General features: G+C 49.5%; 1 long non-coding RNA gene across 1 annotated transcript; it reads right to left on the bottom strand.

Moving 5' to 3' along the window:
• Nucleotides 1–45247: 45247 nt before the first annotated feature.
• Nucleotides 45248–123357, bottom strand: LOC142070667 (uncharacterized). Its single transcript, XR_012666629.1, has 4 exons — nucleotides 123183–123357; nucleotides 83571–83711; nucleotides 82730–82866; nucleotides 45248–45324 (listed from the first exon to the last, which is right to left on the bottom strand). It is a non-coding gene; the product is annotated as an uncharacterized LOC142070667 (long non-coding RNA).
• Between the last annotated feature and the right edge of the window lie 20822 nt (nucleotides 123358–144179).

The following is a 144179-nucleotide window of genomic DNA, read 5'->3' as shown; positions in this document are numbered from 1 at the left end:
GTCAGGAGTTGTGTATTAGCTTGTTATAATTGTCGCAGGAGAGGCACTCTGTTAATTTTATTATCATGTGGAAAGAAAATGTATATGTTTTATTTGGTAATTTCATAGTAATTGCTCTGGCTATGTAACAACATCCACAGGAAGCTGAACTGTGGCCCACTGTCCCGCACTCTCATTCAGGAATGCTGAAGGCACAGCTTGCTGGAAACAGCAGGTGAATGCTGTTTGCTCGCATTGGGGTTAATGTGTTGCAAAACCCTCGGTTTTCACATTTAGCCCTGGTGAGATGGAGCAGACAGAGAGGTACAGAACCACCATGCCACCCTAACCACCATGCCCGTGAAAGAAATCTTTCCCTCCTGAGGCTGCCAAGAATCTCTGTACCTAAGTATTAATAGGCCAGCCTTCAAAATGTCACAGGTGATTCAGGTTACAATATTCCATCTGCTCAGCATAGTTCTCATGCACTCTTCTTTACTTCAGTGCCCGAACTACAGGGGTTTGGTCCCGAGCAATAGAGTTGCCCCGGGACTGTCCCAAGTTATCCAAGGGACCGGCTAGTGCTAGCAGGAATTTTAAGAGTTAATACTGTAGGTCTCACAGAAGAAGAGCTGACATCTGTGTGACTTGCAGGTTATCACTGATAAAGCACTTACCTCTGGTGTAGCCCCACAGGCCTCCCGCTGCTCCGCCCTGTGCCGCAGCCCGTCTCGGCATCACGCGGGCCCCTCAGTACCTCCTGCTCCGCCCTGTGCCGCAGCCCATCTCGGCATCACGCGGGCCCCTCAGTACCTCCTGCTCCGCCCTGTGCCGCAGCCCGTCTTGGCATCATATGGGCCCCTCAGTACCTCCTGCTCCACCCTGTGCCGCAGCCCGTCTTGGCATCACGCGGGCCCCTCAATGCCCCCTGCTCCAACCTGCAACATGGCCCATCATGGCATCACAAGAGCCCCTCAGCACTCCCCGCTTGGACCTGCGACACGGCCCGTCATGGCGTCACAGGAGCCTCTCAGCGCTCCCTGCTCGGGCCTGTGCCATGGCCTGACATGGTGTCACTCGGGCCCCTCCGTGCTCCCTGCTTGAGCTCACGCCATGGCCTGACACGGCGTCACACAAGCCCCTCAGCGCTTCCTGCTCGGGCCTGCACCATGGCCTGACGCAGTGTCACACAGGCCCCTCAGACCTCCCGGCTCCGGCCTGTGCCATGACCCATCATGGTATCATACAGGCCCCTCAGTGCCCCCTGCTCCGCCCTGTACCACAGCCTGACTTGGCATCTAGGGTTGCCAGGTGTCTGGTTTTCAATTGGAACGCCCAGTCAAAAAGGGACCCTGATGGCTCCGGTCAACACCGCCAACCGGGCCGTTAAAAGTCTGGTCGGTGGGCTGCACGTCTAAGGCAGGCTAGTCCCTACCTGTCCTGGCACCTCGCAGGTCTGGCTCCTAGGCAGAGGGGCCCCGGGACTCCGTGTGCTGCCCCCGCCCTGAGCATCGGCTCCGCACTCCCATTGGCCGGGAACAGGAGTAAACAACACTTCCTTGTATACTTTCTCCAAGCCAGTCATGATTTTATAGACCTCTGTCATATCCCCCCTTAGTTGTCTCTTTTCCAAACTTAAAGTCCCAGCCTCTTTAATCTTTCCTCATATGGAAGCTGTTCCATACCCCTAATTATTTCTGTTGCTCTTTTCTGAACCTTTTCCAATTCCAATATATCTTTTTTGAGGTGAAGTGACCACATCTGCACACAGTATTCAAGTATACTGCATCCGATGAAGTGAGCTGTAGCTCATGAAAGCTTATGCTCAGATAAATTGGTTAGTCTCTAAGGTGCCACAAGTCCTCCTTTTCTTTTTGCGAATACAGACTAACACGGCTGTTACTCTGAAAAGTATTCAAGATGTGGGCGTTCCATGGATTTATACAGAGGCAATATGATATCCTCTGTCTTATTATCTATCCCTTTCTTGATGATGCCCAACATTCTGTTAACTTTTTTGACTGCTGCTGCACATTGAGTGGATATTTTCAGAGAACTATCCACAATGATTCCAAGATCTCTTTCTTGAGTGATAACAGCTAATGTAGACCCCCATCATTTTGTCTGTATAGCTGGGATTATGTTTTCCAATGTGCATTACTTTACATTTATCAACACTGAATTTCATCTGCCATTTTGTTGCCCAGTTACTCAGTTTTGTGAGATCCCTTTGTAGCTCGTCGCAGTCTGCTTTGGACTTAACTATCTTGAGTAATTTTGTATCGTCTGCATATTTTGCCACCTCACTGTTTACCCCTTTTTCCAGATCATTTATGAATATGTTGAATAGGACTGCTCCCAGTAGAGACCCCTGGAGGACTATTTACCTCTCTCCATCAGTAGCGACTGCACTATGTCAAAAAGAAAAGGAGGACTTGTGGCACCTTAGAGACTAACAAAGTTCAGTGGCATTATGCTGGGGTAAAGCCAGTGCGAGGGCTGGAGCCAATTCCCATTGAATCAATAGGTGCCTTTCCACTGATTTCAATGAGAGGTGAATCGGTATAAAAGTGAGAAGGAATCAGGCCCCATATATTGCTAGTTTAAGAACAAGACCAGGGGTCAGCCATTCTGTGTTCAGTTGCTGGCTTTGCTACAGATTTCCCGGGTACCCTGAGATAAGTCACTCGGCCTTTCTGTGCCTCAGTTACCCTAGCTATAAAAGAGGAATAACAGTGACCTACCTCCCCAGTATGTTGTAAGGATTATCATTTATGGGCCTGTTTCTTCACTCAGTTACACCGGTATAGCCCCACTGACTCCAAAATCGTTGTTCTTGATTTATACTTGTGTCAACAGGTAAAGAGTCAGGCCCTATGTCTGTAAAGCCTTTTAAGACCTTTAGATGAAAGGCACTGTAGAAATCTAAAGTGTTATTATGATGTATAAACTCTTTGCTGCCCTGGTAACTTATTCTACGTGTCTATTACCCTTTACGTGAGACATTGGAGTTCTCCCTGGGCTCCCGATCCACACCCAAAGGGCCCAAGTTTTAAATTATACCCCCTAGTCATTGAACCATGACACCAGGATGAATATGCATCTCAGCCAAAAGTATGAGCAATTTCCTTCCTAAGTCTGACGACATCTGTAAATTCAACTCCAATTATCTCCTTTTCTGTTAAGAATAAACTCAACTCCATTAACCTTTCCTCTTGCTTAAATGTCTAATCTAAATCATTCCAGAGGTTGCCATTTCATCTTGCTCCATCCCAGGTTTATAGAGTTATAGAACTGAAATAGGGACATCTGGAATGGCAGAGTCAGGTTTTTCAAGGCTCATCACTGGATGCAGAATATAAGAGCCCTTTGTTTCAATTCACAGAGCCAGGTCATGCATTTACTCACTGGGAGTAAGAGAGTCTTTCAACATCTGAGTCCTCTAGCCTGAGTTTCAAGCTGTTCAATGGCATATGGCTAAACATTTTCTTCCAGTTTTAGATTTATAGTCTGTTGTACAGTATCTCCAACCTGAGGGTCAGAATCCTCTGGAGGGGAGTCCTGCTAGACAAATTCAGGAGGAACACTGAGAAGGGCAATGAGGACAAGGAAAGCTGCATGATTTTGGATGTACCTCACCTCCCAGGATAGACAAGCTCCTGCCCCTGCAGATAAACAGGCAAGCAGCTCCTTAAAATACAGTCATATTTCCCTCTGTTTCTTGATGGCTCCCCCTGCAACCAGCATGAAATGTGTGGTCTAACCCCATAGGAACAACTCTGGACTCTTTCCTGCCCTTCCTTCATACCTGAGCAGCATATCGTTCTGTCGTTCTCTAGTGAGTTGTAGGACATGGACAAGGGGAGCAAACAAACAAGAAACTGCAGACAAACAGGAAAAAATGAATTACACTGAAAACCCCCCAAGAAGAGTGGTTTTATGTATGATTAGGGCCCTGGATGGGGACTTGAGAGATCTCAGGGTGACTCCCAGCTATGCTACTGAATCTCTGACTTAAAATCCATCTTTTTGTAGTTAATCAACTTGTTTTAGTATATTATCTAAACCAGTGTGTGTTTGGATTGAAGTGTTTGGGAAACTTCATTTGGGATAACAAGATTTGTGCATATCATTTTCTGTTAATGAAATGACAGACTTTATATGAGCTTATATTGTCCAAGTGGGTGTTGGGCAGTAGAAGGTACACATTTGGGGGAGTCTGGGACTGGGAGTTTGCTGTTCTTGCCCTGCAATGTAATTCATGGGTGGCTGGCTAACACACTCATACAATATAACTGGGAGTGATTTATATGCTGAGGGCTGTGTGTGAGCTGACCAGGAGTGGTTTTTCTCACAGCAAAGCAGTGTAAAAGGCACTCCAGGTTGGAGAGTTGAGGGGACCCAGCTTGTCCAGATTGTACCCTTGGGAATGTCACACTTACTCAGGCAAAACTCATAATGATGACAAGGAGCCAACATTTTGGGGTTCTTCCTCAGTTTCTATGGAGTCCTAGCTTAGGCAAAACTCTCAGGGCCCAGTCTTCTGTAACAGAAGCTGCAGGTGCACAGGACCACTAAGGATTTGACCAAGAGTGAAAGAATGATAACCAATGAGTAAAGAATTTAGGTTTTTCCCAATTATAGTGTCATTATCGGGGATACTGTTCCTGATGGCTTGTAGTCCATCTTTGTGTGGAATGTTGGTGTAGAGGGCTTCTACATCCATAGTGGCCAGGATGGTGTTTTCAGGAAGATCACCGATGGATTGTAGTTTCCTCAGGAAGTCAGTGGTGTCTCGAAGGTAGCTGGGAGTGCTGGTAGCGTAGTGCCTGAGGAGGGAGTCAACATAGCCAGACAATCCTGCTGTCAGGGTGCCAATGCCTGAGATGATGGGGCGTCCAGGATTTCCAAGTTTATGGATCTTGGGTAGCAGATAGAATACCCCTGGTCAGGGTTCTAGGGGTGTGTCTGTGCGGATTTGTTCTTGTGCTTTTTCAGGGAGTTTCTTGAGCAGATGGTGTAGTTTCTTTTGGTAACCCTCAGTGGGATCAGAGGGTAATGGCTTGTAGAAAGTGGTGTTAGAGAGCTGCCGAGCAGTCTCTTGTTCGTATTCCGACCTATTCATGATGACGACAGCACCTCCTTTGTCAGCCTTTTTGATGTCAGAGTCGTTTCTGAGGCTGTGGATGGCATTGTGTTCTGCACGGCTGAGGTTATGGGGCAAGTGATGCTGCTTTTCCACAATTTCAGCCCGTGCACGTCGGCGGAAGCACTCTATGTAGAAGTCCAGTCTGCTGTCTCGGCCTTCAGGAGGAGTCCATCCAGAATCCTTCTTTTTGTAGTCTTGGTAGGAAGGTCTCTGTGGATTAGTATGTTGTTCAGAGGTGTGTTGGAAATATTCCTTGAGTCGGAGACGTCGAAAATAGGATTCTAGGTCACCACAGAACTGTATCATGTTCGTGGGGGTGGAGGGGCAGAAGGAGAGGCCCCGAGACGGGACAGATTCTTCTAGTGGGCTAAGAGTATAGTTGGATAGATTAACAATATTGCTGGGAGGGTTGAGGGAACCACTGTTGAGGCCCCTTGTGGCATGTAGTAGTTTAGATTGTTTAGTGGTGGGTCTTATAGCCTGGGAGATTTCATCTATACCTAACAGCAGCAACTACCGGGTGGCCTCCTGGAAAGCTGAGAGACATTCTTCAAAGTATCACATCGAATTCCAGAAATAATTCTTGTGAACCACTTAGAAATTGGCTTTCCTTCTAGTCTGAGCTCTTCCTTGCTCCTGAAAATATTCTGATTAGGGGGGTAGTGATAATCTTAGACAACAGAGATGGAAAAATTGAATAAGAAACTAGCAGTCCAGCGGATAGATTCAGAGGACTAGGAGACCTTGGTCCTACTCTGACATTGATTTGCTGTATGGCAGAAGGAAGGATGGTGTTGTGGTTAAGGTTCTGGACTAGAATTCAGAAGGGTTCAACTGCACTTGAAAATCTGGTCCATAATCTCTCACTGTCTCAGCTCCCCATCTGTAAAATAGGAATAACAATCCTTCCTTTCTTCCACCCTTTGTCTGCCTAGTCTAGTTAGATCATAAACTCTTGAGGGCAAGGATTTGCTCTGTATTTCTGTACAGCGCCTAGCACAAATGGGTCTCTAATCTCCATTTTGTAATGCTAATAATAAGAGGAATCATTCAGCCCCTCTGACCCCCATTTTTCCCTTGTGTAAAACTGAGGAGACAGCACTTAATCACTTGTGGCAAGTGCCTTGACACACTTGAATGAAAAGTGCAACCACATGCAAATATTTAGCATTATTATATGGAGCTGCAGAGAGCCACAAAGTATTTGCGGATAGATACCCTGCTGTTGCATTAAAATGTAAAAATTCTGAGGCTGGCAATGCCACTTCAGGAGGCAAACATCCCAGTGCAATGCCAGCATGATAGTGGCTCTCTATCCCTCCATTCAATGATTAAGAAGTTGTGCAGGGCCACAGATCCCCTGGTAGAGCTAAGCAAACAGAATCCATTTTGACAACATTACTGATGTTTAAGTTTAAGACCAGCAGTTTACTGTCCAAAGCTATCAAGGGATTTAGTTTGATTTAGCTGTAATTTGACATATTCATGGACTCCCCAATTTGATGACCTCTACCTTCCAGCCAAGGGGAAGTTGTCGATGGGCATTTGGGTTAAAAGCTTTCTTTATACTCAAAGAAGGTTTTGCCAGAGTATTAATCTTATTTTAAATTCTTTGGATAATAAGAGTAACTTGTTTTGACTTCCAGTGCAATTGTTTTTTTTTCCAGTAGCTCTTGATCTGTTTCTTTTGTGATAACATTTATAAAAATCAATGACTCAGGGGGTTTGGCTATGGGATATGGAGCCTCCTGCCTCCAGGTTATGGGTTTGAAAGCATCCCACCATGATAATGCCTGAAAGGTGCTCACTGTCCACTGGGCTCTAGGAAATGAATTGGCAGCATTGGTGAGCAAAAGCATCATCACAACTGGCAAAATAGGTGGAAGACTAAGCAGAGAGGTCAAGGATGGCATGGGCCACGGAGACTGGAATCTCCTCGAATTCCTATCAGCGATCCTTTCAGGTCATCGCTGATGCTCAGGGGCAGCATAGGCGAAGCTCGCATTGTTGCTATCCATGCCATATCTGTTCAGTGGTTGGACAGAGGGTTCTTGGGTGAAATCCTGGCTCCGTCAAATTCAACGGCAAAACTCCCTGAAGTCCCAGGGAGCCATGCTGAGTTACTCAATTAAGGTGAACTGCAAACAATGGGGTAGACAATCCCCAAAGCTGGTGGATATTCCAATACTTAGATTCACCAGGCCAGCACAAAACAGCTTCTGTAATACTTCACTGGTTGCCCAGAAGCTAAGAACACAGTTCCCGGAAAGCAACCCAGCCTCAGGTCTCCATCCAGACACACAAGTCAAAATGTGATGAGGATTGCTGAATATCTTATTCATCATATAAGAAAGTTCTACCAATCCCAAAGGATCAGACACATTACCTCCCAGGCTAATGAATATTTCAGATCTTACCCAAATACACACTTACGGCCAATTCTTATTAACTAAACTAAAATTTATTTAAAAAGAAAAGAGAGAGTATTGGTTAAAAGATCAGTATACATACAGAAATGAATACAGTTCTGAGATCAGATTCATAGTAGAGATGGAGGACTTGTGGCTCCTTAGAGACTAACAAATTTATGTGAGCGTAAGCTTTTGTGAGCTAGAGCTCACTTCATTGGATGCATGTGGTGGAAAATACAGTGGGGAGATTTTATATACACTGAGAATATGAAACAATGGGTGTTACCATACACACTATAACCAGAGTGATCAGGTAAGGTGAGCTGTTACCAGCAGGAGAGCGGGGCGGGGGGAACCTTTTGTAGTGATAATCAAGGTGGGCCATTTCCAGCAGTTGACAAGAACAGTAGGGGGGGGAAATAAACAAGGGGAAATAGTTTTACTTTGTGTAATGACCCATCCATTCCCAGTCTCTATTCAAGCCTAAGTTAATTGTATCCAGTTTGCAAATTAATTCCAATCCAGCAGTCTCTCATTGGAGTCTGTTTTTGAAGTTTTTTGTTGAAGAATTGCCACTTTTAGGTCTGTAATCGAGTGACCAAAGAGATTGAAGTGTTCTCCGACTGGTTTTTGAATGTTATAATTCTTGATGTCTGATTTGTGTCCATTTATTCTTTTACGTAGAGATTGTCCAGTCTGGCCAATGTACATGGCAGAGGGGCATTGCTGGCACATGATGGCATATATCACATTGGTGGATGTGCAGGTGAACGAGCCTCTGATAGTGTGGCTGATGTGATTAGGCCCTGTGATGGTGTCCCCTGAATAGATATGTGGACACAGTTGGCAATGGGCTTTGTTGCAAGGATAGGTTCCTGGGTTAGTGTTTTTGTTGTGTGGTGTGTGGTTGCTGGTGAGTATTTGCTTCAGGTTGGGGGGCTGTCTGTAGGCAAGGACTGGCCTGTCTCCCAAGATCTGTGAGAGTGATGGGTCGTCCTTCAGGATAGGTTGTAGCATAAACAGGGACTGCTCGATTACATTGTTAACATCTAACAAGAGATAAGTAAACACATACAATTAGTATCACCTCTAATTCTCTAACCAAACAGGTTTGCATTTCAAAGTCCTGGCCTATCTAACATGGAATAGCCCTAATTACCATTCACATACTTTTCTAAAAAAAGAAAAGGAGTACTTGTGGCACCTTAGAGACTAACCAATTTATTTGAGCATGAGCTTTCGTGAGCTGTAGCTCACGAAAGCTCATGCTCAAATAAATTGGTTAGTCTCTAAGGTGCCACAAGTACTCCTTTTCTTTTTGCGAATACAGACTAACACGGCTGTTACTCTGAAACCTGTCATACTTTTCTAACATTTCTCTAAAGGTTGATTCTGGGCCATTTAGCCTGTGAGCCTCTTAACCCTTTCTATTGACACCTTCTTGACACACAAAGATTTGCTGCAATTATATAATAGTGGTAACAATAATGATTTGCGTGGTCATATTTTAATCAGATAATGTCACACTCCCATTGACTTATACAGAGGGCAGGATTTCTCCACTTGTTTCTAATGCTGTCAAGCTGGTGCCTTTTACAGTAGTAAGTTAATAACCAAAAAGAATTACTCGATGTTATTAACTGAATGAAATTACAAGTATGTTCTTGAGTTTGTAATAATTAATGCCCACTTTTCTTAGTACTCTAAGGCAACTTCACAAACTAGATATAGCCCCAGATGATGAGGAGGTATACATCGATATCCAAGTAGTCAATATCCCTAAACATCCTCATGTGCAAGATACACCTGTCATCCTTACAAACTGTCCTTCATTGCCTTTGATAACCATGGTATTTATAGCATTGCCACGTATTAGACCAGGGCACCCTACAGTAATGTATTATGGTGATCAAGAAGGCATCAGTTTTTAAGGGCTATCACTGTAAAAATCTTTTATGCCTCCTAGTAAAAGTGCTAGGGATGACCTTCTTAAACACAAGTTGCAGAACTCATCAGCATGTGTTTGGCTTTCAGTTTATTACTTATCAGTACAGCATCACTTATCTCATTGTAAGATAGTCAGTGGTCATATACATTTAGATGGTTAAATTTTACACATTCCAAAGTCAGCATTAAAACAATTCAAGTACCTGGAAATGTGATTGATTGAACATAGATGTTAGCATTGTGTGAATGCAAATCTGCTTTGAGCAAAACCAGCTGAACAAAAAATGTCCATTTCCAAAGGATCAATGTAAATGGAGACAACTGCACATCTCTGCAGTAAACAATAAAATAATGAAGGCTTTTCCCCTGGGCAATTTAATAATTCCTTTCTCCCTCTCCTCCTTAAAGCCCATAAAAACATAGGTGGAAGGATGGTCTTGTAGTTAAAACACTGGACAGGTACCCAAATGCCACAGTGAGAAATGCCTGGATAACAGAACTGGCTGAAAAATAGGAAAGCAATTATGTGAAAAATTTCAGAGTTGTTTCTATTCTGCAGGTTTCCACGTGGAATAATTCTTCATTTATTCAAAATATTTCAGATTCTCAACATTTTGAATTTGTATACTTGCACACTTTCTCCCTCTTTTTTCCTCTTTGCCAGAGATCAATAAAATGAATTATGCCCTGATTTTACACACACACATGCTTTTCATCTTTCCACTCTGTACCTTTTCAAAACGTCTCCAACTCTGCAAAAGTGACAGCATGGCAAATGTACAGTTTCATTTCCAAAGTGGAGGAAGTTTTGAAAAATTACAAAATGGAAAAAGGAAAAAAAGGTGAAAAAAATCTCGACATCATTCATTCTATTGCATTCAGCGGTAAAAAGGAAAAAAGGAGAAAGGGAAAAAATAAAATTTTATATTTGGTTATGAAACTGGAAAATGTAAAAAAAATTAAAGCTTTCCCAAAATTTTTGGCTTAAAGGGTCATTTTTCTTTTTAAAAAATCAAATGACAATTTCATCCAGGTCTGATAATTAGATAGATACAGAAGTTAGTCCAATAAAAGATATTATTACCTCCCTCACCTTGTCTCTCTAATATCCTGGGACCAACACAGCTACAGGAACACTGCAAACAAAGATGATAGATGGGTAGATCTGGATTCTATTCCCAGTGCCAGCTCAAATTTCCTGTGTGACCCTCAGTAAATCACTAAACTAATTTCCCTATCTCTAAAATGGGGATAACAATATTCACCTACCTCCCAGGGGCCACTGTGAGGCCTGTAAAGTGCTTTGTGATGCTGTGATAGGCACTGAGCTCCTTTGGGGCTCCTAATACATTGAGGTGGCATCCCTCTTGATACTGGGATGGAAGGATTTCAGGGAAAGCAAGGACCCTGGGCAGTACTTTGCATAGCTCAGGGGAGCAGAATGCGGACACCTAAATTCCATTGGTCATTTGCCAGGATATGGGTGTATAAAAAGAAATCAAGTTGTCAGGAAAAAAAGGCTGCCAGAGGGAAACTTGCAGAAATCTTGCTGAAAGTCCCAAACTATCAAGCAGGGAGAGGGATAATTAAAATATCACAAGATCCTGGGCCAGCTCCTGTTCATGATGAAGTCAATGGGAGTTTTGACACTGGCTTCACGGGGGGCAGCCTCAGGGCTGTTGTGGCGGCTGTGTAATAATCAAGGGGAATTGTCATTCTAATCACAGCTCAGTCGAAGTAAGAATTATTCTTTCTTTCCAAATTACTCCTTGCTGATCTTAAACACAAAAAAGAAGCTTACAAGAAGTGGAAGATTGGACAAATGACCAGGGAAGAGTATAAAAATATTGCTTGAGCATACAGGAGGGAAATCAGGAAGGCCAAATCACACCTGGAGTTGCAGCTAACAAGAGATGTTAAGAGTAACAAGAAGGGTTTCTTCACGTATGTTAGCAACAAGAAGAAAGTGAAGGAAAGTGGGGGCCCCTTACTGAATGAGGGAGGCAACCTAGTGACAGAGGATGTGGAAAAAGCTAATGTACTCAATGCTTTTTTTGTCTCTGTCTTCACGAACAAGGTCAGCTCCCAGACTACTGCACTGGGCAGCACGCATGGGGAGGAGGTGACCAGCCCTCTGTGGAGAAAGAAGTGGTTCGGGACTATTTAGAAAAGCTGGATGAGCACAAGTCCATGGGGCCGGATGCGCTGCATTTGAAAGTGCTAAAGGAGTTGGCGGATGTGATTGCAGAGCCATTGGCCATTATCTTTGAAAACTCATGGCGATCGGGGGAAGTCCCAGACGACTGGAAAAAGGCTATTGTAGTGCCCGTCTTTAAAAAAGGGAAGAAGGAGGATCCAGGGAACTACAGGCCAGTCAGCCTCACCTCAGTCCCTGGAAAAATCATGGAGCAGGTCCTCAAGGAATCAATTCTGAAGCACTTAGAGGAGACGAAAGTGATCAGAAACAGTCAGCATGGATTCTCCAAGGGAAAGTCATGCCTGACTAATCTAATTGCCTTCTATGATGAGATAACTGGCTCTGTGGATGAGGAGAAAGCAGTGGACATGTTGTTCCTTGACTTTAGCAAAGCTTTTGACACAGTCTCCCACAATATTCTTGCCAGCAAGTTAAAGAAGTATGGGCTGGATGAATGGACTATAAGGTGGATAGAAAGTTGGCTAGATTGTCGGGCTCAACGGGAAGTGATCAATGGCTCCATGTCTAGCTGGCAGCCGGTATCAAGTGGAGTGCCCCAAGGGTCGGTCCTCGGGCCGGTTTTGTTCAATATCTTCATAAATGATCTGGAGGATGGTGTGCATTGCACCCTCAGCAAGTTTGCAGATGACACTAAACTGGGAGGAGAGGTACCTATGCTGGAGGGTAGGGATAGGATACAGATGGACCTAGACAAATTGGAGGATTGGGCCAAAAGAAATCTGATGAGGTTCAACAAGGACAAGTGCAGAGTCCTGCACTTAGGATGGAAGAATCCCATGCACCGCTACAGACTAGGGACCGAATGGCTAGGCAGCAGTTCTGCAGAACAGGACCTAGGGGTTACAGTGGACAAGAAGCTGGATATGAATCAACAGTGTGCCCTTGTTGCCAAGAAGGCCAATGGCATTTGGGGATCTTTAAGTAGGGGCATTGCCAGCAGATCGAGGGACGTGAGAGTTCCCCTCTATTCGACACTGGTGGGGCCTCATCTGGAGTACTGTGTCCAGTTTTGGGCCCCACACTACAAGAAGGATGTGGAAATATTGGAAAACATCCAGCGGAGGGCAACAAAAATGATTAGGGGACTGGAGCACATGACTTAGGACGAGAGGCTGAGGGAACTGGGATTGTTTAATCTGCAGAAGAGAAGAATGAGGGGGGATTTGATAGCTGCTTTCAGCTACCTGAAAGGGGGTTCCAAAGAGGATGGATCTAGACTGTTCTCAGTGGTAGCAGATGACAGAACAAGGAATAATGGTCTCAAGTTGCAGTGGGGGAGGTTTAGGTTGGATATTAGGAAAAACTTTTTCACTAGAAGGGTGGTGAAACACTGGAATGCGTTGCCTAGGGAGGTGGTGGAATCTCCTTCCTTAGAAGTTTTTAAGGTCAGGCTTGACAAAGCCCTGGCTTGGATGATGTAGTTGGAGATTGGTCCTGCTTTGAGCAGGGGGTTGGACTAGATGACCTCCTGAGGTCCCTTCCAACCCTGATATTCTATGATTCTATGATACTCAGTGATTGTTGCTTTCCTCCTCCTCTAACTTTGCCAATTCTGTATCCAAACCCCCTGCCCTGCAAGAGGAAAACAAATTCCATACCACAGTGAGAACCCAATTTCACGCTATAACAAGTTAAAAACAGACGATCACAATTAACCAGACTCACCTGCTGGGTTTCTCTGCTGACTCATTCGGTAATTGGCTGCTCCTTGGCTTTGGTATTTTATCAGACAGCAGAACAGCTCAGCACTGTCTCTTACAAACCCACCTTTCACTAGATACAAATGCTGATGTCTAGCTCTAGCCAGGCTGTATGATCCGCAGGCTGTAGGTTCCAGGAACTCTTCCTGGTGATCTGCAGTGCACGACTGGATACAAATACATGTACTGCAGACACAATTATTCTGGGTCTGATTTTCAATGGTGCTGAGCACCTAAAAGTGCCACTGACTTCAAACAGAGTTGGGGGTGTTCAGATGTACCTCTAAAAATCAGGCCCTGTATAAAGCACACATATGTATGTCTAGATAGCCAGGATTTGAACCCTAGTCTGCTACACAGAATGATGCCGAGGGAAACAAGAGCCTGGTGTCATGTCTTGTGCTCCAACACATGTGGCCTCAGACACTTGAGCTAAACCATTGTTCCCCTTTAACTGGCTATAGCAGAAGGTCCTTTGTCCTCTCTGTGGATCAGCCACAAGACAGCAACATCACACATACACCAGTAGATTTCAGTCGGGGGCAGGGGAGATGAACCCTGTGGGAATGTCTCATGGAGGTGGTGGACCCACTGCATTTCCAGGTTGGCATGCAAAAACCAGCCTGGGAGTACCGTATATTTTGAGCCTAGCAAGTTGGTGTTGTAAGATGTGAAAGAGGAGGTTGAAAATGAGAAAGTCCCATATTTTGGGGGGAGACCAGTTTTTCTTCCCCACGTGTCATCTCTCTCTTGCACACCAGCCAGATTGCATAGCGCAGATTTTCCCACCTTGGTTCTAAATTCTCTTCGTTCTCACAGACCCCTGCCCTCAGGAAAAGTAGTTTAGTCATTCTGTGGGTGAAGATTATTGCAGTTGCAGTGCTCCTGCTTCTTAGCTATTCATCATCCCTTTACAGAGACTTATCTGGAGATTTAATGTCTCCTTGATTGTAATGATCTTTTGGAATTAAGGGTTTAAAGGAGATCTTAGCGTCCCGTGTGCCTTATCGGCATTCTCCGACCCCAGACTAAAATAGGAGTAATCATCATTTACGACAGAGACAAAGATATGCTATTTAACCCTTCATATGCTTAACCCACCTGTGCTTTGCAGGCATGGAGAAGAGATCACTAGTGGTACTGCAGCAAAGGGGGGAAGGTATTTTTAGGGGAAAGGGTGAGCTAGATCGGATGAAATAAGAGGTGATTTGAAACTTCCCCAGGACTTTAGACAAACCTGAACTGAACTTACGTTGCGGTTTGAAGAAGTTTGGTTCATTTTTTCTTGATGGTGGCTTTATATACGAGACCGCATATCCTGCTCGCAGATGGCTGTGATAGAGTAACCGTTTCTGTGGCATGGGGTTGAGACTAAAAACAATGCCTCGGCATGCTCCCCCACTGGCACAGATACCATGGGGATGGGCGTACTGTGCTCTGCTAGATACCATAGATAGACCACAGATGGGAGCAAAAAAAATTCCTCTGCCCATCACCAGAGTCCCAGCACTAAACAGGCTAACAGGCCAAGCTTCAAATATCTGCAAGAAGGAACTGGGCACGGGGTCCAAGTGATTGGATTTCAACCCAATGGGCCACAGCAAACCACACGACTGGCCTCAAGAGGTTGTTTGCCTTGTCTGTAGGAACAAGTAGGCAAGAGTCTATCCTAAGGTGCTTGGGAAAAGTCTGCCTTGGTGGTGGGAGCTGGGTTGGAAGAGTCTGTCCAGGAGGGCGGAATGTTGTGAGCCTTGAAATATTGGTGAGTCCCAGCTCCCTTGAGCCTTTATGTGCCCCTGAGATGAAGCATGGCAAGTTATTCAATGTTAAATTCTCTCCCGATGTGGTAGTTGGCAACACATCCATTCCCTGCAGGTCCGGGGAAAGGACCGAGTCACTTTCAAGTGATTCCTGCCCCCTCCCTTGAACTGGTGCTCAGAGTGGCACTGATGGCTTCCCGCTAGAGTTGCATTCAGACATTCCTCAGCTAAGGGGGGGGCTTGCAGGGATATTATGCTGAGGAGGGGGTTGGAGGGTGAGCTAGGTCATGGAAGCTCCCACAAAAAAAGTGCACTGATAACACCGAAGATAACAAAATGGTGTGGAATCATTGATGGCAATTTCAGTGGGTAGATCACGCCGGTTTCTAAGGTAAAGGGGCTTTGTCTGATTAAAACATGAGCTGGGATAGAAGGTCCCATGGTTTGTAATCTGGATATGTTCCTGCCCCTCCCCCCCCCCCCCGCCAGCCTGTTTAGGAAAAAAAATGATCGAGTTTAACAGGATGATAGCAACCCCATAATTCCTCCCAGATGCTTCTGTGACAGGGTCGTAGGCCAATGGCTTCACTGTCCAGCCTAGGCAGATTTACCGTTGTCAGACTCAGAACTGACAGTGCCATGCACCAGGGCGCTCCGTAATGGGCCATGTGATCGGAAAGCAAGGGAGCTGTAGCATTTCCGTGGATACCCTAGGAAGGGAATGGTTGTTATCTATGTGTCTCTCTGGTCCCCTCTCTTCTATTTTCCCCTGTTCTTTCCAGACAGTTAAAGTTCTCAGCTGACATTACATTTTAGCCTTAAAATAAAATCACCAAATATTTCTTCTCGATAATAATCTAAGGCGTAGCGTGATGAGCCAGCTGGATTACACTAGGAAATTAACTTTTACAGACTGTAAATTAGTCATGCACGCTCGTGCAAACGAGATGAGTTCTCATCTCAAGATCTTGCCTTATCTCTTGGCTGGCACTGCAGAGATAAATGTTCGACAAGCAAAAAGGAGGGATGCAGAGGTGCCCCCTGTTCAATCAGGAAGCCTTCTTAGATTTAGGGAGATTTATCTGCATACAGATGTTAAGCTTTGTGATTACAGGCTTCACATGGTGACCCCCCAGCCGAGGCTGCTGTTGGTTGTATTGTACACGCTAGCTCATGCTGAGGCAAGGTTGATAGACTGGCTTGGCACACATCAGGTCAAGTGTGTCTCTAGTGGTAGGCTTGCAATGAGGAAAAAAGCCTGCTGGATGTTCCCAGCTGGTGGAGCAAATTCTTTAAATCATAGGATAGACACTCATTCTAAAGAGCCTGGCTTCTAATGCTCCCTGCTGTGAGTCCTTACCCGCTCTGGGGCATCAACTCCTGTGCAGCCTTGTCTACGAGACAAGAGCCAATTGTACAAGGAAGGAGACGGGCATGATGCTCACTGAACAGCTAACTCCTTTAGCTCAAGTGGAAGGCATCCGTGCTTTTGCTTCTGATGGTCCAGGCCTGTGTCCCTTCTCTCCCACAAGGAACTAGCCTTTAACAGGAGACAAAACCCTTTTTGACTGCTTGGAAGATGAGACAATATCCTACATGCAGTAAGACTGAGGGGTAGTCTTATCCTTAGAGCATAGGACAGTTAGACAGGAGATCTGGCTTAAATTCTGGCTTGGCCACAAACCGTGGATGTGACCTTGGGAAAGTCACTTAATCCCTCGGGTGCTTCCATGTCCTATCTGAAAAATGGGGATAACAACACTTCCTTCCTGCCACCCTTTGTCTAGCAAGGCGGATACTGTCCCTCGCTGTATGTATATACAGAGCCTAGCACAATAGAGCCCTGATTTCAGTTGTGGCCTTTAGGCACTATCGTAATACAAGCAACTGGCTAGGTGAACTGGAACATAGGGGGTGAGTTCTGAGCAAAGCACGGGTTTGACTTTGAAGCCCTGACACATTATGTCACATCGTTAACATGGCTTAACAAGCTGGTGGGGGGGTTGGGTTTTTGTGCATTGCCCAAATTCATAGTGGACATTGTTTCTTTTTAATTAGATCCCTGTGAGGAGAAACAGGATCTTTAGATATTACTTACTGTGCAGCCCATTTCTTCTTCTTCCCAGCGCTCACGGTAATCCATACTGAAAGACAAAGCTATTCATCTTAGCACTTTCTCAGCCAAGTGTGGTTGGAAGCAGTTCACTACCACTGTCAGAAGAGATATTACTGGCTATAAAAAGCTGTCTTTTCCCCTCTGGTTGTTGCACTCAGACCACGACCTTTTTGCTGTAAGACTGGCATGATGATTGCTTACTTCTAGTCACTTGGAACTTTTCTTGCTTTAAGACATTTTATTGAAAATCACAGAGCACCAGTCAATCACTTGCCTTCCACCATATGGTGTTATAGCAGGAGGAAGCCCTGCTCATCTGTTCATTTTGCTTGTTAAACTGCAGACTGGGTGACCTTAGCAACAACATCCACATTGTGCTCAGCAGGGAGATGTGTGTGGGACAGAGGCAGCTGGGAAGAACTTGCGTTGTCTCTTAACACATTTGCTGACAAACTTCAGCTTCCACACACACACACCCCTTTTCTTTCCTGCACTAATTTATTTCACACAGATCCTCTCTGATGCACGTTAAATATCTGACCACAGGAAAAGCTCCTTGCTTACTTTGTGCTAGAAGTGCTAGAACTTTGCAGGCAAGGGGATGGCTGGGGAACAAACATGTACATGCAAAGTTTATGTCTTATGGTAGAATTGTCTGTTACTTCTCTAGGGGGAGACGTAACCAGTGTAAACCCTGGGAAGTGTAACGAGATTCAAAGGACTATTTTAAACAGTGTACCAAACAAAAGGGAACTTTCAGGACAAACAAAGTTAAGTAACTTCCCTCTATTGCATCTGAAGAAGTGAGTTTTTTACCCATGAAAGCTTATGCCCAAATAAATCTGTTAGTCTTTAAGGTGCCACCGGACTCCTCATTGTTTCCCTCTATTGATACTCACACCTTCTTTTCAACTGTTGGGAATGGGTCACGTCCACCCTGATTGAACTGGCCTCATTAGCACTGACCCTCCTCACTTGATAAGGCAACTCCCCTCTTTTCATTTGCTGTATATTTATACTTGCCTACTGTATTTTTCACTCCATGCATCTGATGAAGTGGGTTATAGCCCACAAAAGCTTATGCCCAAATAAATTTGTTAGTCTCTAAGGTGCCACAAGGACTGCTCATTGTTTTTTCTGATACAGACTACCACTGTCAGACTACCCCTCTGAAAGTTAAGTGGGTTTCCTAGGAAATACTTGGGAGGGGGGAAATGCAAATTCCCACCTCCAGGCCCAACCTTTTGAAGCTACGCCCTGAGGAGGAACCCATTGTCTGCTGATTATCTATTCCTGCAATCACAGGCTCAAAGTACCAAGTTGTATAAAGGAGAGACGCACAGATTCATGGGAGTATTTGCTCTGAGCTAATAGTTGTTATGAACTTGTAACTACAGAAAAACCCTTTGGTGGGGTTTGAAGGGCTGATCACCTGCCAGAGCCCTTGCTGGAGTTGGGGTGATCTCTGGTAAGTGTATTAGCTTGTGTGTAGGTTCTTTAATGTTTTTTTTATATAATTTATCTTTAATGCTTTTGCCCTAAGAATAAATGTGCTTACTTAGACAGGGCTGTGTGGGAACTTATAACTGTGGGCAATTATGCTGTTTATAGCCTCTGAGGAGAAAGCAAAGGAAACCTGCTTAGGCAATCTGACTTGCTGGACAACATACAGCATAGGCAGGGAACTATGCAGCCTGGAAAACCCTAGTCAGGAGGGAGAGAGACATGGGTCTCTGCCCAAGATAGGTGACAGCTGAGGACCCAGGAGCCTAGAGTGTTCACCCTTGCTGGGCCATGAGGTGGAAATGAACTTGGTCCTGAACTTGGACACTGGTATCCTTGGTATCAAGGTCAGAGTGTCTCTCTCTGTGTCTCTCCCTCTCAGAAAACTTACACTCCTATCTCCCTGGGATTGCATTTGCAGCTGTAGTTTGTGTGTCTCTTTAAAAACTCTGAGCTGAACTGGAGACATTCTGGAATCCCCAAGGCAGGGAGAGAAGCCTACTCCCACTTGGAGCCAGCCAGTGTAAATTATTAAGGACAGGTCTAGGGGCAGGCAGCCAAATGAGGCTAGTGCATCCCTATGGCTGATGTATTGTGCTGCCATAAGGTAAAGGGGAGGGTTGGAGTTGCGGCCCTGGGGATAGACGTCTATACAAGTAATGTTCATGCACTCAGGGGGCGGGGGGGGGGGGGAGATTTCCTTGTGACACTTGTCATATCATCACTGCCCCAGTTTATTTGTAAAATCAGCTCACAGATCAAAAGTCTCTTCTCTTAACCTCTAGCTCTGCAGACGCTTGGGATCTGGAAACCCAGCTGGGTCCTTTCTGCCTCTAACATCACTGGTCAAAAAGGATCTGCAAGTGGAGCTGAGCAGACATATTCTGTTTGGCTATGATATGTGAGCCAGGAAAGAATCCAGCTTGCCTTGCTGGAGGTACCTGAGGCCTGCCGGGCTATGTGCAATGAAACTTCCTATGTTTCGCAGTAAAGTCAGCAGACGTGATTTGGTGACCCATAGTGGTCAGACAGCTGGAGTAAGAAAGTACAATTGTTTATATCACAAACTCTTTGATCATAGCTATCCTCTGCTGGTATAAACCAGTGCAGCTCTACTGGATTTCAGTTTACTCCAGCTAAAGATCTAGCCTGGACTGGGCCTGAAAGGTGGAATGACCAAATTACAAGATCCTGTCGACCATGGTTCCAAATCCTGGTGTATTTACTCAGGCAAAACTCCCACAGGAGTCCATGGGAGTCTTGCCTGAGTAAGGACTGTAGGGCTGGTCCTTTTCTATATAGACGTGGAAAGAGAATTGGTGCCTTCTATTATATGCTGGGAGGTATATTACCACCAGGTAATTTACCTGCATGCTTGAAATAGTGACTTCTTTCTGTTATTGAAGTAAGAGGTGGCTCTGGGCACCCTGAAACTTCAAATGCATTTGAAATCCTCTCTGAAATACAGAGCAACTACAGCTCTATGGTGCCAGTTCCTCGGCTTCCACCTGAGCCACACTCAGGCATGGTGTGGGAGGGAGGGGCAAAACAGGTTTTCAGCTCCTCCACCCCCAGGGCTCCCAAGGGTTATGACACCAGTGGGTACTACAGAGTGCTGCACCCATGCCCACCCTCCTTCCATCTTCTTCCCCAGTATACCTCCCTATGCCAGAGGGTTGGCATAAGATTGGCCACTCAGGTTTATGCCACTTGGGGATTCCCCAGCGCAAGGCGGATCTCAGTTGCCCACAGCTTTGAGTCCCGTTTGCACTGTAGAAGTAACACAACAGGGAGCTAGCAGGGCCAAAGGGCTGGCCATGTATCTGAACAGCCCTGAGCCTTGGGGCGATGGAAATCCAAATCCACGTCTGAATTCGGTGGCTTGAGCCCATTTTGAGTTAGACTCAATGTTTCAACAGGTGACATTGTATTCTTATCTGAATAACGAAAAACCCTTTGTTGGGCCACCAGCCACATGATCCACTCAGCACTCAGAGCACTGAGGCAAGGATCCGTCACGCCTTTGGACACAGAAGTCTCCTAATGAAGAATGAAGTTATTCTAAGGGCAGAATTGGGCTCCAATAATGAAACAGCTCTAAAAGTATGAATGAGCCAAGCCCTTCCCCTGAGCGTTTCACCTAGATTTTTTTTTTATGTTCCAAATAGTTTGATTAATTTTCTCCCCACCATGTTCCCCTTGTCTCCTGTTCGCATTCTATTTCATTTTCAGCATGATCTAGTGGTTAGGGCACTGGACTGAGAGTCAGGAGTGTCTGGTGCTATTCCTGGCTCTGCTACTGACCTGCTGTGTGATCTCCGGCCAGACTTTTCCCTCTTTGTGCCGGTTTTCACTCGCACCCTTTGTCGTGTCCATTTCAATAATCCTTTCCCTGAGGAGCTTACAGTCTTTTGCTTTGCCTGTGTACAGCACCAATCTGGGTACTTAGACACATAGCCACTCGAGATTTGTGCCTGAAATTCATCTTTACACCTTTTGTTGTCAAAACAAAACTTGAAAAATCAGATAGGCTTTTCCTGCATGAGGTTTGTTCCCTCAACTAGGAACCTAGACTGGTCAGTTTCACTTTGCTGTCCAGTTACAGGTCAGTTTCACTTCCTGGTTCTATTATTCCAGGATTCTAGGTACTTAGCCATTCTAATGGTAGTATGACAGTGCCTGGTTCTGGTATGCTATGACAATGTTGTTGTGCTTTCCAGACTTTCAGGGGAAAGTTTAAATAAGAAAGCTGTTTTCACTGAACTTAAAACAAAAACTTATAGCATTTGTATTCATATTAGTGAATACGGGCATAGAATCATAGAATATCGGGGTTGGAAGAGATCTCAGGAGGTCATCTAGTCCAACCCCCTGCTCAAAGCAGGACCAATCCCCAACTAAATCATCCCAACCAGGGTGTTGTCAAGCCCAACCTTAAAAACCTCTAAGGAAGGAGATTCCACCACCTTCCTAGGTAACCCATTCCAGTGCTTCACCACCCTCCTAGTGAAAAAGTTTTTCCTAATATCCAACCTAAACTTCCCCCACTGCAACTTGAGACCATTACTCCTTGTTCTGTCATCAGCTACCACTGAGAACAGCCAAGCTCCATCCTCTTTGGAACCCCCCTGCAGGTAATTGAAGGCTGCTATTAAATCCCCCCTCATTCTTCTCTTCTGCAGGCTAAACAATCCCAGTTCCCTCAGCCTCTCGTCCTAAGTCATGTGCTCCAGTCCTCTAATCATTTTTGTTGCCCTCCACTGGACTCTTTCCAATTTTTCCACATCCTTCTTGTAGTGTGGGGCCCAAAACTGGACACAGTACTCCAGATGAGGCCTCACCAATGCCGAATAGAGGGGAATGATCACGTCCCTTGATCATAGGTATCCAGGTCTGGATCAAAGCAGGGGATGTTTGGTTCAGGGGTCTTTGTTCAGATCCGTTTCATAGAAAGAGCCCAAACTATGAAGATAGCAGTCAGATGCTCAGATTCAAACATCACTAAAGTACAAGAGCGTTGTGATTGAATGCTGTCAAGCTACAGATCAGGATGTCACACCACTTTTATGCCTAGGATTTGGGACTATGCTATTGGAGAGTAACCCTTTAAAAATACAAAGTTGTTATGGGCCAGACTTGGTGCCAGAGGAGAGAGAGTACAGACAGAGGTTACATAATCTGAATAGAGCTTCTCTAAAGAATGGGCACTTGTCCAGCTTGCAGCAGTGACCCTCCTGCACTTGGGGAAGCCTAGCAATCAGCCCAGGCTCACAGCAGCCACCTCTGAGGCACCTTTATTATTGTGTTGCTTTCATTACTTTTGTGAAATGAAAATATTATTAATGAGGATAATTCACGGGCAGGGGGAGCCAACCAAAACACTCCCATTCAAACGCATCTGTGCAGAGGGAGGGAGAGTCAGGGGGAGCGATGATTAGATACCAGCTATTGTGTCTGGCTTGCCAGGTTACTTGTTCAGATCGGGCTTCATTTCACATCTCTGAAAACAAATTCTCTCTCTCAGTCCTTTCTAGAATGAAGAATAAAGGGCCCATTGTTCAGGGAAGCTAATTGTGCTGAAGATATTTCCAGGCAGCCAGGCTCTCTATCACTTCACAGAGGGCAGCAAGCCCACATGAAAACCGAGCAGCCAAATTCTATCCTGGGAGGTGTGCATGCAACTGTCTGTTACAGGGTGGCTGGCCCCTTTAAGTTAAGTAGGTCCAGTTCCCCCTGTGCCAGCCAGGATTCATCCCAGGTTGATCTGATTAAGAGGGTGGGGCAGCATCTGGAGCCAATAAATGAGAGGAAGACAGCCATGACTGGAGGGGAGTTCCCTGGGGAAAGCTGAGGGCAGGAGGTCAGTAAACCTGCTGACTCTAATAAGCCAGTGCTGGGAGACTGAAAAGGGCTGAGGGCAAGGAGACCAGCAGCGGGGCTGGCCTACTGATCTTTCCCAGGCAGGGACTTGGAAGCCAGGAAGAAGTCTGGAAATACTCCAGCTAGGGTGATGGTTATGACATAAGAGCAGGTGGGGATTGAAGGAAGCCTGGGTGTGGTAGAATATGTCAGAACTTGAATGTGAGGTGTCATTGGACTGGGTCGGGGGACTTGTATGGATGGTTTGCACTATGTGAGATAATAAACAGCCCCCAGGTAAGGGTAATACTGGACCTAAGAGAACTTGGGGTGGAATCTTTTAGGGAGCCTGGGAAGGGAAACTGAGGCAGTAAGCCTGGTGTGACTTTCCTGAGCCACAAGGGGGCACTCAGAGGCAAGGGTGAATCCTGGCACTGTCAAAAGGCATAACCATTTGCCCCTGACAATGGGGACAAAAGAAGCACTGTTCATGGCTATTTTTAATTGTGTTTCAGGAAATTGGCTTGATTTCTCTCACTGGAGAGTGTCTCTATTGTCACAATCCACAGAATCTCTGTCTGTCTTGAAGAAAAGGCATTTATTAGTGAAAACAACCACAGTTGCGGGCAAACAGATTTCCAAACAGCTTAAATTCTAGCCTTGCCTCCAGGGGTGAAAGTAAAATACAGCTCTTACCGGTAGGGGTCCCACTCTTCTCTCCTCCCCCCCCAGAAGGGGCGTGGTCTCAGGCAGAAGGGGCGGGGCCAGGGTGGAAGTAAGTTACATTTCTTACCCCTGCAGTCCAAACACAAGCAACCCACCTCTCCTACATACTTCATGGATCCCTCCCATTGCGTGACTTAGCTATCGAAAAAAAAGCTACTATTCTGACTACCAGTACTGTCTGTAATAAAACTTTACTATTGCAAAGGCCTGAAAACTCACTGTCACATTTTTCTCCTTGTCCTCCCTCCTCCTCCTCCAGCCAGGCTGCCGACACAGCTAGGCTCCGCATTCCCCCAACCCCCACACGCTGTAGGGGCTCCCCTCGAGCTTGGAGCAGGGATCAGGGGGACTGGCTGAGGGAGAAGCCTCCCCAGGTACCCAGCTGCCTGCATAAGAACAGTTTAAACTTAGCTGTTTGCTGGGCGGTCTGAACCATAGCATTCGGCGCTATTTCTGGCATCCTTGTTAATTTTACTCAGAGTTGTTGCTGGGAGCGGGGGAGGAGGGGTTGTGTGAGACCAAGGCAGGGGCAGAATACAATAGCCATTTGGCCGCACAGCTTAAATCCCGATGTGACAGTGAGTTTTCCCCTTCCACTGGCTTTTATTAGCTCTGGATTTAAGCTGTGCGGCCGAATGGCTATTGTATTCTGCCCCTGCCTTGGTCTCACACACGGGGGAAGCGCCCGGCTGGGGGCGCATGGGCTGGAGAGCGGCGGGAGCCGGGAAAGTTGGATGCTCGGATGCTGCTCGCCGCCTCTGTCCCCCGCAGATCGCCGGAGCCCTCCGGGAGGGGCGGCGACGGCTCACATGCCCGGGAGCCGCAGAACCTGAGCACGGTGATGGGGGAGCCGGGGGGTACGCCTGCCCGGGCTACAGCCCGGCGCCCCCGGGCTCCTGGAGCGGATTCATGCGGGCGGCGGCCCCCTCGCCGCGCTCAGGCTCCGCGACTCCCGGGAGTGTGAGCCGCCCAGGAACTGCAGAGCCCAAGCGTGGCGAGGGGGAAGCCAGGGGGCGCACGGGGGGCCGCCGCCTCCACAAGCCGACACCCTGGCTCTCTGGTGCCTCTGCAAGGCAGCTCCTCCCTGCCAAGCCAGGGCACCACTTTGGGGCGCCCCCAACCACTTGGCACCCTAGGAGAGCGCCTACTGGTTCCACCGGCCCTGTTTGGGGAAGCCAGGGGGATCACTGTACAGTACTTGTGGCACCATCATGTGCCAGCAATGCCCCTCTGCCGTGTACATTGGCCAAACCGGACAGTCTCTACGCGAAAGAATAAATGGACGCAAATCAGACGTCAAGAATTGTAACATTCAAAAACCAGTCGGAGAACGCTTCAATCTCTCTGGTCACGTGATTACAGACCTAAAAGTGGCAATTCTTCAACACAAAAACTTCAAAAACAGACTCCAACGAGAGACTGCTGAATTGGAATTAATTTGCAAACTGGATACAATTAACTTAGGCTTGAATAGAGACTGGGAGTGGATGTGTCATTACACAAAGTTAAACTATTTCCCCATGTTTTTCCCCACCCCCACTGTTCCTCAGATGTTCTTGTCAACTGCTGGAAATGGCCCACCTTGATTATCACTACAAAAGGCCCCCCCCCATCCCCACCCCCACCGCCACCCTCCCACCCTCCTGCCGGTAATAGCTCACCTCACCTGATCACTCGCCTTACAGTGTGTATGGTAACACCCATTGTTTCATGTTCTCTATGTATATAAATCTCCCCACTGTATTTTCCACTGAATGCATCCGATGAAGTGAGCTGTAGCTCATGGAAGCTTATGCTCAAATAAATTTAGCTCAAAGAAATAGTCTCTAAGGTGCCACAAGTCCTCCTCTTCTTTTTTTGGAGATACAGACTAACAGGGCTGCTACTCTGAAACCTGCCCAGTACTCTATGCCTTTTAAGCTCCACACCAGCCTGGTGATACTCCCTCTGCCTCCCATTCCATGGCCACATAGAGGAACCCTTCAGCATCCAGATTCAGCTCTTTAGGCTTTTTTTTTTTCTTATTTTTTTAACCCAGACATCGTCTGATTTAAAAGAGAAAAGCTCTGCACGAAAAGCACCGAGATCTATGAGAGGCAGAAAGAGAAAGAGGCTCATTCAAAATTAATGTCAGCCCCAAGGGAGTGAGCGCCGCCCATGCCCTTCCTGTTTAGTGCAGCGATGGCAGACCTCCTGCTGCCTCCTGGAGTCAGAGGGGAACAAACGGCTAGCAGAGGCATGTTGGGTTCCCACATCTGAATTCCGGGGCTGTGACGAGGGACGCTACTGACGCTAATCTGGCAAAGAGCCGCAGAACTGCCAGCGGATCGCTGCCTCTGGGGCCTCCGTCGCTGCAGACTGGCAGGTGCTTTTCCAGCTGAGTCGGAGGGTTTAGAAGTCATTAGGCAGGACTGGCTACAATAGTGGTTTATTCTTCTGTTCTGCATGGAAAAGTTTTGTGGCATCTTCCACCTGAGTGATAGTTTACTCTTTTACAGGTGCGTGTACACACACACACACACGAGTCTCTGGCCTGGCTGCTTCCTAAGGTATAAAATTGTGGGGGAACATTAATATGGGCTGAAGATATTGCAAATGCAGTGGAGCCAGATCTTCAGCTGCTGTAAATGGACATCACTTCATTGATGTCAGTGGAGTGACACTGATTTGCACCAGCTGAGAATTTGGCCCAATAACTACAAACCAGCAAAGGCCTGGTGGTCATACTGATGTGGTCTCATCAGGCTTCGTAAGCAAAGCTGGGTTGAACCTGTTCATCTATCCATTCATCCACCTCAGGTGTTTCTGGGGCAACCTGTAGCCATGTTACTGAAGCATCAGCGAAGCACTAGAGGTCTTGTTGGACCTGTTTCTGAATCCCCTGTATCCTTCTAACCATCAAAAAATTGCTACCCTTCCTTTTATCTCTACACTGGGAAACATCTATCCATGACTTTGACACCTCCATCTTGAATTACTCTAATAAGCTCTATTAGAGGCTACACTAGACCTCTTGGTGCCGAACTTGGCCGCTTGCTTCTTTAGCGGTGCTTCTCTCTCTGAGCATGTGTCAGCATACTTCCTCCAGAGGCTGCAGTGGCTTCCAGTTTATTGCTAGGTGCTATTTAAGATACTGTTTTTAGGTATAAAGCTCTAACTGATTTGGAGCTTACATCTCTTAGACACATCCACTCTCCTTGTGTGTGAACCCAGCAGCTAAGATCAAATCCCTTTTTACACATTACTTTAACCTGTGGAACTCACTGCCACATGATACTATTTTGAACAAGAACTTAGCAGGCTTCCAAAAAGGATTAGACATTTATATGGATAATGAAAACATCCACGTTCCGATTAGAAGGGATAAAAGTTTATAAGAGATATAAACCTTCAGGCACGAGCCAGTCACTAATTACCTGATGTCAGAAAAATACTTCCCTGATGGGTATCTTGGTGCATAACTGTGTAGTGGTGGGAGCGAGGGGATTAAATTTGCCTGTAAAGCAGGGGTGGACAAACTACGGCCCGCGTGCCACATTCGGCCCATCAAACCTTTTAATCCAGCCCTCAGGCCAAAAAGTTTGCCCACCCCTGCTCTAAATCATCTGGTACTGGCTACAGCTGGAGAGAGGAGGCTGGAGCAGAAGGACCACTGATCAGATCTGCTCATTCCTATCGTCCTAATTAGCACTCTTGCAGCCTACGGTCCCTACTTTGGGGCTGCGGCAGGGCATTCACAGTGGAGGTCCCTGTATTGTGGAACTCCCCTGCCTAGGGCAGAGAGAGATGGAGTTTTTGACTTGAGAGCATGTTGGAGAGCAGATTTATTTCTGACAGAGGGGTTGAGATGAGGTGGGTCGGGGCAGTGGGGGGGCGGTGGGTGGATCTCAGCATTATGTAATGTTGATATTGGTGGGGGGGGGTTCTTTGTATTATTGAAAGATTGGTCGTTCCTGGCAACCTGCATGGAAATATTCCTTGAATGGGAACTCCATGGCCTGGTTGGCTGGGTCTCAGGCTGGGCTAGCTTCCCTGCAGATTCCCTGGAGTAGTGGTGAAGGAACATGCATCCTCCTAAACAGTAGTGAGCTGGAGCCAGTTCTCACCGGTTTGCTGGAACCAGTTGTTAAATTTAGAAGCCCTTTTAGAACCGGTTGTCCGAGGGACAACCGGTTCTAAAAGGGCTTCTAAATTTAACAACTGGCCAAAAGTGGCCCCTTAGGAGCCACCTCCGTGGGTGCTCCGGGGCTGGAGCACCCATGGGGAAAATTTGGTGGGTGCAGAGCACCCACCGGCAGCTCCCCGCCCCGTGCCCAGGCCCAGCTCACCTCACCTCCGCCTCCACCTCCTCCCCTGAACGCGCCACCCGCTCTGCTTCTCGGCTTCCCACAAATCCTCTGTTCACGCGGGAAGCCGGGGCGGGCTGAGAAGCAGGCGGTGGCAAGCTGGGGTGGGGTGGGGGCAGGAGGAGGGCCGCCCGCACCGCAGCAGGTAACCCGGGGGGGGGGCGTGCGCAAGGGAACCGCTCCCCGCCCCAGCTCACCTCCGCCACCCTGGGCCTGAGCGTGAAGCTGCCGCCTGCTTCTCAGCCCACCCCGGCTTCCTGCCGAACAGCTGATTCGCTGGAAGCCGGAGGGGGGTCGTGGAGAAGCAGGGTGGGGTGGCGCGTTCAGGGGAGGAGGCGGAGGTGGAGCGGAGGTGAGCTGGGGCCGGGCACAGGGCGGTGAGCTGGCGGTGAGTGCTCTGCACCCAACAAATTTTCCCTGTGGGGGCTCCAGCCCCTGAGCACCCATGGAGTTGGTGCCTAAGGCACCACTTTTGATGGGATCGGTGGGGGGAGCAACTGCTCCCCCTGCTCCCCCCTAGCTACACTCCCCTGCCCCTAGGAGCCAGAGGGACCTGCCGGATGCTTCCCGGGAGCCGCCCCAGGTAAGCACCGACGGGAATCCCCACCTTGCCCCCCGGCAGGTCCCTCTGGCTCTTAGGGGGGGGGCGTGGTGGGCACCCACTCCATGGGTACTCAGGGGCTGGAGCCCCCACAAGGAAAATTTGGTGGGTGCAGAGCACTCACTGCCAGCTCACCGCCCTGCGCCCGGCCCCAGCTCACCTCCGCTCCACCTCCGCCGTAAGACCCTCCTGCCCGGTTCTGGGGGCAGTCAGGGGACAGGGGAGGGGGGTGGATGGGGCAGGAATCCCAGAGGGCGGGGACGGGCCACGACCCCCTCGTGGGGTGAGGAGGGAACTGGTTGTTAAGATTTTGGCAGCTCATCACTGCTCCTAAACCCCAGCACAATCCCTCCATGCATGCACTATTGACTCCCTGCATTTACCTACAGGGGAATGAGAGACAGTATCCCCAGTGCTCTTTTCAGAGTAGCAGCCATGTTAGTCTGTATCTGCAAAAAGAAAAGGAGGACTTGTGGCACCTTAGAAACCAACAAATTTATTGGAGCATAAGCTTTCAGTGATCTTCCTGAAAACACCATCCTGGCCACTCTGGATATAGAAGCCCTCTACACCAACATTCCACACAAAGATGGACTACAAGCCGTCAGGAACAGTATCCCCAATAATGTCATGGCAAACCTTGTGGCTGAACTTTTTGACTTTGTCCTCACCCAAAACTATTTCACATTTGGGGACAATGTATACCTTCAGATCAGCGGCACTGCTATGGGTACCCACGTGGCCCCACAGTATGTCAACATTTTTATGGCTGACTTAGAACAACGCTTCCTCAGCTCTCGTCCCCTAATGCCCCTACTCTACTGGAGCTACATTGATGACATCTTCATCATCTGGACCCATGGAAAAGAAGCCCTTGAGGAATTCCACCATGATTTCAACAATTTCCATCCCAACATCAACCTCAGCCTGGACCAGTCCACACAAGAGAGCTACTTCCTGGACACCACGGTGCTAATAAGCAATGGTCACATAAACACCACCCTATACTGGAAACCTACTGACCGCTATGCCTATCTACATGCCTCCAGTTTTCATCCAGACCACACCACATGATCTATTGTCTACAGCCAAGCTCTACGATACAACCACATTTGCTCCAACCCCTCAGACAGAGACAAACACCTACAAGATCTCTATCAAGCATTCTTACAAATCCAATACCCACCTGCTGAAGTGAAGAAACAGATTGACAGAGCCAGAAGAGTACCCAGAAGTTACCTACTACAGGACAGGCCCAACAAAGAAAATAACAGAACGCCACTAGCCATCACCTTCAGCCCCCAACTAAAACCTCTCCAACGCACCATCAAGGATCTACAACCTATCCTGAAGGATGACCCATCACTCTCACAGATCTTGGGAGACAGGCCAGTCCTTGCTTACAGAGAGTCCCCCAACCTGAAGCAAATACTCACCAGCAACCACACACCACACCACAGAACCAGTAACCCAGGAACCTATCCTTGCAACAAAGCCCGTTGCCAACTCTGTCCACATATCTATTCAGGGGACACCATCACAGGGCCTAATCACATCAGCCACATTATCAAAGGCTCGTTCACCTGCACATCTACCAATGTGATATATGCCATCATGTGCCTGCAATGCCCCTCTGCCATGTATATTGGCCAAACTGGACAGTCTCTACGTAAAAGAATAAATGGACACAAATCAGACGTCAAGAATTACAACATTCAAAAACCAGTCGGAGAACGCTTCAATCTCTTTGGTCACTTGATTACAGACCAAAAAGTGGCAATTCTTCAACAAAAAAACTTCAAAAACAGACTCCAACGAAAGACTGCTGAATTGGAATTACTTTGCAAACTGGATACAATTAACTTAGGCTTGGAGAAAGACTGGGAGTGGATGGGTCATTACACAAAATAAAACTATTTCCCCTTGTTTATTTCCCCCCCTACTGTTCTTGTCAACTGCTGGAAATGGCCCACCTTGATTATCACTACAAAAGGTTCCCCCCCCATTCCCCCTGCGTTCTCCTGCTGGTAACAGCTCACCTTTCCTAATCACTCTGGTTACAGTGTGTATGGTAACACCCATTGTTTCATGTTCTCTGTGTATATAAAATCTCCCCACTGTATTTTCCACTGTATGCATCCGATGAAGTGAGCTGTAGCTCACGAAAGCTTATGCTCAAATAAATTTGTTAGTCTCTAAGGTGCCAAAAGTCCTCCTTTTCTTTTTCCCAGTGCTCTTAAGCCTTTCCTTTGTCTAGGTAGGAACAAATCTGTGAGTACTGATGTGATGAAGTGGGATTTTTTCAGAATATTTTGTATGTATATGGTATGTGCCTCGGTTTCCCCTATGTACATCATGATTACCTAGTGGGAGGGGAAAAGGTGTTTTCTTTGAAGAAGCATCCAGAGATTCAGGCAGAGCCTGGACCCAGACAATGGTCCGGCAATTTGTTTCCTAGCAACTGATGACCCTGACCCTCTATGGGAAGCCGACCAGTTTGCCCAGCTGGAGAACAAAGAGCAGGTCAGGAGGAGACCCCATTCGCCCAGGAAGAGGAACAAAAGACGGATGGGGGCCAGGTTGGAGGGTGGGGGGCGGATACATGTGGGCTGCTGAAAAGACGTTTCTGGACTGGGGTCGGGGAGGTTCTCCGGGCTCAGGACTCACCCAGGTGGACTTTTCTGTAATTTCCTGCTTTCTGTGTTAATAAAGAACTTTCTACACTGTGTTCCAGACCAGTGGTTCTCAACCAGGGGTCCAGGGTCCCCTGGGGGACCGTGAGCAGGTTTCAGGGGGCCCCACCAAGCAGGACCAGTGTTAGACTTGCTGGGGCCCAGGGCAGAATGCTGAAATCCCACTGCATGGGGCTGAAGCCCGGGGCCCTGAGCCCCGCCACCTGGGGCTGAAGCAGAAGCCTGAGCAGCTTAGCTTTGCGGGGGCCTCCTGTGGCGTGGGGCCCTGGGCAACTGACCTGCTTGCTGTTTTCTAATGCCGGCCCTAGCTTTTATATGCAGAAAAACAGTTTGGGGGGCACTGGTGGGCCGTGGAGTTTTTATAGCATGTTGGGTGGGGGAAGAGCTCAGAAAGGAAAAGGTTGAAAACCCCTATTCCAGACAACTGAGAAACCCTTTTGTCTTCCCAATGCTGACTGAGAGTCACTGCTTACAGAGGGCGGGGGCGGCGGGGGTGCATGGCTCCCCCTGGGGGGGTGGTCCATGCAAGGCTTCCCCAGGTGTCCTATTGAGGTGGATTCACTGCAGCATGAAGCAGGGGTGCTGAAGGCTCTGTGGTTAATCTCAGGAGAAGACGAAGCCAAGGAGACTTACCCTATTGAGAGTGCACCCCGAGGGGGTTGTCACACTGAAGAGGGTCCTGCCAGGGATGGATTCAAATCCTCTCCCCACTTGGATCTGGGAGGAGCAATCCAGTCCGTGGTAGGCCATGTTCCTGTAATGTCCCGTGACCTTGGGAATGGTCCACAAGGGGCCTGACATGTTTTAACCATCTCTGCTTTCTATGCTAACTTATAACAGTCCTACCTGTGCGCAACGGCCACCATGTCACCTCCAGACTCAGCCTGAGCCAATCATAAAGACACGCTAACAACATTTGGGTTCGGACGGGACCTTTTAAATGCCGTTAACTACCGGTGACGAACAGGAGGATCCCAAATTTAATCTCTAGCACCTGCTATGCAGTGTCTAAGGGCATCCTACCCAGGCTGTTTGCTAAACACTGCAGGCTCATCGGTCTCCACTAACCCAAGGCTGATCTACGTGCCTGCAAGGCCCAGTCACCCACCGTCAGACTCAATAGCTGATCTTAGGTAGACGCCTGGCATGGCCGGACTTCTGTCCTCCCTGGCATGCTCTTGGGATCCAAAGAGCGTCATGGAAGGGAGGCCAATTGAAGCAGCTCCAACCTTTATCAGTCAAAAGGAAGAGCTGCTGCTGACATTTCCCTGGGCTCTTGATTCAAGTGTCCACTGTAACAATGTGGGATGCACACACATAGGGTCAGATTATATCTGTTATGCATCAGCCCAGGTGAGGCAGAGATGCACCATGCCTGTGAGATCCCCTGAAGCACCGGGTACCCCTGAGCTCCTAAGGCTCACAGCTGCTGGGCCTGCCCCTGGGAGATGGCAGCATGAGCTCCAGTAGTTGGTGTGTGGGGTAGAGAGGAAGCATGGACACCTGACTGCTACATCTTACTCAACGGCACAAGCCTGGAGTTACCCGGAGATAACGCCCAGTCCAAGTGGTAGCTGGGGAAGGCTGCCTCTGCATGAAGCAATCACAGTCTGGAGCCATGCCAGGGACTAGGAAAGAGATTAGATGCAGCGAAGAGGCAATCAGACTCTGGTTATCTCGGTCAGGTGGTTTATTGATTGGGCTCTGGGGGTGATGTTAAGAGCCCCTCAAAACCACTGTAAAAATGAACCTAAAACCTGCCCTGCTGTAACTCACCAGAGCGCTGTTCACAGCTGAGTAGGGCCTCAGCCTGGTGCCTCTGCGGGCAGTGCCATGCCCAGCTGCCTGGCCTGGATTCCTGGGAGTTACTGGCTTTACCCCCAGGCTGGAGAGGTCATGAGTGCTTCAGGTCACTGTGCATGCAACAGTTCTTCTGGCCAACCTCGGAGCAATCTGGAGGGGACCCTGAAAGGACCCTAAAGAAAAAGTGTTGCACAGGGCAGGAGAGACGCTCTGTAGACGACACCCTCGTTAAACACCCTGACTAAATAAAGAAAAGCCCCTGAATGGGCTGGAGTAAGTTCTTCATTCATGCAGCGTTAGTCTGCTGGTGCACCAGAGCATGACGCATGTGGCGGGTCTGAGGAGTGGAGTGGAGTGCGGGAGAGATGTCACAGAGTGCCCCTCTGTCTGGGCTCCCATAGCAGCAGCACTGGGCCCAAGCCTCTGACTGGAGCATCCATCTCTCTCTGACTTCTGAGCCCAGCTTTTGTAATGCTAACTAACAGCAGAGTCCTGGTCCACGCCTTGCTTGCTTTTCATCTAAATTAAACCTCTGCTAATCTCATTAACGAGCTCACCCTGGTGCCACCGAGTTCTTCTGGTGCCCCACTAACATCATTAGGAACTTATCCAGGGAAACAAATGGGCATTACTCCATGCAGGGACTGGAGAATTAGTGAGGGGCTGGAGTATGCATTGCAATTGTCTCTATAATCATTTAGCTGTGCACAATTAGTGGCTTTGATCTCCAGTTAGGTGCTATAAGAAAAGGAGTGCTTGTGGCACCTTCGAGACTTACAAATTTATTTGAGCATAAGCTTTCGTGAGCTACAGCTCACTTCATCGGATGCTATGTAACTCTGTGTGTGTGTGAGAGAGAGAGAGAGAGAGAGAGAGAGAGAGAAGACAGAGAGAGAGACTGTACAGTATGCATGTGCAAAAGTGTTTAGAGGTTGGGGTTGTTGTGTATTCACTGTGGAGATTGTGGTTGTGTGAAAGGAGGAGGTGGCTTGGAGTATACGTGTGGTGTAGGGAGTTATGTACGTGAAATCATTGTGCAAATCAATGATCCACCAGCCTCTGGAATACAATGTTCAGCGTTGGTGATCCCATCTCAGGAAAGAGACTGCAGAATTACAGGGGAGTCAGAGCAGGTGATGGACAAACTCTCCTAAGAAGAGATACAAAAGATTGGGATTGTTCACCTTAGAGAGGGGACCTGATAAAAGTGTATACAATAATGAATGGTCTAAAGAAGGCAGCTTGGGATCATCTAGTGCCCCTGTCTCACAACACAAGAACATGGACATTCAGTGACAAGGAAAGGTGGCAAGTTCAAAACTGACAGAAGGAAATGCTTCTTTACATAATGTGTGGGACTCACCACCACAAGGTAACATTGAGGCCAAGAGTTCAGCAGGATTCAAAAAGGGATTAACTATGTGTCCTTGTCATGGGGCAAGTACACCCGATCATCCTATGTGTCTGGGCAGGATTGTAAGAGGTAGACAGTAAAGATGGAGATGTGTATGTGAGCAGTAAAACTGGGTGAAATTTTGCAGCCAAAACATGGTTTTGATGAAGAATGCATATCCAGCTATACCAAACTGTTCAATGGCTTCATGTTGATTTTGGTGAATTGTTTGTGCTGGGGAAAAAAATCTGCAAAAGCTGAATAATTTCATTTTGACATTTTGTAAATGAAACATTTCGATGTTTGGGTTCAAAACGACTTTTCATTTACAAATTTCCTTCAATTCTATTTTTTAAAAATTCAAAAAAAATTTTAAAAAAAGCTCCAAATCCATATGAAACATGTAGTTCACCTGCAACATGGATTTTGCTTGTTTTGTTTGTAACTTTTTAGTTCACCAAAGCTTTTGAAAATTTTCAGTTTCAGTCCAACCTGAAACGATCTTGAACATTTGGGGGGAAGAGCTGCCAATGACCTGTAAAACTCATTATCCGCACAGTTAGTAATCAGTGGGCCATGGCTATATGGGAGAACCCGATGGGAGGGGCAAAGGGGGCAATTGCCCAGGGGCCCGGGAAATTTAAAAGGGCCCGGGGGACCCCAGCCGCTGCCTCCATGATGGCTGATGGGAGCCCCGGGCCTTTTTAAATTGCTCGGGCGGGCTGCAGGGCTACTAGGTGCACACAACCAGGCTGACCAATCATGCTGGCCCACGGGGCCCCCCAAAGCATGGGGCCGGAGTGGTCGCACGCACCTAGGAGTGACGGACAGTCCCAGAAGTGACAGATTCGTCACTTCTACCCTGGGCCCTGCTCGGGACGGTCCTGGCCCTGGCCCTGGAATTTCTGTCGGGGCTGAGCACTGCTTTGAGGGTATCTGTGGGGATGTGTAAAAGTTACCAGAGAGTGTTGCGGGGGAGGCAACTCAATTCAATCAACTTGAGCAGCGTGAAAATGGATGCAAAATGCTGCCAGAGTTACATAATCAAGTATCTGCAAGGGATGATGGGGCTTTACGGTCACTGTGATCCTCTGTACCTTGTGTCCATTTGATACTATTGTTCAATTCTAACCCAGTGACAGGTTGTCACATCCTGAATTCAAGCTATTTCTGTCATCTCACTTCTTGACAAATTATGCTCTTTTCCTCCTTGCTTTTTACTGGGTGATTTTCTTATACCTTCAGATAATTTGAGGAAGTGTATTTCTTTGTACCTGGAAAAGTGGAGAGGAAAATATCTTCCACTTTCTGTCTCTTCTCCTGGGAGAGGAGTCATTAAAGTCATTCATCCTTGGGTTTCCAGTTTTCATTTCAGGACTGTGATCACTGATGCTGTACTTGCTGGGGGGGGTCTGTCTGTGTTTTGCAGGTAGCCTGCTGGCATGAAGCTCCCATGTAGTGATCTATTGCAATCTATCGACTTGTTTGTGCTCTGATCTTGCTAGCACCTCATGTATTGTTTTTTTAGGGTTTGCTCTGGGGTTTTAAGCATATCTGTTGCTCAGTAAGACTGTTTGCATCAAGAATCTTATCAGTGTTATCTCAGTCTGGAAGTGCAGCTATGTAGGTGTGGAGTGTGTTTTTTATTGAATTTCTGGTTTTGATCTTCTGGTGCTTTATGATGGGGGGGAGTGTGTGTTGCTTTGATTGAGATCAGAACCGTAGGAACATTTTGTATATTGATTAGCCTCGGGAATTGTCCTAGTTCTGCTCAGCGGCCATTGTTGGGTGAATTTCTGTGTAGGCATAGGAGTCGTGTGCAGAATTGCAGGGGTTCTGTTTGAGGGGTAGTTTGATGTCCTAGCTGGGGACCCTACTACACCTCACTTTCCTAATGCAGAAATGATCTTTTTGAGTATATTCATCAGCGGGCTGAATTTCTGAGGAGTTTTCCTTATTGCACAGGAAGCCTGAAGAGGTTTTTAGATGGAGGAGGGTGTGCGTGCATGCATCTGGTAAGGGTCTCTTGGGGTACGTCTACACTGCCATTAGACACCTGCAACTGGCCAGGGCTGGGGCACCGGAACAGAGGGGGCCAGGGGGCCATGGCCCTCCCACTTTTGAAAGTGGATGCACCTGAATTCAGGGGCCCTCCCCTCTCGCAGGGTCCCAGGGCGAGCCCGAATGTGTGCACTGCAATTCAACAACCTCTTAGCCCGAGCCTGTAGCGGGCATTCAACGGTGCTGTCTCTTGATAAAATGTTGGGGTGGGAGCTTTTTCTGAACGAGCATCACCTCTAACTCCCCAGCCAGACCTGCCAGGCAAATGTGTCACAGTAAAGTCTTTAGCAACTGGCTAGTTTTTGAGGCCAGGACATGTGAGTGACAGAAGTAATGATCCAGTGCCCAGGGCACACTAGCTTGGGACTCAGGAGACTCATGCTGAATTCTCTGCTCTGCCACAGACGTCCTGGGAGACCTTGGACAAGCTCTAAGGGCTGCACTGCAAAGGTTAGTTCCAGTTACTACACTCGACTTTGGGCTGGTCCACACTAGAAAGTTAGGTCGACCTAGCCATGTTGCTCAGAGGGCATGAAAAATTCACACCTCTGAGAGGTGTGGTGAAGCCAACCTCAGCCCTAGTGTAGACAGTGCTAGGTCAACGGAAGAATTCTTCAGTCGACCTAGGTACCGCCTCTCAGAGAACTGGATTTACTACAGTGACGGAAGAAGCCCTGCCGTCGTTGTAGAACGTGGGTATACTAGAGCACTACGCCTGCATAACTGCAGCGTTTCTAGTGTAGACACACCCTCCCTCTAGAGCTAGCCTAGCCTGAGTGAGAGCAACCACACCGTGAAACAGCTCAGGCTCTGGATTAGCAGCACAGAGCTACTGGGTTAGCAGCTGCACTGTTGTAACGCTGCATCCCCACACCAGCTTGCGCATCAGCAGCGCTCGGCTTCAACCCACCCCCGCTGATTGGCCAGCTGGATCAAGCTACAGGATCATTTTAACTTGAGCTAGAGATTTTGAGGTGTCGATGGGGGTTGGGTTAGGGGCAAAAAAACGAACACTGCAGTGAAGATGTGCTCTGAGTCTCTCTGTGCCTCCATTCTCGATCTGTAAAATCGGGGTCCCTACTTCATGGGGGGTTGTGAGGATAAATACATTAAAGCTGGTGCAGTGCTCGGATACTATGGTAATGAGGGCTACATAAGACCCTAAGCCCCTAGACAGTAGGTTAGCGTTAGCTATCCTGCTGTGGAAAGTACAGAAGATCTTTTTATACACACAAACCATGAAAAAATGGGTATTTACCACTATAAAAGGTTTTTTCTCCCCCCACCCTACTCTCCTGCTGATAATAGCTTATCTAAAGTGATCACTCTCCTTACAATGTGTATGATAATCAAGTTGGGCCATTTCCAGCACAAATCCAGGTTTTTTTCCCCACCCCCCTCCGCAAACCCACTCTCCTGTTGGTAATAGCTTATCTAAAGCTCTGCGATACAACCGCATTTGCTCCAACCCCTCAGACAGAGACAAACACCTACAAGATCTCTATCAAGCATTCTTACAACTACAATACCCACCTGCAGAAGTGAAGAAACAGATTGATAGAGCCAGAAGAGTTCCCAGAAGTCACCTACTACAGGACAGGCCTAACAAAGAAAATAACAGAACGCCACTAGCCGTCACCTTCAGCCCCCAACTAAAACCCCTCCAATGCATTATTAAGGATCTACAACCTATCCTGAAGGATGACCCAACACTCTCACAAATCTTGGGAGACAGGCCAGTCCTTGCCTTCAGACAGCCCCCCAACCTGAAGCAAATACTCACCAGCAACCACATACCACACAACAGAACTACTAACCCAGGAACCTATCCTTGCAACAAAGCCCGTTGCCAACTGTGCCCACATATCTATTCAGGGGACACCATCACAAGGCTTAATCACATCAGCCACACTATCAGAGGCTTGTTCACCTGCACATCCACCAATGTGCTATATGCCATCATGTGCCAGCAATGCCCTTCTGCCATGTACATTGGTCAAACTGGACAGTCTCTATGTAAAAGAATAAATGGACACAAATCAGATATCAAGAATTATAACATTCAAAAACCAGTCGGAGAACACTTCAATCTCTCTGGTCACGCGATTACAGACATGAAAGTTGCGATATTACAACAGAAAAACTTCAAAACCAGACTCCAGCGAGAGACTGCTGAATTGGAATTCATTTGCAAATTGGATACAATTAACTTAGCTTGAATAGAGACTGGGAGTGGCTAAGTCATTATGCAAGGTAACTTATTTCCCCTTGTTTTTTCCTAACCCCCCCCCCCCGACTTTCTTGTTAAACCCTGGATTTGTGCTGGAAATGGCCCACCTTGATTATCATACACATTGTAAGGAGAGTGATCACTTTAGATAAGCTATTACCAGCAGGAGAGTGGGGTAGGGGGAGAGAAAACCTTTTGTAGTGGTAAACACCCATTTTTTCATGGTTTGTGTGTATAAAAAGATCTTCTGTACTTTCCACGGTATGCATCCGATGAAGTGAGCTGTAGCTCACGAAAGCTTATGCTCAGATAAATTGGTTAGTCTCTAAGGTGCCACAAGCACTCCTTTTCTTTTTGCGAATACAGACTAATACGGCTGTTACTCTGAAACCTATCCTGCTGTGTAAATGTAGCTGCGACAAGGAATGTTCGTTTAGCAAGGTAAACTAGGCGAGGACATCAACAGGCGGAAAGGGAAGAGTGGTCACCTCGCCTAGCTACCTTGTGCTAATCACTACAAGTGTCTTGCCGCCAGTCAGGATTTTAGAGTGAGATCACGAACACAGTCACTATAAGAAACATGGCTTAGGCCATGTCTACACTTGCAGCGGCGTGTAGAGTACAGCACTGCAGTGAAAGGCAGGCTCCGTCCACCCTCAGCACTGTGGTTTGTAGCTGCACGCTGCAGTGAAAGGCAGGCTCCGTCCACCCTCAGCACTGTGGTTTGTAACTGCATGCTGCAGACAAAGGCTCTGGCACCTCCCTTGTTGTCAGCAACTTTTACTGTGGCGAGGAAAAGCTCCGGCAGCAGGGAGGCCATGGGACAATATCAGTGTAGACATGGGAGGCTTGGGTTGGGCATGCAGGGAGCTGTGTAGGGTGTATAGCCTGGGGGTTCAGGCATGTAGGGGGCACTCTACTCCACTCCCCTGAGCCACACCTCCCCCTCTACACTGCTATGTACACCCATGCAAGCTGGGTATGCAGTGTCTGGACTCTATATGCTGCCGAAAGTGTAGACGTACTCTTTATGCCGGTGAAGACAACATATTGGAATCTCTAAGGCAACGTCCACACTGGGATTTAAGGGTGCGATTCCCAGCTCATACTCCCACTAGCTCTCACGGAGCTAGCATGCTAACAATAGTAGCTGAGCCATGGTAGCCTGGGCAGCCGTGAGTGACAGCGATGGCTAGGCACCCGGATATGGACTCACGCAGTCCAGGTGGGCTTGTACTCGGGGCAGCTAGCCCATGTGATCGCGGCTGCACGGCTGTGTTTAGCATGCTGGCTCGATGAGTGTATCTAATCGAGATGGGAGTCACACCCCGCACACCAAGTGTAGACGCAGCGGAGCTCAGGGAATGTTCCGGCAGAGTTAGAAGACCCAGACTGGAGGGGTAGAGTAAGCAGTGTTCATAGGACTTTCTGGGTGTTCTCACTGGCAAACTCAATACAGTGTCTGGACCACTTCATTTCTGACATTTGACTTTCCCAAAGCTATCTTTCGATTCCTGTTGTAGGGCAGAGAAAGGTGGGTGCTGAGGAAGACTGAAGAGTAGCGAGTCGGGGTTCTTGATGCTCGTCATCTTTGTCAGCTGCTCCATAGTCAGTGGCGGGAGATGATCAGGCATGAAGATAGTCATAGCCCATCCCAGCAACTGCCTCCATCAGCATTGCTTTGGTTTCAGCAGCTTTCTTGGTTCAGACCTATTATTAGGATGGAAGACCAAAGCATTGTGAAGCATGTGTACTAAGGAACACCACTACACAGCTGGGCAACACCAATCACATGGGCACCAAGAGCTTTGGTGGCATGATAAGGTCACCAGTGATGGACATAAACTGAATAGCCAGCCAGACCACCTCAAGGACCTCACAAGAGATTGATCTGGATGGTACTCGATCTGCCAGGAGGCTACGTCCCTCTAGGATTTGCCACGATGATGGTGATGATTTGGGGGGGATTCTGCTAGTTCTTTCCTAGTGTTCTCCAGTGTATTTTTTTTAAATGATGATGCCTTGTTCCCCAGTGAGTTTTTCAGGATGAATTCCCGTATACAGATCTCACACCGGTGTGGTGGAATGCTGGAGTTTTTTCTTTCCGGGTTTGGCAGACGGAATGCATGTCTTTCATTCTGCAGTGTATCGCAATTGGGATAGCATGCATTAGCCCCACCAATGTATTCTCGCTATTTTCTTTACCTCTCTTTCTTGCCCTTTTTGAGTTGCATCATTTCACTGGCTGTGTGTTTAGGATGAGCTCAGCTGCTCTACGTCGGTCTCTAAGCAGGAAGCATAGCAGAACATATATAGATGGCTCTAAGGGGCATGCGTGTTTTCGTGTGTGATAGAGTGTGTAGAGGGTGTTGGAGCATCCGTATATGTACATGTTCATATGTGTCTAGGGCTGTTTGTGTGCATATGTGTATGTTGTGTTGCTGTGTGTGTACGAGATTGGCAGGATGACAGGAGAGTTTGTGAGGCATAGGCGCCAACTTCGTGGAGCACCCATGGGAAAATAATAGCAGGCGCTCAGCACCCACTGGCAGCCCCACGGATCAGCTCTACCCCCTCTCTCCCAGCGCCTCCTGCCCACTACAATCAGCTGTTCAGCAGCACGCAGGAGGCTCTGGGGAGTGCGGGGGAGGAGCAAGGACAAAAAGGAGCAAGGGTAGAATGGGGTGGGAAAAGGCCGGGCAGGGGTGGGAGCGCGGGGGAAGGGCTGGAATGTGGGCAGGGCCTGGGGCGGAGCAGAAGTCCAGCACCCTCAGAAAAATCACAAAGTCTGCGCTTCTGGTGTGAGGGATATAGAAGAGTGTGTATATGTGGAGACAGTGGAAGGGATGGGTAGGTGAAGTAGGAAGAGGGCCTGAAACATAAGGCCTTGTATTAAAGGCCTGGTTTGAGGCCTGAAAAAGTAATGGTCAAAATTTGCTAATATAAAGCAGAGTTAAGTTGTGATCAAGAGGCAGGCCCTGCTCACAGAATCTGGCAAGAACAGGGCTGATATTGCAGAAACACATATTCCTAAGTAGTCCTAGGCACAAGAATATATATGCAAACACATTCCAGAAAGGTGGTACCAGAACATCTCGCACATTCCCTAAAGATAACAGGAACACACTAACCCATCCTACAGGGATGACAGTGGGATGGATAGAGATGTTTTGATCGAACCTATATGTACAAGGCAATGGGTGGCACCCTAATACGTCAGAGGGGCAGTACGTAACTTGCTTGTATTGGTGTATAAAGATGTATCTCAGAGGGAGGGTCTTTGGCCAGCCTAGGGGGCAGTGGAAAGTGCCACCACTGACGGAGCTGCCTCCACTGTCATAAGCATCCATGTCTTAGTATCCTCGTAGAGTCTGCCAGGTGCTATTACCGTGCTTTGTTGACAATAAACCTGGCCGGGCACCTTCACACCTTAACGGATGTTGTGGTCATTGGGCGGTTCGCTCGAGGTCTGCACAGAGTTGGAACAGCACACAGGGAGAACGCACACGCAGCTGAATATCTGACGACAGTAGGATATAAGTGTAGTTGTTTCATGAAGCTGTAGATACTCTCTGTACCCCACTGAAAAGAAACACATATACCCCACATACAGGCACTGACTTTCATTTTTCTGGGTGGGTGCTCCACCACCCCCACCCTGAGACCCTGCCCCCACTCCACCCCTTCCCCCAAGGCTTCACCCTCACTCTGCCTTCTCCCACCCCATTTCTGCCCCCTCCCCTCAGTGCCTCACACCCACCGTTGAACAGCTGATCAGCAGGGGCCACTAAACAGCTGATGGGGGGGCACTGAACAGCTGATTGGCGGGTGGCTAGTGGGTGATGAGCACCCACTTTGTTTTTCCGTGAGTGCTCCAGCCCCAGAGCACCTATGGAGTCAACGCTTATGCATTGTGGCATATGAATAGCAACACTCTGCCTTGCAATTCATCATTAATTCTTCAGGCTTTTATTGTTGCAACATTAACCATAATGAACTCTTCTTGCATTGATGTCAATTTCATATGTCCTTTCCTCTAGAAGTGCCTGGTAACTTAGCGTTAATTAATGATGACTTATAGTATATTGTGTTATGGACCTGGTAACGCTGCTGGGTAGCAAAGTGTCACAGAATGGAATCATCAAACCTACTGCCGTAGCTGGGCATGGCGTGGGATTAATTGTTGTACTGTGCAAAAATTCAATAGCCTTTGGATCTGGATAGGAGACGAAGCATTGTCCAGTGATGAAGGTGTTAGTCTGAGACTTCGGTTCCGTTCCCTGCTCTTTCCCACGTGTCCTGTGTGAATTTAGCCTCTCTCTGCTTCTGTTCTCCATCTGTACAATGGTGTGAACAGTATGTCCATAGCTCTCAGAGGTGTTGTGAGAATAAATACAGTACGTGAAATATTGTGAGGTGCTCAAAGTAAACATTCAGGGCAATTGCACATGTAGTCCCACTCCGTGGTCCAGCGAGGGCACCCACTTTTAGGCTTCTGGCTCCCAGTCATGCCCTCTCTTGGGAAGAGACCCACATCTCTCTCCCTTCTGATCGGGTGTTTTCCAAACTGCACTGGTTCCTGCCTCCCTGTGTTATTCCCCAGCAAGCCAGACTGCCTAAACAGGCCAGTAACTCCATGTTGCTTTCTCTCTGAAGGCTATGAACAGCTGCCATTGCCAGCGGTTATAAGTTACCACACAGGCCGTGATAAGCAAGTATTTATTCTTAAGGTGAGAGAATTACAAAGAAAAGATTAAAAACAATCAGAGTTCCTATAAGCATGCTACAAGCTTTCCAGAGATCACCCAGATTTCTGGGGCCTCCGTCCTTCCAACCCTTCCCAGAAAGGATTGGGGTCCCCTTGGACAGACGGTCCTGTCCGCTTGCTGGATCAGAAAGGAGGCCATGAGTCAGCTTCAACTCAGCCAAGTTTTCTGAAAGTTCTTTCTTTGCCTGTTGGTCTCTGGAGAATCCAGTCTGAACCAGTGTATGGAGTGGAGCTGGAACACTTTTAATCATGGGGGTACTGAAAGCCAGCCCCCTTACCCTGGTCCGCACCCCCCAACCCCCCCTCCCCCCCAGAGCTGGGGCCGGGAGCAGAGCCGTGTCTCTGGGAGCTGGGAACTTGCACAAGGGTAAGGGGGCTGCGGCTGGGGCCACAGCAGGGGGCAGGCCCAGTGCTAGGAGCATAACCCCGGGGACCAGGCCAGGACCCTGAGCATGGGGCCGGCGGCCGGGAGCCTGTGTATGGGGCCAGGAGGTAATGAGGGCAATCTGAAAACCTCAGACAGTGTGCCCAGAAAGCTGTAGCGGTGGGTGGCTGTCATCTTTTTGAACTTAGGACCTCATTTAGAGGGTTCTCTTTCATGGAGAGAAAAAGTTGTGGCAATATTTTGTAAGTGCATTTAATGCTGGTAAAGGAAGCGTATCTCCAGCCCTGAGGCCTAAAGTTTATGCACAAAAAAAGGCACAGCAGCAGTGCCAATTGCCCCAAACTGTCACCTCAGTCTTGGCCTGGAAGGACCACTTTTGGAGGTCTGAGAGGGCAGTTTGGTCCTTTGCCCCTCTGCTGAGATTGCCACTTTGGGTGTCAAGTGTAATACAGGAGAGAGTTTAATATGGACACTTGTCCAACAGGAAATGGACTGAGAGCCATTCACTTATTAACCATTTACAAACTCCAGGGCGCCTCCTACCTGGGCCAGAATCAAATGTCTGGCCTAGAACAAAATGCCCCAGCAGCTCATTCATAAATCCCTTGAGCCATCCATGTCCTTTCTTCCAAAGCTCTATGGTGTACACAGGGCTTAAATTCAGCCAGAGCTGTCCAGAGTGGAGTTCCAGTAAATATTTTCAAACTCACAGGGCAGAAGCCCCAAGCCCCTGTGCCTCCCATGGGACAGAAACCCCAAGTCCTGGCACCTATCATGAGGCAGAAGCCTCGAACCCTGGTGCCTCCTGCAGGGTAGAAGCCCTGAATCCCGGTGCCTCCCGTTGGGCAGAAGCCCCGGCACCTCTATGTGGCCCAAACCCCAAGCTCGGGCACCTCCCATGGGTCAGAAGACACAAACCTGGTGCCTCCTGCGGAATGAAAGCTCCAGGAAATATTCAATGAGAATTTAAGCCCTGGATGTACAGGAAAGGAGGGGGTCAGGGACACCAGCCATCAGGATATAGGATTCAAAGCCTTCAGCAACTCATGTATGCTCACATCAACCATCCCAGGTGTTTTCTCGATCTACCTGTACTTACGGAGTCTGCAACACTCTCTCTAGATTCCTGGTGCCTCCAGCGCCTGGTGCCCTTGCCATTTCTGGCGCCAGATGGACCTGGGAAGCAAAGGAGCAGAGCAAACCTGAAAGACAGGAGCATCCTAGTGATCCAAGCCACATGCACAGCACCTACTCACTTTGGAGAAACAGAAGCCTGCAAGCCCCACTCACCAGACTTCCAACTTACCTGTAGGCTTCAGTCTCATCCAGAACCTAAGCGCTGCGGAGCTGGAAAAGCTCTCTAGAGCCGCTAAGCTCAGGAGCACTAGAAGAATGAAGCTTGTGGCTCTATTCTTGTAGATCTCCTAGGCTTGACAGCAGATGAAGAAGAGTTCTACCCCTGGGGAGCTTAAGCACTGAAGCCTGCAGCTTCCTGAGATACCAAACCCCTACCAGCATTTCCCTATTTCCGAGCAACACACTAGTTGTTCAGTAAACAGGGATGTCTGGACAGACAGGGATCAGTAAATCTGTATTCCAGAGCATTAAAATAAATTGGACAGAATATTTTTGAAGAGAGAGGTACAAGTCCTGGACTAAGGCTCAGATCAGTTCATATCTAAGCTGCAGTGCTTTTCCCATTTCTAGCACTGCCTTCTGGGCTCATTCAATACATGGCCTTTCTAGTGACCACTAAACTGAGTCTTAGGAATGTGGACATCTGCCTGCTTGTGGGAACCAACAATTCATTTTACACAATGTCTTGACTGGGATGAAATGATAAAACACAGGATGATGAGAGCCCCGGTGATTACCAAAGATATCTACAGACCCTGAAGAGTCTAGGGAGCAACATGGTGTAGTGAATGGGGCACTCCTGGGGGGCATTAGAAAAGATGGGTTCTGTTCCCGGGTCTGCCAAGGTTGTGTGACTGTAATACAAACAACATCAAAAAGAACTGTCTCCTTTGAGGAAGAAACTTACATATTTAAATATCCCTTCCCCAACTACTAAAACACATAGATGTAGCCTGTTTTATAATGAGTTGGCTTGAGATGTGCTAATACCATCTACCGCCTGCCTGTCATCGAAGTGATATGAACTCTTAAACCTTAATTAACAGTCACCCTTTATTTTATTTATTTAATTGTTTTCCCCCTTTTAATTTTTTTTAAAGGCAGAAAGCAGCCCCAGGGATAATTCCTGCAAAAGCCAATCAGAAATTCATTTCATACAGGAGCCTGGTCAGAACTTTTCATTTATTAGTCACCAACTAGTGAATTCGACACCAATTGGCAAGACAAAAGCAGCCAGGCAAGCATTCAAATCAGATTAACAATTTGCACCTTTCTGAAAGGGATTAGCAGAGCTGTCTGGTCTGGGTGCATTAAGAAATCTGTTTACATCTGTCCAAAAGTGTAACCTTATTTGTGTCTCTGTACTGGGATTGATTTAAATAATAATAATAATAAATAACAACCTGATTCAGATTGCATCTCATCCCTTATGGAAAACTCCTAAAGATAAACCTTGTATTTCCTTAGGGTTCTCATTTTCAGATAGGTTTCAACAGAATCTTGACAGTACCAAATAATTGAATCTGTGCTCACGCACTCGCAAGGTGCATCCACAGAAAGGAAGATGGTCTAAGTGGTTAAGGACTCAGATATTCTAAGTTCAAATCCCATCTCTGTCACAGTCTCCCTGTGTGACTTCAAGTAAGTCATTTTATCTCTTTGTGCCTGGGTTCCCCATGGGCAAGCCGAGGATGATAATACCATCCTCCTTTGTCTATTTAGATTTTAAACAGGGAGTATGTAATCACAGCGTCTCTTACAATACGTTTGTACTGTGCCTAGCGCAATGGAGCCCTGATCTCAGCTGCAGTCTGCTACTGTAATACAAATAATAGCAACATACACAAATATTAATTGGACATCAAGATCCTGATCCAAAGTCCTTTGGAACGTATGGAAAATCATCCATTGACTTCAACAGACTTTGAATCAGCCCCTAAGTGCCTGGTTTCTGGGTGCAAACACATAGATGTCACAGGGAGGTACAGAGCTGTTTGTTTCAGCAGTCCATTGTGGGTGAATTTCATCTCTGCACAGAAGATCAGCACAAAACGTATGCACCACTTAAGCCTTTGGGAAATGTAAGCCCTGAAATTTCAGTGATGCCTGGGCTTTGTCCTTGCCCTCTGCACGTGGGGGAGTTTCACCCTGGGGGTGCAAAGAAACTGGCACAATAATTTCCAGGTGCAAAATTGTGCTCTGAAAAACAGAGACCCCCCTTCTGAAATCCACATATAGCTGGGACATTATCAGGTCAAAATTAGTAATAATTTTAACAGTGTTTTCTAATTATTAAAATGGAAGAACAACGAATTCCAAAGTGCACGTATCAAGGAATGCCGCCAAGCGGCCAGTGATCATGTGGGCATCAGAAGCTTCAGTAGGGTGACAAAGTTGCCAGGGATAGATATAAACTGAATATACAACCCGACCATCTAAAGCAGTGCTACTCAAAGTGGTGCTCCGGGGACCGGTGCCGATCCGCAAGCCATCGGCTGCCGGTCTGCGCGCACATTGGGGGAAAGAATTGCCGGTCCCCCACATCAGATAGCTTAAGAAGCACTGGTCTAAAGCACCTTGCCAGAGATCAATCCGGGTAGCGCTGGATTTGCAAGGAGGTCATCTCCTTTTGGGATTTGCCATGATGATAATGTTGCACCTTTATTTAACATCTCTCACCCAATGGCCTCAAAGCCCATTCTAAGCATCAACAAAGCCTCACTGCATGGCAGTTAAATCTTGCCGTCCCCACTTTTACAGCGGAAGTAAGTGAGGTATGCAAGCTAAGTGACCTCTCCAAGGCCACAGAGCCATTAAGTGGCAGAGTCAGGAATCCTGACTCTTGATCTCCTGGTGGTCTGTGTATGAATCCTGGGAAATTTACTTCCCTTCACTGCTGGATTTTTAGTAAATGTTTATCCTGAGGCTATCCCAGCACTCGACCACCTTCTCCTGTGCCTGCTTCTCCACCAGAGCCAATTGTTTCCTCAGTCTTCAAATATTTAACTACTATCTCACTATAGCACTTTAATCCCAAAGTACCCTCCTGCCCTTTAATGGCTATTTTGCCTGAGTGACGGCTGAGAAAGATTAAAAGATTTGGTGCATCACACACACAATTTTAGATCAAGGTAAAAATTTACCAAAGATCCAGCAGTCAATGGAAGTAAATTCTCAAGGATTTATTCACAAAGGATGACTCTGGCAGCCCGGACACCTGGGTTCTGTTCCTGGCTCTGCTGCTGATCTCCTGGGTGAGCTGGGACAGGTCACCTGGCATGGGTGCCTCAGTTTCTCCAGCTGATTTACAAGGAAGATAATATTTAGCATCTGAAACTATACATGGGCCCAAACCAAAGCACTGAATCAAACACTTCTGAGCTTGGCATCAGAATATCAATTTGGTGGCTTGTAATATTTGGGTATCATGTCATGTTTGTTTCCTCGTGTGGGTGCAACATATCGATGGGAGCTATATCAAAATTACTCCTAGTCAGAGAGACACATAGGCAGTAGGGTTTCAGAGTAACAGCCGTGTTAGTCTGTATTCGCAAAAAGAAAAGGAGTACTTGTGGCACCTTAGAGACTAACCAATTTATTTGAGCATAAGCTTTCGTGAGCTACAGCTCACTTCATCGGATGCATACTATGGAAAGTGTAGAAGATCTTTTTATACACACAAAGCATGAAAAAATACCTTCCCCCACCCCACTGTCCTGCTGGTAATAGCTTATCTAAAGTGATCACTCTCCTTACAATGTGTATGATAATCAAGGTGGGCCATTTCCAGCACAAATCCAGGGTTTAACAAGAACGTGGGGGGGGGGTGTTGAGGAAAAAACAAGGGGAAATAGGTTTCAGAGTAACAGCCGTGTTAGTCTGTATTCGCAAAAAGAAAAGGAGGACTTGTGGCACCTTAGAGACTAACCAATTTATTTGAGCATGAGCTTTCGTGAGCTACAGCTCACTTCATCGGATGCATGCCATGGAAACTGCAGCAGACTTTATTTATACACAGAGAATATGAAAAAATACCTCCTCCCACCCCACTGTCCTGCTGGTAATAGCTTATCTAAAGAGATCATCAGGTGGGCCATTTCCAGCACAAATCCAGGTTTTCTCACCCTCCACCCCCGCACACAAATTCACTCTCCTGCTGGTGATAGCCCATCCAAAGTGACAACTCTTTACACAATGTGCATGATAATAAAGTTGGGCCTGGATAAATAAATAAACCTGGATTTGTGCAGGAAATGGCCCAACTTTATTATCATGCACATTGTGTAAAGAGTTGTCACTTTGGATGGGCTATCACCAGCAGGAGAGTGAATTTGTGTGGGGGGGTGGAGGGTGAGAAAACCTGGATTTGTGCTGGAAATGGCCCACCTGATGATCACTTTAGATAAGCTATTACCAGCAGGACAGTGGGGTGGGAGGAGGTATTTTTTCATATTCTCTGTGTATAAATAAAGTCTGCTGCAGTTTCCACGGCATGCATCCGATGAAGTGAGCTGTAGCTCACGAAAGCTCATGCTCAAATAAATTGGTTAGTCTCTAAGGGGAAATAGGTTACCTTGCATAATGACTTAGCCACTCCCAGTCTCTATTCAAGCCTAAGTTAATTGTATCCAATTTGCAAATGAATTCCAATTCAGCAGTCTCTTGCTGGAGTCTGGATTTGAAGTTTTTTTGTTCTAATATTGCAACTTTCATGTCTGTAATCGTGTGACCAGAGAGATTGAAGTGTTCTCCGACTGGTTTATGAATGTTATAATTCTTGACGTCTGATTTGTGTCCATTTATTCTTTTATGTAGAGACTGTCCAGTTTGACCAATGTACATGGCAGAGGGGCATTGCTGGCACATGATGGCATATATCACGTTGGTGGATGTGCAGGTGAACGAGCCTCTGATAGTGTGGCTGATGTGATTAGGCCCTGTGATGGTGTCTCCTGAATAGATATGTGGGCACAGTTGGCAACGGGCTTTGTTGCAAGGATAGGTTCCTGGGTTAGTGGTTCTGTTGTGTGGTATGTGGTTGCTGGTGAGTATTTGCTTCAGGTTGGGGGGCTGTCTGTAGGCAAGGACTGGCCTGTCTCCCAAGATTTGTGAGAGTGTTGGGTCATCCTTCAGGATAGGTTGTAGATCCTTAATAAGGCAGTAAGCCGACATTACTGGGAATATGCTCAAGCTAGGAGTAGGCCTTTAGTTTAGGATGTTCTTAGGCCCACTTCAGGGTCCAAATAGGCCCACACCTTCCAGTTGGACTCCTTCCCAGAGTGGTGGGTGCTGTCCAGGGTTCTCTGCTGGGAGTCCCCATCTAGTAACTTCATTTTGAACCATTAACCCCCCGTTCCCAGTGCTGGTTTGTTTGTTTTTTCATTATTTGTCCCAGGAATCTGTTGCCTGGGCTCTGTGGCCCCTCCCTCAATCAAGGCTTTCTGTCCTAGGTGGGCTTAGGCTCATCGTCCCAGAATCCAAGTTGGCCCATATCTCCCAGCACCACTACGCTCGCACACAGCAATCGCTCCCCCTTCAGTGACACATAGCTCCGAAAGGAGACTTGTGAGTCGCTACACAGCAATCGCTCCCCCTTCAGTGACACATAGCTCCGAAAGGAGACTTGTGAGTCGCTACACAGCAATCGCTCCCCCTTCAGTGACACATAGCTCCGAAAGGAGACTTGTGAGTCGCTACACAGCAATCGCTCCCCCTTCAGTGACACATAGCTCCGAAAGGAGACTTGTGAGTCGCTATATAATGCACATCTGCCTTACAGGCTCAGGCTCCTCTCCGCTGTGTTCTGTTGACATGACAACCTGTCCCATGCCAGCAACGGCACAATATCCTCGGCCTCTCGCTGCTTTTTGTCCTGAAAGTGGGCAGGAGGAAGAAATAAGCCCTTGAGCCTGTCAGCGCCTTTTGCCCACGCCCAGCGCACACTTCAAGAAGCAGGTGTGACAGTCAGAGAGAGATCCACTTCCATCCCCCAGCCCTTCCGCAGCGTGCAGTGATACAGGCCTGGGCAGCGGCTCGTTGCTGTTGGAGCAGAGGGCTCGTCCGAAATGTTCACGCTGTAGCCCACATCTTAATAGAGAGGCCATTGGGTGCACTGCCATCTCCTCTCCCGCTACCTCATCCCCGTGGCAGCTGTGGCTTTGGCGGAAAGCACAGCATTTGGCTCCCTTTAAGGCAATAAGTCATTGGTCCCTTTACAAGAAGATCAGTCCTGCTCTGGAATCATAGACTATCAGGGTTGGAAGAGACGCCAGGAGGTCATCTAGTCCAGTCCCCTGCTCAAAGCAGGACCGATCCCCAACTAAATCATCCCAGCCAGGGCTTTGTCAAGCCTGACCTTAAAAACCTCTAAGGAAGGAGATTCCACCACCTCCCTAGGGAACCCATTCCAGTGCTTCACCACCCTCCTAGTGAAACAGTGTTTCCTAATATCCAACCTAAACCTCCCCCTCTGCAACTGGAGACCATTACTCCTTGTTCTGTCATCTGCCACCACTGAGAGCAGTCTAGAGCCATCCTCTTTGGAACCCCCTTTCTCTCTCCTCTTGCTCTTCATTTCATCTCTCATCAGTTCTGCTCCTCTCTCATCCCTTGCTCCCCTTGCTCCCCTCTCCCCCTGCACACACTCCCTCACTACTTGGCTCCCTTCTCCCTTGAGCATACTATCAAGCCACCTACCTGTTCCTATTCTCTGCCCCTCCGCCTGGACATCCCTGTCCCACCAATGCCTGGGAAGTTGTAGAATATGGATTGTACGATTTGTAGAGTACAAATGGCTTTTATAGATTATGGCCTTTTTTTGGCAGAGATCTAGACTATCATGCAATAACATATATGATCAATGTCACAGGCGCCAACGCCGTGGGTGCTCCGGGGCTGGAGCACCCACGGGAAGAAAATAGTGGATGGTCAGCAGCCACCGGCTGCCCCACGGATCAGCTCCTCCCTCTCCCCCCCAGGTCCTCCCGCCTGCTGCAATCACCTGTCCAGCGACGTGCAGAATGCACTAGGGGAGGAGCAGACTTGGGGAAAGGGGCAGAGCCTGGGGCAGAGTGGGGGTCGAGCACCTCCCAGGAACTTGGAAAGTCGGCGCTTCTGGTCACTGTGATCCTTAAATAGCACGCAGTATGGTGATTCTAGCTCTTTTATGATACAGCCATCAACCACCACATCTGCTTTAAGCCATACAGACCATATGGTCGGATTTTTTCAGACGTACTGAGCCAACGTCAGTGGGAGTTGTGGGTACACAGCAATGCTGAAAGCCAGGCCAAAAATGCTAATGGTTTTCTTTACACATTATAGATTATGGTCTTTTGCTCCGTAAATAGTATTGAATATGTATTGTCATTGTGGCTTCAGAACGGAACGGGACCATTATTTGTTATTGCCATGAATGCTTGCACAAATATCCATTAACCCACCCTTTCCACAAATGCCCAGCTAAAACATCTGCATGGCACGGATTATGGCCATATAGATTATATTTCTTCCAGCAGCCTGTCCGATCTCCTGCCACCCTTCGATCTCCTGCCACCCTTCGAGGAGAAGGGTTTCTGGTAACCCCACTTTGTGAATGGAATGCAATCAAGGGAACAGCTGTTCAGGGGGTCCATCTTGCCTCGCCACAAACCCTCCCCCAACCCTCATGCCGAAACACTCCTTATTCCAGCTGCTCTGCAGCCCTTTGCAGGCACTCTTTGTTTCAGCCGCCCTCCCTTTCCGATTTGTAAATGCCTGCCATTGCCATTTGCTTTTATTTGTATTTATTCTGCTGATAAGCGCCGGCCTCCCCAGATGGATGCCTTGCCTGCAGCACTGGCTGTCTCAGGCAGGCCGTTTGTATGTTAATTCCGGTGATTACTTGCACATTCCCAAATCCTGTGCTTGATTCTCTTTTATGGCCACTATGAAAGCCTCTCCCCACTGGGGAAGAGCCATTACCCCCAGCCACTTTGCAAAGAAGAATGGACAGTGAAGCTTAGCCACACACCAAATAAATCTGGTTTTACGCTCATCTCACTGACGACTCATTTCATACCGAGTCTGTGTCAGAGGGGAAAGCCAGATCTCTTCTAATTTAACAGCAATAAAGAAGTGCTAAAATAAAACAGCAGGAAGGATGAGACGCGTAAGAGCCTGTGCATGTCCCACAGCAGCCCGGGTCTCCAATATTCCTCTCCTTGATACCTAGAATATACATCTTGTTATGTGCCTAGGCTCCAGCTATTAACACCAAATCATCTCAATTATTGTTTATAATACCGCAACACCTAGGAGCCCAAGTCAGAGAAGAGGACCCCCCATGGTGCTCGGCGCTGTACAAACGCAGGACAAAAAGACAGTCCCTGCCCCCCAAGGAGCTTCAAATCTTAGTATAAGACAACAGGTGGATACCAATAGATGGGGGAGTGCGAGGACTCAACACCGAAATTATAGAGGCACTTATTAGGTTTATCTGGTCCATCCAACAGGGGCCCTCACAGGATTGTTCCCTGCAGCCCGGTCCCCAGAGCTTTTGTTATAAATTCCAGGCAAAAACTACCCTATGTTAGGGTTGCAAAGTGAAGCCCCTCCTCGGACAGCATGGCTAGGTCCACACTACGAGCTAGGGGTGTGATGCCCCTGCTCCTGTACGGGCTGCGAGGAGCAGTAGCAGCGTAGCCGCAGTAGCACGGGTCACAGCAGCTGGCGAAGGTATGGCTGAGCTGGGCTGGGTACGAACCCGCCGGGAACCAGTGGGCGTTCGCTCAGCACGGCCCACCTGTGTCTCCACTAGTGCGGCTATGCTACTAGTTATATGGGCACTCGCTCAGCAAGTTTGCGTACTCAGGCAGGGGAATCATCCCCCCTAGCTCATAGAGTTGCCGTGGCCTAAGAAACGCCAGTGTACTCTGCCCCCTTGTGCACACGCATTACCATGCATCTTTTAGCTGCATGATTGCTCAGGCCCATTGCCAAGAACCGGCATCCTCAAAAGAAGCTGGGTTAGTGCCCATACCCTGCCCAGAGCTTGGCTTTATTGGTAACTGTCAGACCATAATCCAAATCTCAGCCAAAACTTCCTCACCAAACTTAGGTGTTCCCTAGAGAGTCCCTCTGAAACTCTCCCAGTGAGAAACACGCAGCCCCTTTATATCCTGGTTGGGGCTAATTGTCCAGTAGCAATTAGCCTGATAGGTGGAGGGTTTAGCATGTGAGCTCAGGATGACTCCACTGAAAAGCCCTGCATTCCCGCACAGGCTCTGCTGGCCTGTCCCGATTCCTTAGCCTTTTTCCTGCAGAACCCCACCCTTGTTCAGCCTACAGGCTGGACCATGCAATAGGAAATGAAGCAGCTGTTCGATATGTACTGCTCAGTGAGGTGGCTTCTGCTCTGGACAACTCCAGCTAAATTGAAGCCCTGTCCTGATCTAAGACTGAACACCCTATGCGGTATCATAATACAAATAATATGCAACAACCATGCCAAGCTCCGCCATACGCTTCCTGGGTGACCTTGGTGGCCAAATTGCTTAATCTCTGTGCCTTCTTTCCCCAGCTGTATAATGGAGATAATATCCCCTTCCTCCCATCCTTCTCAGTCTTGTCTATTTAGAGATAAGTGACTGTCTCTTATGTTCATGTACAGCACCCAGCACGATGGGGCCATAATGGGTTGGGGCCTCCAGTTGCTACCATAATACAAATAAATAATAGAAAACACCAAACAAAGGATGGAGGAAGTTGAGGAGAGGGGAATTTAGGGCTTAGCATTCATGATCTCTAAACTAGAGAGAGTAGATTAAAGTCTGCGTGATATCCAGGAGAAATATTTTATCTCATTGGATAATTACCTACGGCCAAGTCCTGGCCGTACTTGTCAACAAAGACTAACCTAGATTATCCTATATCTGTGTCAATTCATTTCTCTCCAAGCAAGGAAATAATTCACTCTTTGAGCCAAACTCTTCTTTGCCTCTCAGGAGCTGGACGATTGCCTAACAATGTATATATATTAAGCAGTTTGTTATTGTGGCAGCTGAAAACATGATTGCTCAGTATGCATTGCACTTATCATAGAAGTACAGTACATTTAAACTTATGTTTCGAATAGTCAGCTAAACTAACTAATCACTCAGCCAAGGAAGTCAAGGCACCTCCTGGGAAAGAGAGGCTATTGAAATGCTAATAGATCTTCTTCCAAAAGTAATGTGTGCCCAGACAACAGCAGGGCATGCTATTGTTCGGAATGATGCTCAGGGGTTAAACTAGGGGGGAATTCTTATTTGTGCATTTGCCAAGTGCTGACAGAGGATCAAAAGAACTCTTGGATGTGAGCGACTGAACTCGGATATGTTCACTACGCCCCGAAGGCAAGCGGGGAAGGAATCCCCCAGTGTCCCTCAGCAACATTTGGGGGATGAGAAACTTAATTAACTGGTTGAAATTTTGATGGAGAAAAACAGGACCAATCTGGTGAAGATTTTTGCTGACAGTTTGTGCTGTTTTTTGACTGCCTCCAACTACACAGAAGTGCTTTGGCTTCACAAGCTCCTGGGCTTGGTTTAGAGGAGAGCTGGTGGGAAAATGCTGATTTCTCGAAAGCAAAAAAAAATTTTGCAGGAACATCCCGGGCAGGTTTCTCAGGAGCAGGACTGGAATGTGTGGTCAAAACCTACCTCAGAACAGCCCAGAGATTAATACATGTAGCTGGGATGTGGGGAGTCCCTATTCTGAATTACCCAGCATAGTGATTTGAACCTGTGTCTTCCACTATCTACATATGTGCCCAAGCCACTGGACTAAGTCTCTTTTCCGGATCCCCTGATTTATCACAAAATGCCTTGACAGCACTCACTTTCATCCTGATGCAGAAACAGAACATTTTGAAATCGGGGACATTTTCATGGCAAGAGAAAACTGTTTCCCACCCAGCTCTAGTTTGCTCTGCAGAAACATAAGCAGCTAACGCCCAGCGTCCGTTGCACAAACACAGCCACATGGGTTTACAAATGGTTCCATAACCTGTTAGAACTCACTTCTTCTCGGCAGGTCTGACAACTAGTTAGAGCTTAACTGGCTCAGTTTGAAATGCGTTAATGCCTGGAGAGGCAGAAAGAAAAGGAGTATTTGTGGCACCTTAGAGACTAACCAATTTATTTGAGCATGAGCTTTCGTGAGTTACAGCTCACTTCATCGGATGCATACCGTGGAAACTGCAGCAGACTTTATATACACACAGAGAATATGAAACAATACCTCCTCCCACCCCACTGTCCTGCTGGTAATAGCTTATCTAAAGTGATCATCAGGTTGGGCCATTTCCAGCACAAATCCAGGTTTTCTCACCCTCCACCCCCCACACACAAATTCACTCTCCTGCTGGTGATAGCCCATCCAAAGTGACAACTCTTTACACAATGTGCATGATAATCAAGTTGGGCCATTTCCTGCACAAATCCAGGTTCTCTCACCCCCTCACCCCCCTCCCAAAAACCACACACACAAACTCACTATCCTGCTGGTAATAGCTCATCCAAAGTGACCACTCTCCCTACAATGTGGCTGAAACAACCCAACTAGTCCTCCCGCTACTGTCCCGCAGTGCAAGGGTGGCCTTGCAGAATCTCCCAGAATGCACTGCTTCTGGGATCTGAGCTGGGATAGGTACTCAGAGGGCATTGCAAGCGACAGCACTAGGGGGGATGCAAGGCAAAACTTAAACCAATTCAGGGTGGCTAGCGTAGGCCCAAATCAGTTCCGTTACAAATGGTTCCACGCTGTTGTCACAGGGTGCTCCCTCCACTACCCAGTGCACCTCACTGCCTAGCCTGTTTCTGGGGTTTCTCAGGCACAAACCCACCCAGGCTGTTTCCCTTTCGCCGCATCCTCAGGTCTCCAGCAAACAGAACATGCCACAAGTATCCTGCAGGAGGAGACCACTGCACAGCTCACCCAATGAGCTCCTTCCCCTGCTTCCAGCTCCTCCCAATTGTACCACTAGCCTAGTCATTACTACCCAGGTACTCGTAATCCCCCAACAGAGAAGCCTTTTCTGTGTTGCAGCAATGACAGTGATCAGGGAGCTGCTGCCCGCACTCTGCCACAGATGCCTACAAGGCCATGGGGGCGCTATGGTCACGGTGCACAGATTGCCTCCGGGAGCACAGTGAGAGCATGGCCACCACCAGGCCTGCTTACGGAGCGCAGTATGGCTCCCCCTCCTGCAAGGCTGAGGCTGGGTCTGCGCTGCCCATCCCCACGCCCTTTAAAGGGGCAAGCGCCACTGTCAACACGCTTTGCTCTCCCAGGTCCCAAGGACTGGGGCTGTGTCTGGTCCTGAGCAGGGCCAAGACTGGCAGGGGCTCGTCCCCTCCTCCCTGCCTCCTGGAACACTCGCACCTGCCCAGACAAAGTCCCACCCTAATAACATGAGGGGATTTAGAGACAGGTGTGACATACCCAGGGTACAATCCAGATCAATGAGTAGCTGCCCTCTAACTTGTTATGCCCTCTACACTGCTTTGCCGCTGTAGCTTCCTGTTTGGACTGCTCCCAAACAGCTTCTCGCATGCAAGTCACTCCCAGCTAGGGCTGTGTGCTGCAGCCAGCCAGCCATACCTTGGCTCTTACCAGCCTTGTTTATTCGGCAGGGTGACCCCCACTGCACCCCCAGTCCTAGATTTTCACCCAGAAATGCATGTTCTGTACTGCCCAGCCCTCTTCTGAGCAATACGAAATTCATATATCGTCTGTATTTCTTTAATAGAAATTACATGCACACTTTGTTACCCCAAATGGCATTTCCCCAGACACTTCAATTTACATACACTGGATTTGATAAAACAATCAAACAAGTTAATTAACTACCAAGAGATGGATTTTAAGTAAGCACAAGTAATGAGGCATAAAAGTCAGAAATGGTTACAAGAAAAATATAGATAAACCACAACTGGTGCCTAATGTAACAAACTATGTTAAATTCAAAGCAAAGTTTTTCTCACCACATGCTCTCAACAGTCCTACTGGCCGAACTCCTTAGGCCAGGACCCCTTCTTCTGTTTAATGGCCGCTTCCTTTGTCCCTTCTCATGCAGTGAATTGACGTATAGAGAGCGAGGGAGGAGGAGGCGGGCCTTGGGTGTCTGCCCCTTCTTTTTATAGTCCTTTTGCCCCTTTGGGACGCGTTTCCAGCCTGGGAACAAGGCAACAGGCAGTCTGTTAGGGTTGCCACCCAGCCAGGTTCGAACAATCCGGTTTTTGGCTTGTGTCTGGGTGCCATTTAGGGTTGCCAGGTGCCCAGTTTCTGACCAGAAAGTCCAGTCAAAAAGGGGACCTGGGAGTGTCCGGTCAGATGTCCTGACCGGACACCAAAAGTCTGGTTACTGTGGGGTGGGGAGAGGCCCTGGGTCATTAATCTGCACCAGCCCCTGCTCAGCCGGGGCCACCTCCTACCTGCAGGCAGATCCTATCCCAGCCCCAGAGCAGAGGAAGCCCAGCTGGGGATGGAAGGAGGTGGAAACGATCCAGCAAGTGACGGCGATGGGGGGGAGAGGAGCATGCAATGAGGGTGGGGCCTTGGAGGAAGAGGCAGAGCAGACACGGGGCCTTGGGGAGAAGAGACAGATCGGGGCGGGGCCTTGGGGGCAAGAGACAGATCGGGGCTGGGCCTTGGGGGGAAGAGACGGGGCAGGGGGCAGGCCCTCAGAGGTCCAGTTACCAGCAACTAGAAAGGTGGCAACACTACAGTCTGTGTGGAAGGGAACTCCATGCTGTTTGTTTGCTAGGATGTAGATTTTTTGCCCCTGCCCTCTTTCCTGCCAAAGAATGGCCACTTAGCAAGTAATGGCCCATCAGCCTGGCTGAGGCACCAGCTTGCCCTTTGTCTCTGAGGAACTGGTCTGGCCACTCCCCAGACTTCTCTGGAAATCATACTTTTCGTCATGAGCTCAGCTTGTGTTTATAACTTCACATATAGCTCTGCGACCTGCATTTTGCCATGATATTATTGATCAGCAAGTTATGAGTTTTCAAACGATACCCCACAAGGCATCCCTTGTACAAAGACGGTTACAATCATGCGTAAGATGTGGACACAGGGGTTCGTTCTGTCAGCACGTGTGTTAGTGAGGTGGTTCGACATCTTAATCCCAAAGTTTAACAGGAAGCAGAGAGGACACAAAGCCCAGGGAGACACATACTAACCAGGGAGAGGGAGGCTGGCATGGGCTCACTCAGTGCACAGTTGGCAAGAGCAATGCAGACCTTGCTGAGATGCAAGAGGCTTTATCCTATTTGCTCACTAGACTGTAACTAGACAACACCCCCTGTCTTGCTAGGCTGCTGCTCAGCATCTAGACTAGGCATCTTGCATTCTGCTGTCACTAAGCTTCAGTTATCTCTCTGTTACATTTGGTACCCTCATCTGGAAGCCGTGACTGTGACCTTAGTGGGGACGAGGATGCCTGGAGGTCCCCGGGTGGGATGGGCGGGGGGTGGGAGGGTCCTCGCTTCTGCCCTGCAAGGGGAGGTGGAAGCAGAGCAGAAGCATTTGGCCAAAGGCATGGGCTCTGGGGTCCCATCCCCAAAGGTGCAGAGGAGACGCTGCCTGCAGTCATTGGGGGAAAAGCCAGGCAAGCTTGGGGCAGGAGAGTGGGTTTGTGTGTGTGTGTGTGGGGGGATGGTGAGAAAACCTGGATTTGTGCTGGAAATGGTCCAACTTGATTATCATACACATTGTAAGGAGAGTGATCACTTTAGATAAGCTATTACCAGCAGGAGAGTGGGGTGGGAGGAGGTATTTTTTCATGCTTTGTGTGTATAAAAAGATCTTCTACACTTTCCACAGTATGCATCCGATGAAGTGAGCTGTAGCTCACGAAAGCTTATGCTCAAATAAATTGGTTAGTCTCTAAGGTGCCACAAGTACTCCTTTTCTTTTTGCGAATACAGACTAACACGGCTGTTACTCTGAAACTCCTTCATCATTGTTTACTCAGCTGGCCCTCTCACACTGAAGTTAGTGGGAACTGCCCTGAGTAATCGCTGAGTAAATCAGAGCAGGAGACGTGCCAGGCCTCTTTGGAAATAACTGGCTTTGTGCACAGATCTGTGCAAGAAACAGGCTTTCAGCCTCCCTTCTCCTCTTTATATACAGGGGCATAAGCTGGATACATAGGTTGCCCAAGGCTTCCCCTCTTTAAAGCCATGGTCTCAATTTGAGGCCAGCGGAGTCTGTGCTCCAGTGGATTGGGATTGTTTGTAAGGAGCTAGAGTCATTCTCATTCCTTTCACTCACACTGCAAACCCTCCACTTTCCAGGGGCTTTTGAACAGCTGTCACAAAGCAGAGAGCCCTGAGAAGACCTGCATCCTGGCAGTGGAAAACTAGACTGGATATTTTTGATGCAGAAAGTCCGTCTCGTCCTTTGTCTGGCAGGAGATCTCTGCTCTCTAGAATTCAGCCCCTTCCTTTCTCTGCTCCGAGATGCCTGTGTCAGAACAGCGAGTTCCATGCCCCAGAAACATCTTTTATAGACCTCGCAAGGAGCCATGATTCAGAGCATGCAGCAGTGTATTCAAATACACCCACCCTGTTCACAGCCTGCAGCAATACGCCACCAGGAGGCCGTTTAGCCCCGGAGGATGGAGACGGGGCAGGAGATGGGGTTGAAGGAGATGTTTTATTTTCTGGTTTGGCTTAAGGATCCCAGTAACCTTCACAGTGTCATTCCCCACTTGGGGAACAGGTAGTGCAATAAGGAAGGCGGATAGGTTGCTGTCGCAGATGTGTCCTTTATGGCTTTGCTGCCGACACAGGGTTTTTCAGCAGTAATGATGATGACTCCGACTGAGGCTCTTCCTTTTAGCCAATCCTGACCCACTGCCTCAGCACAGTGCTCGGGCTCTGAGGAGTTCCAACTGCAAAGCTTGGCTGGGGTTCTGGGTCGGCCCTTCAGCAAGAGGGGGGCTATTTTACAATATCCATACCCAGGGGCAGGTTGATAACGTTTCGGAAGTTTGGGGCTGCTCACATCTGGGGCTTTGGCCCTGCCGTATCTTTCGCTCATCTAGAATAAAATGCAACTCACACCAAACACAGGCATCCAAACTAACTTTCTTTTGAGGTTTGGGAAAGTTAGATTAACTCTCCTTTTCTCTTTTGATCATGCTGGAGTGTCTTGGGGAAGGGGGTCGGCACTGGCCCTGGTGCCCAGGGCAGCTGGGTCAGGAGGGCCCCCTTCCAGAAGAGGGGTACCAGACGGAGAGCCTGTTCCCAGGAAGTGTGCCAGAGAGGTCAAAGAAAGCAAGAATGCCGGAGACTACCCAGACCAAGAGAAGCTTAAGAGCACATGGGTCCAGCGTGGTGGGACCCAAACACAGCAGCTAGGTGAGCAGCAGGGGGCGCTCGACTGGGGCTGCTCCTCCCCACTCTCTAGTCTGGCACAGAAGCAGAGGCACAAATGTGCCATGAACGGGGCCCTGTGTGTGGTCGTTCCCACGGGAGCAGTGCCAGGGAGTACTAGATAATACTGATAGCTTTTCTCATTGCATTTCCAGCTCAATTTCCTGGGCTCATAAACATTAAATCACCATAGCGCCACTGAGGTCAATAGAGCCATGCCCAGTTATGCCCACCGAGGGACTGGCCGTAGAAATCTGTTTAGCCCATTCACCATCCCATTGCCATCCCCTCCCTCTGCCAGGGCGGGATTGCTCCTTACCATATTTACACAGGCTCTGGGCCAAATACTGGTTTGGCACGACGTGACAGCCACCATTTTAGCTGATGCTGGCATTGAACTGAGGACGTCCAGCGCTAAAAAGCCAGACTTTCTAACCATGAGCTGTAATAGGCTCACAGCCTTTATAAGCCAGGCAGACAGAGGGCCGTGTAACACACACTGCTCAGTGGACTACAGCTGTGCTCACTAGAAAACCCACCCAAAGCCCGGGGAGCATTGGGTGGAAATTTTCCTTCCCTGTTCTGACTCCCTCCAGGAGACTCCTAACATGCCCTCTGCAAAAGGGCCCTGGGAAGGGGCTGCGGGGCACAATGCGGGCACATGGCTTTATGCCAGCGATGACATGTGAAGCAGCCCTACCAGCCCTGGACCCCATTTGCCCTTGTCTCTGCCCAGCCCCCGTTCCTGACAGCCGCTGTCAGGAGCGAGGGACGTTTGTAACGCAGACAATGCAAACAGCTGGGAAAGGCCCCTTGCTACGGCCTGTGAGGGACCTCCTGTGTGAACCTGCTCTCCAGAGCTGGCAGTCCGCTGCCTTCACACAAGCACTATGCGGCCGCTCCGAAGCCCGTTGGACTCAGCGTCCATCTTTACTGATACCCACGGGCGTTGGATCAAGCTTTAAATGGGCGAGGCAGTAAATTATCCCTGGGACGGGAATTCCGGGTGGATTTCTTTTGTCCCTCCACTTCGGATCTTGCCCTCTCTGTCTTCCACCTCTGAGCTTCAGTGGGGCAAAGCTTGTGAATGAATAGCTGCCACCAGCAACGGCCAGGTGCTTGAATGTGAGCCTCCAAACTCCAGCCTTGTCCTGGACACCCCCAGGCAATAACTTTCACTGCATCCATTCGTCTCTGTTCTCTCTCTCTCCAGATCTCATGCTATCACCAGATTGAGGCTCATCTAAATCTGGTGGCCAAACAAATTAAAACTAATGAGGCCATTAGGGTCACATTAAGATGCAATCAAAATGGGATAGCTCCTGAAAACAGCTCACTAGCCGGCTGGGCAGGTGTTGTGCTGCATGCTGCTGATAGGGGCTGATTTCCAAACAATCTCTGAGAGAAATGAGGCAAATGAACCCTAATGAGATGAAATGGCACCTAATTTATGAAGCGAAAGAACAAGGCTTCCTTCTCTCTAGTTGTTTGGGGGTTTTTTAACATCGCTTTCCAGTGTGTTTAGTACTAATGAATATGGCTGGATCTACCGCCCCAGAGATGGAATCACATATCCCGCCACATGGCGCCTCACTGTGTTGCAAGGACGGTCTACTGGATAACGCATGGGACTAGGCTTCAGAAGACTGGGGATCAGTTCCAACCCAGCCACCATCTTCTGTGACCTGTGACCGCTCAACCCACTGTGTGGGCCTACAAAATGGCGATAGTACTTCCTGACTTCACCAGGGTATTGTGAGGCTAAAGTGATGGTGAGGTGCTAAGCTACTGGGGTAATGAGGCCATTATCACTGTCTGGGCATAGATAGAGAGGCCTAATTTCTCTCTGCATTGTGCCTCAGACGGATATCTAGGGACATTTCAATCACCAGATCTGTTCAGATATGGGCTCCATCCAGGGAGAGGGTGGAAGATTCTTGTCCATCAGGACAAGAAGGATCTGAAGCCAGAGGACTAGCTGGAGCTCCTAGGAGGGCTCCCGTGCCAGCTCCTTAAGTGATAGCATCAGGGCATAAATTCTCATCGAGTATTCCCCAGAGCCCCCTCCAGGCCCCTCCCCCAACATGCTAGAAAAACTCCAGGGGGGTTGAAAAGATTTACCGGAGCTCTGCTCCAGCTGAATCTAAACCCTGGTATCATCTGAGTGCCGTTAGGCTGTTTTTTTACAGGAGCAGCCCTGGTGCTCACGCGTCTCTTTGCAACCTGATCTCTTCCCTTCACCCGTTTATCTTTATTTTGCCTCCCCGCTCCTCCTCTGCTGTGTACAAACTTCTGTGGCTTCTGCACCCTGGGCTGAGTGCTTTGCATTCAGCTCACCCCCCGCAGGAACTGTTTGCTGCAGCAGCTGGAGGAGAGAGGAACAAATCTCCCTTCGTGTGCGGTGTCGCGACCTGAGCAAAACATCACCCGGGGTTTGACTCCTTCTGCCAAAAGCTGCCAGTGCAGCCACCCACGCCCCAAAATCAGCGCGGGAGCCATCCGTAGATATAACCTCTAGCCGCAGACAGTGTTCCCCACTTCTCACAGCCTGGGCACCTACCCGCCTTTACTGCTTGTTTCCTCCCTTTTCTCTGCCCTCATTGAACTGGGTGCTGGGTGTTTCCTCCGGGCAAGGGAGGCTGGATGGGGTGCAACTCAATGCTGCTCCCTCGGTGGCTAGCAGGGTGACACTGGATCAAAGAGGGAGCTGCCTTGCCCTATACTCTCACCTTCCTCAGTGCCATCAGCTCTTGGAGTGAGTTCCACTCTCAACCTCCACTCCCTCCCTGCAGCATGCTGTGACGTCACCCCCCACATAGGCATGAATCACGCGTGCAGGGTGCAAGGATTCAAGTGTGGTGCATAAAACAGACAAGTGTCTGGCTAGGTGTGACTGGCACTAATGTTTTAATAACCGCCCCTTGCAAGATGGGGATCCAATGTCTTGGGCAGGCCCAAGAGGGAGAGAATCTGGGATCTCAGATAGCATCAGCAAGACCCTGGAGTAGGTCGAGAAGGCTGGGGCTGGCAAGGCACCAAAGAAAGGCTGAAGCAGGGAGAGGAAAAGGATCGATATCCAGTCGCATGGTCCTGAGTCATTTGCCTGGGCCCTTGTCGTCCAACGACAATGAGGAAAAGTTGCAGAGCTACTGCAGCAAAGTAAAGGCCCCTAACCCTAAACCCTAATCCTAACCCTAACCCAACCCTAACCCTAACTCAACCTAAACCCTAACCCTAACCTGCAGCAAAGTAAGGGCCCCTAACCCTAAAACCTAATCCTAACCCTAACCCAACCGTAACCCTAACCCTAAGCCCTAACCCTAACTCAACCTAACCCTAACCCTAACCTGCAGCAAAGTAAGGGCCTCTAACCCTAAAACCTAACCCTAACCCTAACCCTAACTCAACCTAAACCCTAACCCTAACCTGCAGCAAAGTAAGGGCCCCTAACCCTAAACCCTAACCCTAACCCAACCCTAACCCTAAGCCCTAACCCTAACTCAACCTAAACCCTAACCCTAACCTGCAGCAAAGTAAGGGCCCCTAACCCTAAAACCTAATCCTAACCCTAACCCAACCATAACCCTAACCCTAAGCCCTAACCCTAACTCAACCTAACCCTAACCCTAACCTGCAGCAAAGTAAGGGACCCTAACCCTAAAACCTAATCCTAACCCTAACCCAACCCTAGCCCTAACCCTAACCTGCAGCAAAGTAAGGGTCCCTAACCCTAAAACCTAATCCTAACCCTAACCCAACCGTAACCCTAACCCTAAGCCCTAACCCTAACTCAACCTAAACCCTAACCCTAACCTGCAGCAAAGTAAGGGCCCCTAACCCTAAACCCTAATCCTAACCCTAACCCAACCCTAACCCTAACCCTAAACCCTAAACCTAACTCAACCTAAACCCTAACCCTAACCTGCGGCAAAGTAAAGGCCCTTTTCCTCTATGTTCTCATCCTACCCTTCTGCAGCTCCCAGTCTCTGTGTGCCTGGGAGAAAGCCACGGGAGGCTGAGAGCAGGAAAGGAGAGTGCTGCGGGGAGCCTGGAGTAAGGACGGTGGGCTAGGTAGTTTGGAACAGGAAAGGGTGTCGTGGGGTGGGTGGAGCAGGGTGGTGCTGGGGGAGTCCTGGAGAAGTAAAGCAGGCTGAAGAAAGGCAGGATGTGGGTGGAAGATATGCAGAAGAGAGACCGGGAGCTAAGTCATTGCAAATGCTACCACATTCCCCACTGTCAAGTGCATCTGTCCCCAAACTAAGTCAGCCCTCCCCCTTGGGGTCCTCAATGCAAAAGCACGAACAAATAGCCATAAGGGCAGAAACCATCCACCTCTGGCCTGCTGCTGGCCAGAAGATCACACCCGTCCTATCGGACACAGACCTGGCCACAGCGACACCACATCCTTGGCCTCCAGGTTTGATTAGTGCAACTCGTTGTGTCTCGGATTGAAGCCACTGAAAATGCTTCCAGTGTTACCACTGCTCAGCAACACAGGCCACCACAAACATCGCAACCCAGGGCCTTGTTCTCTGCACCAGCACCCCAAGGAATAAAAAGCCCTGCTCAGATCTCTCTGCCCTGGTATTCAAAGGCCTGTATGGGGCTGGCTCTGGTTACCAGAGAAATCACCTTTCCCATGACAGCTACGCTCCAATGGAATAATAAAACAAATCAGTACAGGGAGGCTTGTGAGAGCAGGAGACAGAACCTTCACACAGGCTGGATGTAGATGTGGAACTCACTGCCATGGGAAATAAGCAAGACGCTGCGGACTGTTTTCACAACTAAGTGCAATTCATTTCTCTGATTTTTGCTTCACCTTGGTAAGTCCTTCAAACAGACACACAACAGCTAGATAGAGATTTGATAAGATAGGAGCTGTCCGAAAGGTTTACTGTAGACACAGGTCACAGGTCAAGGGCGCACATTGTTCCGCTCACGGGGGGAACAGCAGAGAGCTCTGTTGAGGTGACCAAAGACAGCACGCTAAGGCCTTGTCTAGACTGGGGATTTGCCCCAATGGCATACCTAGTTTACACAGGAAAAGCTGCTGTTTGCCCGAGTGCAGCCAAGGTTAAGCTCCACCTACACAAATAGTGGCTTTGATTGTCTACACTAGTGCAGCTATACCAGTGGAAGGCAGCAGGGCGCATCCCTAATAATGATGCCTGGGTATGACTGTTGTCCCTAGAGGGCTCTGCTGAGCTCAGGGCGCTAGGCAACATACAGACATAGTCCCTGCCCCAAAGAGCTTACAGTCTAAATAGGCAGCAGAGACAAGTGTTATCCCCATTTGACAGATGAGGAGCAGAGGGATGAAGTGAGCTACCAAAGACGACCCAAAGAATCAGCAGGGAGCTCGGGGTTGAACCCCCACCTGCTGAGGATCAACAGAGATGGGGCATTGCCACATGCACCCTCCAAGCTCAGAAGGGGAGGCATGTTGGAGGCATACCATGCTTGTTCTGAAGGACTAGGAGAGGACACCAGTCTCCATGGCTCTTAGAACAGCTCCTTGCCCTAGCAACAGATTCTAGGGGCCTGGTCTCAGCCCCTAGAATATAAAAGATGTGCCCAGCCAGTGATGTCTGATAGGACAGCGACGCCAAGGCCTGGAGGGGGAAATGAGAGACAGGGACTGGGAAGGGGCAGGTCCTATCTTTGCCTCCACAGCTGCAGAGAGTCCCCTGGCAGCAGACCTGGGCTGGGTCCAGCACACAAGACAGGAGAGAGCCGTTGAGAGGGAGACTGGCCACATGGGAGCTGTGCATGCTCTCTGAGCAGCGCAGAGCCCTGCTGCAAGAGAGTTTCCTGCGTGGCAGGACATGGCGGGTGGAGGGTAGGTGAGCAGCAGGTGTGGGGCCAGAGGATCAGTGCTCCCATCGTGCTCCTCAAACACAGAATGCCCTGTAAGGACCAATAGAGGATATTCTAGCCACTGGGCTGCAGCAAACTGTGGGGGCAAAATTTCCTCCCATTGGCCCCCCATCCATCGGCTCAGCATCCTGCCCAGCGGGGCCATGGCTCTGATGAGCATAGATTAATGGCAAAGAACTAAGGTGGAGCCTGCATGTCGCTCCAGAGCTGTAACAAGATTCTTCCTCAGCTCCGAGTCTTCTGGCATTTGCTAGCTCACCAATGCAACAATATTAGAGCGCGAACAACATCACGGGGCTCCCTGCCCATCCCCTGAGCTCAGGCTATGGCAGGCTTAGCCTCCGGAATCTCAACGCCAGTTTGCAGAGGCTCTGTAACACCTGTGCAGGGCTGCTGCCAAGTTTGCCTGGGAGCTCCCCATGACCCCCTCTCCTCCTCCTCCCCCTCCCGTGCAGCTCTCATTGAGCAAGCTACTGCCGCACCTGTAGTTGCTAATCAGTTTGCAGAGAGCTCGGTAATTGCCCACAAGAAAACACGGGTGCAGATGTGACAGCGCACAGGGCAAGTGCACTAAATGAGATTCTTGTTTTCCAAACAGAACCCGGGATTTAATTACAGCCTCGCTGAGTGTTTATTAAAATCCGATCTCTCCCATTGTTTCCCAGCCCCGTGCAGATTGAAGCCACACGTTTTGTTGTCTTGTTTTTTAGTGTTCATAAAAAGAATCAATGTGGAAAATTACAAACACAGATTGTACCCAAACAATATCTTGTCCCTTTTTCTTTTTTTCTTCCTCCGATGAATGGCAACATCAGCGGTTTATTCCTCAGCTCTTCTCGCTCATTTCGATTTCCCTCCAACAGCGAGGGTGGGTCTGGTGAGATCCCTGCTTTATGCACAGGACAGCGCAAAAGTGGAGGTGGGTGCTTTGCAGCCATCTAGTGTCCTGGGTAGGGAATGCAACCAGAGATACCCTGGATGACCAGCCTGTCTACACTTCACACCAAGCCTGGGCTCTGACTCAGGTTTGAGCCCAAGCCCCCTTCCACACACACAGAAATCAGTCAACAAGCACTCCGGACCCAGGTCTTAGGACCCTGCTCAGGGAGTGGGTCAGAGCCCAAGTCCTGCTATGACCTGGGTCCAAGTCCTGTCATTTTGCAGTGGGGACACAGCTCAAGCCACAGCCCCGAGCCAGAAGCTCTCCATAGTACAGTATGGACATGTTAGCACACCTGTGAGACCCAGGTCCAGCAACTGTAAGCCCAGGTTTACAAAGCAGTGTGGATGCTCGGGCCTGGACTTGGAAACAGCGAGTCCACAAGCCCAAGACCTGGGTTCACAACACAGTGTAGACATACCCACAGAGCTGGGGAGGTCACATATCAGAGAGCTGGGGGCAGGGGGGTCTCCCTGTGCATTGCAATCTGAATGGCAATACCAGCCCTGGACATCTGTGGAGCACACAGGAACGGAGCAAAGGGGTTCACCTTTGCAGACCTAAATAAATGTTTTCCCAGGGGGATGAAGGTATCTTAAAAGTACAGGTTTGTGCTAGACTAACCTTGCAATACATGGAGCCTATTCAGCCCTCGGATCAGCACTGCAACTCCACTGAAGTCCATGGTGGTGAGTTGCAGTAACCTCCTGCTGGCGTGGGGATTCTTCGGATTCAAAGGCACAATAGCTAGGTTAATGCAACATTAAGGCTGTGATTTTACAGCCACGAGACCCAGGATTTCAGAGTAAAGGTTCCCCTAGTGATCCACGATTTCAGAGTGAAGCTGCGCTTTTGTGTAATCTATCACAATAGTACCTGCCTGAAGTATCAGTGAGGAATTATTTAAGCTCAGTACCAATGTGGACACAAGAACAAATGGATATAAACTGGCCATCAGGAAGTTTAGACTTGAAAGTAGACGAAGGTTTCTAACCATCAGAGGAGTGAAGTTCTGGAACAGCCTTCCAAGGGGAGCAGTGGGGGCAAAAGACCTATCTGGCTTCAAGATTAAACTCAATGAGTTTATGTAAGCAGAGTCAGGATGGGCTCCACCCTGACATCTGGTGGTGAGGTGTGGCAAGTTGTGGAAAAGAACTTCAGGGGCTGATCTCATTTGCATAGGCACACCCACCCCACCTAGAATGAGGCCATAACTGCCCAAATGGTCACTTTGGCTGTTGTGGGATCCCCAGTGTCTCTGTTATTGGGGCGGGAAGAATAAATTATTATTACCCTGATTATGGGAACTGTGCTTGGAACTGTACTTGGCCTTTTGTTGTGATGGAGGGACTCACCATCAACTGAGTAGCACTCGCTAGGCAAGGGACATGGGTTCCAAAACTCTGTGAATTGAGAGAGACTTGAGACAGGTATTAGTACCTGGTGGTGTGGGCCTGAAGCACCAATGTCTCTCTCCACTGTGGAATGTCAGAGCTAATTTTGGGTCTATTAAGAGTCTTGCTTTAGGTACTGTGCTGCATTCACTTTGGCCTTATAGTGCACCAGCACTAAGGCTCCCACTACTATGAGCTGAAATCACTGAGTACTGTGTCAAGTAGTGGGGAGCTGGAAGATCTAGAGTGCAGTGGTGCTGTTTGTGGATAGGCTGGCGGAGTGTTTGTGAGACGGCAAGCTGTGCAGAGCGGAGCCGGTCGTGGTGGAGCGGAGCTTTGTGTGAGATGGTGAGCTGAGCAGAGCTGGTCGTGGTAGAGCAGAACCGGTTGTGAGACAGCGGTGTGTTCATGAGATGGCGAGCTGTGCAGAGCGGAGCCGGTCGTGGTGGAGCAGAGGCGTTCGTGAGACCGTGTAGCAGAGCAGAGCCCTGTGGGGCAGTCAGCTTCAGGACACGTAAGGTGCCCCTTACCTCTTTCCCCCACACACAGGCACATTTTAGCCAGACTGGGGAGTAACACTCTTCAGATGAACTTTTGAACTCTGGGGCTGGACTTTTTTGGACTTTGGGTGATTTGTGGATTGCTGGACTCAAGAGATGTTTGGGTTCTGGGACTCAAGAACCGGAGGGAAAGGATGTGGCCCAATTTTCTGGGGTGGGTCTTTGCTCATGGTTTGGTTAATGAACACTAGTTGTGGTGTTTCCCCAATTTAATGCTGATGTTGTTTACCTCATGTTATTAAAGATTCTCTACTACACCGAGACTCTGTGCTTGCGAGAGGGGAAGTATTGCCTCTTTGAGGCGCCCAGGGGGTGTGTAAGATTTTCCCAGGTCACTGGGTGGGGGCTCGAGCCAGTTTTGCATTTGCTTTGATGAGAGGGAGGCCCTGTGTACTGAACCCGGCCCTTGCTGCTATCAACTTGGCCTGGCAGAAGGGTTACATTTATGGAGGAGAAGGTATGATGGGATAACATGATTTTGGCAGGTTTCAGAGTAACAGCCGTGTTAGTCTGTATTCGCAAAAAGAAAAGGAGTACTTGTGGCATCGGTATGCATCCGATGAAGTGAACTGTAGCTCACGAAAGCTCATGCTCAAATAAATTGGTTAGTCTCTAAGGTGCCACAAGTCCTCCTTTTCTTTTTATGATTTTGGCAATTACTTGATCTTGAACTATTCATGGTAAATAGGCCCAATGGCCTGTGATGGGATGTTAGATGCGGTGGGATCTGAGTTATTACAGAGAATTCTTTCCTGAGTATCTGGCTGGTGAATCTTGCCCACATGCTCAGGGTTCAGCTGATCGCCATATTTGGGGTCGGGAAGGAATTTTCCTCCAGGGCAGATTGGCAGAGGCCCTGGGGGATTTTTGCCTTCCCCTGCAGCATGGGGCACGGGTCACTTGCTGGAGGATTCTCTGCACCTTGAAGTCTTTAAACCATGATTTGAGGACTTCAATAGCTCAGACATAGGTGAGAGGTTTATTGCAGGAGTGGGTGGGTAAGATTCAGTGGCCTGCACTGTGCAGGAGATCAGACTAGATGATCATAATGGTCCCTTCTGACCTTAATATCTATGAATCTATGAATCACAGGGCCTTCCTTACAAGATCCTGTCACACTGGCCACAGAGACATTCCCTTCGGCAAATCAACATTTATCCCCGATGGATTTGCTGCAGAAGTGAGCTATCCCACATAATAACTGTAGGAGACACATTGGGGCATCGCATTGAATTAGTGCCCCCTGTGGTGGGATCCAGTGCTTCTCCCAAGGCGCTGGTTAAGCACAGTGGGGCAGAGAGGCAGGCGGGCGGAGTACGGTACTGAGGGTGCCAGTGATGGAAGAGCTGCAAGGACAGAAATGAAAGGGCGTTGGAGAAGAGAGGGCTTCCCACCAGAATCAGCTTTAAAACTGGACAGGCCCCCTCCTGCCGGCTAGAAACAGAAGGGCTATTGAGTGAAACAGCTGGGAGCCCTCGAAACGTCCTGCTTTCCTCCCAGTGACTCTTGAGTGAGCTACAAAGGGAATATTCTTTACTAATGTGCAGCAAACAGGGGGCTCCCAGCCTGGCTTAAATTCAGTCTTTTCTTTGAACATTGGTGAATTTAGTCCTGATGGAAGGTGCTGGTCTATTTCATAATAATGCCTCACTTTTAGATAGTATTTTTCACCAGTAGATCTCAAAGCACGAAACTAAGGAGATCAGTCTCATTACCGTCAGTTTACAGATGTGGAAACTGAGGCAGAGAGTGTTGAAGTGACTTGCCCAAGGTCACCCAGGAGGCACAAGCCGGGTATAAAACCCACAACTGCCGCGTCCCAGTGTTGTGCCCTATCCACTAGGTTGCACTGCCTCTAAAAGCCTTCTCCCCATCGCTAGAACCGGGACAGGGAGCCAACCGCTGAGCCAGCCTCCTACACTGGTCCTTGCAAGGATGACCTCTGAAGGTTAAAACTACCTTTTCCCCATGAGCTGCTCCACCTCTGTGCTCTCTGCGGAGACTCGGGCCAAAGGTGCCGATGAGTGCCGGCGGCACGGGTGACTTTGCGATGTCGATGCCTGGCGCACTACGAACCCAGCCACCAACTCCGTTCAGACGGGTCATTGAGCTGATGCCAGCTCCTTACTTCAGCTACGACCCTCAGGACTGTGTTTCAAACAGGAACATGGTGTTAAAAGGCTCTGAGGCCCACTGCCAACCCCCTCGTCCGCCTCCTCAAATTGAAGCTTTGGGGCTCGAAAGTAGAGCATTCACCAGAGCTCCAGAGATTGGAGGAGCTGAGGGACAGGGAAGGGTTCAGAGGAAACTCTGAGAGGAAGGATAGTTCAGGGGTTAGGGCGTTTTCCAGAAGCCCTGGGTTCAATTCTCCACTGCATCACCGACTTCTTGGGTGACCTTGGACCTGTCGCTTAACCACTCTGTGCCTCAGCTCCCATCTGTAAGTGGGGATAATAGAACTGCCCTAGCCTAGTGCTGTGAGGGCAAAGGCATTAAAGATTGTGAGGTTCTCGGTACTATAAGGGAACATATAAGTACCGTAGATAGCTAGACTCTCTCCCCTTCTAAGTGGCCTTCAGAATCCAAACAGTGGGGGCTCTTGGCTCGTGCAAAGGCAGTCGCAGCTCACCTGGATTTCGATGCACTGACATCTCAACGAGCGACTGTCTCCCTGTGGAAAGGGAACATTCTCCGTGGAATGGAGAGTTTGCCAGTGCTCAGAGACTGGGCAGAGAGAGGTTGAATGATGCTGAGTCTTGCTCACCTGCAAACCATGAAACCACCCTCCGTCTCTCGTGTCAGCGAGGAATTCTGTCAGGAGCTGGCCGCGGCGGGGCCATTTGCCGTGCTGAACCTACAGTCCTATGAACAATGCTACAGGTTCTTGTGGACCAGCAGAGGGCGCTGTTTGTAGCCAATCACTACCTACACTGATAGGCAGGTAGAAGTATCTTTTAAACAGGATTCTCTGAACAAATGTCTTCTGAGGAACACTGGGATGGCTTGTGGTTTCTTCTTCTGGTGCGTCGTAAGCTCTTTGGGGCAGGAACCATATTTTTGTTCTGTGTTTGTACAGCACCTAGCACCATGAGGTCCTGCGCCACCTTCCCAGCATCCTCCCTGGATCTGCCCCCGGGTCCTCTCCCCATCCTCCCCCTGATTCCCCTGCTGCACTATCTCCCTCCACCTCGGCGATGTTGCCACGCCGTGCTGCACCACTGCAGCATGGCCACGTTGTGCCTGCGACGGGGTTTTACGCAGTCCCGTGTGCCTCTCGTTCCCGTTGGAAGCCCGTGACGCTGCCCTGTAATGAGGGAGCTGGGCAGAATCCCCATGCTCAGCGAGATTCATTACAGAGCTCTGTTTGCTTTCTGCGTGTTGTTAAGCATTAGTATGTTAATCAGATGTTTTCCTCCAGTTTAAATCCTGCTATCAGGATCCCCATAGGTTTCGCGCACACACACACACGCGGGGCACGCACATATATATTAGTCCTATCTCTGCCTCCATCACACAGGAGCAGCTGGTTTCTAAGCTTCCCTGCTGTCTGCAGGGTTTTCATTGCTGATTCCATCTACCTCCAGCATAATCCCGGCTTGTAATTACAGATATCGTGTGCAGGGGCGCTGGGAGGCGAGCGGGGAGCTATCCACTGGCTTAAATTCTGGTCCCAGCACCAGACCACGCAGATGCTGACCCACCATTGCTCCACTGGCTGACCTTTGCTGCCAGCTCCCTTTCACCTGCCCCTCTGGCCTAGGAATGATGCATTCCTTGGCTTCCTCCCCATATGCACCAGGTTCTCTCCTTGCCAGCTCAATGCCCTGACATGCTGTTTGCGCTAGGCACATTGCTGGCGAGCAAGCGCAAGAGGAGTGAGTCTCTACAGCAGGCGCACGGTGCTGAGTGACCCCACTGAAAGCGGCAGGGGGCGGAGGGGAAGGCAGCTCTGGCCGAGCCGCAGTGTGAAATCACAGCGCCTTGCCCAGACGCCACTCAGTCCTCCGGCGTCAGCGAATGAGCCTGGCCTTATGCTCAGTCCGTCTGGGCCGCGGAGCAGCTCAACAGGAAAACCGCTGCCTTGACTTTTCATTGCACGTGGAAGGGGACCAGCGGCAGGGGACCTGAGTTCAGGGAGACCACTGATACAAAGAGCCATCTGCCATACAAAGCTATCCCCTATTCCATTCCCACGGCTCCCCCTCTTCCTCCCGGCACCTGCTGTCCCACACCAGAGATGGGACTGGGATTTGTGTCTGAACCCTGCCCCACAGCAGCAACCTGGATCCAATGGCTGATTTAGCTGCCGAACCTAAAGGGGAGGACAAGAAGTTTCAACTTGATATGGTGGAGAAGGATGGTCCAGTGATTAGGGGGCCGAATCCCAGGACTTGAGAGGCTTCAGTTCAATTATGTACTATGTGACCCAGGGCAAGCTACCTTGGACTAGTCTGTACAAAGAGTTAGAGTGTGGCAGGCTGGGATGTAAATCCACCTTGCACTAGCTGTTCACATGGCCCCTTCTGCTGTGCATTAACGTTCCCTAGTGTGCTCTGCCCACGACAGACCTTCCAGTGCACAGCAGTAGGACCCCCATGGACTGGGAGCACACGTCCGGCTAGTGCAAGGTGGATTTACGTCTCGCTTTGCTGCAGACCATTATGTCCTGTCCAACAAGGAAGGCCCACTGGCACCAGACCAACTAAAGTGTGGAACGTTGAAGAGGACAAAAGCCTTGGTTGTTCTGCTACCTACCGCCCACGAACATGAGTCACGCAGGTGAATTCCTCCCATCAGGTGAATTTGCAGCTCAGGGCACACCGGGCTGGACGGGTGAGGGGGAAGGAATAAAATCCCCTAACAAAATGAACTGTATCTTTATACTGCTTGGACTTGGGGGGGGGGGCAAGATTTCTAGGCAGAAGCAAGGGATCCCCAGCTACTTAGCCTGGGTTAGCCCTGAAGGACATATAGAACTTGCTTATGATAGCAGCTCTTATCACCTTTGAAACTTAAGAGCGTAACTCATTTGTGTATCTATGTTTATCTGGTTTAACCTAGTAAACAACTCTTGTTTCCTTTTCCTATATAATAAACCTATATATAGTTTATTATAGGACTGACTACACGCATAGTCTTTGGTAAGAAATCTAAGGTGCAATTGACCTGGGGTAAGTGACTGGTCCTTTGGGACTGGGATTAATCTGAATATTGCTGTGATCGTTGGTGTAAGGAACCATCTATCGCAAAGGCAGACTCTCCTGGGTGGATCAGAGTACCCCAGGATACTGTCTGTGACCCCATGATAAGGCTGTCACAGTGCCTGAGAAGTTTACACTTGATAATTGGTTGGTGAAATCGAAGCATAGGACTCTCAGCCAATTTGGAGTTTGTGCCCTGGTCCTTAAGTCTGCCCTCAGGTTACTGCAGAACAGCTTGACAGGTGTTTTCGGAGGTGATCTCTTTCCGTGGCGTAAAAGAACTAGATCCATGATCAGCACGGGCCTGGGTAAACCAGGGCGGGGATTAAAGCCTGTGAAATCAAAGATCAGACAGGACACATGCACATTGTAGTCCAGATCCTGCTCCCTCTGAATTCCATGGCAAAATTCCCGCTGATTTCAGTGGAAGCAGGATCTATCCCTCCCCGAGCAGCAGGGAGACAGCAGCAGCTCTCTGAGCAATCTTTTCTGCGCAGCCAGGATTCCCATCTTCCTTCCCTGCTCCACAAGTCTCCAGCCACCCTTCCTCGTGCCCCCTTCCTTCCTACTCTTTATTACGCAATCACTCAGTAACATCCCTCCTAGGACTCCTGTCATAAAGATGCGGCAAGAGAACGCCTACGCTTGCATATTAAATATTAAATGTATACGATGTATAATCCTTCTAATTAAGCTGAATTTAATCTTGAGGTCTAAATTAGGAGGAAGTGTGGGGAAGAGAGAGAGAAAAACACCACCTATGCCATACAGGGCTGGATTAACTCTCCTGTGGGCCCGGGGCAATTAGATTTTGTGGGGTCCCTGTATACAAGTCTTTTTCCTGGGAGGCAGTTTGGTGCAAGAGGGGGCTGGGGTAGGGGGTTGGGGTGCAGGAGGGGGTGCGGTGTCTGGAAGGGAGTTTGGGTACAGGAGGGGGATTCTGACCTAGGGCAGTGGGTTGGGGTGCAGGATGGGGTGCGGGGTCTGGGAGGGAATTTGGGTGCAGGAGGGGGATTCTGATCTGGGGCAGGGGGTTGGGGAGCAGGAGGGGGTGCGGAGTCTGGGAGGGAGTTTGGGTGCAGGAGGGGGATTCTGACCTGGGGCAGGGGGTTGGGGTGCGGGATGGGGTGCGGGATCTGGGAGGGAGTTTGGGTGCAGGAGAGGGATTCTGACCTGGGGCAGGGGTACAGGAGGGGGTGCGGAGTCTGGGAGGGAGTTTGGGTGCAGGAGGGGGATTCTGACCTAGGGCAGTGGGTTGGGGTGCAGGAGGGGGTGCGGAGTCTGGGAGGGAGTTTGGGTGCAGGAGGGGGATTCTGAGCTGGGGCAGGGGGTTGGGGTGCAGGAGGGGGTGCGAAGTGCAGGCTCCGGCTGGGAGGTGCTTACCACAGGCAGCTCCCGGCCGGTGGCACAGGCTGCCTGCCTGCCTACCATAGCCCCACGCCGCTCCCGCAAGCGGCTGGCTGCTGGCACGTCCCAGAGATCCTGCCTGTGATTTATTTTTGCTGGTCCCTCTTGAGCCGGGGCTCAGGGTGGCAACCCCTAAACCCCCTGTCTTAATCCAGCCCTGATGCCATACGGTTTGTAACACCTGCCAATTTCATGGCCTGCTAAGGGCAGTGTGACTACAGCACTCCCTCTGAGCTCAGGGGACCAGCAATGCCTAGTTTCCTTTGCTGGCTCATTTCATGCCACTGTTACAATGTTAGGGATATACCGGCTCCAAAGAGGAGAGGGAGGATGCGCTAACGGTTAGCCTGCTACCCTGCAGAGTCCCTGTCATCCTAAAACCACCTTGTGTGACCCTGGGCAAATAGCTTAGTCTGTGTTTCACCTGCCCATTTATAAGAGGGCTGGGCGGGGAGCAGTGCTATGTCTCCAGGAAGCGGGGACCTGGACAGGGGTAAGGGGGCAAAGGCTGGGGGCAGGCCCGGATCCTGCAGCTGGGACCCCATGTGTGGGGCCAGTAGCAAAGCCCTGGGAGAGGGGGGCCGGGTGCAGAGCCCCGGGCACAGGGCCAGCAGCCAGGAAGGGAGGTTGGCAGCTGGGACCCGAGCCCCGGGCGCAGGGCCAGCGGCCAGGGCACAGTGCCAGTGGCACAGAGGCCCCAGGCAAGGGGTCAGGAGTGGGGCCCTGGCGCGGAGCCCCAGGCATGGGGCCAGCAGCCGGGGAGCAGGTCAGGGTGGTGCCTTCTGCTGGCCTCATAAAAATCCCTTCCGGTCTGCCCAAGTTGTACCCTGTCAAAAATCACCGTTTCTTGTCTGTGATTTGCAACCCCAGCTTCGTTTGGTCAGCAGTGCCTGCCAAAACCCTCCACCTTCTATGGCCCTGCACACGCACCATGGTTGGGTGCCCTACTTCAGCGTGTCCCACAAAGTTCAAACTCCAGAGGGAGCCCCGACAAAATGGATCCTCCTGGTGCTGCTGCATGCCTGCAAAGAGACACACACTGAAGCAGAGGGCTTGATGCAGCGTTCAGCACAATGGGGCCCTGACAGCACCGCTGTGATACCGACAATGCTAATGCTGATCTCCCAGGCACCAGCTGTAACCCATTCAGTTGGATCTAGTTACTCCTGATTTACACGGGCATACATCAGAACAGGAGCGGGTCCACGCCATTATTTCCCCAGAACCCGTTTCCAATGCAACCAGGTGTGATGTGGGAGCCAGCTGAGGTCACTCCATTAGGGTGAACTTCAAACAGAACGGGGCAGACAAACCCCAAAAGCTGGTGGATATTCCAATACTTGGATTTACCCAGCCAGCCCAAAACAGCCTCTGTATTACCTCACTGGGTACTCAGAAGTCCAAATAATGCAGTTCCCTTAAAGTGCCCAGCCTCAGGCCTCCCGCCAGACACACACGTCAGATATGATGATGATTACTGAAAATCTTATCTCATCATATAAAAGAAAAAGTTCTTCCAATCCCAAAGGATCAGCCACACACCCAGGTCCAATTATAACTTAGATCTTACCCAAAATACATGCTTATAGCCAATTCTTATTAACTAAACTAAAATGTATTAAAAAAAGAAAAGAGAGAGAGAGAGTTGGTTAAAAAATCAATATACACACAGACTTGAGTTCAATTTCTTGAGGTTCAGTTACATAGCAAAGATGAGGAGGACTTGAGGCACCTTAGAGACTAACAAATTTATTTGAGCATAAGCTTTTGTGGGCTAAAACCCACTTCATCGGATGCATGAATGCATTACTCTCAAGCCTCCCCAGGAAAGGGGGTGAAGGGCTTGGGGGGATATTTTGGGGAAACAGGAACTCCAAGTGGTCCTTTTCCTAAATCTTTGTCTAACTCACTTGGTGGTGGCAGCAATACCGTCCAAGGACAAGGAAGAATTTGTGTCTTGGGGAAGTTTTTAACCAAAGCTGGTAGAAATAAGCGTAGGGGGTCTTTCATGCAGGTCCCCACATCTGTAGCCTAGAGCTCAGAGTGGGGAAGGGAACCCTGATGGATTTTAGCCCACAAAAGCTTATGCTCAAAAAATTGGTTAGTCTCTGAGGTGCCACAAGTCCTCCTGTTCTTTTTGCTGATACAGACTAACACGGCTGCTCCTCTGAAACACAGCAAAGATGGTGAGTTTATAGTTGCCAAAAGTTCTTTTAGAAATAGTCCATAGGTTATAGTCTAATGTTCATATTCAGGGTGACTCCAGTCAGTGACTGGGGATCTCAATCCTTATGGCTCAGGGTTTCCCCTTCTTGAAACCCAAAGCAGATCTGAGACGAAGAAGGATCCTGTCCCGGGTTTTTATACATTTCCAGCAGCCTTTTGGCCTGTGGAAACAATAGGCTTCACTTTCCTTCTCCCAAACATCATGGCAACTAGCACAGGGTAATTTATCCATTAAACAGGTCAGATACAGGTTACCACAACCTTCCAAGAGACATATAGACAATAATACTATTTCCCTCAAGTGTCTTCCTAAATGTTAATCTTCCTTTTTTGATCTTTGAATCAAAGCTATAGCAATAGACAAGACTTGTTTGCCTACATCACAAGACCTGAGCAAACGTCTACCCTGCCGTCTCTAACAATGCAGGCGTCTGATGAAGTGAGCTGTAGCTCACAAAAGCTTATGCTCAAATAAATTGGTTAGTCTCTAAGGTGCCACAAGTTCTCCTGTTCTTTTTGTGGATACAGGCTAACACGGCTGCTACCTGTCAATGCAGGCTTGCATTTCAAAGCTCTGTTCGTTTACATCTCTTCCTAACAAGTCTTTAAAGTTCGGCCATGGGTCAGGTCAGTCTGTGAGTTAATGAACTCTTTCTGGCCCTGTCACCTTTCAATGAGATATTCTATTACACTCATAATGTCACACCAGGTCACTGGGGTTTAGGGATTTATAGAGATTTCTGAGGTCCTCACAGTGGGGGAGAAGCACCTCACACACATCAGGAGAAGCACCTCACACACATCAGTGAATCGAGCGCGCTCCCTTGTGGATGAGTGAATAGTATTATCCCCAGGGGGGAAATCAGGCACACACAGATTAAGGACCAGATGTGCGGAGCTCCTAAGCATAAGCAGCCGCCAGGGGTGGTCAGTACTTCTGAAAACAAGACCTTGCGTGACCTGTCAGAATCCACATGGCCCAGGTGGGGCTAGAACCCACATCTCCTGGCATCACTCCCAAGACAACATGCTCGCCATCAACCAGGGCAAGGGTAGCTCACACCAGGAGTCTCTCACAGGGGGGGGTTAAGCTGTAGGAAATCTGCAAGGGGAGGGCGGGGGTCGAGATCCAGAACGGTCACAGTGATGAGCAGCCGAAGGCATAGAGTTACAGCAGGGACGCGTCGCTGAGCCAGGGAATGCACACACCGAGACAGGAGAAACAGGTTGTTACCGGAGCTCGGGAGGCTGCAGGGAAATAAGATCCTGGCACATCGCTGACTCGGAGGCTGGGGGCACAAACCTCTTCCCTCTGGTGTGCAAATCCAGCCTGAGGTCACATGTGCAAATGCATACAGTACCCTCAGCCCAGCAGCCATCTGTACGCTACACAGCACACCATGATCTGATGCATTCAGCTCCTGAGAGCAGCCGGGCATGTTCCACAGCCGGATTAGAGGGGCGTTGGCTTCTGCTCTTGTTTCTGAAGGAGGCCGTGTGGTCTGGTAGGCAAGGCACCCATGTAGGACCTGGGTTCTATTCCTAGCTCTGCCATCGACCTGCCACATGACCTTGGGCAAATCACTACCTCTCTCTGTTCCTTGGTTTCCCCTCCCACACTTTGTCCTGCTCGTCTATTTCAATTGGAAGCTCTTCAGAGCAGGGACTCTCTTCCACTATGTGTCTATGCAGTGCCCAGTGCAGTGGGGTCCTGATCTCAGTGGGGGATCTATATGCTACGATAGTACAAATAATTAATGTGGTTGAGTTGGGCATGGGCAGGAGAGGGGCATGCCGCAGGGCAGGAGCACGGTGAGTTGCCAGATCTATATTAGGTGGAAGCTGTCCAGGCAGTCTTCTGTTCCAAGTGACCTGGTCCTGTGCCACTTTCCCAGTGGTTGCTGGTAAATCTGGGCCTGCCCACTCCTCTGGGTTCCTGCCCAGAGACCCCATGACTAGCAACCTAGGTGTGCTCAGTCTCAGACCCTGTTGCTGTTTCCCTGGGCTCCTTCCTACCCCACCTCTCCTTGCCTATGTTCTCTGCTCCCTGTGGCTGCTTCGCCTTTCTCAACTTCTTGCTGGACTCCCCCATCCAGGGCAGGACCCCAGGGCTTGCTCTCCCCATGGATCTCCTCCTTGTCCCTGGCCAACTCCCTTTCCTTCTAGGGCCTGACTGCAAAGTGCAGTCCCCTTCCTACTCTAACTTCCTGGCTTTATAATCCTACCCCAGCCCCTCCCCCAGCTGGGCTTCATCTGCCATTAGGCCCTGTCAATCCCTGGTTCCCCTCCAGGGGCAGCACCTAAGGTTAATTGGTCCCTCCTGGCCCACAGTAACCCGCTCAGGGCTTGTGTGGGGTGGACACCCCATCACCCTCCCTCAAACTATGTACCCGCCTATGTGCACTCTCAGAACCTTTTCCTCCTGCTTTCTGGTTTCATGCTGCTCTTAAACCACCAGACATGGCCGTGGGTGCTGAGAGATTTGCAGTGCACTTGGAAAAGCAAGGGAGCCCTCATTTCTGGCTTGGCATAAGACACAGGACTTCTGTCTGCTCTCTCCTGTTCACTCCTCACTCATCTGATTGGCACCGATGGACTACACAGCTGGGATGAGTGGAGAGTATTTTATGCTGAGTCACTAATTCCACAACTGCCTTACCCTGTAGCATGGGTTATAAAAATGACAACACTCCAGCAGACATTCCAGCTTTTATGAAGGTGGCATCATCATTCAAAAAAATTGTCTGTTCAACAAAGCTCTTTATGACAGGTTTCAGAGTAACAGCCGTGTTAGTCTGTATTCGCAAAAAGAAAAGGAGTACTTGTGGCACCTTAGAGACTAACCAATTTATTTGAGCATGAGCTTTCGTGAGCTACAGCTCACTTCATCAGATGTATACCGTGGAAACTGCAGCAGTCTTTATATACACACAGAGAATATGAAACAATACCTCCTCCCACCCCACTGTCCTGCTGGACCAGCAGGACAGTGGGGTGGGAGGAGGTATTGTTTCATATTCTCTGTGTGTATATAAAGTCTGCTGCAGTTTCCACGGTATACATCTGATGAAGTGAGCTGTAGCTCACGAAAGCTCATGCTCAAATAAATTGGTTAGTCTCTAAGGTGTCACAAGTACTCCTTTTCTTTTTGCAAAGTTCTTTATGACACCTGATGAAGCTTTCAAGTCGTCTAGCCGTGGTAATGCAAGAACCATGGAGTTAGCAGCATATCAATCTTCCCTGGGACCCATTTTGTGTCACTCAGAGAAAATAATTCAAGGTTTTTTGGGGAAATGGTGTGGGTGGGTTGATCAGAATACCTAGCTGCACTGGGGCACTCTGCCAGGACTCGCCAGCAACAAGGAAGAGGCACTCTTCCAGGAAGCGGTGGGCACATCTGGCAGCATCGGAGGGATATTCCACTAGGACTTACCAACAGCTCTGAAGAGGTGTACCACCAGGTGCATCTGGCACAAGGGAGGGACATCCTTCTGGGATGCACTCAGCACATCTGGTGGCATGTAAGGAATAGCCCACCAGGACACCACTGGTACATCTGGGGGAGCATTCCTGCGGGATGCATCTGGCATAAGTGGCAGCACTGGAAGGCACGGTGTATTGTAACCAAAATGCAAAGAAAGGAGGAACTGAACCTCTAAGCCCTCCCTATGGTTCAAAGGTCCCTCCCTCCACAATGGGTGTACAATAAAGTCCCCCATAAAATCATAGAATTGTAGGACTGGAAGGGACCACGAGAGGTCATCTAATCCAGTCCCCTGCACTCAAGGCAGAACATGGTTTTGGTAATTAAATATTCATGGTAAATAGGCCCAATGGCCTGTGATGGGTTTTTAGATGGGGTAAGATCCAAGTTACCCGGGAAAGAATTTTCTGTAGTATCTGGCTGATGAATCTTGCCCATATGCTCAGGGTTTAGCTGATCGCCATATTTGGGGTCGGGAAGGAATTTTCCTCCAGGGCAGATTGGAAGGCCCTGGAGGTTTTTCGCCTTCCTCTGTAGCATGGGGCACGGGTCACTTGCTGGAGGATTCTCTGCTCCTTGAGGTCTTCAAACTACAATTTGAGGACTTCAATAGCACAGATATAGGTGTGAGGTCTTTTTTAGGAGTGGTGGGTGAAATTCTGTGGCCTGCATTGTGCAGGAGGTCAGACTAGATGATCATAATGGTCCCTTCTGGCCTGAATATCTATGAATCTATGAATCTATGAATCTAAGTATTATCTAGACCATCCTTAACAGGTGTTTGTCTAACCTGCTCTTCAAAATCTCCAATAGCAGAGTTTCCAAAACCTCCATCTTGAAAGGAGACAGAGACACCTCTTTCCAGGTTGACTGTATTCCACCCAAGTTATGCTGGAGCCTCATTTCTGCTTGTTGTAGCCTCTTGCAGGGTCTGCAAAGAAAATAACGCACACATTGGCATTTTCTTCAAAGTCCAGGTTGTATTCATTGCTTTTCACAGAGAATTGGATTTTCAAATTCACAGGCTCGAAAGGTCAAGGATAACAGGCTAACAGCATTTAATATGCATTCCAGGGGGAACAAAAACCTATCAAGTTGGAAATGCATTTTCAAGCCGCCTTTATTGCCAAAACCCAGATCAAAACATCTCTCCCCACTCTCAGTGAATTGGCATCTGTTCTTTGTTGTCATATCTGAAAGGTATTAAAGGCTACTGCTAGCATCGAGGTTAAGTCAACATCTGCAGCATTGACTGCTGACACACAGTACTGAAGGTGAGACAAAGGGGGTGTCGGGCCTTTTGTTTGGCATCAGAATAACAACAACAGAAATCATTGTTCTAACATGCTGCCTTTTTTGCACAGCCGCTGCTGTTGCTAGTTAGGGGGCTGTGAGTGAGGAAAACACGAGGTAATTCTCGGCACAGCTATCGAACAACCCTGTGTAGCAAACGGGAGTACTAGATAGCGCAAAAGAACCTGAGTAAAAAGCCTTCACGACCATTTTCAATTATGGCTATCAGCTAGTTTGGGACTTGCTGAGGTTATGTGCAGGGGTCAGACTGGCAAGGGGGGAGAGGTGACCCCACCCATAAACTCAAGCACCACCCACAGTCCCAGAGTTGATGGATGCTTTCCGGTAACCTGACCACCAGAGAGCGTTTTTAACGGTTGGCGGGTATGTTCCAAGCCAACATCCCATCTCTTCCACGGGTGTGACTCTCCTCCCGGCTGGATTAAGGCAGAGGTACCATAGGCCTGTGTGTAGGGCCCAGCATTCTGGAGTCTCTTGATTACATCAGAATCTCAGCTTGTAACCACATGCCCAGAAATTCAGCAATAGAAATTGCAACATGGTGACCCAGAAGGCAAAACCCACCCAAGACGCAAATCCATGCCAGAAAACAGAATCACCCATAACCCTTACTCCAGCACATGGGCTTTCTTCTTTTAAATAAGTAAAACAGACTAAAAGGCCCCACTGTGGGATTAGCAGAGTTTAAGTGATAGGCCAAGATAGAGTTAATTGGTTGCATTACGACTTATGTTACAGAAGCACCAAGAGATCCCACTAACTATTTTAGGATTTTCATCTCCACCCCTTCTTTGCGAATTTCCTCTCGCTTATGGAGCCGTTATTAATTATTCGTATTCTGGTAGCATGCAGAGATGCCATAGGAGATCACTGTCTCCGGCACCATGCAGACACATAGTAAGAATAGGGTTGCCACCTCTGAGGTACAAAAGAAAAACCAGGCTATCCGGGACGATCCTGAGCCCATAACAGTGGCCAGCTGGCAGTGTGTACAGAGCACCCTGGCAGATTTCCCAGGGCAGCTACCTCAAAAAAAGAATGAACCTGGGAAAACCTGGAGAGGTGGTACCCCTAAGGGAGACTGTCCCTTACCCCGGAGGGAGGGAGAAGACACACAAATGGAGTGACTAGCCCAAGCTAGTGACAGAGCCACAGTAGACCCCTGGTGGCCCAGCTCCCCAATGCCCTGTCCCTCAACCACACTCCCAACCCTCCCCAGCATCGGCACCGGCTCCATGGGTGCCACAAGTACGGCACCTCCTGCCTGCTGCCAATCAGCTGTTCGGTGGCAGGCAGGAGGCACAAGGCAGGAGGGAAGGAGCAGGGGTGGGAAGAGGCGGAGCCAGCATGGGGCCTTTGGGGAAGGGGCAGAGTGGGGCCGTGGCCTTGGGGCGAAGCTGGGGTGGAGCACCCCAGGAAAAGCGGAAAGCTGGCACCTGTGCTCCCCGGCAGATAGTCATTGCGCCTACCAAAGTCTCGAGGGAACTGAAAATGGGGCTGATCCTCATGCGCTGAGTGACAAACTGGGGTTGGCTGTATTCTCTTATTCCCAGACTAGGGACCGAATGGCTAGGCAGCAGTTCTGCGGAAAAGGACCTAGGGGTGACAGTGGACGAGAAGCTGGATATGAGTCAGCAGTGTGCCCTTGTTGCCAAGAAGGCCAATGGCATTTTGGGATGTATAAGTAGGGGCATAGCGAGCAGATCGAGGGACGTGATCGTTCCCCTCTATTCGACATTGGTGAGGCCTCATCTGGAGTACTGTGTCCAGTTTTGGGCCCCACACTTCAAGAAGGATGTGGATAAATTGGAGAGAGTCCAGCGAAGGGCAACAAAAATGATTAGGGGTCTGGAACATATGAGTTATGAGGAGAGGCTGAGGGAGCTGGGATTGTTTAGCCTGCAGAAGAGAAGAATGAGGGGGGATTTGATAGCTGTTTTCAACTACCTGAAAGGGGGTTCCAAAGAGGATGGCTCTAGACTGTTCTCAATGGTATCAGATGACAGAACGAGGAGTAATGGTCTCAAGTTACAGTGGGGGAGGTTTAGATTGGATATTAGGAAAAACTTTTTCACTATGAGGGTGGTGAAACACTGGAATGCGTTACCTAGGGAGGTGGTAGAATCTCCTTCCTTAGAGGTTTTTAAGGTCAGGCTTGACAAAGCCCTGGCTGGGATGATTTAACTGGGAATTGGTCCTGCTTTGAGCAGGGGGTTGGACTAGATGACCTTCTGGGGTCCCTTCCAACCCTTATATTCTATGATTCTATGATTCTTTTATGAACACAGTGCATGCCTCGGGGCAGGGGGGGGAGAAGTGTTTCTTATGGGTCACTTGCTGGGGAGTTAGATCCTAAAGGGGCTGCTAAAGGAATCGAGCAGGAAAGGTAGAACAGTGGCCTAGCAGAGAAGTACCCCAGCAAACACACTAGCCAGGTTCATAGCCGTGAAAAGGCGACTCCATAGCCCCAGCCCTGGGGACAGAAGTGCTTTGCCAAAGCTGAGAAGAGAGAGGTCCAACGCTGAGCCCTCACAGAACCCAGGGCCTAGAAAAGGATGGGGCTGACTGGGGAGTACCAGCAAAAGCTGACAGGCTAGTCAGGGGACAAGACAGAGAGAGCATGCTGCAGGCAGGACAGTCTGTTTTCTCCCAGCCAGAGACAGGGGCTAGCTGGGATGAGGGGAACTCACCAACACTGGCAAGAAAAGACGAAGGTGAAGTATGACCCAGGCATGCAGGCTTTTGCTTGGTTTTCTTGGCATGCTTTCTTCCTTGGGGGAAGGAACAAATAAGGCTTTGTCTGGAAGATGCTGTTGGTACTCAGCTCACTGGTCACAGGCCCTTGGAATGATGGACTGACAGGTGCCCTGTGCAGCTGGGCCTGTCCTGTGAACACTGTAGGGACCCAGGAGAGCTGCAGCCCAGAGCCCCGGTCTGAGAGAGGTCGGACTGTGGGGTTCCACCCAGGTGAGGGGCAGGGGAGCACTCGAGAGGTACTCAAAGGGGCCTAAAGCTCAGTTCACCCTGTAACCGTGACATCCTGTTAGTGATACCGTGACACTGGCAGACCCAGTGCCAGTTCACGCCAAGGCCCCTAGGCTTCACTGACAAATGCAGAGCTGGGAACCAGTCTGGCTCCCCTGTCACATTAGTAGTGTTAAAATGGGTATTACATTTATAAAACGTGTTTAGTGGTTAGACTTTATGAAATGCTTGTAGGACGCTGCATGTGTCAATCTCACTTAATGACTGGCCCCCCGTGTTACAAGGTTACAGTAAGTGTTTGCACTGTAAACCTCTGTACCGGGGTTAGCAAACAAGAAAGAAGCGTTGATTAATGTAAAAGCTGGCTTCCTACAGAAGGTCCTGCACACCAGAGGGTCCACTGAAACCAAAGTGACCCATTGAGAAACATCAAAGGACAAAGACATTGTGGATTGCTCCCCCCACACCCATGAAGAGGAGACCTGCACGTGGACTGGGATGATTTAACTGGGAATTGGTCCTGCTTCGAGCAGGGGGTTGGACTAGATGACCTTCTGGGGTCCCTTCCAACCCTGATATTCTATGATTCTATGATTCTATGACTTGTCAAGAAGAAACTGTATCTCTATGCTGCTTGGACTTTGGGAGGGTGAGACTTCTAAGAATAAGCAAGGGATCCCCAGGTGGTTAGCCCTAAAGGACATATTGAGCTTGCATATTACAGCAGCCCCTATCACCTTTTGGAACCTGACTGTAACTTATTTGTGTGCATGTGTTTACTGCTTTAACCTAGTAAATAACTCTCACTTTTTTTTCTTAGTTTATAAATCTTTAGATAATTTATTATAGGATTGGCTACAAGCATTGTCTTTGGTATAGGATGGTGGTTTTCAACCTGTGGTCTGTGGACCCCTGGGTGTCGGCAGACTATGTCTAAGATTTCCAAAGGGGTCCGCACCTCCATTTGAAATTTTTTAGGGGCCACAAATGAAAAAAGCTTGAAAACCACTGGTATAGGATATAAAGTGCAACTGGCCTGAGGTAAGTGACTAGTCCTTTTGGACTGGAAGTAGTCTGAATATTGTTGTGATTTTCGGTTTAAGGGACCATCTATGACAAAAGCAAGCTTGCCTGGGTGGAGTGCCCAAGGGGAATAGCTGTGACTCCAGGGTAAGGCTGTTACAGTGCTTGAGGATTTTACACTTGATACTTGGGTGGTGAAATCAAAGCATAGAACTCACAACCAGTTTGGGGTTTGTGCCCTCCTTCTTAACAGGCTGCCCAGTCATTCTCGTAAGCCACTGCACTCAGCTTGACAGAGCCCAGTAATAAGTGTCATCTCTTCATCTGTGGATCTCAGAGCACTTTACAAAGAAGGGTGAGTATTGTTACCCCCAGTGCACAGAAGGGAAGCTGAAGTAGAGAAAGGGGATGTTGCTTGCTGGGAACCCAGATGTCTTGAATCGCAGTCCAGTGCCCTAGCCACGTAGCCATCCTGCCTCCTTCCCATGCTGCACTTGGCTCTCCAGGCCAGAAGAGCCCTTATAAAGCTTGTTAATGAAAAACTAAGCATCTTAAATATCACCCCATCATTGCTAACCTGCCAAGACCACAACTCCTGTTCCGAGCCGGCATAAACAGACATACAAAATCACAGACGAGCTACCACGACCCATTAATATTTAAAGAGATCATGGGGAAAACATTGCTTTCAACGACTTTGCAGCCATCCATCATATCCAATCACATGGCTGGGATCATCCTGCCAGCGCTGCTTTCATCAGAGCAAAAAAAATTAACAGGCGAGAACAGCTTTCCTTGCGCTCTGATGGCTGCATGGCAGACAGCCCTCACCCATGGGAACTGTCTAGCAATGCAGCATCGGGTCCTCGCAGGGGAAATAAAGCAAAATATTTTCTCAAGACTCCACAAGGTCATGGGAGTTTTAATTCTCTTCTTAAATGTTACCCCTGCGCGTAGGACCTTCCTCCCAAAGCAGGGATCTGAAGATGCCAGGCTGCAGCAGATAGGAACTGGGGAGTGTTGGCCATCAGTCTTGGGATGTCTAGTGAATCCAAGTGGCTGCTTTGCAAATTCTCTCTGAAGAAGCTCCACTCCTCTGAGCCCATGGAGTAGCTGCTGGCTTAGTGAGTACAATTATTTTGTGCCTCAGTTTCCCCATCTGTAATGTGCATAATCCTGACCTTCCTTAGACTGGTCTGAGCCTCCATGTAGGAGACAAATTCCCCCGCCCCCCCCCCCCCAAAAAGGCCAGGGCCTCTCATGCTGCAGTGAAACTCTCACAGGTTAAATCAAATGTCATGTTTAAGAAGGCTCCACTGCTCAAAGGCATGCTGGGAATTAGCCTCTCTAATGTGCTTTGAGATCCTTGTAAAGAGGGCAAAGTATTAGCTGTGATGACAGTGATCTCCACCTCTGCTCCTGTGCTGAGACACGTCTTCACAGCTCCTTGATTAACAGCAGCACACGGAGTGTCTGCTGGTTAAAGACAGGCCTTTTCTTTATTAACCTTGCCGTAACAATAACAATGCCACAGGATGGCTGTGCCACCTCCGAGGATTGGCAAGGAAAGGGTTAACACTCTCTGATAGCGGGACAACTAGTGCTGCAGGCTCTTAGTCCAGGGAGCAGCAGCTGACCTGAATTAAGTTTCCGCAGCAAAGTATTAGAGAAGCTTGTGGCAGGCTGCTTGATGGGTTGTGGGAAAGGAGCTGATATTAGCTGGAAATGCCCCAGTTTCACCAAACTCAGATGTTAGCTGCACAGAACTGCTGTTCAAGCTGTACTGAGGGTGGGCTCTGTTTGTTTCGGGTGGGGTGCTGAGCCCTGCCTGCAGGAAGCAGATTAGAGCAGTGCTTTAAAATCTGAGGGGGTGAATTTGGCTAGGCTATGACAAGTCAATGGGTCAGACCTTGAGGCCCAGGGGTATTGATCCTGAACCTGACCACCGCTGCCTGGATGTGGCTCAGGTAGCAGCTGTCTTACGCTCACATGGTGTCTGCCGTCTCAAAGGCGCGTCCTACTTGGGCTACTGGAGAACGGACCAGCCCCTAGACTAGGGAAACACAATCACATCTCCCTAACCCGGTGTAAGACAGAAGCCCTCTCCACTGACGTTTTAGCAGCTTCAGGTAATTAAAGATACAGAGCTCTCCTAACCTAGACAGTTACCTCCAGTACAAGTAGGATAGTGTATAGACCCGTTCCCCTCTGCAATAGTGACTTATTTCTGTACATGTCAGCCAGGCTCACACCCATTCCTGAGGCATTAAAGAAAGGGAGAGTCCCCTTGCAGTGTTAGGTTACCCAGTCCACCCCGCTCAGCATCTAGTGGGTGTTCCCTCCAGTATGCACCCAGTGCTCTGCCCGGCCCATGTTTGAATGGCTCCCTCCAGCAACGGGTGTTGCACAACCTAGTCACCTTCAGCATCCGGAAACTTTTCCTGGGCTCTGGCCTCAACTTCACTTTGCTTAGTGTCACGTCCCTGCTTCAGGCTGTTCCTCCCCAGACCATCCCGCTTCCCCCACCAAAGGCTTGTCAGTGGCTAGGCTCAGTCAGGCAGCGCCCTCACAGGAGAGACGGACGGAGCTCACTCCTAGTCACTGTACAGGGGATTCTCTCTTGAGGCTGCTGAAGCAAAACTGGCCCCTGAGGTTCTTCCTTGCTCCTAGAGGGAGCCTATTTCAGCACCCAGGGTCTCCCTAGGCCTGGCATGGAGCAGGCCAGCCCAGGTGTGGAGCAAATGTCCTCCTAGCTTCTTCTACCCTTGCATCACAAACCAGGTCCCGCCAACCTCTTGTCCCTGTCTGGGTCCCTGCTGTCTCACACGCATTCTTCCAACCCCTAGGCTGCCTGCTCTGTTGCCTCTGCATTCATAGCGCAGTGCCGCAGTGACTTTTTATCACCACGTCACACCGTAAACTCCATACGACGTTAGCACCCTGCTGTATTGCCCAGGGGCTTTCCAAAGCATTTCTGCTCTCCAGGCATCGCAATCCCTTCATAGAACTGCGCCAGGGCTTACTCCACACTGGATGCATATTCCTCGGCTGAATCTCATTGTATTAATTCCTCTAATCCCTCTAGATCTGGTTTATTTCCCCCTCTGTCCTCCTGGGAGTTGGCAGCTTCCCCCCAGCCTGGTGCCACCTGCAACGTAATTCACTCTTTAGAATCACTGACAGACTGAAACATAGTACACCAAAGTGGGAGTAATAGGACCCTGGGATCTCATTGGAAACTATGCCCCAAGGAGCTGCAGTGCCATGGAGCAATAACGATAATACCATCCCTACACGTCTCTGGCAGCTTTCATCATAAATTACTTTAGAGGACGGATGATTCAGTGGTTGAGGCACTGGACTGGAAGTCACCAGATCTGGGTTAAATTAAATTCCCAGCCCTGCCTCAGACTCACCATGTGATCTTGGGCAAATCCCTGAATCTGTGTGTGTCAGTTCCCCAGTTGTAGATTGAAACACCCCCTTTCTCCCAGCCTTTCCCTGTCTTATTTATTTAGACTGTAACCCTTTAGATAGGGACTGTCAATTACTCTCTTTATGTACCACAGCTAGCAGAACAGGGCTCTGTCATGGTTGGGACCCTTAGTTAATACTGAAATACAAATTATTATTAATAAATACATTGAAATGTACAGAATATGGGTAAGGGAATAGCTTCACCCACCACTGAAAAGCAGTCACCTCTGGAATGGAACATGGCAGCTGTTTAACATTGTAAAAACAATCCAACCCAATGGTTCATGACAGGAAGTAGAGAATACTATAGCCGTTGGAAACAGCAGGCAGGAATTCAGGGAGGTAGTGAATGCAATTACTCAGACTGGAATTTGGCCAGGACTCGGATCCCTAAACTCTGCCTACCAGTAAGGTGTCTGCCCCAGCCACAGCTCTGGCCCCGCTCCTGGCCCCACCTGTGACCCTCAGCTCCTGGCCCCGACTGCGGTTCTGGCCCTGCTCCCGGCCCCAGCTCCCTACCGCGGCTCCCAGGGGAGCGCAGACCAGATAAAGGGGGTCACAAACCTAAAACCCATTGGGGCCGTTGCCCTTGATGGTGTGCAGACAGGATCAGCATTGATCTCCACTGGTGTCTCACTGCAGGCTTGCTGAGGAATGATGCCAGGAGCAGCTGACAACTGGCCAATCCCTCCCCGTCTAGTCACACACACCCTGGAGGCCCTGTGCCAAGGGCTTCTCTGTGGGATCCTCCCTCCACACGTAGCTGGCTCCCCTCCCCTCCTAGCAGCAGAGGGCATGACAGGGCCTTTCAAATACCCCCCACCCCATGTGGTGCTGAGCGACTCGCCCAAGCTCCTGTACCACACGCAGGGGGCTCTGAATCTCTGGCTCTCTCAGTTCCCTGCTAGGCCCGGCTGCTGCTGTTCCCTTTGTGGGGCATAAGTGTTTGCCCTTTCCCTCGTTCTGCAGCCTCTGGCAGAGCCCCTCTCGCTCCTGCTTCAGGGAGTGGCACAGCCGCAGGGAGAGGGGAAGACAATGCCTCTGTGGTGTAACACAAGCTGGGAGGCCGGCCCCCCTGCCTGGGGAGACTCTGATCTCATTCAGGGGAGGCCCAGGTGAGCCCAGGGAGAATGCAATCGAAGACAAGGAAACAGTTTCTTTCTTGCTGGAGCCTTTTCCCGGAGCCCTGAGCAAAAGCAGAGCCATCGACTGAATACTAAGCATCCTGTAGCACTCTGATTATTCTACAGCACAGACAACCCCTGCTCTCGCTGCGTCCGGCAGGGAACTGTTCCGAAGAGATGGATTAGGGAGACAACACGGCTCTGAGGATTGGTGATGGGTTACAGAAGCCGTGCCCTCCAGCTCACCAGCCCAGGCTGGTAATGAGGTCTAAGCGGGTTGGGGGGGGTTGGGAAGGATGGTCTTGTGGTTAATGCAGAGAACATGGACTCGGGTGATCCCCAAAGGTCTTGTCCTGGCTCTGCCACTGATTTCCCGTGTGGCCGAGGCCAACTTCCTCAACCCACGTCTCCGTTTCCTCTCTCCATAACCAACCCGTCTTTCTGAGCTGTTTGGTCGTTGGGTGCCCTAAGGCAAAGGAGCTGGGCCCTGTGCCAGTCTAGTCTCCCTCTATAGAGAATCCCGGTTTGATGTGGATTAGCACTCCTGTGTTTCTCCCTCTCCCTGAGCGGGGCCCGGCCTCTATGCAGATGCATTACTGAGCTAAGGTACCAGCTTAGAGGAGAAGAACCAAAGCCCTTACTCACTTCATTGACAGTGTGCTGGGTCAGAACAAGGACTCAGCAATCGTTTTGTGGCCTTCTCTGGGAGCTTTACTGTGGCGATGCTAGTGCCCGGCGTGGGCTGGTCATGAGCAAAATCGCCCCTTGGACCTCACACTCTCCAGGGCGCAGGGAATGCAGGGGTCGGAGTCTGTGAGAGGTTTATGGAGCGATCCTTGATGGAGACTCTGATCCGGGATTGGCAGGCTGCACTCTGGTATACACAGGCCTACAGAAGGGAGTGGGTTCTGTTCACTCTCATCTATTACTAGCAAAGGCCAAATGTGACTTTGCCCGATTTTGTTTTTCCGTCCAACCCAATCTCCCCTGGTTTCTAGCAACCTTGGTTTGCTTGATTTAAGATCCTGGGGGTCTTAGACTTCATGCAGAACCCCCCTAGGAGAAAGGTGCAACCAACCTTCAGCCTCTGACAAAATGTAACATGAAGCTTGGTGACACCAGAGCATAGGCCCATTCAGGCTCTCAGTCAAAGGCCTGGACCTCGACGGGTGGATGGGGCTCTGGCTGGATTAGCAGCCTCCAGTGAGACAGGACCAGTCACCAATGACAGCTAAGTCAGAAGGGCTAAGGGAGCAGTCCAGGTCTGTGTTTGATGGAGCTCCTTGAAACCAACCACTATCGCTGACCTGAGTTTGCACTTCATGGGTAGTCTCAGCAGAGAGAGGCCAAGCCTGGAGAGGAATTCATACGTTTTAAGCCCAGAGGGGACCTCTCTGATCACCTAGTCTGAGCTCCTGCATAATCCAGGCCAGAGGATCTCACCCCGCGTTTCCTGCATCAAGTCCATCACTTCTGATTGAGCTCGAGCACCTTCTTTGGAAAGACGCCCAGACTTGGTTTAAAGAGAATCCACCATGCTCTTGGTTAAGTTGGGCCAGTGATTCGTTAACCACACTCTCAGCAATGCGGACCTTATTTCTAGTCTGAATGTGTCTAGCTCCAGTTTCCAGCCATTGGCTCTGGTCCTGCCTTTGCCTGTTAGATGCAAGGGCCCTCCCCACTCAGAAACCTTCTCCCCACACAGGTACGTGCAGACCATGATCTAGTCACCTTCTCTTGGACAAGCTACACAGACTGAGCTCCCCAAATCCAGTGAGAGCCGACTCCCCTCTGGGCCCTCGCTGTGATCCCTCCCTAGCAGGGTGAGGGCACACTGGTGAGGGTCGGGTGTGGAGAAGGCTTGCCCTGACGCTGCCCAAGTTGTGCCTTTTCCATGGCTGGCGAGAGGGTTTCAGTCCGCAGGGCTGGTCAGTCACCAGCACTAAACGTGCATCAGTGGCGAGAGAGAGCGTGAGGTGAGCAGGCTGCCCATGGCCTTGTCTGCAGTCTGTCCTTCCAAACTAATTCTGGGGGGTGAGGGTCTTCCCCAGCCCATCAGGTGAGACTCTGGTATTTTCCCCAGACGTCACAGCGGGGTCTCTGTACTCACAGCAACAGCAACCCAGGCATGTCTAGTCAGATCCTGCCTGCTCAGAGGCGCTGCATGTAACTAAGCCATCCAAAAGGCCTTTGACCCCCTGGGCCCTCAGGGAGGGGGTCTCTGTTCTCCCATCCAGTCTTGCATAATGTGCTTGAGCTGCTGTCTGCTACTCTGGCAATCCGTGGTACATTTCAGCCAAACCAAATGTCATACAGATCTCATAGGCTAGATTTTGTCATAAAAGCGATAAACCCTGCAGCATCCAGCCAGTCAAGCCAAGTCCTGATGGCTTTCCTCCTTCTGGACCAACACCAAGCTCTTATCTTCGTATTTAGCAGGAAGATTTTTCTCCAAATGCTCCATTTCCCTTTCCTATATATATATAAAAATAAAATATTGGACACTGGTTTCTTCCCCCTGGGGATCAAGTGCTCTGTGTATGATTTGACTGGATTATATCCCTCCTTTCCAGAATTATGGGCATCCCCCATAGGGAAAGTGCCTGCATCTGTTTTGAAACAGCTCTTTCCTCTGGCAGTCTTCAGGATCCTTGCCCAGCTGCATTAGCCTCAAATCCAGGCATTTGTTTCCTTTTCCAGTGCAGCCACCGGTTAATGTTCCATCCCAGCGATCCAGTCCCACTCTCAGACGCCGCCCTGTTTGCGGAGGAACTGGAGCCGGCAACTCACAAGCTGCTGCTCCGGCGTCCTGCTGAGGACATTGTTCTGCATTCACAATGCGGTGAATTGGAAAGCAATGGGGAAAGAAAAGGCCCGGCAGATCCAGGCCCAAGGTATAAACGCAAATGACTGGAGCAGCTCCGTTGTCATGCAGCAGAGGGCACTGGTATTACCACATCGCCCTCTGGGGTTGGGGAGAATGTCTCTTCTGGAGACGGGATGGTGCTCGCAGCCCCTTCTAGGAACAAGATGGTCTACTATTGCGGAGAGCTCCTCAAAGGCCCAGCGCCTGCCCCGTCCACCCTCCACTGCGTAACTCACTGAGTCTGCCACGGCGTTCCACCTTCCTGCGCCGAGCCGCGGCCCACGGCGTGGGACAAAACCTGGTGGCCTTGAAGATACATAACGGACTGAAATCAGGACAGTACCTTGCCCTGTAACAAAAATGTACCACAGCTGACGGAAGTCCCAGAATCCATGCTCCCAGCAGCCAAGTGTAATGGCCCTTGGACTGGAAAACATAGGGGCAGGAAAGCTCTGATTGGTCTGGGCCGTCTCTCCCACCGTGCCATGTAAATAACTAATGGCACAAGCTCTTTGCCAAAGCTGCCTCTGCAGACCTAACCCAGTGGAAACTTCTCAGGCCTGATGCCTGCTCCCTTTGCCAGCCCTCCCCTCCTTTCGTGTCAGGACCTCAGTACTTCACATCACCAGTGATGGGGTTTTGTTGATTCTTATGTGTACTTTCTGTGCCCCGGCCAGGTGCCCGGTCAACAGGCCCGGAGACCAGTGTCATTGTCCAGGCTCTTCCTGTTCTGCAGATAGGAACTGCCCTGCCTTGCCCTGAGCTGGTGCAACCCCCTCTGGGGAAGTTCAGTTCCCATGCACCCTTCCTAACGTTGGCCTCTGCACACACTGAAAACAAGGGTGACATTCATGATATGGTCATCTGTCCCTTAGGAGCCACCAGCAATGAATGACCGACAGATGGTAATGCCTTTAGCTATCAGTGTGGGCTGGAGACAGGCCATCTACCAAGGGTCACATGCAGGAGTGGAGGAAGCTTCGTAAAAGTGGGGGAACCACCAGCACCTGAACTGTGGCCCCAGCCACTTGCCCCGCCCCTTCTCCCCGAACCCCCTCCCTCATGCCGCCAATTCTCCTCAAGCCCCCACCTCTTCCCTTGAGGCCCCGCCCCCATACTACCTCTTCCCCCCCACCCTGTTCTGGTGCCTTTGGTCACATGCCCATCACAGTGGTATCTGAATGGCTTCCAAACCATGAAGGATGCTCAGAAAGATCTCTTGGGTGTGCTTGCTCGCTCTCTGCTCCTGTCAGTAGAGGCTAAACTACTTGTTCCCTTTCCATATGTAACCCTTCTGCCCGTCAGAGTTGGCAGCAACAAGGGCCGGGTTCAATATCTAGGGGATCCATTCCAATAACACAATGCAAACCGGCTCGAGCCCCCACCCAGTGACCTGGGACAAATATATACCACCCCCGCTGGGCGCCTCCAAGAGGCAATACTTCCCCTCTCACAAGCACATAGTCTGAGTGTAGCAAAAAGCCTTTTAATAACAGAGAGACACAATGTGGCATTATGTTGGGGAAACACCATCAACAGGATTCATAACACAACCCATGAGCAAAAAACCCACCCTAAGCAAATTGGGGCATGCCCCTTTCCCTTTGGTTCTTGAGTCCAGCAACCCCAAATCACCCAAAGTCCCAAAAGTCCAATGACCCAAAAGTCTCTGTCCCTGGTCAGGCCAGCCCCAGAGTTTGAAAGTTTATCTGCGGAGCTTTACCTCCCAACCTGGGTGGAGATGGGACGGGGGTAAGAGGCACCTTACATGATCTGAAGCTGACCGCCCCACAGCTCCATAGGCCTTCACTTCGCTCCACTCCGCCAGCCGCCCCACAAACTCCTTCGTTCAGCTCCGCTCCGCAGCCCACAAGCAGCTCCTGCCGTCCCACAAACTGCTCCACCAGCCGGTCCACAAACTGCTCCGCGTCCCACCAGCAGCTCCCACCGTCCTACGAACTGCTCCACCAACCTGTCCACAAGGCACTCCAGCTGTCCCACAAACTGCTCCACGATATATCTTCAGGCTCCCACACTACTTAACACAACACTCAGTGATTTCAGCTCTTAGTCAGTTCAGCTCTTTGGTGAATTCAGCTTGTAGTAGGGGAGCCTCAGTGCTGGTGCACCATTAGCCCAAAGTGAGCTCAGCAGCCTGTAACTACACTCCTAATAGAATCAAAAGTAGCTCTAGTATTCTACAGTGGAGAGAGGAGGAAATGCAATTAGCATGTAAGGCCCCCACCCAGTGCCCATACCACCACATATTAATACTTGTCCCCAGCCTCTCTCAATTCACAGAGTTTTAAAACCCATGGCCCTTGCCTAGCGAGTGCTACTTAGTTGATGGTGAGTCCCTCCATCATAACAAAAGGCCAAGTACAGTTCCAAGCACAGTTCCCATAATCAGGGTAATAACAATTTATTCTTCCTGCCCCAATAACAGAGACACTGGGGATCCCACAGCAGCCAAAGTGACCATTTGGGCAGCTATGGCCTCATTCTAGGCGGGTTGGGTGTGCCTATGCAAATGAGATCAGCCCCTGAAGTTCTTTTCCACAACTTGCCACACCTCACCACCAGATGTCAGGGTGGAGCTCATCCTGACACTGCTTACACATATAATATCCAATGTTCAACCCCTTTCACCATCCAGGCCCCATCTCGAGTGGGGCTTTTGTGCCACCTCTGTTTGAAAGTGCTTGGGGGTCTCTGAATGGAAAGCTGTACGTATCAGCGCCATTGGCTGTGTTCACAAGCAGTGAGAACTCAGTGACCTGCTTGTCGTGGTTAAACAGCCCTGGGGTGAATTACACCAGTGCAAATTAGTCGTGAGAAAGGACTTAGCGGGGTGCGTCACAGACAATCCGTTCCTGTAGTGCAGTGGGCTAGGGGGCTGACTTTTCACCTTTGTGGACCTGGGGTCTGAACTAGCCGTGGGCACCTGTGAAATGAGTTTAGTGGTCTCATCCTTGCCCCAGTGTGTCTACACCCGAAGAAAATCAGCACGGCTCAATTCAGTGTAACTCGCTGCCTCTTCACTGGAGTAGCAAAGGGTGGCAAGTCAGGTCTCTGCTGTACTAGAAGAGCTGCACGGAAGCCTGGTAATGGAAAAGCAAGGAGGGTTGCGGGTCAGGATTGAGATCCACTGGGACAGCTGGGTGGGCAGTGGAGGACTGGAATACCAGCTGGTGCGGCAGGTTAGGATTGAGGTACATTGGCAGAGCTGTATTTGCACTGTGCCAGGGTCTAACCAGGTCTATTAGTTCCCAAACTCACACGGATTTTATACTGTCAAGTAACTCCAAAAAAGGCACGTTTGAAGGTTCTGATTGGGTAGCGTGATCCAGCGGGCCCTTCTGCATTCTTGCACTTGTTGCAAACCTCTGTCTCCCACCCCTGTAGACCCACTGGCAATAGTTAAATGGATTCGAACACGTGGGTCCCCATGGCTTGTGCCCACCTTGCAGGCAAAAGGGACACCTTATTGAGACGTGATCATGGGGAATCAGATCAATCAGATTATTATTATTTTTTAATTGTATTACAGTGGCACCGAGCAGCCCCAGACAAAATTAGGGCCCCATTGTGCAAGATGCTGTACATACAGTTAGAGGCGGTCCCTGCCCCAAAGAGAGACAAACAATGGGAGGGAAGCAGAGGAAGTAACTTGCTCAAGGCCATGCAGAAAGTTAGTGGCAGAGCTGGCAATGGAACCCCGCCCTCCTGAGACCCAGCGAGTACCCTGTCTGCTGGAGTCTAGGGACTAGACCACACTGCCGCCCCTGCATAAGCTGCAGATGTACAGTCATCAGCTCTACCCTGGGACCATGGCCTCCTGGACGACAAGGCCCTCAAAGAAGATAGCAGGCAGGACTTTCTGCTCCCAAAATAGAGGCCCCTTATCCGTGGAGCTAAAGGAAAATGTCTGTGTAACCGTGCTGGGACTTAGATCCTCAGTGCGCCTCCCATGGCAGGGCAGTGGGGTTGTGCTCATGGCTGTGCCTGTCCAGGGCAGATCAGTGCATTAGCACAGCTCCCTACCAGGCCCTGGTGGTCCTTTTTCACTGCTTGAAGCAGATCCATTGCTTGGAATGGGGTACTGCTGTCCCCTACTGTGTAAAACAATCATCACCCAATATTAATATCATAAAGGACAAGCATAAGATCCAGCTTCTTTCTCTCTAACATCCAAACAGCGGCAGAGAGACCGAGAGGCCAGGCTGGCAGGCCTGCGGCCAGGGGAGGTTGGGCAAGGGGCGGGCAAGAGCAGAATCTCTTAGGGAGGGGCTGGGCCCTTAGGGAGAAGGCGGCATTCCTTGGCTAGTCGCCCCCGTTGAGCTGTGGCGGTTTTGTGTTTCAGCGCGTCGCTGCCATCTTGAGTTCAGTGGGAGCAACTGGAGCCGAACAAGAAACTCCCAGGCCAGAGGATTCTCTTTGGAAATACGCCGCTCGGAGCAGCACCTTTGGCAATCCCAGCTCCAGGATCTGTCTCGCTCAGGGGACCTTCCCTTTCAAGTAGTAACAATAAGAATGTGGACAGGGAGGGGAATAAAATAAGAACTGCCTTCTTTTAGCGCCAAAGGAGTGCAGAGAGATGGGGACGTCCTGTTAGTCTACCAGGCCCATCGCTCTGCTCTTGCAAGATTAGTCCCTAGTGTGCATTTCATGACTAGCCTTTAAACGGCGCAAGCAATGAGGATTCACCTACCTCCCTTGGGAGACTGTTTCACATCCTACTAGATCCCGGAGTGCTGGAGCAATGTGTACGGTGGGAGTGCTGAGAGGCATTAAACCAAACTGTCCACCCTGCTTACGATGGAATCCACTTCAAACCAGGGGGGGTGGCAACACCCCCAGTTCCAGCACCTATGGCTAGATCTCCCAGTCATGCCTGCTGTTCAGACTGCGTTATACCTCTTCACACTCACGCTAAACAATCACACTCCATCTCTGAGCTCAAACCCTGGCAGAGTGGTCTCCCATTCCCATCCCGTTAGTCACCGCTCTGCCGTGCTTAGCTCTTTTAACCTTTCCTCATGTATCCCTCCCTCCAGCCCATTCATTATCTTAGCTTCTCTTCTCCGGACTCCCTCCGGTTTGTCAATGTCTCGCTTGGAAGGAGGTGCTCGGAACAGAAGACAGTGTTCCAGGTGCAGGGATAGAAATGGCCTGACTCACTAGCAAGATCAATGGGAAAACATCTCTGATTTCAATGAGCTTTGGATCAGACCCAGAGAGAAGGGATATTATGCCCCTAATGATGACCTGATGAGGGAATACGAATGAGCTGGTGTCTTCTTGTTGCTTCTTTAAAATATAAAGGGCTGATGGGGGGAAGGGAAGGGGGGAGTTGTTTGGTTCTCAGATACAAGGGTTTTTTTCACTTTTTAATTTTATCCTTAGAAATATCAGGATTTTCCAGACTGTTTTTCCCAGGATTTGGAAAGATTCCCTTGGAAAGCCTGTGGCTATGAGCTATGGACTTTGAACTTCGCTTATCCCTTAATTGAAGAGGCCAGGGTATTGAATTTTAAACAAAGGAGCTTTTCCTCCCAATGGTTTGTCAGGCAGTTTGAGTTAAACAGGTATTAAACAAAAACAAAAAATGAAGTCTCACTAAAAATCCCTTCCTGTCCTTCACAGTTAATCACATTTCGCTTCCTCCATGTTTCATGTCATAATCCTGTTGGTTCTCTTGTCCAGAAAAAAACAGGATAGGCCTAAACACCTTCTAATGTAAAATTCAAACAGGAATTTTTTTTCTAAACCTTTCAAGTCTGCGGCCTATATTATAAAACTGTAAACAGGCAATATCACAATTTTGTCTTTTTCCTTTGGCGCTCACCTTTAAATCAACCAAGTATATGGCTTTCTACTTGCCTAGTAACTTTGCTATTTACCTGGTAACTTAATAATAAATAAATAAACACATTGAATTGCTCTGTAACTATTCATCTAATTAGACAAAGGTCGTATGGTGGGGAAACCTTGGACGGTTCAATGTGGATAAACCGGGGAAATATCGACTATAATTATCCAAAAATGTGTGTATGGCATTCAGGAGAAAACAACGGTTAACCATAAATAGCCTCTTGGTTCCAGGGGAGGCAGATTGGAGTTTGGACTCCAGCACATATGTATGCTCTGGCACCAGCTAGTGACCGCACACACTAGCATATGCCCACTGCAGAGCTGAGTCTGGCAGTCCCATGAATTTCTTTGTTTTCCAGCCTGAAAGCTCCAAATACACCCTCCTCATTCGGGAAGCAGGAATTCATCATTTGAAGGGAAGCTATAAACCAGGCCTAACTTTCTTGGAAGCCGGGCCCAGATTAGTGCACACCCAGGGCTGCAACCCTGCCGCCTCTCATGACTATCACAAGTCTTGCGACAACTGGAAGTTGACTTAAAGCCCCAGCCCTGGCAGTCTTGTGATTACCGGAGAACCTCTGCTTCCATTCCAAGACAAATGTAATGTACGTTTCTAGCCCTGATGCTTGTGGAGGAAAGCTTGAAAATGGATCCCCTTTCGGCTCCAAGACCAGAAGGAAACGATCCACCTTATTTTTTAACATCTTATGATTTTAAAGGGATGCTCATTCAGCCCTTCCCGTCCTTTGGCCATAAAGAAGGACGGATATAAACTGTGTGTGGGGAGAGGGGTAGTCTCTTTTTATGGTATGTGTCAGGGGGTGGGGGGTGGCAGGAGACTGTATTAGGCTAGAGCAAAGCAGGAAAGACCAAAACACTATATGAAAGCAACTATCAGATAAACCTGAACCGAACCTGAGCAAATATTGTTTTCCTCAGCCAGCCAGTTTTCACCCTCGCCCACTCTTTAATAGAAAGTGTTCCGTCTGTGTCTGGAAGGAGAGGTTTTATTGCAAATATGATTATTTCTGTATTGTCTGTGTTCTCTCCCATCCAGCAAGAAACCTATCAGCAAATTAAAGCGGAGAAGAAAAAGCTCTGGGCCCCTAGAGGCGGTGGGAAGAAGGCACTGAAAAGTTTGTCAACTTAAAGTCCACATCACCCAAAACCGATGGCTAATTAGGACTCTGGTTGGAGCTACACTATGGGCTGCACTTTGTGTAGCAGAAGGATGGCCTTGTGATTAAGGCACTTTGCAGGACCCGTGGGTTCAATCCCTCCCTCTGCCGCAAACTCCCTATGTTGTGACCTTGAGCGAGTCACTTAGCCTCTTCTGTTCCCCATCTGTAAAATGGGGAGAATAGTTCTCCTCCCACACTCTGCCTCTTCAATTTAGAGCATAAGATCTTGGAGGCAGAGACTGTCACTTATTATGTGTCTGTACAGCACGTATCCCCATGAGGCCCTGATCTTCGCTGTGACCTTTAAGGTACAAATAACAAAAACTCTGAATAGTGGGGGTGATGTTCGTGATAGGATTCACATCCTCCTGTTCTAGAATCCCTGTCCCTTGCTACTTAAAGGAGAATTTCTCAGGTGTGCGCACTGTAAGAACTATGTCATGCAGTTGTGCAGTTCTGATTCCATCCAGAAGATGTCAGTGATGCGCACGTCTTCCACGCTGGCTGTGGTCTATGACCCCCTTTAGTGGCTCTAGGAAAACAGTCTCTTGCTGCTGCCTGCTAGTAAAGTTATTACTTTAACTAAAGCCCTACAGTTTATGCCGTTAGTCCCGGGTTCAATCCCAAGCAGGAGGTGGTCTGACACACACACACGACACCCAGTCCATTCCACGCTGTACTCGCTTTTGTACTGCTTTAGCTCTCTACAACACTGAGGAAAGATTTAAAAAGTTAAATACACACACACTTTGGCTCAAGGGCTGGTGGCCATTTATAAGAATCAGAATGGGGTGAATTTCTCGGAGGAACTGGTAATATTTAGCGTGGTGCAACGGGATTTAACCAGGGCTAATGGGATGCAGGATGGGGAAGGGAAACTTTAGGCTGAATAAAAGGGGAAAACATCCCAACGCTGAGATCACTTGGACTGTGCAATTGTTTAAGGGAAGTTGTGGAAGCCTTTTTCACCTGGGATATTTAAAGCAGGATTGGAGCAAGCTCTAAAAAGCACAGTTGAGGGAACATTCTTGCATTAGCAGGGAAAGGACAAGTCATCTATTAAGTCTCTTCCGTGTCTCATTTCTATGATTTACTTCTCTTTCCATTCACATTCTCCCCTTTCTCTCCCTGTAGGGAGTAGCCCAACCGCACCAAGGTCCAGACACAGAAAATACCTCACCCTGAAAAGAATGGTTTGCAGAGAAGTGTGTTAGTCAAAGTTATACAGCATCCTTAGTGGCAGTGTTTCCAGTTGTTAGAGCAGGGGCTAATAATGGGGTGCACAACTGGTTGAAAGATTGTACTCAAAGGGTAGTTACCAGTGGCTCTCTGTCAAACTAGGAGGGCTTATCCAGTGGGATCCTGCAGGGGTAAGTCCTGGGTCTGGTACTATTCAATATGACTTGCCAAATAGAGTGGAGAGTATGCTTGTTAAATTTGCAGATGACACCAAGCTGGGAGGGGGTGCCGGCACTTTGGAGGACAGGGTTAGAATTCAAAAAGACCTTGACAAATTGGAGAAATGGTCTGAAATCGACAAGATGAAATTCAGTAAAAGTACTGCACTTAAGAAGGAAAAACCAAGTGCACGACTCTGAAACGGGGAATACCTTGCTAGGTGGTTGTACCACTGAAAAGGATCTGGGGGTTACAGTGGGTAACAAATTGAATATGAATCAACCATGTGATGCAGTTGCAAAAAATGGCTAATATTCTGGGGTGTGTTAACAGGAGTGTCGTATGTAAGACACAAAAGGTAACAGTCCCACTGGTGAGGCCTCAACTGGAGTACTGTGTCCCATTCTGGAGGCCGTACCTTAGGAAAGATCGGAGAGAGTCCAGAGAAGAGCAACAAAAATGAGAAAAGGTTCATAAAACCTGACCTGTGAGGACAAGTTAAAAAAACTGGACATGTTTAGTCTTGAGAAAAGAAGACGGCAGGGGACCACCTGATAGTCTTCGAATAGGGTAAGGGCTGTTATAAAGATGTTGGTGATCAATTGTTCTCCATGTCCACTGAAGGCAGGACCAGAGGTAATGGGCTTAATCTGCAGCGAGGGAGATTTAGGTTAGATATTAGGAAAAACTGTCTAACTATAAAAGTAGTTAAGCTCCGGAAAAGGCTTCCAAGGGAGGCTGTGGAATCCCCATCGCTGGAGGTTTTTAAGGACAGGTTAGACAAACACCTGCCAGGGATGGTCTAGGTTTACTTGGTCCTGCCTCAGCATAGGGGGCGGGACATGATGATTTCTCAAGGTCCCTTCCAGCCCTGCGTTTCTACGAGTCTCTGATACTCTGCGGTTACACAGCACCGCTCAGATGCCATGGTGTTGAGTGAAGTACTCCAACCTAGCTAGACAGGCACCCACTCTTACAACTGTTAGTTACACCACACACCCACGGCTAAGATCTTCACACATACCCACCCCATCATCTTTATGCTGCTCCAGCCCTTTTACGCAGCATAAAGAGGCCCCAAAAGACCAGTACCTGGCTGAAGAATATCCCCACACAGTGGAGGTAAAGCAGAAAACACCCTAAGGCTGCCTCCTGAGGAACCCCTTGCAAGCCCTGGCAAGGGGGTGGAGTGGGGGGTGGGGCCACAGCATGCTGCAGTGCAGAAATTCCCAGCAGTGCTGTGGCCCATAGGGCAGACAGAGGAGTAACTTACACAGCTCCCAGGGTAGTCAAAACTACACCAGGAGCTTCTCCAATCCAGGAGCAGGCCAAGATCGGGAGGGCACAAAGATGCCCATAGAGGGGCAGCACTGAACCCCCACCGGCTGTCTAGTATCTTGTTATTATCCCCATTTTGCAGATGGGGAAACTGAGGCACTGGCAGGCCACTTCACACACTGCATTGGTGACAGCGTTGTGCATAAGACCCAGGAATCCTGACAACTAGCTCCCTACTTTAACCACTAGCCAGTGCTGCCGCTCCTTCTGTGCCCCTGACTCCGATTATGCTACTCCTCTTGTCCTCACTAAATGAGTCTAATTAAGTTAGAAGAGCAGCTGATACATTTCTCTCATCATTGGCTTTCTCCATGATGCTTGAGGACTGACAAGGCGAGAAAGATGCAGGGCTTTTTAACTGCAAAGCGATGCCACCAACGAATTGGGAAGTTGCTACTTGCCCCTGGTCTTGCTGCTGTTGTTTTTGCTCTCGCAGAAAAGGCAGTGCCGGAGGAATACTTACGAGCTGCATGGGGAAACGGCTTGTGAAAGCATCTACAGCCAGCGTGCCAGAAACCTTTCCATTTGCTGAGAAGAAGGGCCAAGTTAAGAATCTGGAGAGCCAGCGATGTATGCAGCAGTAGCGCCAAATCAAGCTCCAGAATAAAACGTGCCGTCAGGTAGAGGCTCAAATGAAATGTCCTTGTGGGGTGCAAATGAAAAATTATCACAGGATCAAATGAAACCCATCGAACTCCAATGTCTTCCGGTTTATTGTTTTTATTCTAATTCCGAGCCACTTAGGTTTCCTCTCCAGCACTGTGCCCGCGAGACAGACGTCCCTGGCGCACTGCAGGCTTCCTCGCTCTGGCTTTTGCACTCCTTTGTTATTCTTTAATTTGACTTTTCAAAAAGTTAATTTCTTGCCGGTTAAAAGGGACCGGCTTGACAAAGTGAAACCCTCTCGTTGCTAATGACAGCACATGGCCCTTCTACGGCAGCCTCTGTCCAAGCCCCTCAGAGCCACTTGTGCATCGTTACACTCTCTTCTGGCCGTAAAATCATCTCGTCTCACCGCCTATATGTCACAGGCTGCAGAATCTGAACAAGAGAGTCCTGCATCTGGCCCCATGACGTGCTGGAACTAGAGCACATCTCTGACAGACATCCAGTCTTGACGTAAAGCTCTCAAGTGATGGAGAATCTACCCCATCCCTTGGTAAGTTGTACCAATGGCTAATCACCCTCGCTGTTAAAGACTGACACCTTATTTCTAGTCTGGATTTGTCTTGCTTCAGATTCTAGCCACTGGAACTTGTCATGCCTTTGTCTGCTAGATTACAGAGCAGTCTCCTATCAGAAATCTCTTTCCCACATAGGTACCTGTAGACAATGATCAAGTTGCCTCTGAAACGTTTCTAAAAGCTAAATCAATTGAGCTGGTTGGATTTCTCACTCTGACCCGGGGCTCGGATCATTCTTGTATCACTTACAAATATTACTCATGACGCTTCCCACCAGCCCTGTGATGGAGGAGAAGGACGCGTGAGCCCCATTTTACAAATAGATGCGAGAGTGACGTGCCCAAGGTCCCTGGATAGGTCAGTGGCAGCGAACCCAGTTCTCCAAGCTTCTGCCTCTGCGCTTTGCTTGCAACCAGAGCTAGGTTTTGCACTGGTGGGATGCTGGTGCTGGAGCACTGCGAACTCCCCCCACTCTTCTGTTGGGCTGGGAGCAGCAATTGCTGGCAGGCAGCCACAGAGGAAAGAGCGGGACAGGGGCAGAAGGAGCAGCCAGGGGCTTTCTGGACCCAGCTGGGCAGTGGGGACAGCACCGGAGCCTTGCGGGTCAGGCCAGCAGCAGTCACTGTTAGGGTGTGGCAGAGGTCAGCAGCCTGGGGAAGGGCCCCCTCCCCTCCGAGAGCTGGTGGATTTGATTCACAAAAAGAATCCTTAGGAGGAGAGGCTACCGCTAAAAACCACCATGATTGGTCAGTTACGCCTCAGCGTGCAACAAAACCCCGGTGTCCCGTGTTGTGGCCACTCGTCACAGGCTTGGATGGCTGGTGCCACATGGGGGTAGGTTTGAAGGCTGAGAGATGCCAGCATCTAGATAATAGGGGCCCAATTCTCAGAAGTTCTGGGCTCATTCCTCTCCCGTTAGCTTTCCTCCCCTTTACACAACTCTAACCTTTCCTCGTGGCGGTTGCTTTACCTGCGACCTGCGGCTCCGGCTGATCTGCTGAGTCAGCAGTCAGGAAAGCAGCTTTCCCCTGTGGGGATGCGTAATCGAGTCGGGCTTGCGGTGGCCCCAGTCCAACACAGCAGGAATGGGAGGAAACAGAGGCCGTACTGGACACAGATGAACTTTCAGTGACTAACCCAGAAGGAAGGGATATCATGCAGAACCGATGGCAGAAGCCATCTGTCCTGAAGATTTGGCCGCCTGGCATTACTGGCAGCCTTCTAGTCTATGGAGCACAGTTCTAGGCACCTGAGTGCCAAGGGGTGTTGACAAGTTAGAGGGAATTTAAAGAAGAGCAATGAAAAATGATGAGGGGGCTCGAGACACTAAGTTAGACTGAAGGGTTTAAAAGAACTCCACGATACACATCTAGCTTGGCTGCGGGATGGATAAAACATGCACGGTCTTATCCAACGCTAATTGAACAGAGTAAATGCACTACACACTTGCCAACACTACAGGGCGGTGTGCAGAAAAGTTAAAGGTCAGCTGCAAAGGAAAACAAAAGTTAAGCGCGTGCTCTCCTCCCCCCGACTTGTTACTGATGGATAAAGAAGACCTCAAAGATTTGTCAAAAGATGGGGGAGGGGCTTTTGTACATTAAAAATTCAAGTCTGGTTTACCCCGGAAAACTGCGATGACTGGGGAACCAGTGGCATTATGACATTGCAAATGTCACGTACAAAGAATCACAGTGGTTCTCTGACAGGTGATTAAGAGAGGAAATAGGACAGACAAGCAGGCTTCCACACAGCTGTAGTTCCCCCTTTGTGACTCTTGTTTACCATGGGTCACACCCTACCTAGAACTCTGTTCACCACACAGAGACGTCGAGTGGCTAAATAGTGACTGCAAGTGAACACATGATTGCAATCGGAGTCCACCCCGTGACAGCTGAAGAATTGAGAAGGGATTTTTAGCCAGACTGTTTAAAACTCTGTTGTGTTTGTTGTATGTAGTGTTGTCTTTGCTGTGTTGGTCCCCATATATTAGAGAGACAAAGTGAGTGAGGTAATGTCGTTTATTGGCCCAACTTCTGTTGGCAGGTGAGACAAGCTTTCGAGTTGCACAGAGCTCTTCTTCAGATCTGGGAAAGGTCCTCAGAGTGTCGCAGCTAAATACAAGATTGAATAGATAGTTTAGCATAAGTAGTAGCATATGTGCAGTTCTTGTCACCCCATCTCAACAAAGATAGAACTGGAAAAAGTACAGGAAAGGGCAACAAAAATAATTAGGAGTATGGAATAGTTTCCATCTGAGGAGAGAGTAAAAAGACCGGGACTGTTCAGCTTAAAAAAGAGACAACTAAGCGGGGATATGCTAGAGGTCTATAAAATCATGACTGGTGTGGAGAAGGTAAATAGGACAGTGCTATTTACCCCTACCACAAGAACCAGGGGTCAGCCAATGAAATTAATAGGCAGCAGGTTTAAAGCAAACAGAGGGAAGCACTTCTTCACACAACGCACAGTCAACCTGTGGAATTCGTTGCCAAGGAGTGTTGTGAAGGCCAAATGTATAACTGGGTTCAAAGAAGAATGAGAGAAGTTCTTGGAGGATGGGTCCATCAATGGCTATTAGACAAGATGGTCAAGGACACAACCCCATGCACTGGGCGTCCCTAAACCTGATTGCCAGAAGCTGGGAATGGATGACAGAGGATGGATCACTCCATAATTGCACTGTTCCGGTCATTCATTCTGAAGCATCTGACACTGGTCACTGTTGGAAGACAGGCTACTGGGCTAGATGGACCATTGGTCAGACCATGGTCAGACTGATATGGCCATTCTTATGTTCTTCTTAAATAAAACCCCCATCTCATTCCCTCATAAAGACACCAAAAAAGGCTCAGACCCTGTTATGAAATAAATGCCTTACAGACTACGTTTAAGGTGGCATCATGCTAACCAATACCGGTTGCTGGGCCCATGAACCGAAGCACAGGGCAGTCTGGTTCTGTTGGGCTTTGCAAGGGGTCTCCTCGGTGCGGAGCGAAGAGCAGGTACCCAGTCTCCCCTGAAGCATTCTGTTCCCAACAGCGCCCGCGCCCCGCTAGCCAGTTGCCAGGGATCCAGGGCCAAAGCTCTCCCAACCGCCAAGGGCCCCTGATTAGGGCCCGTTCTTTCCGGCAGCGCTGTCCTACAGGGTGCTTTGCTGCAGGGGGTGAGTTCCACCAGCACAGCACCCACTCCCTCTGTCTCCTTTACACATCCAGTTGCACTATTTGTGGCTTTCTACTGCCCTCTTCTGGGTAAACTGCAGCAATGTAGGATGTATCCGTTTTCAAACTCCCCGACCCTGGGCTCTTTCCACTTGGGCCTGATCCGTGAAGTCCGTCCTGGAAGGTGCTGAGATCTGGTCTCCAGTCCTGACCTGCAGCACCCCCGTCTGCTCCAGTCCTGGCCCCTCGCACAGCTCCACGTGTGGTTCCGTTCAGCCACTGATCCCTCACAGGAGCCATCCCTGTGTGTCCATGACTCAAATCCTGCCACTCAGCAGGGGAGAACAGTCTAGCAGACGGTGAGGTGGGTTACAGTGGGAATGTGACCTCGGAGGCAGCACAGGCTGCTGGCCAGAGGGAGGCACCGGGCCATGGCTCTCCATGGTTCTTTTCCCAGTTCTGCCACCCACTCACTGTGTGACCTTGAGCAACTTACAACCTTGCCCCGTGCCTCAGTTTCCCTGTGTGTGAAATGAGCCTATTGCAGTAAAGCCCAGAGCACTGATTGGGATCAGAGTCACCTTTTGCTCAGCACTGTGTGTATAAATTCCAACAAAGACTCAGACCCTGCACTGAGAATCCTACAATCTCTGGAAAGTGCTTTGAGATGCTGAGATGAAAGTGCAAAGAGCCATTATTTAAGGTTGACTGAGGTTGGCAGTCTCCTGCTGCTGTTCTCCAGCCTCTGCTACATGGCTACTTCATACAAGACTCTCGAATATTTATTAATACACATCCCTTAGCTGCCTTTGTGTAACGCTAGAGGAGAAAATGGCCTCACCCTTCAAACTGCCTATAGCCGAATTACTCCTAATGTCCCTGACACTGGCCTCGGATTGACGTACTCCGAACCGTGCCACGTTTTCACTGGCTAAGCATTGAAACACTGTTTTTTTTTCCCAGCTGCCTTTGCATTGCAAGGAGTAAGTGGCAAGGGATGCAGGAGGAAATGACATGAGAGATCGCGAAGGGGCTTTTGGGTTGGAATGGTCCAAATGAAGAGTTGAAAGGTGGAGATGGAAGGAAAAGGAGGGGTTGTTTCCCCTTTCTCTTGTGGGTGAATTAGTGTATGTGTTATTCCACGTGGTTCCCCGTTCCTCCAGTCCTGACCTGCAGCACCCCCGTCTGCTCCAGTCCTGGCCCCTCGCACAGCTCCATGTGGTTCCGTTCAGTTACTGGTCCTGGCTGATTGCCATCTGCTTGTGAGCAGCTTGAGTCAAAGCTTGTGCATGGCACTTTCCCAAACACTGTACATGTTTTAATTCAGATTTAATAGAGCAATTATTGAAAGAGAGTAAAACAGTGATTAGAAATGATTGAGGCTCACAACTGCGTGCCAGCCACTGCAGATGAAATCGGCACTGACTGGTTCTTGGCTCAGTGCCATCGGCTCAGCCCTGCACCAAAAGCAGAAGAAGCCCATGTCCCTGCCCCAAGGAGCTCACAGTCTGAACTGGATGGGTAATACTGTTCAGACCCATAATGCACCTGGTCACCAGTGACTGGAAGGTCCATTCTCAAAGCAGAGCAAACGCCTTTCTCCATGGTGGATGATCTTAGAGTGGCTTCATGGAAGGGGCGGTTTGGGAATCTGGCACATGATGGGAGCAGGGATGTGGAAAGGCTCCAGGCATAAAAGGCAGCCTGGGAGGAGGTACAAGGACAGCAGAGGTGTGGACAGGTGTGGACTTGTCCACAGCCCTGAAGGTGAGAACCAGGAAGGTTGACTTGGGGCAGAAGGCAAGAGAGGGTGTAAAAGAGGGTTTTGTCCTGGAAAGGTGGAGAGTAAAGGCTGGGCTGTCTGTAGGCAGGGCCAGCCCTAGAGCAAATGGCGCCCCAGGCAAGGAACATCTTTGGTGTCCACGCTCCATTTGTTAAACTTTTAAATACCTTATTTTTATTGCATTTGTAGCCCATTTCACAACTTCAATGCATGATTTGCATGCATGATTTATCTCTGTCATATAAGACAATAAATTGGCACGCTAGGCTCTGTAAATCTGTATTTATTCGTGGCATATATAAGTAAATAAAAAACCTTCATTTCCTCTAGGCTTATAAAAACTTTTTAATTTTAAACATAAATGAAATGTAGTAACATCAAGAAATTGCACTGTGCACCAACATTGGGCGGAGCAGTATTAGATGGTGTTACAGCAGGTGACAGCCTCAGAACGTTAACCCTAGTCCTTTAGTTCAACAGGTCGCTTTTCTCGCCTTTGCCCGCACGAACAGAAGTACAGTGTCAGAGAGATCCAAAGACTGGCCAATGGCATTTTCAAGCAATAAAAGAACAAGCCATGTCAGTCTCTCGTCAACCAGCGTCAAAGATATGTTTCAATGAGCCTGAGTTTCGAAAAGCTGCTCTCACCACTCACGACTGTGACCGGCAGCATGAGCAGAATCCTCAAAGCTATCCCCACATTAGGAAAAGTGTCCTTCAGCTCTGCATCATGCATGAACTGGAGAACTTGAAGTGGAGAATGCTTCCCGCGCGGCAAAATGTGACAGATGTTGTCCAATTCGACATAGAGGTCTTTATCATTGACATCCAAACATTCCCCATGTGTCAGCATCCAGTGAAGGTCCATACAATTGTTCAAGTGTGTTTTCCTGTCTGCTGGCAGCTTACTAAGGTCATACAAAAATCCCTAGGTCTTTTCATGGTGCTCCAAACCTTTGTTCGATGGACACTCGATCAGTGTCAATGCATGAGCAAAAAATCTCTCTCTTGAATTTTTCTTCTGCGCTTCCCATCACCTCATCTCTGCCCTCGTAACCAAATTGGCTCTTCTTCCAGTGTATACAAGTTTCCTTCCAGACAGGCTCAGCTCCTACGTTTTCCGCCACTTCTTTGGCAGCAGTTATGGCATCTTTAAATCTGTTGTCTCTGTAGGCCACAAGGAAATCAAGGCAGCTTCTCATCAAAGTAACAGTGGTCACGATACCCGTCGACTGAGTTTGTAATGCCTTGCTTACAACATTTACTTGGAACCGGATATCGTGCCAAACCACAGCTAAGACCAGAAATTTGAAGTCGGTGATCTGCTTTGCCAGACTTTGCACCTCATGTCGGATTCCGGCTGCGGCTTTACTCAAGTGCACCAGTTCCATCAGGGCATCGTAAACTTCAGTCACTTGGTACCTCACTGGCCTTACACTGTCAATGCAGCTTTCCCAGCAAGTGTCACTTTGCGGCTTCGCGGTCAGATTTGTAACATTGTCCGTGAGGATCTTCCCCTGACAGCCGATGCTGAAAACAGGACGTGTCTCCTTTGCAGTACTCCAAAGAGAGACAGTGAATCTATAGATGACACTGCATCTGACACAGCCAGGTTGAGGAATGGCAGCCACAAGGCATGAAGAAAGCTCTTGGATTCAGTGCCGCTGTTCCTTCCCTTCGTGTTCTTTGCTGTAGCCTTGGCCGCGGCAGTCCTGAAGCTTTATTTTGTTCTCATTCAACACCTTCTTAAACAGTTCGGTGAGGGTGCACCCTTTCCCAGTAGAGGCATCCACAGATAAAGCGTTCCTTTCCTTGGGTACAGCCACCCTCATCGTCAACAAATCTTACTGCAAACGACATCTTTTCACGGTGACTAATGCCAGGAGTGCAGCCCAGTCTCACGGCGTAGTACGTGGCTTTGCCGAGCTGCACCAAAACAGCACCCAAAGCCCAGGGCGCCCCAAGCCCAGCGCTCCAGGCGGTCGCCTGCCCCTAAATCCAGCCCTGACTGTAGGGATATTGTGGAGGAACCTCTGGTTCCTGAGCAAGCCCACCACGGGCTGTCTCCAGCGACACTCCCTAGACACTGCCAATGTCCCTGCCGGGCTTCGGGACATGGAACAGAGACGGTGCTACTGGCACTGACAGTTGGCCTTCTCCTGGATAAAGGCAAGTTCCCCTAGACCCACCTTGCCAGACCTCTCCACAGCTCCTATATGGAGCCCGGCTGGCCCGCCCCAGAGACATTAGTGGGACCTCATTGCAATGGCTTCCGCTGCCCATCTCCGGCACACCCCAAAAATCATATGGGCACCTACTTCTCTGCCTCCTGGGTTCCTGCCTCTCCCCATCCTGTCAGATTTCTCTACAAAGCCCCTGGGGGTGACGGGGAATCAGCCAGGGCCCAACTGCCAGCGAGACACACGCAGCACCCAGAGCTACCTCGCTTCCTGTCAGACGAACGGCTCCCTGCGGGCTGGCGGAGATCAGCGCTTGCTTGAAGAACAGTCAGTAGAAGCAGAGACCCAGAAGGACTGAGGGGATGCTGGTGAGTTAAGGTGAACACTCGGGAGAGCTCCCCACCTCCGGGGCATTACTCTCCAGGGACGCCGCCTGCACTCAGAGCTCTAAGACAGCCAGTCACCGCGATGACCTAGTGACCTCCAATCCCGATTACTGTCATTCTCTGTACCTCGGCGTGACACCTCGCCCTGCCGCTGCCAGTGCGATTTCTGTTCTCTGGCTACAGCGCTTCAGTCCACCCCTCATTTTGGCCCTCTTCCCTGCACCCCCTCCCTCTTTGTTCTCTGTATTGGGTTGATGACTAGGTTCTGTGGCCCCTCCCTCACTGAGAGGCGGGGCTTTCCATGGCTTTGGGCTCCGCCCACCCATCCTAGTCATCAAGCAGGTTGACAGCAGCACAGAACCTGCAACATTAAAACAAGCGCAAACCAACCGCCATTATCACCATCGTTAAAGGCAACTGCTTATGGGTCACCTGCCGCTGGGGTTTTAATGCAGGCTCGATGCTTGGCGGCGTTCCTGCCACTATTACTGAATCTAAATATTAGACTGGAAATATCGAGTCCTGAGCTGGAGGCTCCAGGCGAGTTTGTACGTGCAACAAAAAGCTTGAAAGGTTTGCTGGCTGCTTGAAGCACCCTAAGCGTAATATATAGCTGAGAGGTCTGCCCTTCTGTAATGGGAAATGAATTTTCCCCAGGGCACATGCTGAGCGATACCCTTATTCACATGGATCTTCTCTGAGAATCAGGGGCTCCAAGACTTCACCTACCATATGTGTGGGGGAAGAGGAGGCAGCTAAAAAGCTGGTCTGCCTGGCTTCCCAGGGATGCTGCTTTGCCAGCCAACAAATTCCACCACCGCAATTTCTACTCTATAGCCATCCGGCAGCTAGCAAGTGCCAACAGCTAATGGGAGCTCTCATAGGATCCCTGCTGGGAAACTACCAACCCTGCCTAGTTACTAGCTAGTGGGTGTGGGGATTGTGAAAGAACCTAGGAATGACCACGCTGGATCAGACCCATGGTCCATCTAGGCTGGCAACCAGCACCAGCTGCTTCAGGGGAAGGCTAAAAGCTAGTAATTCACTATGGATCTGTGGGGATTTGGGAGCAGGGGGTTGTGATGCTAGGAGAGATTGTGTGGGGACACCGTGGCACAGCACCATCTGGTGGCTGTCTAACAGGCATTAGGCAAGAAGGGGAAATGCAGGCCTTTAGGGGGTCTCCAATCCAAGTGAGACTCTAAATCAGGCTTCTCCCATAATGTTGTTGGTGTCATTGTTACAGAAAATCCCTTCACTGAAACAACCCCGCCATGATCCCTCCTCAATAGTGTTCAAAGTCCTGCCCTGTTAGGCCTACAGAGCCTTTCAGAATAGGGCCCCTGGCCTTGAGCCCAGATGCTGCAGCAATGGGCGCCCTACAAATACCCCGGCTAGGTCGATTAGATACACAAGATGGCTGGATGGTGAGGTTTTTTGGCCAGCTACCCTATGTTTCAGTCGCTGGTTCTCGTGTATTCGCCTGGCGATGCTGTGACTGGATTCGCAATGCACCATGGAATGGCAAAATCCAAAGAGAGCTATTTTCCCTGGTTTGATTGGTTTATTAACAAGAATCATTTCTATTCCTATTCCACCTCGAAAAACCTTTTAACCCTCACTGTTGGCCCAGTTCAGGGCTTGCTGCACCTTTGACCCTACCTAGTTTCTCAGAGTGCACCATGCAGGTGACAGGCCCTGCGCCCTCACCTCTCTGAGGGTGGAATCCTATGATTCTCCCTCTCTCAGACCAGGCCCAGGTTACAGGCCCTCGCTAACAACTGTGATTACCCAGCAGGCCTGACTGTGTTTGGCTCCCTGCAGGTTTCTCTGCAGGAGATGTGACTAGTAGTGAACACCGAGATCCAAATCACCTTTCCCAAATCCAAGTATCATTTAATCCTAACAGTAGGAACAAAGCATAACAAGAGAAAAGGATTTCCAACACCACCGTCTATACACGTGACCATCTTACTTATAGGCTATGGTAGGCCTCACTATCCCAGATACCCCATCTCTGGGAACTGTGCTGGAGGATTCTTTGCACCTTGAAGTCTTTAAACCATGATCTGAGGACTTCAATAGCTCAGACATAGGTGAGAGGTTTATTGCAGGAGTGGGTGGGTGAGATTGTGTGGCCTGCAGGAGGTCAGACTAGGTGATCATAATGGTCCCTTCTGACCTTAATGTCTATGAGTCTATGTCTATGAGCTGTGCAGATAACAACCAGCTACTTCCTCATAGCTGAAGACATTTTGTTTTAGCTCAAGTGGTGCAGGTTTGTGCAGTTGCATTGTGGGCCTGGGTTTGAGCTCTGCCGGTGCCTGCATGAAGGCTGCTGGTTCATTGCAGTGAGCCAGTTTTGTCTGCAGTCACATTAATGCGCAAACCACACAGGGATGGAAATGATGGTATTGGGCAAAGATGGATGATCCACAATAGGATACATCAGGATCCCCACTTCTCCGCTACCTAGACCTAACTGAAGGCACTTCTACGGTGCCCATCACCGCAGTATCTGGCCACCCTACATAATATCACCAATAGTGAAACAGAAGAACTCTCTCCCCTTCCCTGTTAATGAAGCAGTGACCTGCTGTGTAGTCAGGGAGACCCAGGATTGATTGGAAAACATTTGTGTTAGTAAATGACTGCACTGTAAGTGGGGTAAGACTCAGCCCCAGCCTGAACCCTGCTGGGAGGGTGTCTCACAGCCATGCACCCTCCACAAAGGCCTCCCTGACCCTGATGCTCATCAGTTCAAAAATGGGCTCCAGGTATGGGAGGAGACAGAGGAGAATTCTGAGACCACTTGGGTTCTGCTCTCAGTGACCCAGGACAGGCCCAACAAAGAAAATAACAGAACGCCACTAGCCATCACCTTCAGCCCCCAACTAAAACCTCTCCAGCGCATCATCAAGGATCTAAAACCTATCCAGAAAAATGATTCCTCACTTTCACAGATCTGGGGAGACAGACCAGCCCTCGCTTACAGACAGCCCGCCAACCTGAAGCAAATACTCACCAGCAACCACACACCACACAACAAAAACACTAACCCAGGAACCTATCCTTGCAACAAAGCCCGATGCCAACTCTGTCCACATATTTATTCAAGTGACACCATCAGAGGACCTAATCACATTAGCCATGCCATCAGGGGCTTGTTCAGCTGCACATCTACCAATGTGATATGTGCCATCATGTGCCAGCAATGCCCCTCTGCCATGTACACTGGCCAAACCAGACAGTCTCTATGCAAAAGAATAAATGGACACAAATCTGACATCAGGAATCATAACATTCAAAAACTGGTAGGAGAGCACTTCAACCTCTCTGGCCACTCAGTAAAAGACTTAAGGGTGGCAATTCTGCAACAGAAAAACTTCAAAAACAGACTCCAGCGAGAAACTGCTGAGCTTGAATTAATATGCAAACTAGATACCATTAACTTGGGTTTGACTAGAGATTGGGAGTGGCTGGGACATTACACATATTGAATCTATTTCCCCATGTTAAGTATCCTCACACCTTCTTGTCAACTCTCTAAATGGGCCATCTTGATTATCACTACAAAAGTTTTTTTTTTCCTCCAGCTGATAATAGCTCATCTTAATTAAGTAGCCTCTTACAGTTTGTATGGCAAATTCCACCTTCTCTGTATGTATGTGTATATATATATATATATATATATATATCTTCTTACTATATGTTCCATTCTATGCATCCGATGAAGTGGGCTAGGTCACGAAAGCTTATGCTCTAATAAATTTGTTAGTCTCTAAGGTGCTACAAGTCCTCCTGTTTTTTTTTTAGTGTAAATTCACAATCACTCCATTGTCTTCAGTGAAGTTACTGAAGATCTACACCAGTGTAACCCACACCAGGATCGAGCCATGAGCCCTTCTAGATGAGGGCCAGGACCTAGAATTGGACCCAGAACCGAAGTGGCAGCCACAGTGAGATGTTGGCATCAGTCCGCTCTCCTTAGTAGGTGCAGTGTTGAGCACTACATCAGCTGCAGTTGGCTGGTAGCCTTCAGACCCATCCCCAGTTCCAGCCTGTTGCAATAGCTTAGCCTGGAGGAGGCAAATGCACAGATCATTGTGGTTGGATTTGTGCCTGAAAGGACAGGGCACAGCCCCCTGGCAAGCTATTGGTTAAAGACGACCCATCTAGCCAATGGTGCTATATACCCCACCAGAACCACAGCAATTCTTGTGCCAGACATAACATCTCTAAAAGGCAGGGCAGACATGCCATGAAGAAGGCTGCTCCAGGTGGGAATTTGTGGCCACAGTGGAGGTCGGAAGTAAAAGAAGCCTTAGGTGAATTTTCCGTAAAATACTATGGTGCTGAGCCTGGTGGAAGTACATGGATAGAGGGATGGACTCACTGAGACGGGAAAGTTTGGGGGCAGGGAGAACACAAAGGGTCAAAGACCCCGAACAAAAATCCAGGTGGGTCACAGAGGGACAGACTTTAAGCACTGTCTTACCAAAGATGCTGCTCCCAGGTTGTGATACACTCCCCACACTTTTTTCAGATCACTTTCTTTCCAGCCCAGTTCAGCCAGGGCATCCAATGGGCCATCTTTTGAGGCTTTTCCCATCTGATGCTGTCAAGACCCCATCCGCCTCCAGTGCAACAGGGAGTGAGGCAACAGCCTGTGTTTTAACCAGCGAGACTCAAATGGCACTAGCAGACTCCAGCAGCAGTTCGAGGTGACTGATGGGCACTAGACGAATGATGTGTTGGGGGCCAAGATGCAGGGGGAGGATGCAGAGCAGCTCCCAGTGTTAAAGGGGTGGGAGGGGAGGTGGATTCCTTGCCATGACCCTCCCTCATGCTGCCCCTGTTGCCTGATTTCTGCCATGTTAATGGGTGCATTTATGGGTCTGCTGCATCGTTCTTAAAGCAGCTACTAAACGGTAGCATTACTTGTGCCGGGGAGAAGATAAGGGGGATGTACTGTCAGGCTGGGGGTACTGCCACTAATTCCTATATCATCCTGCTGACAAACCTCAGCCAGGCCAGGAGGTTCCTGCTATGTCGGGATGGGGTTCAACTAGAAACTAGCAAGATGGGAGAAGATAGGGGTGATCTCTAGCTGGACACAAGGGGAATGACAACTAGGGAGCACTAAGGCTCATGAGGGAGCTCCTGATCCAAACCTGATGGGACCCCCACTACAACTGTTGAGTCCAGGTCGAGTCAGGTGGGAAAACAACCTGACCCCATTGCGTGCAGATTGGTTCTCCTCTTGCCTGGCAGCTTTGGCGTGCCCGTCTCCTGCCGGCCGCTACCACCTCGCGGTGCCGTGAGCGTGCCGAGGAGTCGCAGAGCCTCTCCGCCGAGCAGCGGAGGCGTGGTAGCCAGCAAGCACAGGGCACACGGCGTGGCCACCAGGGCATGAAACCACCACCGGGCCTCTAATGCAATAGCAAACTGTACTATACCGTTCAGCCACTAGGTGGCACTGTGTGTCAAAGGCCTTATGTCAGCTAAAGTTAACCATAGTGGGCACAGCATTAAAGGAATTCATGATGAATATATCTGGTGGGTAGAAGCAAGCTCTGTAGCCAGGCCATATCTGGGACAGAAGTACATGACAGCACCGACCCCATGGGCAGGAGGTCAGGTTCAGGGGGAAGGGATGGGAAAAGATCTGAACCTCTCAGGCTTGGGTTTGGGGCTGGGGCTGGTTCAGGTCTAAATTGGGCTTAAAAATTAGCCAGGAGCAGGAGTCTACTCAGGAGATTTGGGTTCTAATCCAGACTCTACCACAGTCTCCAGCAATGTCACCTAACTGTCCTGTGCCTTGGGAAATTTTCCACGATATTTCTGTCAGAGTAGTTTTGAAATCATCCTAGAAATGTTCCGTTTACCAAATTCAGTTGAGGCCCGAAGAGTTATTGTGCCAAATCTGGAAAACTAAAATCCTTCATTAAAGTGCGCAGCAAAAGGATTTGAATTCTGATTTAAAGGCAAATCTTGATGGAGTCACCACCAATTTACCAGTCCTCATAATTTACATCCATAATTTACCAGTCTGGAAATTCAAAAAGGCCCATGGAAAGCGACTGCAGGCAATGAAAGGAGTTGTTTCATATAATGACCACTAGAGGGCGGACGCTCCCATTTGTCTGCATTGCCGTCCTCCCCCAGACATACTAATCCAGGATAGGTCTCTTGCCCTATTTAATAGACCCCTATACATGTGGTAGCAGTGAGCTTGTTCTCATAGGTTTTTCTGACAGGGAATGTTGCACATTAACGGTACAGACTAGACAACTCCCCCTAGTTCAGCAGGCCCCAAACTGTGGGACGCGTCCCCCTAGGGGGGTGCAGAGGAATGTCTGGGGGGCACAGGAGAACCCAGGGCAGCCCCACAGGGGGGCACGGAGAGAGCGCCAGCCAGCCCTGCTCTGTCCCCAGCTCCTCTCCGGCCTCGCTCCCAGCCCCCAGCTCCGCTCCCAGATCCTGGCCCCAGCCATGGCCACAGCCCCACTTCCGGATGCAGCTTGGCCCCCGCTCCCATCCTGGAGGGGCACGGACATTACTGGCAAGGGGGGCTGCAGGGGAAAAAGTTTGGGCCCCACTGCTCTAGTTTCCTTGAAGCTGTGAGGCTTGTGTTATTAAGAGGGTGAGTAAAATGCTACTGTAGTCACCAGGTCTCTTAATGAGACACTCTCAAAATAAAAGGAATATTTTTAAAATTCCAGTGCACCAGTTACTCAAAGTACCTCCGATTATCAGTACTGAAAGAACTTCTAAATGGACATTCACGTTGCCCCAGCGTTACAGGGCGCGTGTACAATGCTGCGTCCCCTGGGTGAGGCGTCGGCAGCAGGATCAAACCTGAGGGATCTTAAAGCATGAGCCTCCTCCTCCTGAGCGAAAACAGCCACTTCTGTTAGCCAAGGCTGCAGCACTTTCATCAGCCTCTAGACAGGCCCAGCCGGCACCAGAGGGGAACAACCATGGCTGGATTTAGAGGGAGGCGACCCAGGTGACCACCTGGGTTGCCGGGCTTGGGAGATGCCAGGCTCGGGGTGCTGTGCATGAATAAATACAGATTTACAGATGCCAGTGTGCAAATCTATCGTCTTATATGACAGGGATAAATCATGCATGCAAATCGTGCATCACAGTCGGGAAATGGGCTACAAATCCAATAAAAAATAAGGTATTCAAAAGTTTAAGAACAGGGAGGGGCAAAGATGCTCCTTGCCTGGCGTGCCATTTGGTCTACGGCCAGCCCTGGGAACAACATAGGGTGATCAGGTGTCCGGTTTTCGACTGGAACATCCAGTGGAAAAGGGACCCTGGCGGCTTCAGTCAGCACCACCAATCGGACTGTAAAAGGTCCAGTCGGCTGTGCTGTGGCACTAAGGCAGGCTAGTCCCTACCTGTCCTGGGGCACCGCGCTGCGCCCCGGAAGCAGCCAGCAGGTCCGGCTCATAGGCGGGGGGGGGGGCACTCAATCAGGTCAATCAGGGCCAGATTTTCAGAAAAGCACTGCTTCCATTTAGATGCTTACGCACCAGATCTTTCAAACTGCTCAGCACCCAACCTACCGCCTCTGGAAAATGTGGCCACTTAGTTTGACGCCTACATGTGAGCTGAGCTTGTATGAAAATCTGGCCTCAACGTCCAGGGCTAAGCACTTCTGAACATTCTGATCCGAGGACCTGATCCTCCAGTGCCTTGTGATCGGTGTCAGCATTTACATCCATTGTATCATTTGATACACACTCGATGCAAAGTGCGGGCAGTGGAGAACCAGGCTCCAGCTTTAAAGTCCAAGCAAAATAAAAATTGAAAGTATTTTTTTATTAGTAACCTGTGGATCAGAATGTGGGATGTCTTCTGTGTCGGGGAGGAGGGGACCTGGACAGCTGTCAGCTACACTGTGGGATTCAATACCTGCAAACCCACTATGTCAACTGTATTTGCTCTGTGGATTGTTAAGGTACATACCCACCCAAACAGGAAAGGAATGCATCTTAGAACTACTGTAGGTGGCTAATGAGGCAAAAGAAAAATCTGCAGTTCATTTTTTTACAGGGGTGTGTCATCTTCACCTGGCATATGACACAGAAATTTATGTATGTGATAAAAGCAAATAAGCATCAACCTTGAGGATCAGGGCGGGAGTTAGCTCTGGGAATGTCACATCAAGATTAAAATATTCCTATAAAACAATCTCTGGTATCTGTTATCTGGTATCTTTATTGGCCTTTCAAATTGAAATAGGAGATGGTAATAAGGAAGGATCTGCTGGCTGGATTGGAAGATACTGTGCTGGAATCCTAGGTCTGACTCCTGCTTCTTCCTTTGATTCACTGTGACTTTTAGTAAGATGCACGACCTCTCGGGGCCTCAGCTTAATCATCTATTGTGGGTAAAATAAGCAGATTCTGACTTCAAGATTTATCGTTGCCAGACGTACATACAGAGGCTTTTGTTTAGAGCTATGAGGGTAAATGATGCTTTTCAGAGCAGGGATCATTGCTTAGACGCATAGAACCCCAGGGTGAGAAGGGACCACAAGGGTCATCTAGTCCGCCGTTTCTCAAGCAGGCCACCGTGGCCTCCTGCGGCCACGAGGGGGTTTCTCTGCAGCCACGGCAGTTTACTGGGCGGGGGCAGGGCGAAGCATCAGCAGGGGCAGGGGAGTGAGGAGGTGAGCGGCGGGTGTGGGGGGGTGAGAGGAGGCGAGCAGTGGGTGGGGGACTGAGAAGGGACGCAGGAGGCGAGCGGCAGGCATAGGGGCAGCGGGTGGAGCCCCCCTTTGGGGAGGCTAGCCCCAGACTCCACCCCTTCCGCCACCCCAACCCCCCGGCAGCCGGAGCCCCAAGACCCCTCTCTACACCCCCCCCCACAGCTGGAGCCTCAAGGCCCTTCCCGGAGAAGCCCCAAGCACCCCCCCTCAGCTGAAGGAGCCCTGGGCTGCCTGAAGCCCAGAGCACCCCACCCCCCCTTCGCCACCTGCCCAGAGGAGCCCCAGGCCACTCCCCTCTGCTCCCCTCCACAGACCCAAGCCGCCCAGATATGCCCCTCATCCCCACAAACCTGCCCAGAGACCCACTCTCCCGCACCCTGCCACCCGTGGCACTCACCAGCCTCCTGCCGGCAGGAGCGCTCCAGCAGGCTGCCAGATGCTGTCTCCCCTTCAGCCAGCCCAGCCCCCTTTCAGAACAGAGCAGCAAATTTTGAATTTTTTTTAGCACACAGCTGGGCCTTGTGCTAATTGGGCTGCATGCGGCCGAGGGCTGAGAACTGCTGCTCTGCAACCAATAATAAGAAATGCAGGTGATTTTAAGTAGAACAGCATTGAGCTATTTTTAAAGTTTTTGAAGAAATGGGCTTAAGTTGCAGCAAGGGCGATTTAGGCTGGACATTAGGAAAAACTTCCCAAGGCTGCTTTAACTTTAACCTGCAACTGGGAAGACCCCAGACTATGGAGAGCATAAAGGGGATGAAATTATATCTAACAGTGCTGACGAGGTCGTGCGAGTCCCAGGCAGGTGCAAGGGTGGTGGTTGCAATGGGGAGCATTGGTGGTAGGAGAGGAGAGGTAAAGCGGTGGAATATCACATGTATCGCGATCGAGAAGGGTTACTGGAGCTCAGCAATGAGACCTGGACAGCTGTCAGCCATGCAGAAAGCTGACTCCAAGACCTCCATGGCACCCTTGAAGAAGAAGCGGCGGAAGCTCCAAAAAGTTGGGGGCCACCAGCACCCAAACCATGGCCCTGTCCCCTGCCCCGCCCCTTCCCCCTGAGGCCCCACCCCCATACCACCCCTTCTGCCCAAGCCTCTATCTTCGCATCACCCCACCCCCACGGTGCCTCTTGCCCTGAGGCCCAGCTCCTGCACTGCCTCTTAGCCCTCCCACTTTTAAAAGTGATGGGGCCACTGACCCCCTTCCCCTCCCATCCCTATTCTGGCACCCCTGCCTTGAAGAAAAAGCCAGCAGGTTTTCCAGAATCTTGGAGAGGCTGTGGTCAGCACTTTATTTTTAATGAAAGAGGTGCCGGGGCTCAAGTACCTTTTCTACATTCATAGCTGGTGCCGCAAGCCCAGAGGTGCTGGGGCTATGAACTGCCAAGCCTAGAGGTGCCGGGGCTCAGCCCCGACAAGCCCTGGCACAAATGAAGCACTAGCTGTGGTCCTGATGGGGGTTAAAGACCCACAGCTGCTGTGCTCCAGAGTTATCAGCCAAACCCATGTTGGTTCTAGAGAGGAAAACCCATTCTACACCCAAACGCGTCACACAAGGCTTCTTTCATGCCCATAGTCCTGGAGATGGTTGCCTTTGTGTGTCCGTCCTCTCTGCCCTTGCCGTGATCAACCTCGTAAGAGTTACCTGCCTCCTGAGGCCTGCTCCCAAAATGCTCCGGGAGCTGGCGCTTTATACCCATTACTCCAGGCATATTTAGGGAGCTTCTGGGTGGACTGAGGCGTCTACGGCTGTGCCTATATAAAAGGAGTTTTGCCAGGCCTACCCACGATTCCCAGCATGCCACACTCCAGACACAGGCCTAAACTCCTCTTGGCCCTGTTGGAGCAACAGGAGCCTTCCTTTGTCTGAGGCATGGGGCAGTGTTATTTGGTGATATTTGGTGTTATACTTCGCATCTCAGCCTCTGGAGTCGTGGGAATACTGAAGACTCTGAGCTTTCCTTTAAAACAGAAAAGTACAATTCTAGCTCTTCTGGTTGCTTAAGAAACGCTTTGCGTGTGGCCCCAGGGCACCCCACGGGCTCAGAAACCAAATAACAGATGTTGGGTTCTTTTTATTTTTAAAAAAATCTTATTATGTTAAGCCACTCTCATGATTGTTTGGATGCCTGACACAGGACGTTTGAATGCGTGGGACTGGCAATACTGGAAGGGCAGGTTTGATGCTCTGCCAGTTTGTAGCAAAGCAAAGCTCCTACTAATTCACCATGAGCCAAAAACACTCCAGCAGCAGACATTATTCATCCCCGCATCCCCCAAGACTCCTGCCTTGAGCTTTCGACCGGAACAGGTGCTGAGTATGGAAAATCAATGGAGACTCTCCTTGATTTTCTTTTGTGAGAACAGCTTGACCTTAGCCATTCTCTGAACCAGTTCTGGGAGATCTGAGTTGATGTTATCCATCTCCTTGAAGCAAGGCCATTGTGCCATGAATTAAATCAGATCTTTATGATGTTTGGCCACTGATACACAACTGGGTAAGAATTCACTGTCCCACGTGTCTGTTCCCTGCTGCTTCTATTGCTTCCATCATGAATCAGTTACTGCTCCGGTAAGCAATGGGCAGAAAAAATGACTATCAAAACGACAGCACTGCAAATGTAATGGGGGATAAACATGAGCAATGAGCTGCCTGTCACAGCGTCCTCTTCTAGTTTATTCTGGTGGTGCTCTCACCCCGGAGCTGCAAGTCCTAGGAGACACTGCATCCTTCACATTTGCGAACACCACACTGGTATGGTTTGAAAATTCCCTACAGCGCTGCAGGGGTTAATGTCCTCTGGGAGGGTGGGGAAGGTTTCCTCTGCTGCCCTTTGGGCTCCAGGTTATTTAAGGGTTAATGTTCTTGCTGGAGGGGCATGAGAGGTGTTAAATGGCTTTTGAAACATGAGGTGAGTTGACCAGGCTATCTTTTTTTACACGATGCCAGTAGATTCAAACAAACCACAACATGAAATATAGGGGGAAAGAATGTTTCGCTTGACTCATTAGTCAAAGATCTGAGCTGCTTCTGCCTCGCTGGTGATTTCATTCTGGAGGTTGTGCTAAGAAGGTGTATAACCGAGTGGGTGGAGCTAAGAAGGTGTATAACCGAGGGGGTGGAGCTAAGAAGGTGTATAACCGAGGGGGTGGAGCTAAGAAGGTGTATAGCCGAGGAGGTGGAGCTAAGAAGGTGTATAACCGAGGGGGTGGAGCTAAGAAGGTGTATAACTGAGGGGGTGGAGCTAAGAAGGTGTATAACCGAGGGGGTGGAGCTAAGAAGGTGTATAACCGAGGGGGTGGAGCTATCAAGCTGTACAATAAGTTTTTAGCTCCACCCGCTCAGCTTCATGCCAATTTAATTAAAGCTGTGCACTTTGGAAGGCAGCATGGTATAGTGAATTGGAGTGGGACCCCGGAGACCTGGGTTCTATTCCAAGCTCTGCTACTTTGTGAACTTGGGCAAGTCACTTCACCTCTCTGACTCTTCCACCCCTTTTTCCTGTCTTAGCACAATGAGGCCACCATCTTGTTAAGGCCTTGTAGGCGCTACTATTGTACAAATAAATAATAGCTGTAAGATGGATTCTGACACTGGGGAGGAAAGATGACTGTGGCCGTGCATTGTTAAAGAGGCTGCCATCCTCCACCCCAGAGGTGGCTGCATTACAGCTGCAGAGAAAGTGAGTCCTGTTCGTTGAACATGTATGTCATGTATTATAGCGTCCGCTGCACTGGAGAGAGCGAGACTCTCCCTTTGCGCTTTGCCATTGGCTCCCACCAGCCATGTTTTCCCCTCACACCATCATTCATTGTGAAATAACCATCAGGGCAAGTACAGCTGCTCTGGAACTCAAGAGGAATTACAGACACACACACACACACACACGCTGCTGCAGGACAAGCAGGTTTAAGTGTCCCTGAAATAAATGATAGGGATTCTCTGCTCGAAGCTCTGGTGAGCCAGGGCGGGCTCCAGGAAGCTGCAACATTTAAGCACTCATGCCTTCGTGACATCTGTTAGTGGGGAACTTCTGTCCCTGCCCAAGCATTGCAAAGAGAACTGCTTTGATGAGGGGGATTCTTTAAACAGTCCAGGAGATTTCATTGACAAGCCTCACGCCAAACAGATTTCCCAGGAGGAAGCCAGAGGCATGTCCTGTGGGCGGCAGGGCAGCGAGACAGGCATCACCAAGGAGTGGTGGGAGGGTAAATGACAACCGGTGCCAGCATTGTCCCCTTTTGTGCGTGGTGAGCTTCTGTCGGGGACAGATTAGCCTTGAGATGCAACAGGCCTTGGGGATCCTGCGATGGGAACCCACGAGGAGCCACGGGAGGCAATCGGATCCAAGAGGCTGCTGGAGGTGGACAAGCCTCCCTTCCCCATAGCAGATCCACCACCACCTCAACCAGCTGGGAGCCAGTCCCTGGGGGAGGCTGTTGCTGCCTTTGGGGGATGTGCTGAGGAAGGAAGGGGCCCCGGCCCATCTCTCCAGGGGGCTGGATTTCCCTGCCTGCCTACCCTGCCCACTCATCTCTGGGTAGACCCATCAGGATGTGGGCAGTGGCTCAACCCCTAAAGCACCCACTGTTCTTTGAGCAAGCCAGGGACTACCCTCTTCCCTGGCCTGGCTGGGCACTACTACCAGCCAAGGAGGGAAGGGAGCTCCCTGACCTGCTGCTGCAGCCAGCTATTCTCTCTCCTCTCTGGCCTGGGGCTCCAGGCTGTGGGTGGCGTTGGAAGAGACAACCACCCCACAACCTTCTTGAGCAGAGGGCTCTGTGGGTATTGCAGGGGGAGGGCTGCTTTCCAGCCAGCCAGCAGAGGGCTCTGTGTAAGGAGGTGGGGGGGACAGAGGGGTGGCTGTTGGGGGGGTCACGGCCACTGTTCTCATGGGGATGACAGTGCCCCCCGCCGCCCCGCCCCACCCACAGCCCTCTGTTCTGATGTCAAGGGCAGATGCTTTCCTCTTTCTGGACTGGAGCCCAGCCCACTGGAAGGCCAGCTGAGCCCCCTAGCTGCCCCCCAGCAGAGGGCTGTGTGTGGGTAGGCCCTGCTACCACCACTCCAAGCAGCTCCTGGGATCACAGCAGGGCCGCACGCGGGGATGTGTCCAGGGTCCGGGGTGGCCCCAGTCCAGCCCTGGAGTCTGTCATAGTCTGGTGGCTGGAGTGTCCCATGATGACACTAATGGGCTGAGAAGCTGGGGGGGGGAGGGGGGGCTGGTTTGCCTGTTATTGCAGCAATGAGCAAACACTGGCGATTCACAGAGATATGCAAAAATGAGGCTGCTTCCTGGAGCTCCGAAATAGGGCTGGACGTTAGGGGCGGGAGGATGGTTGTAGGCTTTAGGCACAGGACTGGGAAAGAGGAGACTCCTTGGTAGCAACTGGCTGTCTTGGTCGGTTCATGCCCACAAGACCTCTTTGCCACGTCTGCTCTGCCTGCCTAGTGCAGCTGGGTGTTTCCCAACACAACTGTGTTGGCTAGAAGGGCCCATTGTTTGTGGATCTCCCATGCAGTCCAGCTCCTGGAGCAGCTGGTACTGCCCCCTGCATTCCCAGCACCCTGAGCCCCGCCCCGCTGCCTTGCTTCATTTCTGAAAGTATGTGTGGAGTGTAAATACACTCCCTTCCCCTCTCTCTTAATGGGGAGACCTTTACGAATCTAACTGCTTCCTGAAACCCCCCCCCCCCCCCCCGGCCTACAGGGAAGGCTTGCAGAAAAGCCTTGGGGCCTGGGAAATCATAGGGTGGCCCCACTGTAGATAACTGTGCAGCTACTTGGGTCTCGCCTGAGGACTGCGTACGTCGCTTACTGCAGCGTCGTAATTCCAAGCGAATGCAGTGGGGAAAGGTGCCTGAGGGATAGCTCAGTCGTATCTGAGCACTTCGCCACCTGCAATGGATTTACCCTCGTGGCACCCCTCTGTGCTACGACAGTGCTATTATCCCCAGTGCAGATGGGGAACCAAGGCACAGAGAAGCTAAGCGACTTGTCCAGGGTCACACAGGAAGCCTGTGGCAAAGCAGGGAATTTCACTCAAGTTTCCCCAAGTCCTAGTGTCCCAATTACAGGGCCAGGCAGGACTGCTCTGAGGCACTCTGTTTCCACAAAAAGTTTTCTCACGTTCGACGCCTGAATGGAAAAAAAAAAAAAACCAACAACAGAGAAGCAGCAACTGTGAACTCATTAATCACTGAAAGGTACTAAAAAATCCCACCATGGCTTTCTTGGTTTACAGATAAGCACAAAGTTTGGCAGGAAAGAGATTAGGTTTTTCCAGTCCACCTCCCTGTCGATAATCCCCACAGCAACAGGACTCTTGTTTACAAACAGCAGCCCGGCGTTCCCGCTTGCGGCAAAAGGGAAAGCCAAACGAGAGAGCGTTTTGTAATTCTGTTTTCTCACTGACAATTGAACTGTTAAGCAAAAAAAAAAACCAACCCTGCTATGGAAAGGATCACCGATGGTACAGCTGGGAAAGCTCTGGTAGATCACTGGCCCGTCTCTCTTCTAGGCTGGATTGTTCCTAGATACACATTTTCTAGTGCTTGGGCCGGTGCAAAGCTGTTGGACACCTGTGCTACCCGCGGGGAAAGGAGCCCACACGTCATCAGATCTTGCAGTTCTGATCAAAACTCAAGTATCAAGAATATCCAGAGTTATCATTAACGACCTCAAGAATGCTAGCAGGGATATTGAGCTTCCTGCTTCAGGGTTCAGCCAATCTCTAACTATTAGAGATCAGAACGAGACCCACGTGGGGGCGGGGGGCGCAGATTATCTCACATCTGCCTGTTGTGGGGTTGTGGCACCTTCCTCTGAAGCAGCTGGCACTGGCTAGATGGACCTTGAGTCTGATCCAGTCAGGCAGTTCTTATGATCCTTCCCATTCCTCACAGCAGAACTAGGGCAAGGCAACCCAGGTCAGACAAAATGAGAAACTCTGTTCTCCCCCACACAGCCCCAAAACGTGAACAGAAACTCTGCAAAAATACTTTTTACCCGTTTGCACAACCTCTGAGCGCCCGGTCTCCACCGTGACAAGGGGTGGACGAACCCTCCGAACGCTATCACCTGGTTCCAGAGCCATCCCCAATCACTTTTCCCAAGTCCTCTGGCCAAACGTCGTTACTGAGGGCAGCTCTGCACTTGAAATGCTCCAGCTGCTTCCGAGTAGGCACTACCTATGCCGCTGGGAGGGGTTTCTCCCAGCAGTGCAGGGAATGCACCTCCCTGGGAGAAGAATTCTTCATCAACCTTGTGCTGCCTACACCGGGGGTTAGGTCAGCTTAACTGTGTCGCTCGGCGGGGCGGATTTTTCCCACCCTGAGCAACATAGGTGGGTCGACCTAGCTTTTTAGTGTAGGCCTGGCCTGAGCCAGGTTGTCAGGTGGAGAAGTCCCACAGCCAATACACTCTTGAAGGGGGGAGAGGGAAATTCCTTCCCCTCCCGGGTGCCGGTGCCGGGGCTGTTAGTTTGGTTATCTGCGGCTGATTAGATTTAGAGCCTGGTTCCCTTCAAAGGGCTCTCGGAGACAAGATAGGCAGGGGGCTGAGTGTGCAGGCCCTGATACCTGACAGCAGTAAATTGTAAGGGTCCCAGCTGTGGGGTCGCAGCACCACACGCACTTCATCGAACTCAGCTGAGGGATCCTCCCCAGCCCTGCAGCGGACAGATGGCTCGTTTAATCTGTCCTGATCCAGGGCTATAATCTCACATCCATTTTAATCACCAAGAGGAAGCCTGGGTTGTTTCCTCATGCCCCACCCCAAATTCCTTTCTAGGGGGGAGGGTGTCTACAGCCTGGATTCAGCCCTCCGCTCTCCCCTTCAGCAAGGCCCCACATCTTAATCCTAACTCTGCCCCCCTTATGAGGGCCACTCCTAGCTCCTCCAAAAGGGGGCACTGTGGCTCGGTGCCTAGAGTCATTGGATGCAACAGAAGACGAAGCATTTTTCCATTAACTTCGGGAGGGCGTTGTCTAATAGCACCCAAGCATATTCCTAAAGAGGTGCATTAGTCACCCTTCCCTGCATATTCAGGAATCACACCACAGGAGTTTTTCTAGACCTTTTGGGCATTTATTTTTTACACTATAGTAACGTTTTAGAGAGGAAGGATGGTCTAGCCTTGGATTCAATTCCCCTGCCACAGACCCCTTGGTGCAAATTCATAGGTGCAGACTTACTCAGATCCCAGAGGGGTGCTCGACCCCCACTCCACCCCAGGCCCCCACCCCACCCCTTCCTCCAAGCCCCCACCACTGCCCCACCCCACCTCTTTCTTCCCCCTCCCCCACCTCTTCCTACCCCTGCTCCTCTCCCTCCCCCCCCAGCACCTCCTGCACGCCATGGAACAGCTGATCGCGGCGGCTGGGAGGGAGGGAGAGGAGCCGATCAATGGGGCCACTGGCGGGCAGGAGGGGGAGACGCTGACCTGTGGGGCAGCTGGCGGGTGCTGAGCACCCACTATTTTTTTCCATGGGTGCTCCAGCTCCGGAGCACCCACGGAGTCGGCGCCTCTGTGCAAATTCCCTTATTATTGTCTTGCAATTATACTGGATCTTCTGGTTTTCTGGGGGTAATGCTCTCATTTCTGCCTGTTGATCTCTCACCTGCAGTAGATATCTAGCCCCTCTCTCTATTGCAGGGGTGGGCAAACTTTTTGGCCCGAGGGCCACATTGGGGTTGCAAAACTGTATGGAGGGCCGGGTAGGGAAGGCTGCGCTTGCCCAAACAGCCTGACCCTGCCCCCTATTCGACCCCTCCCACTTCCCACCCCCTGACTGCCCCCCTCAAAACTCCCCACCCATCCAACCCCCTGCTCCTTGTCCCCTGACTGCCCCCTCCCAGGACCCCCCTCCCCTATCCAACCCCCTCACTCCCTGTCCCCTGACTGCCCCGACCCCTATCCACACCCCCGCCCCCTGACAGGCCCCCTGGGACTCCCATGCCTTTCCAACTGCCCCCTGACAGGCCCCCCCGGGACTCCCACACCTATCCAACCGCCCCCTGCTCCCTGTCCCCTGACTTCCCCCCGGGATCTCCCGGCCCTGGCCCCGGCCCCCTTACCATGCCGCTCAGAGCGGCATGTCTGGCAGCTGCGCCACCCGGCCGGAGCCGGACACGCAGCCGCGCTGCCCTGCAGGAGCACGCAGCCCCGCAGCCCAGAGTACTGCCCACACGGCGGCATGGCTGCGGGGCAGGCGGGACAGCGGGGGAGGGGCCGGGGGCCAGCCTCCCTGGTGTGGAGCTCAAGGGCGGGCAGGACGGTCCCGCAGGCCAGATGTGGCCCGCGAGCCATAGTTTGCCCACCTCTGCTCTATTGGTTTGACTTTATCCTCCCAGCTTTCCCTCAGGAGATCTAGCAGACCTCACACTTGCTGGCCATAGAGAAATTCAAGCAGCAAAAAGTCTATTGAGGCCTGACGCACCTCCCTGTAGGCAAATAACAAAAATGGCAGCTACGTGTCCCAGTCCAATCCTGTGAATTTTGTTACCATACATTCCAATATCCAGTGAAATTTTTACACGGGATGATCAACGTAAGATGCTCGGCAGTTGTTTCTATACCTAATTCCCAGTATCACAGTTTCATGACTCTTGACATAATTCTTGTACCCTGACCAGTTATTATCTCATCTCCAACTCTAACCCAAGCAAGTAACCAGACTAGGGCAGTTAAGTACCTGGTGGCCTTTTGTGCCTTGCAAGGGAAAAGCTTCTGGTAGCAGGTAGCAAAGTCAATTACCAAGGTATAGCGGTACCCTGAGCAACTTCACTCCATGGGAGTGATAGGTCCGTGGTTGTTCGAGAGAATGGCCTATCAATTACCAGTAATGGAATAAGGGATACCCAATTACTTTTTCTTCCCGGGGCAACTTTCTAACACTCCGGGCAGGTTCTGATGTATTCATACACTTGCTGATCCATGCCAGGCCAGTAAAATCTTTTGGCGATTCTAACACATATTTTCATCTGCCCTATGTGCTCAACCCAAGGAATGATATATCCTGCTTTGGGATCATTTCCCTGAAAACTATTGGAATCAGTAACTGTTTGCCTTGTGACCCCCGACCCCCCCTCACATCACAGGGTAAATCCTTTTCTAACACACACAAGATGGGACAAAACAAAAGTGATTTTCACCCCCTTTACTGGTGCTCTATAAGGATTGAAAGAAAGAAACCTTCAGAGACTGAAACTGTCCCAGATTCAGCAATGTATTCTGTAAGTCTTCCACTTCCAATTCTTCTTCCTCTAACAATCTTCTAATTTCTACCCCTTGGTGTTTCTCCATTCACACTGGCATCTTCCTTTGACAGCTGTTCCCAAGTTACCCAAAAAGATGAGTGGCAGGCTCTGTGTCCTATCTGACTCCAGTAACAACAAATGGCACCTTCCCCTTCTCTGACTTAGGCCAGGATCTTTTTGCATTGAGGTTGTAATCTCCCTTGGTGGCCTGGGTTCAAATCCCACCTCTAAAACCAAAATGTCACCGGGTGCTCGCCAATGGGCCTGGATGACTTGCCGAGTAACGGAAATGGTGGAAAAAATACCTACATGCTTGGGAACTGATCTACCTGGTTCTTCCTTTTCTGCTCCATCAAACTCATCCAGTTGTATTTGGCCCCATTTCCCCCCAAGTTCTGGTGCTCCGTGTGCCCAAAGTCTTGTCTTTCTGAGGAGTCCATAGTCTCTAAGTAGGAAAGCCGTGGCCTGTGTATTCCCATAGGATTCCTTCCAGCACACCTTGCCCTCTGGCTGCCTTTAGCACACGCTTCTCTGCACTGCTTCCCCCCAGCATTGTTTCCACCTTTCCCCTTCTCTCCTGGATTGGCCACTTTCCATTTGCTCTTAAATGTATCACCTTGTAACAGCGTGGGCTAGCCCTACATGCCCCCTTGTGGCCAGGTGTGGCATTGCAGGGTGAGCTTCACCTCCAAATTCCAAACTGAGCATCAATAAGTTGGCACGCACAGATCGGAACAGTGAGAAGCCAAAACGAAGTAATCCAAATAAGAGCGACTCTTTTATTAAAGCCTCATGGAAGGAGCACTTGGCATAACTGTTCAAAGGCCCTTATCTCAGGAATCTGGCTCACAGCTCCCAAACAAATCCAAAAACAAAGGATCTGCACCTGCTCAGGCTAGTCTAGAGCAGGACAGAGAGATCACCAGCCCTGGCAACCTGGATGGCTTCTCGTCCCCTGTCTCCTGGTCAGCTTCCTGTTTCTGTTTAAATAGGCCAGCCCTCCGCAGAGCAGGGCGCCTCCTTCCTTGTACCCAGGCTGTTTAGAATGTGAGTTCCTGGCCATCTCTTCAAGGAGTAGTACACTCCTTCACACACACCCTTTTCCTTTGGGCTATCTCCTGCTTGCCACGTTAATTCTCTTAGTGCCCCACAAAGTCAGGAGAGGAACCTGAACACTGCTTGGTGGTGGTGGTGATTGGTGGATCTTCAGATAAGTCTGTGCCGACATTGCCAGGTCTACGCCAGTCTGTGGTTGCTGTTCTGGGACCCAGCTACAGAATCCCTTCCCCAAAATGGTCATGAACTGTTCCTGGACCAATTTATCAAGGCGCTTCTTCTTGGTCTTATGGTCTGGCTGCAAGCGATGCTTCTCCCAACTGGTCGGATATGCCTGTGTCACAGTGGGAATTTAGCCTGCTGGTAGCTCAGCTGGCCAGAACTATGGCTAAATTTCCTCAGTAATTCAATATTTCCACAAAACCAGCTTTCTCAGTTCTGCATAGTCATTCCACCCCATCCTCACTCCTGACATAACGTGTCTCCAAACCCTTCTTCGCCAACAAGGGAACCAAGTAAATGGCCCATTCTCCCTGTGGCCTGCCTGGCACATGTTCTTTCCATTCATTCAGATTGCCTGTCTCTCCCCTGCCACACAACATACTGGGGTAGTTTTGGCTGTCAGTGCCCCCCTCTCGACAGGGTCCCTCAAACTGACAGTGTCCCATTTGGGTGTCGGTCTAGAGGCTAATGTTTCTATCTCACTAGGCAGGGTATTCAGCCCAGTCCTTTCCCTTCAGTTGCTAAACAGTCTCCCTGAACCAGGAATCTGCTTCAGATCTACAAACTGGGATGGCAGTTCTCTACATCTGACCTCCATTTTATCCCTTTTTTTGTGCTGACTCCGGCATTACTCAAGTCAAGAGCAGACTCCTTGTCTCTTAAGAAAGGTGTTCCCCTAAGAAAGTCAATCCCAGACCCAGGAGCAGTCAGTCTCCTGATTTCTTCTCCTGATCCACCTTCTTTAATTGTCCTTTCTATTTCCTCCTCATTCACCTGGAGACTGAGATCCTGCATCCCGCCGATCTCCTGTGTCCACAGTCATCTCTGGCATTTTTGGCTTCAGCTTCTGTCTCATTCCTCTTCCCTGAGGGACATCCCACTCCCCCCATCAAAATGTCACCAGGTACTCTCTGGTGGGCCAGGAAGACGCAGATGGTGTTTATTACACCACCAAACTCTCCCAGGTGCTTTCCGTCCCATTTCCCCACTCAGCATTTCCAAAGTCTTTTGTCTTTCTGAGGAGTCCATACTGTCTTGAACCCGGCAAGCCCAGCCCATGTGTCCAAAGTTCCCCAGTTCAGTACCTTCTTTCTCTTTTGCTGCCTCTCCCAGTAGTCCTAAGACACACTTCCCCTGGCATGGCTGCCCCACTCACACAGACTAAGTGAGAGGACCTTGTATTTTATAGGGCCCCAGACTCCTCCCACTTCCAGCATGCTTTGCTAAAAAGATACTAAGAACCAGCATTTCCCACCAACGCTTTCAGTGAGAGAGAACTTGTCAGGTGAGGGAGAGGCTGTGCAGAGACAGGCAGGTTTTCTAAAGGCCGCTTCCTGGTAAGTCCCACTTCTCAAAGGGGGTTTCCTTCCTTCCCCTCCTCCCCGCCCATGACATTCCACTCTACCCCACCACAGCCCACACTTCCAACAAGCAGTGGGGCACCTTTCAAACTTTGTTCAGTTGGACAGAATTGATGTCTCATGATGTGACAAGGTCAAGGAGATGTCTGGGCCTTGCATCCACCCGTCCAGGGATAAGTATAGTAGTGGGTCTGTGATCTCCCCCCGCCCTATGCTGCTTTGTGAGTATAGGAGCAGGGGGCGAGGCAGAGGAAAAGTCCCCTCTCATGGAACTTGCAGCGGGGGTTAAACAGTTGTGATTAGCTCTTCTCACACACTCATTTCTCCAGAGGCATTTCCATGCTAGCCAGTGCTATCGTGGCGAGCAAGAAGGCATACGGTACTGCAGGAAGCGGCGTTGGGTCGTCAGGGGGTGGCCTCTCCCGTCTGTATCACCAGGGGGTGCTGTGCTGCTGGAGACCCAGTGATTAACGCCAGCAGCCTGCCCACAGTAACATCTGGAGTCGTTCCATTCAGCCTCCCTCCGTTCCCCCTGTGGGTTCAGTTGGAGCCGGTATTGTTCCCTCACTCTCCTGAACTGGGGCGCCGTTAAGCAGCTGCTGTGCTCCACCCCAGTGGTGGCTGGAGGGCAGCAGTGGTAGGCAGGGTGATTGCTGGCTTTGGGATTGTTGGGGCCATCTAGAGACCAGGTAGTGGTGAGTCGGGCACTCAGGGGAGGTGCACGCTGATCTTGTCGGAATGGCTCGAGCCCGTTTCCGACATATGAGGTGTTCTGCCTCCCTTCCCCTCAGTCAGGCAGCCCTGTGAGGCAACCCAAGACCTCAGGCTGGAAGACTCCCCTGTCTCTGTGGGCTGCAGCCTGACTGCGCTCTCAGGAATGCAGTAAACAAAACACCCGGGATATCAGGACCTCCTGTAACAGGCTGCACCAGGCTAGGACTCTAAAAGCCTCTAAGTAATGGACTCAGCTACTCATACATCACTGCAGCACATGAAGGGTTCAAAGCAGCTCTTACAGGGCACCGTTGGCTCTCCTCTGGGACAATCTCAATAAAGAGGTGGCTTAAAGGGAGCCAGGCGGTGCTTAATTTGTGCCAGGGCGGAGCCCCAGCACCTCTAGGCTTGGCAGGTCGTAGCCCCAGCACCTCTGGGCCTGCTGCATCAGTTATGAAAGTAAAAAAATTGCTTGAGCCCCAGCACCTAATTGCTTGAGCCCCAGCACCTCTTTCATTGCAAATTAAGCACTGGAGCCATGGGATGAAGGCGGTACACGGGTTAGCAAGAGACACCAGCTGCCACTGCTTTCACCTTTGCCTCTTCTCAAGGGCTGCAGTTCCAAGTCACCCAGTGGGGACAGGAGGTCAAATCTTGCTGCCTTACATGTTGATGACTTCACTGTTTGCAAGCAAGTTTTGAACATGGGACTCAGCTTCTTTTGGATGACACGGAGAGCTGTCAGCAAAGGGCACCGGACCCCTCTGGCCGTGACCGAGTCCACCCCAAAACAGGCTCAGGATTTGGATGGGACACCATGAGGGGAAACTGCTGGAAATAGTTTTTTGGGTGCCATTTGGTCCAGGTCCAGCACTGCCTGGGGTATATAAAGGAGCCTCACTCGAACACTGAAAGAAAAACAGCATCACAGAGCTCAACCCAAGCCACTGATCATCATGGAAGATATTTAAGAATTTCTACAGTGAGAACACCAGGGGAGGGATGATCCAGAGGCTTAGGCACAGATCTGTATGTCAGTAGATCTGGCATCTAGTCTTGTCCCTATCCTATAAGCTGACCCAATGCAACAGGATGACATTCAGGGGCTCTGTGCTACTGCAGATGTCCTTTTTCAGATGAAATGGAAAAACGTGTTTGTAAGTCTGTGGCATTCTTCGCAAGGGGAACACTATTACATTTGATTCCTTTCCCAAACTCCCAAAAGGGCAGGGCTGGATTTCCAATTAGGTACAGTAGGCAATGCCATGGGACACCGGCATTCTAGGGGCGCCTAGGAGTTAAAAGTGGGTTAAAAGTGTCATTTTTTGATGGTAAACACAAAGGTCAGCTGTAGGCAGGGGGGGAGGGCGGGGAGCTCTGAAGATGCTGTATTTAGGGGTGCATAATGTGTAAATTCGGCCATGCAAAAGGGGTAGTTAGTTACCTATCTAAAATCCCCACGCAGTGTCAGCAGAATTTGTTCTCCTAAGGAAAAGCAGGTGTGGCTTTTTATCCAAAACTGTTGTGTAATGTTGCTGTGTGTTAAACAGCTGCTGAGTTACACCCCAGAGGTGATTTTATTTTAGTAACTGCTGACAAGATCCTCCAGAACCTGTAACCTCAAACTCCTTTGCATTTCAGGGTGTGAGGATTTGATTCCTCTTATCCACACTCACCTTTATGGGTTTTATTCTGGGTTGTAGCCAAAGGGACCTGTTTTCTGGGTCCAGCTGGGATGCAGGTGAAATCTCAAAGAATGGCTGATCTTATGGGAGTTCCACTTTCTAAGGCAGTGGAAACATTACAAGAAAACTGATCTCATGAGAATCCAGACGTATGAGGCTGAAATCTCATGAAAACAGCTTGCAAGACTTTGGCACAGTGGAACCAGCTGACATTCAGCCTCATACCCAGTCCCTGAAATCTGACATGAACTGGATCTGAAAACCATCTCTTTTTGGCCCATCTCCTCCAATAATTATTTATGTGTAACTTTCAATGAGACTTACGTTGCCGGAGCACTTTGGCTCTTTTGAAAATCCCACCACCATCTATAAAGCATTTTTGGATCCTTCAGGATTAAAACGCACCATATACGTCCAGTCAATCATCAAGACAAGTCAGCTCACGGAATCTGAGATGAATCTCAAATCACCACCAGTGGTGTCTTCTACAATACATGCAGGCTACCTTGTACTATTTCTCATTCCCAGGGAACGGGGTCTGAGCTTGCTGTCCTGAAGGCAGGCTGTAGCTGACTCACCAGGAAAGCATTAGAACATGATCATCTTGCTAAAGGACCTGGGGATTACAGTGGACGAGAAACTAGATATGAGTCACCAGTGTGCCCTCGTTGCCAAGAAGGCCAATGGCATATTGGGCTGCATTAGTAGGAGCATTGCCAGCAGATCGAGGGAAGTGATAATTCCCCTCTATTTGGCACTGTTGAGGCCACATCTGGAGTATTGCATCCAGTTTTGGTCCCCCCACTACAGAAGGGATGTGGAGAAATTGGAGAGAGTCCAGTAGAGAGCAACGAAAATGATCAGGAGGCGGGGGCACATGACTTACGAGGAGAGGCTGAGGGAACTGGGGTTATTTAGTCTGCAGAAAAGAAGAGTGTGGGGGGATTTGATAGCAGCCTTCAACTACCTGAAGGGGGCTTCCAAAGAGGATGGAGCTCGGCTGTTCTCAGTGGTGGCAGATGACAGAACAAGAATCATAGAATCATAGAATAACAGAGTTGGAAGGGGCCTCTGGAGACCATCTAGTCCAACCCCCTGCCCAGAGCAGGACCAATCCCAACTAAATCATCCCAGCCAGGGCTTTGTCGAGCCTGACATTAAAAACTTCTACGGAAGGGGATTCCACCACCTCCCTAGGTAACGCATTCCAGTGTTTCACCACCCTCCTAGTGAAAAAGTTTTTCCTAATATCCAACCTAAACCTCTCCCACTGCAACTTGAGACCATTACTCCTTGTCCTGTCATCTGCTATCACTGAGAATAGTCTAGATCCATCCTCTTTGGATCCACCTTTCAGGTAGTTAAAAGCAGCTATCAAATCCCCCTCATTCTTCTCTTCTGTAGACTAAACAATCCCAGTTCCCTCAGCCTCTCCTCATAACTCATGTGTTCCAGTCCCCTAATCATTTTTGTTGCCCTCCGCTGGACTCTCTCCAATTTATCCACATCCTTCTTGTAGTGTGGGGCCCAAAACTGGACACAGTACTCCGGATGAGGCCTCACCAATGTCAAATAGAGGGGAACAATCACGTCCCTCGATCTGCTGGCAATGCCCCTACTTATACACCCCAAAATGCCATTGGCCTTCTTGGCAACAAGGGCACACTGTTGACTTATATCCAGCTTCTCGTCCACTGTCACCCCTAGGTCCTTCTCTGCAGAACTGCTGCCTAGCCATTCGTTCCCTAGTCTGTAGCGGTGCATTGGATTCTTCCATCCTAAGTGCAGGACTCTGCACTTGTCCTTGTTGAACCTCATCAGATTTCTTTTGGCCCAATCCTCCAATTTGTCTAGGTTCCTGTGTATCCTATCCCTACCCTCCAGCGTATCTACCTCTCCTCCCAGTTTAGTGTCATCCGCAAACTTGCTGAGGGTGCAATCCACACCATCCTCCAGATCATTAATGAAGATATTGAACAAAATCGGCCCCAGGACAAACCCTTGGGGCACTCCACTAGATACCGGCTGCCAACTAGACATGGAGCCATTGATCACTACCCGTTGAGCCCGACAATCTAGCCAACTTTCTACCCACCTTGTAGTGCATCCATCCAACCCATACTTCTTTAACATGCTGACAAGAATACTGTGGGAGACCGTGTCAAAAGCTTTGCTAAAGTCGAGGAATAACACGTCCACTGCTTTCCCTTTATCCACAGAACCAGTTATCTCATCATAGAAGGCAATTAGATTAGTCAGGCATGACTTTCCCTTGGTGAATCCATGCTGACTGTTCCTGATCACTTTCCTCTCCTCTAAGTGCTTCAGAATTGATTCCTTGAGGACATGCTCCATGATTTTTCCGGGGACTGAGGTGAGGCTGACCGGCTTGAAGTTCCCAGGATTATCCTTCTTCCCTTTTTTAAAGATGGGCACTACGTTAGCCTTTTTCCAATCTTCCGGGACTTCCCCCGATTGCCATGAGTTTTCAAAGATAATGGCCAATGGCTCTGCAATCACATCCGCCAATTCCTTTAGCACTCTCGGATGCAACGTATCCGGCCCCATGGACTTGTGCACGTCCAGTTTTTCTAAATAGTCCCGAACCACTTCTTCCTTCACAGAGGGCTGGCCACCTCCTCCCCATGATGTGCTGCCCCGTGCAGTAGTCTGAGAGCTGACCTTGTTTGTGAAGACAGAGGCAAAAAAAGCATTGAGTACGTTAGCTTTTTCCACATCCTCTGTCACTAGGTTGCCTCCCTCATTTAGTAAGGGGCCCACACTTTCCTTGACTTTCTTCTTATTGCCAACATACCTGAAGAAACCCTTCTTGTTACTCTTAACATCTCTCGCTAGCTGCAACTCCAGGCGTGATTTAGCCTTCCTGATTCCATTCCTACATGCCCGAGCAATATTTATATACTCATCCCTGGTCATGTGTCCAATCTTCCACTTCTTGTAAGCCTCTTTTTTGTGTTTAAGATCAGCAAGGTTTTCACTGTTAAGCCAAGCTGGTCGCCTGCCATATTTACTATTCTTTCTACACATCAGGATGGTTTGTCCCTGTAACCTCAATAAGGATTCTTTAAAATACAGCCAGCTCTCCTGGCATGAAGCATGGTCTTAAGTTGCAGTGGGGGAGGTCTAGGCTGGATATTAGGAAACACTGTTTCACTAGAAGGGTGGTGAATCACTGGAATGGATTACCTAGGAAGGTGGTGGAATCTCCATCCTTAGTGGTTTTTAAAGACCGGCTTGACAAAGCCTTGGCTGGGATGATTTAGTTGGTGTTGGTCCTGCTTTGAGCAGGGGATTGAACTAGATGACCTCCTGAGGTCTCTTCCAACCCTAATATTCTGTGATTCGATGATCTTTTAGATAATGGGAGGTGCTCACACACTATGATGATGAAGGACATTTAAGCGGACGGTTGGATAAACGGATGGAAAGCTAGTTCTGTACTCTTATGTTATGGGTGACTTCTTGCAAATCAGCACACTAGTGGGTAGAAGGGAGCCAAATTGTTCCAAGTAAAAGACAAACACTGCTGAAGAAATCAGGCCCCAGCGTTATACTGAGTTGCAGGGCTTCCCAAAGCTGATACCAGAAAGCAGTTGTTGAAAGAGGAGGATGGAAAACCAGCCATCTCCAGACTTGCCTGTCTCATGTTTTGATGTGTTGGCACAGTGTTGACACATCAGGGTGTTGTATAATATGTGAGTGATGGCTCCTCCGAACCCTGGAAGCAAAGACTTTGATTGGATTGTTCCATCTGGTTTCTATGATTCTAACAGGTCACCCTGCCCAGTCCTCACTATTCCTTCCAGCAAGGTAGGCGTGTTCCTTGCCGAATATGCCCAGTCTTGTTTTAAATGACTCCAGCTGAGGTGCTTCCTTCACTTTCTCTCATCGACTATGTCACAGTCTATATAATAGGCCTCTAACTGGTTCCTAGCCCCCCCCAGCCTAATCTCTCACTTGGTGATTATAGCCTTCAAAGAATTGCAGCCCGTTCTCCTATCCATGCCTTAATCATCCTTTTGCCTGGACTTTATACATTAAGTTCTTTTAAATGTTTCCTCTTGGGTCTCTCCCTTTAGGAGGTTTGTCTTTTTACATGACTTGTGTCTCTCTGTTTATCTTGAATCATGGCACATTTTTCAAATCCTGATGAAGTAGATTTTACAAAGCCAGCTGTGAACCCAGGAGCCTCCCATGTTCTCAGCAAGTGCGTGGCCAACGTACTACAAAAGGGACAACTACTATGTTAAAAAGGGATTGGGAGTGGCTCAGGAGGTGCTCTAGGGCTGTCAGGGCCAACTCTGGCACTTCAAGTGCAGAAGGTTGGGGACCGCAAGGATTCTAAAAATTAATATTGGCCACTCCAGGCTTGTAATAAACTCCCACAGTTACAGCTTTTCTCTGACCTTGGCTTGGTAAACGCTGCCAACACCCAAATGCAAAAGATCCCCTTTGACCCAGGAAGGAGCACTTGGGAATTCTTCCCTCTAGGGTATTCTCAGGGCCTTTCACACACACACCCGCTCCGAAGAAGAGCTGAGAAAGAAAACAAAGGAAATTAGCTGTTGCTACCAGCTAATCAAACAACATGTGCACAAACCTCTTAGGACACCAAAAATCCAATCCTGTTCTTTAAAAAGGTAAATTTTATTACAAACAAAAAGGAAGAAGATACATTTGGGACTTAGGCTTTTGCTAGATTTTAAAAGAGCAATTCCAAAAAGTAAGCACCCAAAATAGCTTTCTTGGGGGTTCAGCTTAAAGGTTACAAGCAAACAAAAGCATCTGGGGTTAGCACAGAGAAGTCCACAAGCCTTAAAAAATAAACAGAAATAAACCTAATCACATCTTTCTAAACATTCCTAATTTACTTATATATTTGGGGGATTTCAAATAAGTAATTCTAGGTACAATCTGATGATTTCTCATACCTGGCTTAAAGCTGCTTATAGCCTAGTCATAGCCCTGACTTTGCTCTGTTCCTCCCCTCTCCAGAGAACAACCACAGACACACAGGGAAAGCTTCCTTCCCAATTTTAAAAAGTTCTAGCCTTCCCATTGGCTCTTTTGGTCAGGTGCCCTTTTCTTTACCTGGGGGACTTTTTTAACCCTTTACAGGTAAAGCAAGCAGAGAACAGCTACCAAGAGGGATTTTACAGCTAACTGGCTGGGTGTCCATAAAAGGGAGCTCCCCTCTGCCTTCATTTATCACAAGGTCCATAAAGCATTCATCCCATGGGCATCTCTTCCATCCAGACTGTGCCTCCGTGACCAGCATTGGGTAGCGAGATACTAGATTGTGGTATCTTACTCAGTGAGAAGCCGCTTTGAAAGCAATGGAACTACTCATACATTAAAGTACTCCTTGCTGTGAGCATGTGTGGCAAAATCTGAGGCTTGGGGCGCTGTTGTGGCAAAAAATGCATAAGGATCAATGGGCTTGATTCACTTCTCCCTTACACTGGGGTAAGTCTGGAGTAACTCCATGGAAGTCAGTGGAGTTACTCCAGAGTGAGTGCGGAGAGCCTCAATCCAATTTAATGGGCAGATTTTGAGGGTCGTTCACGAGGACTGGCCCTGGGGCTGTGTTGGAGTCTTCCTCCTTTGGAACATCTGTGCAAATCCAGCCCACACAGTCATGACCAAATCTCATCACCAGCCGGTGGCTGCTTCAGGGCCTGGATGATCTGTCTAGTTGGTGATGGACACGTGTCCACGTGACAGAAACCACCAGAACCGGTGCCAATTGTCCCTTTCATTAGCATCTCAGCAGAAAGGCCAAGGAGTGAGTGGACCATGGACCTACAGAAGGTCCGGCCAGGACTGAGGTATGCTGGCTGGCCCTTTGGAAGGGACGCTTGCTCTGCCACTGGCCATGCTATACCTATTCCGGGAAGAGAAATGCCGTTTCCAGGGCTGTCAATCCAGCCCCTGACATGTATTCCAGTATCGCAAAAAGGAAAAAGAAAAACCAGCACCGCTGCTGAGAATCATTGTTATAATAATCAGATACACAGAATAGGAGCTAGGCTGTTGGGGCAGTGCGGTCCAGCAGCTAGGGATTGTGCTGGC

The sequence above is a fragment of the Caretta caretta genome, chromosome 1, assembly GCF_965140235.1.
Source record: "Caretta caretta isolate rCarCar2 chromosome 1, rCarCar1.hap1, whole genome shotgun sequence".
NCBI lineage: Eukaryota > Metazoa > Chordata > Testudines > Cheloniidae > Caretta > Caretta caretta.
This window is presented reverse-complemented; position numbering and strand designations above follow the sequence as displayed.